Source organism: Mustela erminea, chromosome 2 (assembly GCF_009829155.1).
Source record: "Mustela erminea isolate mMusErm1 chromosome 2, mMusErm1.Pri, whole genome shotgun sequence".
NCBI classification, from domain to species: domain Eukaryota; kingdom Metazoa; phylum Chordata; class Mammalia; order Carnivora; family Mustelidae; genus Mustela; species Mustela erminea.
The window spans coordinates 73,033,808-73,177,986 of NC_045615.1; the positions used below are offsets into that span (position 1 = coordinate 73,033,808).

Sequence of the window (144,179 nt, forward strand, 5' to 3'; positions counted from 1 at the left end):
TGTATTTGTAATGGGGTTGCATATTAGGATTTTGAAAAAAATACTTCTTTTTGTAATATTAAATGCAAATGTTAAAAGTATGTGTTTATTTTTTCTTTAGGAATATAATTTAAGACATTTTCAAAGTGGCTATTTTATATTAGAATAGTTAGAAAATAATTTAGTATTTGATTCTTCTTCCTTACTTTCACTGATTTAAATAAGAAATATCTACCTCAAGTGTAAGATCATATCATATCTGAAATCTAACTATCTTTCCAAAAAACAAAGTACAAGACTTCCTGGGAGCTATTAAACACTACTCTGAGCACAGGATGAGGTGGAGTTGAGAAAAAGTTTCACTGACTTAGGAGTTTCATTTTTGCTGGAGTCTGTCCATATTTCCGTTCAGACAGAAGAAAATGATACCCTACTCAGTCCCAAAATGAAAAAAAAAAAAAAAAATTGTGTTTGCTGTGAAAAAGTAACAGCAAAATCTTATTTTAATTTTCCCTAAATTTATAATTACTTCCAGTTCCAACAAAACAAAATTTTGGATACCAAGGAAACTGAACCAAGTGGAACAGAGTATATGTGTAAGAACATCGATTGAGTCCCAGATGACTTATTTGCATATCAGATTGTGACATATCTCACACTTAGACCCACCTTTCTTCCTTTTTTTCTTCCTTTCTTCCTTCCTTCCTTTTATTTATTTATTTATTTATTTATTTATTTATTTATTTATTTTTAAGAAAAGGAGAGAACACGAGGAGAGGCAGAGGGATAGGGAGAGAGAGAAAATCTCATTCAGGATCCATTCCCAGTGCTGAGCCCAGACCAGGGCTCCATCATGTGGGTCTTGATCTCACGATGCTGAGGATCATCACCTGAGCCAAAATCAAGAGTCTAATGCTTAACCAACTGAACCACCCATACACCCAGAGCTCACTTCTGATAAAGCAAACTAAATTGTGAAAGTTGGAAATTGCCAAGGTTAGCTGGCGACATTGCTCAAAATAAGAGGAAGCAATCTTGGTACACTTCAGATGAGATATTAGAAAACAAAACCTACTCTCGTTGCTTGTCATTTACCTCAGGAGATTGAAATAATTGGCGTGGTTGAAGTCATAGTTACTATTGGAAGTATAAACACTCTCATAAAACTAAAGTAATTTCATTGCATTAGAAAGGTATTAGACAAAATATTTTCTAAAATATATATGTATTTTAAATGTCAGAGAAGAAATGGGGAAAAGTAGGAACCACTGGACAAAAGTTATACAGGGATAAATTAAATCAATATTAATTGTGTGTTTTCTGGGGGGTCCCTTGGTTGAGCTTCTGACTCTTAATTGCAACTTAGGTCATTACTTTGGGATCCTGGGATCAAGTCACTCATTGGACTTGGTGCTCAGCATGGAGTCTACTTGAGATTCTCTCTTTCCTTGTCCTCTGCCCCTCCTGCACCAAGGTAAATAAATAAAATCTTTTAAAAGTATATTAATTATGTGTTTTCTAGATGTAAGACATGATATGAATATTGGAAGCAGCTAAGAGATATAAAATATACTCCCTGCTTTAAAAGCAGCTTATATTTTAATCAAGGCTAAACAAGGTAAAAATTGCAAATAATTTGTGTAAAAAAGGAGGTAAGATGGGAAGTTCATGATAAATTATAAATGAAAAAGACAATCAGTACAGAAGAAAATGAAAGATTCAAAATGGGGATTTCAGAAAAACAATTTTACAACAATGTGGAATTTAAAGTCTTAGAAGATGGGTGATTTAGGGATATACCTTAGTTTATACCAAGATATGAAAAAAATGTATAATAGTTTATAAAAGTCAAACATGATCTTGACTAAAGGTGACTACTTCTTCTATGTCAAATTTGCATACAAGAATCTTTGCTCTTTGGAGGAACCCTGTACCTCAGGTTTCTCTACTTTGAGGATACCAGAAATTAAGTCAGTCAGTACCCACTGTTGCATGGCCTCCTGTTCTGGGTGGTCCTAGGGAGTAAGAAGTATTTTCTTACATTCTTGTTACCTGCTAATAGACTTCCCATCTCATTTACGGGTTTCCTTTATGTACTCTTTTCTCTCCCTATAAACGGTGTCCTCTCTTCACTCTCCTTAAAGATTCCTCAAGATGTTTGGCCTTCTGGGAAAAACAAAACAAAATCCCCACAAAGCTAGGGAAACATGTTCTTTGACAAGTTTATTCTTTCCCTCTGGAAAAGTAAATTTGCTTTTACTCAAGAATCTGTATGCTGGGAAACCAATTTGGAATAGTGAGGCAAAAGTAAACACATAGCAAAATATAAGTTAATGTCCTAACAAATTATCCTGCCATATGTGAAAAAGGGTATGTTGGGAAGTCCAGGTTGGAGAACAAATAGCCAAAGGAGTAGGTTAGGCATGTGGTTGAAGAGATAATGAATAAACTAGTATAATATCTGGAGATAATTCTAATTCTTTAAAAGGGAATCCAAATAGGAAAATAGTACTCTAGCTATTCTAAATTAACTTTAAAGTTGCACTTGGGCAATATTTAAGGAACTCTGAATATAACTTACAGATTCACTCTAATGAGGATTATTGACATATTTTTTGGCAGAATAATGACTTAATCAAACAATGACTTAAAAATTCCTGGAAGATTAAAAAATTAATAAACAAAAACCCAACAAAAAGAGACTGAGAAGGAAAAGTCTAAAAGCAGGAAGAGTGAGTAGATAATCCAGCTGAGGCAAATTAAGGATTTACCTTGTTAGCATACTTTGTTTGTGGTAGTTGTGTCATTAATGGAATTTTGACAAATTAAAGTACCATTGAGTTGACTGGGAAAATTAAGGGCAGTAAGTTAATAAGAAAAGGGAGTAAGATTGCATGGAGCACGGGGTGTGGTGCAAAAATAATGAATACTGTTATGCTGGAAATAAAAAAAAAATAAATAAATTTTAAAAAAAAATCTTTAAAAAAAATAAATAAATAAATAATAAATTAAAAAAAAAAAAGAAAAGGGAGTAAGTAATTTTAAAAAAGGCTGACATTGAAAAGGGATTTAGAATGTTAGTGGAGTTTTAGGGTTGGTATAGAGAATGTAACCAATTCTCCATAAGAAAATTTTCACTATAAATGATATTGCAAATCATTTTTTATTCTGGGAATGGCAAGAGACACAGAGGTCAGCATTTTGAAATCCCACTGCTTGGAGGAGACATTTGAAAAATGAGCAAAGTAGAATAAAGAGCTTTACTTAAATCAGTGTTTCAAATGCCAATGCCATTGGGGTGTTGAATGATGGCAAAGTTTCTACATTTGCATGCAAAATGCAAATCAAGGGGGCAAAATTAATTTCCATTTTAATTAATTTTAATTTAAAAAAAACAGTCACTGCTTTAATGTTGGCAGAATGCCTCACACTTTTTTTGTCATTGTTGAATTTTTAAAGGGAACTGGGGTTTAGGAGGTTGCATTAAAAGTTTTAGAAGCCTAGTAGTAGAATTTACAGTTACTCAGAGCCATCTCTATATTTTATATGTCTAAATGCTAATCCATCTTAAAAGATTTTCTTTAATTCTAATATAAATATAGAAATTAAAACTTCATTTGCTTTTTAAACTTGGCATGATAAAGAATTTTTAATTAGACAAATATATTGTGTGGAAATGACAATCCTGGATCCTTGGGTACCAAAGCTGCTCTGTGACCAATTAATTAACTCTGTGATCTCAGCTCTTGGGTCTTAGCTTCTTAGATCTTAGCCTCACTTCATAAGTTTTATACATTAATTTCCAAAATAAAAGACGTTGAGCTAGAACCAGAGCTCACAAACTACATAGGATGAAGTCTTAATCCACTCAGGCTTCTGTAATGAAATAACAGACTAGGTACCTTATAAACAACAGATATCTATTTCTTATAGTTCTGAAAGCTGAAGATCCTAAGGCAGGATGACAGCATGGTCAGGTGACTAACCTCTCCTGGACTGCAGACATCTTTTATTCACATGTGGTGGGAGGGATGAGAGATCTTTTTGGGGTCTTTTTTATAAGAACATTAATCCTATTCATGAGGGTTTCATCCTCATGACCTAATCACCTTCCAAATCCTACACTTCCTTATGCCATTCCCTTTGGAGGGTTAAGTTTCAACATATGAATTGCAGTGGGGGGGCATTTTTATCACACGAGATAGCAAAAGCTATTTGTTTGACCCATGGCATTAATTTTTTTAAACATTCCAATGTCAAACAAAGAAAATTTTATATCAAATTCTACATGTAGTTATCTGAAAGCACATGTGCACCTGAATGTTTATAGCAGCAATGTCCACAATAGCCAAACTATGGAAAGAACCTAGATGTTCAACAGGTAAATGGATAAAGAAGATGTGGTACACACACACACACACACACACACACACACACACACAGGAATACTATGCAGCCATCAAAAAACCCCCAAAATCTTGCCATTTGCAATGACATGGTTGCAACTACATAGAGGGTATAATGCTAAGCGAAATAAGTCAATCAGAGAATAACAATCATTATATGATCTCTCTGATATAAAGAATTCGAGAGGCAGGGCGGGAGTCATGGGGGGAAGAAAGGGAAAAATGAAACAAGATGGTACTGGGGAGGGAAACAAAACATAGGAGACTCTTATTCTCAGGAAACAACCTGAGGGTTACTGGAGGGGATGAAGGTGGGAGGAGGAGGGTGGCTGGGTGACGGACATTGGGGAGGATATATGCTATGGTGAGTGCTGTGAGTTGTATAAGTCTGATGATTCACAGACCTGCACCCCTGGGACGAATACCACATTATATGTTAATAAAAAATTTTAAAAAGTCTACATGTATAACTCCTTTTGTGTGCTGGGTCTATTTTCTCACTCAGTTGCTGTTGTCCTAATTGGACTCGTCACAATTATCATCAGCTTCCTCTATGTTATTGGCCTTGTCCTTGTATATACTGAAGTTAAAAAAAATCCCTTATCTAGATGATGATTAAGTTACCCTAAATATCTAAGGCTGTTGGGCTGTGTCAAAGAATAGAATATATAGAGAGATATACATCTAGGTGTCTGTCTTTAACCTAGTTTTATAAACAATTTATTTTATTATTTCCATTGTCTGCATTCTCCTTCCTCAAACAATATACTGTTACTCTATGAAGTAATTTTTTAAGATTTTAAGTAACTTTATTATTGTGTATATTATTCCTTGGTAGGAGCCACAGATATTTTTGGAAATATGAATGAATTTTATCTCTATCACTACCAAAGACATACCTACATAAATACACCCGAAACGCATGTAATATCAATATTCATATACATTAAATACATATATGTGGAGGATATATAGAGAGAGATAGAAAGAGTATATATGTATATGCGCGCGCGTGTGTCTGTGTGCGTGAGTGTGCGCGCACGCGCACGCGTATGGATAGCCAGAAAAAGAAAGAGAAAACCAGAATGTATTTGATCATCTAACTTTGTGATATGACAGATTATACATATCTATAGTGTAGATTCACAAAAACTATCCATCTTACAAATGTTATATACATCATTGAATGGTGCTATAGCATTATAACAGCAAATATGAAGTTAGCAAGACATAAAACTATGAGCAGGGGTACCTGGGTGGCTCAGTGGTTAAAGCCTCTGCCTTCGGCTCAGGTCATGATCTCAGGGTCCTGGAATCAAGCCCGGAATCAGGCTCTCTACTCTGCAGGGACTCTGCTTCCTCCCTCTCTCTGTACCTGCCTCCCTGCATACTTGTGACCTCAGTCTGTCAAATAAATAAATAAAATCTTAAAACAAACAAACTGTGAGCAACCTAAAAGAATTATTTTTTCTAATATATTTTAATAATCTGGGACGCCTGGGTGGCTCAGTGGGTTAAAGCCTCTGCCTTCAGGTCAGGTCATTATCCCAGGGTCCTGGGATCGAGCCCCACATCAGGCTCTCTGCTCAGCCGGGAGCCTGCTTCCTCCTCTCTCTCTCTCTCTCTCTCTCTCTCTGCCTGCCTCTCTGCCTACTTGTGATCTCTGTCTGTCAAATAAATAAATAAATAATCTTTAAAAAAAAATAAAAAAAAATATTTTAATAATCAGTAAACAACTAACCATTTAATCACTAAATTGTAATATAAGCATTAAGACACTAACATATTTTTTAAAAGAAAATTTTATTTCATTTTTTCATCTAGGATATATTCATATTGCACTTGGTCTTATAAATACTTGAGAACATAGTCTAAATCAAGCTTCACTTTCCATATTTTTACTATCTAACATTACAGGGTACAGTTTTCAATATTGAAATCATATTTATAATTATTTTAATGGCAGTATAAGATGACTTCAAATAGAAGTATTTTAGTTTAACTGTTTCAGTATATTTATACAATTATATGTATAATTGTTCTTTGTTATACTCATTGCTGCCATATGCCTCTCTGCACTTAGCTTTTTTCTTCTTTTTGTCTTTCTCCTCTTCTTCCTCTTTCCCTTACTTCTTCATCTAATCTTTTTCTTTTTTTTTTTGAAGTGTTTCCATGAACTAGTTTCTCAAGAGTGAAATTATTGTATCAAAGGCCAAAGATATATTTTATAGTCTATAATATGCATTGTCACATTATTTTCTAAACGGAACTATGAATTTGTACTACCACAACAAATGAACCAGTTTTGTTCAAAACTTTTTAACACTTGCTATTATTATTTTAATGTCATGCTAATTAAAATACCTCATACTTATTTAAAATTTTTCATGTTAATAATGAATATTTTAATATGAAACTTGTGATTATACAAAAAAATAGAATATCTAGGGTGCTAAACATTCAAGACATCACCTTGATTAGGCATTTATTTTTTAAGAGATTTTTCTTTCCACTTTTATTCTACTTTTCTTTCCTTTTTTTTTTTTTTTTTAAGATTTATTCATTCATTTAAGAGGGGAGGGGTAGAGAGAGAGGAGGAGAGACAATCCCAAGAAGACTCTCTGCTGAGTGTGGAAGCCCAAGTGAGGCTTGATCTCAGGACCCTGAGATCATGACCTAAGTCAAAATCAAGAGTTGGACACTTAACTAACCAAGCCACCCAGGAGACCCTCTATTTTTTTCATTTTCAACAAGATTGAGACAGCATATATCAGGAACTTAAGTTTCTATTTGAAGTATATGTTGTTAAGAAATGAGACTGCAGATGCTATGGGGTACCTGGGTAACTCAGACCCACTCTTGGTTTGGGCTCAGGTCATGATCTCGGGGCTCATAGGTTCCTGTTGGTGTAGGGCTTTGTGCTCAGTGGGGAGTTTGCTGAAGATTTTCTCTCCCTCCCCGCTCTGTTTCCTCACACCCTCTCTCTCAAATAAATAAATCTTAAAAAAAGAAAAAAAGAAAGAAAGAAAGAAAGAAAGAAAGAAAGAAAGAAAGAAAGAAAGAAAGAAAAGACTACAGATGCTAAATGACATGAATTGGTTAATTTTTTTCCAAGAAAATTTGTGTGTTCTCTCAGAAGTTAAATCTCAAAACCAAAATTCATTTTTATAATTTTTGCAAAATTAGGAATTCTTCCTACTTTTGAAATTGTGACAGTCATGGATGATTTTCAAGTGACGTCAATCTTATAAATATATTTTTATCTAGTAGTTTCATTCAACCAGAGCCCAAGTGTTTGTAATGTAAGAAGTCCAGCTGAGTGATGATAATAATCTTTTTATTCATGAGCCAATTATACAAATGAGACAAACTATAGGGTTAATGGTACTTTTTTGTATCTAACTGAGTCAGAGGCCATGGTTTAGAAGAATGCTATGTTCCTTCAAACCCCTGATATGTCCCATCTTTTCAATTTTATGCCCTCAAGTCTGTGGGGAAGTCAAGTACCTGGATCTGAATGCCAGAAGAGAACTGTAACAGCATTTCTGAGTTTTTGGCTTACTAGGAAATGAATTGCTTGGATCATGCCTTTTTATTTTGGTTACTTCGTTCAGTCTCCTGCTTTTCCAGTATTGCCTTCTTCTGGTTGTGGTTGTTACCTAACACCCATGATGACTGTTGGTCTTTTCTCTTCTTAACACAATGGTCTATTCACAATCTCAACTCCCTGTGTGTCAATCCTTCTTGACTGCCCTCTCACCTTGTGGGTCTTTATGATTGTTATGCCCGAGTTTTCAGGTCTGAGACCACCAAGGAGCCAACAACAATGTAATCACGCGAGAGTTTATTTGACAAGCTTAAGCTTGGGCCCAAGTATACCTGACACAGTGGAGTAGGGACTTGAACCCTGAACCAGATTACAGTCAGAGTTTTTAAAGGCAGAGTAGGGGTGGACTCGGTGGTGGGTGAGGACAAAGGGGATATTCAGAAGAGCTATCAGGGTAAAGAAGACTGTCAGCATACTGGAGGCCTAGTTATTATCAAGCCAAGGCTGTTTTTCCCTCTAATGAGGCACTAACATGAAGACAGTTGGGAGTTTCCTGGTGGAATGTCACATTCCTCCTATCAAGCATCCTTGTTAGTGAGATTTAGTACTGGGACATTTGTAAACCAAGGGAGACTCCTGTCTTGCAGGATTGTGATTTCTACAAGGTAACTATTTGTTCACATATACTACCGAGGGGGAGGGGAGCGGGTGGAGAGGGGGTGCATGGTGCCAGCTTTTACTTTGTCAAGGTGGCTGTACTTATGTCAGGGCTAGACTCGAGGTGGGTACAGCCTTGTTTTTCTTGGCCTCCACAATGATGATGGAAGCTTTCTGTCTTCTGGTGATTGTTACCTTCTGGCTTTATGACCAAGTCATTATCTTCATGAATGTCAATGAATCCAGCTGTATGAACATCTCTCCTGCTATTAACATATGTCCACAGAGGAGAATCTCCACTAAACATCTTAGCAATGCCGGTTCCCCCTCACCAGTACATTCCTGATGACCTTCTTTGAGCAGTGTTTCCTCTGGCCCTCCAGTGAAATACAATCCACTAGTGGGTATTTTGGCCTCAAATAATATATTCTTTCTTCCTTCAGTCTTTAGTCCCTTCCCTGCTGTCTGCCATAGCAACTAACACTTATCTGACATAGGCTTAGCCATCACTTTTTCACAGCCACACTAGAAGTGAGTTCACCTATTCCCTTCGGCTCCTCTCTAGGGTAGTCGATCTCATATCCCATGAAATTAGCCCCAAGTAAATGAGTTCTTGCTTATTCAGTGTTAAAGGTTTTGGTCACCTTGATTAAGCACCTGCAAAACGTCATCCCAAGAGTACTCACCTGACTCCTGACTATAGATCCCAATTCTTCCAACTCCTCTTTTGGAGGACATGACTCCTTCTCATGTCAACCTCGGCATATCCCCGGTCAGGTCATGTAGGGATTTATCCCTAGAAAGAGACAACCAAAACAGTAGGTGGGTGAAACTTTCGAAGGGGTACATGTCCACTTGTGGAGGAGAAATCTCTGTAACAGCACAGGAAAAGCACTATCTCTTATTTTGGATGTTGGGTGGGGTGTAGGAGGCACATACGCCCTGCAAGGGGTGAGGATCCAGGTGCTTTACAAAGCCAATATCCTCAGAAGCATCCATCTACATATCAGCATTTTGGCATCTCATTTTTCTTTCCTTACAGGAGGGTCTAACGTTAACATAACAGACCCGCAGTGGTTGAGCATTTAAAAATCTCTAAAGCTAGGTGAGACTAATTTGCAAGGTCACAGAGTTCCAGAACTATGCCTTTTTGTCTCTCATTGTCCTGCTTTGGAGCACAGTACATATTTCTGAAGTAATCCCTGTTACCAGGGGAATAAGTAACTTAAACTAAGCAGGTTAGGGTTATGTGCCCTGAATCAGGGCAGCAGTTAGCATCACTGGAAGTGAATGGACTGAAAATAAGGAATGAGTCAATATTTATAAGCAAAATTCAGGTACTGATTCCGCAAAAGGGAGGGAATGTCAGGCAACAAATCTGCATATCTGTTTAATCTTTTAAAATATTTTATTTATTTATTTATTTATTTATCAGAGAGAGAGAGAGAACACAAGTAGGGGGAGTAGCAGGCAGAGGGAGAAGCAGGCTCCCTGTCCAAAAAGGAGCCTAATGTGGGACTCAATCCCAGGATCCTGAGATTATTACCTGAGCCAAAATCAGAAGCTTAACAGATTGAGCCACCTAGGCAACCCTACAAATATCTGGGATCTTTTTGTTGGTTTGTTTGTTTGTTCTGTTTTGTTTTTTAAAAGTACTCTGGAGACCCTGGGTGGTTTAAATAGTTAAGCTTCTGCCTGCCTTAGGCTCTGGTCATGATGTCCAAGTTCTGGAATAGAGTCCAGCCTAGGGCTCCTGGATCAACAGAGAGTCTGCTTCTCCCTCTCCCTTTGCCTTTTCCCCCTACTTGTGTTCTCTCTGTCTCTCTCCCTCTCTCAAAAGAATGAATAAAATCTTTTTTTTTTCTTTAATTCCAAAGATTACCCAAAAGACTCCACTCCAAAACTGCTAGAATGTACAGGAATTCAGTAAAGTGTCAGATATAAAATCAATGCACAGAAATCACATGTATTTCTCTACACCAATAAGACAGAAGAAAGAGAAATTAAGGATTCAATCCCATTTACAAATGCACCCAAAACTATAAGATACCTAGGAATAAACCTAACCAAAGAGGCTAAGAATCTATACTCAGAAAACTATAAAGTACTCATGAAAGAAATTGAGGAAGACACAAAGAAATGGAAAAATGTTCCATGCTCACAGATTGGAAGAACAAATATTGTGAAAATGTCTATGCTACCTAAAGCAATCTAAACATTTAATGCAATTCCTATCAAAATACCATCCATTTTTTTCAAAGAAACGGAACAAATATTCCTAAAATTTATATGGAACCAGAAAAGACCTCAAATAGCCAAAGGAATATTGAATAAGAAAGCCAAAGTTGGTGGCATCACAATTCTGGACTTCAAGCTCTATTACAAAGCTGTCATCATCAAGACACCATGGTACTGGCACAAAAACAGACACATAGATCAATGCAACAGAATACAGAGCCCAGAAATACACCCTCAACTCGATGGTCAACCAATCTTCAACAAAGCAGGAAAGAATGTCCAATGGAAAAAAGACAGCCTCTTCAATAAATGGTGTTAGAAAAATTGGACAGCCACATGCAGAAAAATGAAATTGGACCATTTCCTTACACCACACATGAAAATAGCCTCAAAATGGATGAAGGACCTCAATGTGCGAAAGGAATCCATCAAAATCCTTGAGGAAAACACAGGCAGCAACCTCTTCGACCTCAGCCTCAGCAACATCTTCCTAGGAACATCGCCAAAGGCAAGGGATGCAAGGGCAAAAATGAACTATTGGGATTTTATCAGGATCAAAAGCTTTTGCACAGCAAAGGAAACAGTTAACAAAACCAAAAGACAACTGACAGAATGGGAGAAGATATTTGCAAACGACATATCAGATAAAGGGCTAGTGTCCAAAATCTATAAATAACTTAGCAAACTCAACACCCAAAGAACAAATAATCCAATCAAGAAATGGGCAGAAGACATGAACAGACATTTCTGCAAAGAAGATATCAGGATGGCCAACAGACACATGAAAAAAGTGCTCCACATTACTCGGCATCAGGGAAATACAAATCAAAACCACAATGAGATATCACCTCACACCAGTCAGAATGGCTAAAATTAACAAGTCAGGAAATGACAGATGCCGGGGAGGGTGTGGAGAAAGGGGAACCCTCCTACACTGTTGGTGGGAATGCAAGCTGGTGCAACCACTCTGGAAAACAGCATGGAGGTTCCTCAAAATGTTGAAAATAGAACTACCTTATGACCCAGCAATTGCACTACTGGGTATTTACCCTAAAGATACAAACATAGTGATCTGAAGGGGCACGTGCACCCAAATGTTTATAGCAGCAATGTCTACAATAGCCAAACTATGGAAAGAACCTAGATGTCCATCCACAGATGGATGGATCAAGAAGATGTGGTATATATACACAATGGAATACTAGGCAGCCATCAAAAGAAATGAACTCTTGCCATTTGCGACTACTTGGATGGAACTAGAGGGTATCATGCTTAGCGAAACAAGTCAATCGGAAAAGACAACTATCATATGATCTCCCTGATATGAGGAAGTGGAGATGCACCATGGGGGATTAAGGGGGTAGGAGAAGAATCAATGAAACAAGATGGAATTGGGAGGGAGACAAACCATAAGTGACTCTTAATCTCACAAAACAAACTGAGGGTTGCTGGGGGGAGGGGTTTGAGAGAAGGGGGGTGGGGTTATGGACATTGGGGAGAGTATGTGCTATGGTGAATGCTGTGAAGTGTGTAAACATGACGATTCACAGACCTGTACCCCTGGGGATAAAAATATATTATATGTTTATTTAAAAAAAGATTGATTCCTATTTAATATATACATTATATAAATTATTTATATGTTCTGAGTTACTGTGAACCAAAATGGGAATTCATAATAAATAAATAAATAAATAAAGCCTCTAATAAAAGACAAATTTTAGACTGTAAAACCTCACATCTCAGCTCCAAAACCATTCACCACACATCTGTTCATTTATTTATTCTTTCAAGGAAACCATCGGTTTTAAGCCTACTATGTGATAGAGACGTGGAGCTGAATCTGTAGATCAAGATTCAAAATCTCAATCCTAGTCTTAGCAGATTTCTAGATCTGTCCAGTGGGTGTGGATCAGAAAAATAAAAGAAACTCTGGAAGGATAGTGAAAGTGGGTGGGAAGCAGCAATTATGAATAACTCAAGCTGAGGCCAAAAGGCAGAGTAGCTATGCTCTGCTAATAATTATTACATTATATGAAGTGTAGTAACAACTGCCTCTTCCCATACACTGTCCTAGGAGTGGAAAGTGAATGTCCTTGGGTAGGGCTTAGACTTTGCGGTGCTCCTGACACCCATCTCGCGCCAAGTCAGAGACACACACTCTCCTAGGAAGCGCAACCAGTGTCATCCTTGGCGGCCCCCACCCTCTGCCAGCAGAGGCCATGGGATCGCGCCGGCCAAGGCGAGACACCCGGGGTCACCACGTCAAGGCTCGGGCTGGCGGATCCTCAGGGCAGACCCCGGCGCGAGGCCCTCCAATCACCTGCTTCCCTCCCCGTCCCCACTGCTGCCCCGCAAGGGCCGGCGCCCCGGCCGCGAGATAGGAGGCGGACGGGCGGGTCCCGGGGACGCGGAGCGCGTCGGAGTGAGCGCACCAGTGTCCCGCGCGCCCGCCGCGCTCGCCCCGCAGCGGCTTCCAGCCCCGCGCCAGCCGCGCTGCGACTCAACCCAAGCCGCTCACCCGCTGCGTCTTGGAGGCCTCCCGGGCGGGCGAGGGAAGAGCCGTCCACCGCCTCCCATCCAGGCTCCCAGCACGGAGTCCCCTCCATACGCCATCCGGACCGCGGGGCTGCCCCCGGGAGTCGCTGAGGCCGAGCACCCCGGGAAGGAGGATCCCACGGACGCCTGCAGCCCGAGGTAATAGCCATGGAAGAGGGACGGGGCCGGTCCTCGCCCAGGAACCCGACCCGTGGGACTCCAGAGGTGACTCTCCTGATCAGGACAAGTTTCTTAAGGCTTTGAAATGATGTGGTTGAAACTGACACTCATTTTAATAGCCAGCTTTTCTCTCCTGTTTTAAATAACTTTATTTAGTTAGGAGGTGATACTTCCCCGGAGTATTTTGGGTTGAAAACATTATTCTAAAAGTTTTTGTATGTGGTTATTTGCATATCTATATTTGTTAACTTTTAGAAACTCTAAAATTAAAATATTCTTTAAGCCACATTACAGGATTGCTGTGGCTCTTAAGCATCATCTTTTATCAATTTAGAATCAGCATCTGTCTTCTAGGAATGGTACCATAGCCAGTCCTGTGGTGATGGGTTTTGCTTCTTACACGCTGTGGCACTCTGAGTCTTACCAGATTCATAGACATCGTATGGCTAATTTTAGTTACGTATTACATAGCACAAAGTTTTGGGGCCACTACCAATTCGGCTGTTTCTTGTGAAGTCTCTTTCCAAAGAGCCTAAACAGATGGGAGGGAATATTGAAGTTTTCTGCTTTTTCATGCCTGTCTTAAAATTTTCTCAAGTGTTGACTTTAGCACAAATTTAACTTTAGGTAAGTGTGTACCATTATTTGGCCTATCCAATAATAATAACCCACTTGTAAATATATTAACTTTTAAAGAAATTAAGCAGCTTTCTGTTAAATTTAATTACTGAGATAATTTCAGACTTAACCAAGAGATTTAATTTTGATCTCTTGAAATCATTTCAATTAAATTACATCGAGAAAAACAGAACTTATACAAAAAGAAATACTTTCTAAGTTATTTGTAATTTTATCTTTTGAAACTTTCCAACATTGAAAAGAGTCACTACCCTCCCCCTTGCTAATTGTTTAAGATCTCTGTAAAAAATTTGTGATTGTCTGTTTGATGAGTGTGTTAAACAAACTAGGGCCCTCTGTTGCTCGAGACTGGAATTGTGTAACAGATATTAGGGATTCTTACTTGACACAATGCGTGCTATTTTCTTCAATTAGTTGCTCTGAGAATCATTTGAAATTTCCAATTTAGGACTGAAGTTTTACGTCTCTTTTTATGAACAATTATAATATAGCAACAATGTAAACAATGTAAGGAGAAAGGATTGTGAGAACAAAACTTTAAAACAGCAGAAATGCTTTAATTAAATTCTAGTACTTAAGTATTGAGACACAAATAAAACCAATCTCAATTAGGCATTCACATTTTGTCCTTAAAAAGACATAGACCTGAGGGTTGCTGGGGGGAGGGGGGTGGGAGAGAGAGGGTGTGTGAGTGATGGACTTTGGGGAGGGTATGTGCTATGGTGAGTGTTGCGAATTGTTTAAGACTGATGATTCACAGATCTGTACCCCTGAAAAAATTATACATTATATGTTAATTAAAAAAACTGTAAAAAGTTTTTTTAAAAAAAGGACATAGACCAAAATGTTGTTTAAGAAAATTTTTCAAAAGTTTACATAGAACGCACAATTTTTTTTCTTTCCTGGATTTCACTAATAAAACAGACACTAATAAAAACAGGACAATAAATATCATTAGGCTTCCTCTAATAGAGCTTTTCTCTTTTTTTCTCCCTTCTTCCCAGTACCTTACCTATGATATGCTAATTGTTTTTATTTAAATTCATTTAATGGGAAAAATAGAAGATTATCTTCTCAAGTATGTAAAATATTTATTCCAAATGGTTCTCACCATTAAAATTTTTCTTTAACATCTTTAAAATAAAGGGATTTTAAAATATCAAAATATCTCAGAAGAACACTTGCATTTTTGTGATATTGGTTACTAATTTGTTGATTTATAATATGGTCAATTTTGGGGGGAGTCTATTTCTGAAAATTATAGCCAAATATTTGAGTAATTTTGGTAAGATTCAAAATTAGTTTTAATGATAGTAGGGATACTATTTTAATTTTTTCCCTACACCATATGTCATACAGATAAAGTACATTATGAGCAAAAATTGACAAATGCAATTGTTGATGTCAGATTGGAGAAATTATTACTATACTATATATATATATATATATATATATATATATATATATATATATAAAATACACACACACACACACACACACACACACACACACAACAAAGGGAATGTTTGGCTATGTAGCTTTCTTGTAGTCCAGCTGTGCTTAAGCTGCTGCTGCTCTTTAGTGCTCAAGGCCAACTCATAATAACTCACAGCTACAACTCTTCTGACACCCACTCCATGAGTAAACTTCAGGTCTTTATCAAGGTAAAGTGCCATATTTACCGTAATATTCATGTATTTTTCAATTATTTAACATGTGTAGGACTGTGTTGACACATTAATTAGGTTCCTAGTTTTATTTTTTTATGTGTAACTAACAAAGTTTCTGAGTTTTATACACCTTACACTGTTTTGCATAGGCTTGTGGTTTATATAGCAAGATTTTACATAATTTGGTGTTTTTTCTAGTACTGCTTATGTGAGATTATAGCAAAACTAACTATATATGTATGTATATTTAGGTACTTTATTCTGTATAAATATATTATATTTAATTTAAGGGGCATGAGTATGGTTCAGTCAGTTAAGTGCCTGCCTTTGGTTCAGGTCATGATCCTGGGATCCTAGGATCAAACTCTACATCGGGCTCCTTGCTCAACAGGGAGACTGTTTCCTCCCTCTCCCTCTGTCTGCCACTCTTCCTGCTTGTGCTCTCTCCCTCACTCTCTGCATCAAATAAGTAAATAAAATCTTTTAAAAAAAATAAATTAAATCAAAAGCTTAAAAGCTATTAGCTTTTGATATCTCTCATTGTTCTGTGGCTTGATTGAATGAGCTCAGTTGGTCAGTTCTGATCTCATTAGGGTTCTTACAGCGTTATAATCAGAAGGCAGTGGGGCAGGAAACATCTGAGGTTAACTGGCAGGTTATGATGGCCCTGCTTCCCTCTCTCTCTTAGTAACTCAAAGCCTCTTTTCTCTACTTGGTGTCTTTATGTGCCATTCTTTTTTTTTTTTTTTTTAATAATTTTAATTAACATATAATGTGTTATTTGGCCCAGGAGTACTTTTTAATTTTCAGTCTGTGAATAGTCAGGCTTACACACTTCACGGCACTCACCATAGCACATACCCTCCCCAATGTCAGTAACCCAGCCACCCTCTCCCTACCCCCCACCTCCCAGCAACCCTCAGTTTATGTGCCATTCTTAACAAGGTAGCCATATTTCATACATGGAAACTTAGAGTAAACACAAGCACAAAAGTAGAAACTGCCAGGAGATTTTAATACAGACTGGAACTGGCACAGGTTCCCTTTCCCCAACTCCAATAGGCTAAGCAGTTACAAGGCCAACCCTGACTCAAGGAGAGGGAAAATCAACACTACATCTTGATGGGGGAAGTAAAGTAGTAAAGAATCTGTGGCTGTCTTTAATCCACTGCAGTATTCTTCACTAATAATGTTGTAGATGACAAACACAAGATTTTGGACCTAGAATGTTCTTAGAAATCATTTAATTTAAGATCATTAGTTTACTTGAAAAGAATACTGGAACATAGTATCACATTAATGGGAAGACCTGGAGCTATGACTCCCTCCCCCTTTTTTAAATTTCTCATAACACATGAAAAAATGCCTGGGATATGGTAGACAGTTAATGTGTACTATTGACATGGGACTTTATTAATAAGTAAAACCCAAGATTCTAATAGTCCATTCTAAGAAGCACCCACATTTCTAACTTGTTAGAAATAAGTCTGAATTTTTCAGAGGACCTGAAGATTTAAAAGAGATTTTAAGTGATAGCAGAACAAGATATTTCAAAAACTTTTAACTATTTTCACATAATTATTATTCTTCCCTTAAACACACATAAACACAGGGAAATGAAATGTTATGAGACAGTGACGTTAAGATAAATCATAAGGCATATATGACATCATCATGGTCTACTACCAAATTTATTGTGCTTTAAGAAATGTTTGACTCCTCACATTTGTCATAAGAGAAATCTGTATAAGTATGCGTTTCTCAAATAATAAATCAAGATGGGGAACTTTATTTTTATTACTAAAAGTTTACCTCCTAATAAAAAACAATAAAAACGATTTTGATTTGAGCCTAAACTTAAAAGTACACACACCTACAAAATTCATTGTATATAGAACATAATGGTGAAATAAGTTTGTTCTTTCTTTTTTGACTTATAATTGACATTCAGTATCGTATTAGTTTCAAGTATATATCATAGTGATTTGATATTTTTATAAGTTATGAAATGACCCCCGTGCTAAGTCTAGGTACCATCTATCACCATACAAAGTTATTCAAATGTTATTGACTCTATTTCTTGTGCTGTACATTATATTCCCATGATTCATTTTTTAAAAAATACTTGATTTACTTATTTATTTGAGAGAGAGAGAGAGAGCACAAGAGGTGAGAGGGTCAGAGGGAGAAGCAGACTCAGCAGGGAGCCCAGTGCAGGACGCGATCCTGGGACGCTGGGATCATGACCTGAGCCTAAGGCAGTTGCTCAACCAACTCAACCAACTGAGCCACCCATGTATCCATGATTTGTCTTATTATGGGAAGTTTGTACCTTTTAATGCCTCTCACCTAATTCACCTACCCCTCAACCTCCTCCCTCTTCTGGTAACCCACAATTTATTTCCTGTATCTATGAGGCTGTCTCTATTTTCCTTTATTTTTTTTTAAATTCTACATATTAATAAAATAATATAGTATTTGTCTTTTTGACTTATTTCACTTAGCATAATATGTTCTAGGTCTATCCATGTTGTCAAAATTATTAGATTTTGTTCGTTTTATAACTAAGCAATATTCTATTGTGTATATAAGTGTGGGTGTGTGTATTATATTATATATCATTCTTTATCCACTCATCTGTTGATGGGCACTTACGTTGCTTCCATATCTTGCTATTGTAAATAATGTTGTGATGACATAATGGTGCATATATGTTTTTGAATTAATGCTTTTGTTTTCTTTGCATCAATCAGTAATCAGAAATGGAATCACTGGATCATAGGAAAGTTTTTAATTTTTAATTTAATTTTTAATTTTTTGAGGAACTTCCATCCCATTTTCCATAGGGGCAGCCCCAATTTATTTCCCCACCAACAATGTATGAGAATTCCTTTCTCTCTACATTCTCTCCAACACTTCTTATTTTTTGTCTTTTGATAATATCTAATTTGGCCAGTACAAGGCAGTATTTAATTAGGTTTTGGTTTGCATTTTGTTAATTTCTGAAGATGAGCATCTTCCATGGGTCTGTTGGCCATCTGTTATTTTAGGAAATAAATACATCCAAATCTTATGCCCTGTTTTTAATTATTCGGTTATTTGGTGTTTCGGTTATTCGGTTTTTTGGTGTTGACTTTTACGAGTTCAGTACGTAGTTTGGCTATTAACCCCTTATTGGATATATCATTTGCAAGTATCATCTCTCATTCTGTAGGTTGCTTTTTCATTTTGTTTATGGTTTCTTTTGCTGTGCAAAAGCTTTTTTCTTTCATGTAATCCCATTTATTTTAACTTTTGTTGCTCTTACCTAAGGAGAATGGTTCAAAGGTTCAGAAAAAAATATTGCTAAGACCAGTGTCAGAGAACATACGGCCTATGTTTGTTTCTAGGAATTGTGTGATTTTAGGTATTACATTCATTTATTTAAATCATTTTGAATTTATTTTGTTAATGTTATAAGATAGGGGTCCAGTTCATTCTTTTGCATGTAGCTATCCAGATTCCCCAATACCATTTATTTAAGAAGCTTTTTTACCCCTCATTGTATATTCTTGCCTCCTTTGTAATAGTTTAATTGACCACGTATGCTTTGGTTTAATTCCAGAGTCTCTATTTTGTTTCATTGATCTATGTGTCTGCTTTTGTGCCACTTCCATACTCTTTTGATTACCGTAGCTTTGTAGTATAGTTTAAAATCAGGACGTGTGATACATCCAGGTTTGTTCTTCTTTCTCAAGATTTCTTTGACTATTTGGGGTTTTATATGGTTCCATATAAATTTTAGAATTCTTTAGAATTCTGGTTCTGTGGAAAACGCCATTGGTATCTTGATAAGGATTACTTTGAATCAATAGATTGCTTTAGGAAGTATGGACATTTTAACTATATTAATCTATACAATTCATGAGCATGATATATCTTTCCACTTATTTGTGTCATTTTCAGTTGCTTCCATCAGTGTCTTATCATATTCAGAATACAGGTCTTTCATCTTCTTGGTTAAATTTGTTCTTAGGTAGTTTAGTCTTTTTGATGAAAATGTAAATGTGATTATTGTCTTAATTTCTCTTCCTGATAGTTTGTTATTACTGTACAGAAACACAACTGATTTCTTTATGTTAATTTTGTATCCTGTGACTTTACTATCTCCATTTACTAGTTCTAATAGCTCTTTGGTGGCATCCTTAGGGTTTTTCATATATAATATCCTGTCACCAGCAATTAATGACAATTTTACTTCTTCCTTTTTAATTCAGATGATTTTTATTTAAATTTCTTGTCTGATTGTTGTAAGATTTCCTATACTATTTTAAATAAAAGTAGCAACAGTGGACTTCTTTGTCTTGTTCTTGATATTTAGAGGAGACACTTTCAGATTTTCACCATTGAGTATGATGTTTGCTCTTGGTTTGTTGTATATGACCTTTATTATGCTGAGCTTTGTTTTATTAATGTGGCCTGCCCTGTCCATTGATTTGCAGATGTTGCACCATGCTTCCATCCGTGGAATAGCTCCCCCTTGATCACAGTATGATATTTTTAAGGTATTGTTGAATTTGACTTGCTGTTTTGTTGAGGATGTTTGTATCTATGCTCATTAGGGATAATGACCTGTTTTTGTTTTTTTTCTGGTGTCTTTGTCTGGTTTTTGTATGAAGATAATGCCAGCCTTCTAAAATAAGTTTCAAAACATTCCTTCCTCTTCAATTTTTTGAAATAATTTGAGAAGAATGGATACCAACTCTTTAAATATTCAGTAGAATTTACCAGTGAAGCTGTCAGGTCCTGTATTTTGGTATATTGGGAATTTTTAAATTACTGATTCTTTTTTTTTTTTTTTAACTTGTAATTTGTCTATTACATTTTCTCTTCTTCATGATTCAATCCTGGATAGTGTGTGTTTCTAAGAATTTATCTATTTCTTCTTGTTTTTTACAATTTGTTGGTGTATTATTATTTGTAGTAATCTCTTATGATCCTTTGTATTTCTGTGATGTCAGTTGCAACTTCTTTGTCATTGCTGATTTTATTCATTTGGGCCCTCATTTTTTTTTTTTTTTTTTTAATGAGACTGGCCACAGGTTTTTATGAAGCAACTCTTAGTGCCTTTGATCTTTTCTTTTCTTTCTTTTTATTTTTTTGTTTCAATTTTATTTATTTCTACTCTGATATTATTTTCTTTCTTCTACTAACTTTGTGCTTTGTTTGCTCTTCTTTTATGGGGTTGGGGGTCTTTCAGGTGAAAAGTTAGACTGTTTACTTGAGATTTTTCTTGTTTCTTGAGGTAGGCTATATTGATATGAACTCCCCTCTTAGAACTGGTTTTACTGTGTCCCACTGATTTTGGAAATTTTTGTTTTTATTTTCCTGTCTCTCAAGGTATTTAGGAATTTTTAAAATTTCCTCCCATTGATGTTGTCCTACCCATTGATGGATAACAACATTATCCATGTTGTTTAATCCCCACATATTTGTGTTTTTCTCATTTTTCTTCTTATAATTAATTTCTATTCAAAACAACATTGAGATACTACCTTACACCAGTTAGAATGGCAAAATTTGACAAAGCAAGAAACAACAAATGTTGGAAGGGCTGTGAAGAAAAGGGAACTCTCTTACACTGTTGGGGGAATACAGGTTTGTACAGCTACTTTGGAAAACAGTGTGGATGTTCCTCAAAAAATTAAAAATGGAGCTCCCTTATGACCCAGCAATTACACTACTGAGTATTTACCCCAAAGATACTGATGTAGTGAAAAGGAGGGCCATATGCATACCAAAGTTCATAGCAGCAATATCAACAAGAGCCAAACTGTGGGAAGAGCCAAGAAGCACTTCAACAGACGAATGGATAGAAAAAGATGTGGTCCATATATATGATGGAATATTACTTAGCCATCAGAAAGGATGAATAGCCAGCTTTTGCATCAACATGGATGGGACTAGAGATTATGCTAAATGGAATAAGTCAAGCAGAGAAAGTCAATTATTATATGGTTTCACTTATTTGTGAATCATAAGGAATAGCATTGAAGATATTAGGAGAAGGAAGGGAAAAATGAAGGGGGGAAATCAGAGGTGGAGATGAACCCTGAGAAACTATGGACTCCAGAAACCAACTGACGGGATGGGTGAGCCTGGTGATAGGTATTAAGGAGGGCATGTATTCCATGGATCTCTGGGTGGTATACATAATGAATCATGGGCCACTACATCAAAAACTAATGATGTACTGTATGGTGACTAACATAATAAAAAAAAAAAAAAAACAGTTTGCGGAGTGAGAAAGCAGTAAGTGTTCATTCTTCACAGTGATTGGTTATATATTAGAATTTCTTAAATGATAGGGTTGGTCAATGATTATGTCATATCAACCTTAGGAAATGATTCAAGTCTTGCCTGTGATTTGCAGAGGCATAAACAAGAAATGACCCAGGTTAAATCTAGACTTGCCAAATATGGTAAATAAGTTTTCTTCAGAGAATTTTTAAGATTATTCCCTGTTTCTTTTTGATTTTAGCACTTTCACATGTTTCTGACTTTTTAAGATGTCTGTCCATTTCAGTTTAGCTCTCTCTTGTCCTATCATTTAAATTTTTTTTTCTTTTTAGTGGGTGTTTTCATCTTGTAATCTCTACTATCAGTTATCCCAATTTGAAAACACCTGTGAAATTCTACTCCTCATTACAATCTTCTTTCACTCCTAAGTGTTTTAATTCTAACAGTTGTTCTTTCCTCTCTACTTAAGCTGATCTTCCTTATTTATAAATCTGTTTGTGTCCCATTTCTATCTGAACTTAACTTTATATTGTCTTATTTTAGTTTTAGAATTGCTAATTTCTATTTTTCTGTTGGACTTTTTCTTATTTACTTAATAACATTGCTTCACAAAGAAAAAAGTACATATAAATTGGGAACAATAGTGTTTGCTAGTTTTTCCTAGAATTTTTTTTTCATTCTTATAACTAAAGGAAGGAATTAATTTTCTTATAAATTCATGTCTCTGTTGCCAGTATTTCTTTTATTTGTATACCATAAATAGAATGGTATGTTTCCTAGTTAGTAAATGAAGTTCTAATATCTATGCTTCCAGAGAAATATATAAAACTTCTTACACATTAAATTTAAGAAAATCTCACTCACACCATATAGAAAGGCTTACATAAGCTCTTTAAGAAATAGCTAGCCTCAGCATTTCATGTTTCTCCTCTGTTTTTCTTCCTGTACTGCAGGAGTCCTGTTGATAGTTGATAGCAGGTTAGCCTTCAGGTAACTTTTCCTCTTCAAGTTACCATCCTAGACCTAAACCTCTGTAAAAATGGGAATGAAAATAGTTATGTCTCTTATTTCAAATGACTGTTAATATAATGTAATAAACACATGGACATGAATACCCTTTACACATTATAATTTTTTTTTATCTGTTGGAAGATAGAAGATTTAAAAATTAAATTTAGTCATTTCTGAAATCTCTACTTGTTCTAACTATGTGAGATTCTCTAAAATTTCAAATCTAGCACCTGATTTGAACATAGTAATTATGTGGCAAGATTGAGTAAGCAAAATGCCCTTTTTTGAGAGTTAAACTCCCTGTCATATAAGCTTCGTCCAGCAGCTCTGCCAAAGGGCTTGCATGTGAAGGTGTGGTTGGCCTCCCTGACTTAGTCTCTTCAGGTAAGGGATATAATTTTAAGATATCCTCATTTCCATAAATAATTTATTATCCATCTATAATATAACTTATTTAAAATATTTGGAGATATTTATATAATTATGCTCTACCATCTGTTACTCTGAGATTTCTAAGAGCTTACTTTTTTATGAAATTAATTTACCAGCTCCTCACTTTTTTTTTTAAAGATTATTTATTTATTTATCCATTTGACAGAGAGAGAGAAATCACAAGTGGGCAGAAGTAGGCAGAGAGGCAGGCAGAGAGAGAGGGAAAAGCAGGCTCTCTGCCGAGAAGAGAGCCTGATGTAGGGCTTGATCCCAGGACCCTGAGATCATGACCTGAGCTGAAGGCAGAGGCTTAACCCACTGAGCCACCCAGGCACCCCCCAGCTCCTCACTTTAACCAAATAATTCATTATTCTGCTCCTACAATTATAGAACTGAACCATTTCCCTCTTGTTTATTTACATTTGTATTTTAGATTTTTTAAACTTATCATTTTTTTAACTTTAATTTATTTTTTTAAACTTATCATTTATTTACCCTTATTAGATACTTAACTGGATACATTTGAAAGAGCTTGACATTTAGAATGCAATAAACCTTTATTTAAATCCCAGCCTTGTCAATTTATATCTGTGGTTCTGGGCAATTTCTTTAACTCTTTTTGTTAACCTCAGTTTCCCTTCTGTGAAATGAAAACATGGACCTCATAGGTGATATGCATTATCCATGAGAATTAAAAGGCATATAAATTGTTTAGCACAGTATATCCTTAATAAGTGTATACTATTTATTGTAATAATTAGACAATGAGTAAGGATAGTATAATTGAAAAACATATAGGTGAAACTTTATTTTATTTTATTTTATTTATTTTAAGCTGAGCAATGTCCCTGACAGACACACACATCTTTTTTTTTTTAAGATTTTATTTATTTATTTGACAGACAGAGATTACAAGTACGCAGAGAGGCAGGCAGAGAGAGAGAGAGAGAGAGGAGGAAGCAGGCTTCCCGCTGAGCAGAGAGCCCAATGTGGGGCTCGATCCCAGGACTCTGGGATCATGACCTGACAAAGGCAGAGGCTTTAACTCACTGAGCCACCCAGGCACCCCGTGTAGGTGAAATTTTAAAATAAGTAAAATGGTTTCCTTAAAAATAGTAGAGGTATAAACTCAGAGAATAGAATCATTTTTGACATTCATTTATTCAAAAAGTATCTGAATGCTTACTGTGTGCCAAGCACACTTCCAGGCGTTGATTGTAAAATGATGGACAAAGCAGGCAAGTCCGGCCCTCAAGTAGCCATCCTTCTAGTTAGGAAAGACTGAAAATTAATTCACAAATAAATGTCTGTGGTGATTTCAAGTGTGATAGGAACTATGCAAAAACAAAACAGGTTAGGAGATAAAGCATGCCAAGTGTGCCCAAGAGTGAGTTGGTGATGGTGACCAAGGCAAGACCTTGCTGTAACAGGAGCTAGGACCTGTAAGACTGACAGAGCCTACAATCTAGATATCCAGGCTAAGAGGCGCTCAAATGAAATGAGCCTTGTGTCATCCGGGGAGAGAAGGATAATCAGTGTGACTAGAGCATAGTAGATGCAAGGGAGCCTGGAGTGAGATTCTGTGGGAGATGGTTGGCCCTGGAGAGGAGTTTGAATTTTATTCGATTCCAGGAGCTCTGTAGTGACATGGCCTTATTTGGTTTTAAAATGACCACACTGGCTGATATAAAGAGGGTGGACTTTAGGAAATATGGAATGTGCTATTGATGTACTTCAGGAACTTGAAAATGCTGGAATGTAGGAGGATAATCACAGTGAAGATGGACAGAAATAATCAGGTGTGAGGTATAGAGTGAAGGTAGTGCTGAAAGCATGTGCTTAATAATTGCATGTTGGGAATAATTGAAGTAATAAAAGGGTAGAAGTCAGGATAAGGCCTAGGAATTTGGCCTGCCTGTCACATGGTTAGAAGTGCATTCCTGTAGCAGGGCAGACTAGGAGAAGGGGAAGTGTGTAGTGCAGTGATTGTAAAAATGTGGATACTGTAGATAAATGCTTCCATCTTTGTCACTTATCAGCCATTGGCAAGTTTTAAAAATTCTCTGTGCCTTATTTTGCCCATTTACAAAGTCAAAATTTTAATACCTGTCTCATTACTTGCTCTAGAAGGAAATTTGAAGAAGATCATGCATTAAAATTATTTATAACTGTTTGACGTATGGCAAGTTTTAACACTGAAAGAAGATCAAGAGAGAAAATTAGTATGTAAAGTTTGAATATCTTTTGGACATCTGAGTTAGCAGTACCCAGCATTGGGTAATAGCTTGAAGATGCAGAAAAAATGATTCTTTTTTTTTTAATATTTTATTTCTTGATTTGACAGAGAGAGACACACCCTGAGAGGGAACATAAGCAGAGGGAGTGGGAGAGGGAGAAGTAGGCTTCCTGCCGAGCAGGGAGCCCAGTGCAGGGCTTGATCCCAGGATCCTAGGATCATGACCTGAGTTGAAGGCAACTGGTCAATTACTGAGCCACCCGGGTGCCCCAAAAGTGATCTAGTTTGAGATTCTTGCTAAGGTAGATCTGAAGGATTTGGTGATAGTCTCATGGTTGATTGGACGGACTCTGGAACAAGTTGAGTTTGCAAGCCATCTTCACCACTTTCTAGTTATGGGTGTTTTATAGCCTGAGTGCCTCAGCTTCCTCAGCTTGAAATGAGAAGCCTAATAGAAACTATCTCATAGTTTTTTTGAAGGATTAATCATCTAATTTATGGTATGTGCCAGTTAGTAAGGGAGGATAATCACAAGTCATATTTGGACAAGGTAAAATCTCATGGGTTTACCTAAGGATTAAAAAGCTAATACAGAGGTGCCTGGGTGGCTCAGTGGGTTAAGCCACTGCCTTCGGCTCAGGTCATGATCTCAGGGTCCTGGGATCGAGTCCCGCATCGGGCTCTCTGCTCAGCAGGGAGCCTGCTTCCTTCTCTCTCTCTCTGCCTGCCTCTCAGTGTACTTGTAATTTCTCTCTGTCAAATAAATAAATAAAATCTTTAAAAAAAAAAAAAAAAAGCTAATACATATATTTTCCTGTTTTGTCAAAGATTATTTGACCATAAAGTTGAGGGTCCATATCTGGGCTCTCAACTCTGTTCCACTGGTCTATGTGTCTGTTTTTATGCCAGTACCATGCTGTCTTGGTGATCACAGCTTTGTAGTAAAGCTTGAAATCAGGTAACGTGATGCCGCCAGTTTTATTTTTGTTTTTCAACATTTCCTTAGCAATTCAGGGTCTGTTCTGATTCCATACAAATTTTAGGATTATTTGCTCCAGCTCTTTGAAAAATACTGGTGGAATTTTGATCAGAATGACATTAAAAATAAAGAATGCTCTAGGCAGTAAAAAGACAGTCTCTTTAATAAATGGTGCTGGGAAAACTAAATAGCTATATGTAGAAGAATGGAACTCGACCATTCTCTTATACCATATACAAGGATAAACTCAGAATGGATAAAAGACCTCAACGTGAGACAGGAATCCTAGAGGAGAACATAGGCAGTAATCTCTTCGATATCAGCCACAGCAACTTCTTTCAAGATATGTCTCCAAAGGCAAAGAAAAAAAAAGCTAAAATGAACTTTTGGGACTTCATCAAGATCGAAAGCTTCTGAAAAGCAAAGGAAACAGTCAATAAAACAAAGAGGCAACCCACGGAATGGGAGAAGATATTTGCAAATGACAGTACAGACAAAAGGTTGATATCCAAGATCTATAAAGAACTCCTCAAACTCAACACACACAAAACAGATAATCATATCAAAAGATGGGCAGAAAATATAAATAGACAATTCTCCATTGAAGACATTCAAATGGCTATCAGACACATGAAAAAATGTTCATCATCACTAGCCATCAGGGAGATTCAAATTAAAACCACATCGAGATACCACCTTACACCAGTTAGAATGGCCAAAATTAGCAAGACAGGAAGCAATATGTGTTGGAGAGAATGTGGAGAAAGGGGAACCCTCTCACACTATTGGTGGGAATGCAAGTTAGCGCAGCCTCTTTGGAGAACAGTGCAGAGATTCCTCAAGAAATTAAAAATAGAGCTTCCCTATGACCCTGCAATTGCACTACTGGGTATTTACCCCAAAGATACAGATGTAGTGAAAAGAAGGGCCATCTGTACCCCGATTAAACAATTAGCAGCAATGGCCACGGTCTTGGAAAGACCAAGATGCCCTTCAATGGATGAATGGATGAGGAAGATGTGGTCCATATATACTATGGAGTATTATGCCTCCTTCAGAAAGGATGATTACCCAAGTTTTGTATCAACATGGACGGGACTGGAAGAGATTATGCTGAGTGAAATAAGTCAAGCAGAGAGAGTCAATTATCATATGGTTTCACTTATTTGTGGAGCATAACAAATAGCATGGAGGACATGGGGAGATAGAGAGGGGAAGAGAGTTGGGGGAAATTGGAAGGGGAGGTGAACCATGAGAGACTATGGACTCTGAAAAACAATCTGAGGGTTTTGAAGGGGCATGGGATGGGAGGTCGGGGTACCAGGTGGTGGGTATTATAGAGGGCACGGATTGCATGGAGCACTGGGTGTGGTGAAAAAACAATGAATACTCTTACGCTGAAAAGAAATTAAAAAAAAAAAAAAAGCTAATACATGTTACCTCCTAGATATTGTTGGGGGGAAATGAACAAATGAAATAGAAAGGAAGACAAGGTGGGGGCACCTGGGTGGCTCAGTGGGTTAAGCCTCTGCCTTCAGCTCAGTTCATGGTCTCAGGGTCCTAGGATTGAGCCCCCACGCATCAGGATCTCTTCTCAGCAGGGAGCCTGCTTCCCGCTCTCCCTCTGCTTGCCTCTCTGCTTACTTGTGATGTCTGTCTCCGTCAAATAAATAAATAAAATATTAAAAAAAAAAAGAAAGAAAGAGAAGAGGACAATGTTGCGAGTATTTCACAATTAAAATCATAGCTCAGGTATTCTCAGGACAGAAGTAGCAGGGAGTCAGAAATAATCCAATGCCTCACTAACTTTTAGGGAAAGTCTTATTCCTAAATTAACTCATGAAATAGTCTCATTTGAAGTTCTAGATCACAAACTCTCCTCCATTTAACATTTCACTTAATGCCTTCAAATTAGAATGTAGGCTTCTGGCGGATCACATAATGTGGTGTATTTCTTTTAGTTTGTTCCTGCCACCATAATGCAAATAGTGCTCATTTTAAATCATTTAGTGTGGTGACTGATTTTTTTTTTTTCCTTAGAACCACATGGTATACTAGCTGCAGGGGCCCTGAATCATTTTATTCTAAGGAAGAAGTTTAAGTGAGTAGTTCATTTTATTGCTACACCCACCTCTCGACCCCCAATGACTTATATTGGAAAACTAAATGAAACTAATGGTTACAACTCAAAACACATCTTAATTTATACAAGTTGAATCCAGGAATTGTCTTTCTCCTACTATAAAAGGCTATATGGAAAGCAAAAAGTTAATGTGTTTTGGACCTGAGCAAGACAATGTAGAAATTTCAGGTACGTATTAGGGCAAGACCTTGCCAATTTATTAGTCTTCTGAACCATAGTTATCTCATATATAAAATGGAAATAATACCTGTCTAATAATGTTTGAAGTGACTGAACAAGGGTGTATCCTCAAATAATTTTCTATCTATACTACAAAGCATGCATAATCTCAGGAAATGTTTTGAGTGCTCAGAAAGTACCATTTTACTGTACACACCAACTACAAATACACTGTCAATTCATTGTATGCTTAAAAAATTCAACCTATTTTGGAAAGGTTGTATATAGCCTAAGTAGTATTTGTGTATATAAATTTGTGGTTTTAAAATTACAGAGTTGTAGAGATTTAATAGGAGAGCTTTCTTACAGTTGTAGTAGTTTTGTTTATTTTTGTTTGCTTGGTTTTAAACAGATTTAGCAGCCTTCACAGTCAAGGACTGTCATGGTCTCATTATTTCCTGGCCCCTAGAGGAGAGCTGTGCTAATTAAGTCCAGTTAGTGAGGAAAATTAATGCTTCTTTGCCTGTATTCTCCTTTAGCAACTATTTCTTACTTACTTGTGCTTGTTACAATTTACTAACCATGAAGTATACATCCAAGTAAATGAAGCCTGCCTTCTTCTCTTCTCCCTGCCTCCCCATACTGAATTTACCAGGTCGAAAATTTGCATAAAGTTACAAACCAGTCAGCTTCTTGAGAAAAGTTGTTACTGAACAATTTCTTGTAGTGTTAAACCTGAGAAAAATTCAACAGCTTTTGTAGCTCCACTGATGATTTTCATTTTCAAGCCAGGAGCTAAATATATAAATCATGTTTAACACAGTGTACCTGTCTTTAGAAAGCTGTTTATAGTCATGTTTTATATATTTAGTTTTCTCAGTTGAGAGCTGCATGTTTTCTTTGCTATCCTGTTCTTTTTCTCAAGTGAACACCACACACACACACACATAAACACACACACACACACACACACACACACACACACACACACACTTCCCTATTACAAGTATGGTACTTTTATGACATTTTATTGCAAGATTCGTTTCTCTACCTGCATCTTCATACCACTGTATCATTGGTACTTTAAATAAACTGGACTGTTTGTCATTCGTGGCTCCTTTATAAGTTTTCATTTTGTCACTAAAGTTTTTTTTCTTTTAATATATTGTGTAACAAATTAATACTGTTATCAATACATGCATTTTGAAATCTGCTTTGATTTATTCTATGTATATAGAATTTTTATATCACATACCACTTAATTCCTTGGGTTTTTTGGTTTGTTTGTTTTTTTTGGTGAGTTAGTTTCTTAAGGCTTGCCCAATCTACTTAACCTCTGTGTACCTTGAATTTCTCATCAATTAAATGCATTGTATGCATGAATTGAAGGAGATAATCTGTGTGTAGTACTTGGTCCAGGACTTCTTTACCACTTATAACTTGTTGTGCCAGTTATCTCTGTGTCAGTTAAGATGAGATTGTTGTCCTGTCTCCTTCAATCTTGAGGGGCTTTGAAATCGCTTTTGCTAATGGAAATGATTCTGTAGCATTTTCCCAGCCCAGGCAATTTTCACCTGTTATCTCTTGACGCATTACATTTGGGAGTTCTGAGTTGTCATGCAGATTTTCTGATTGCTCTTGAGATTGCCATGTTGGAGAAGCTATATGTAGGATATCTAGTCCATAGTTTTAGCCGAGCCTAAGATTATAGCCATTTCCATCAAGACTTCAGACGTGTGAATAAATTGGTCTTGAATGTTCCAGATTAGCCCATTTACTAACAGAACACCACAGAGACCTTTGTTGATGCTCCATACAATAGGATAATTTTCCATCCAACCTGAATAACTGACCCACAGACTCTTGAGATTGAAGAAAAGAGTTAATTGCCATATAAGCCAGTAAATTTTGGGTGGCAATAAACAACTGGAACACTGATATATGGACATAAAATGTCTTTTGTATCCTATGATATTAGTAATAGCACTTATTAGTTTCTAACATTTATCTGTATATATTTCTTATATATATCCCATATCTATATCTGTACATTCATAATGAACATATTTTTAAAATATATAATCATTTGGTTGAGAATCATTACTTTCATTCCTAAATTCCAGTGTTAATTCATACATTGTTTTAACTTCTTCCAGTGACTAGGGTCTTTGGTCCATTGTGGAATAAAAGTGATGAGAGTGCAGGAGCAGTGCTCTGCTTTTCTTCAGGGGTAAATCGATTAAAGATACTTCATTCAGTATGATGTTTGCTTTAGATTTTCTATAGATCCTTCTACCAGATTTAGAAAGCTCCTGGTCATTTCTCTTTTCTTGAGAGTTGTTATTTTATTAAGCAAGAAATGTTCTTGAAACTGTTTTCTTAAAGTATTTGTCCTTTTTTTCCTCCTCTCTTTAATATGAAAGCTCCAAGAGGTTATTTATGTTATGTATATTTCTTACTTCAACTTCAGCAACTAGAATAGTCACCATTGAATAAATCTTACTGAGTACACAAATAAATAACAGAATAGATATTTGATCATGTGAAAGTTGAACCTACAGAAAAACTACTCAATTAAATTTGAAGATGTGAAAAACTATAGAGGGAAAGCTATTGTAAAATCTCTTTTATTTTAAAGAGTTAATATTATCAAACATTAGAAGTCTGAGGATGACACAATTTTATAATTGAGTTGATTAACATATATTATTTCCCTCCCAGTTTTGTTGAGATATAATTGACATGCAATACTGTATAAACTTAAGGTGTAGAGCCTAATGACTTGACATATGTATTGCATATATATTCATATATATGTGTATATGATAACTTATCATGCAAGCATACAATGGGCTAATGGATAATTGTCAAAAATACAGAGACACTAATACATAGTTGATAAGAAATAAGCTCTAACAGCTTGAAAAAGAAAAATAAAACAAGGTACAGCACATAGAACTAGAACATAATGTAATTTATATAGAAAAAGAATGTTTACCTAATTCAAGATCCTTCCACCTATTTTGTAGCTTAGGAAACTGAATTAGGGGCTGATTATATAACTTGTCCATGGTCACATAGCTAGGTAAGTCTGTTTATTTGAAAATATTCATAATAAATTAGTGAGACTAAACACCTCTGGAGAAGGAGTTTGGAAAGTGGAAGGTGAAGGACAGTAATGAAAGAGACTTCTTATTCGATTGTTTCTGCTACTTTCCAATTTATATTGTATACATGTATTATCGATATATGTATGTTACATTATCTTTTCTATTAAATAAACATAAAAGCAATTTTTAAAACTGCTGCAATATCTACATAGGTTATTGTGATAATTTTCTACAATTGTACATACTTTAAAAATTTTTTTCATTTCTAATATTATCAAGTTATTCTGCTTATATTTTTGAGACTCCTCAAGGGTTTAATAAGCAGAAAGATTAATTAAGTGCTGTTTATATACTAATAAGTTGTTAAAACTTCCGTGTGCTTATGAAAAATGCAAATAGGTTTTTAGAAAAAGTGAGGTCACATTTATTTTCACAAAATTCAGTGAAACATAGGCCTTGATTCTAAAACAGATGACATTATATTTTAATGAGTTTTGTGTTCTCAATTTGAGATTTTTGAAGGTTGTAATTGTAATTTTAAGAGGTCCTAAAGCTCAGGGTGCCTGGATGGCTCAGTCATCAACCATCTGTCTTCAGCTTAAGTCATGATCCCAGGGTCCTGGGATAGAGCCCCTGCATTAGACTCCCTGCTCAGGGAAGCCTGCTTCTCCTTCTCCCACTCGTCCTCCTTGTGTTCCTGCTCTTGCTGTCTCTCTCTCTCTGTTAAATAAATAAATAAAATCTTTAAAACAAAAGAGATCCTAAAGGCCTTATTCATGTAAGTAGCTTAAAGTGAATAAAATAATATCCAGAAGCATCACACAAAATTATGTCATGATTCAGTGTGTCCTTTACCTCCTAATAATGAAAATAACAATGAATATACAATCCCCAGAATGATGAGTGATTTTTTTTTTAAAGAATACCTCATGCGACATTTTGATAGGAGTGAGTAAAAATTTGATTGCTATACTTGAATATGCTTTCCCAACAAAAATGTTCCTTTGCTTATAAAAATATTTTCCTCAAAAGTAGTTAAATTTGGAAACATATTTACCCCCTCCTGCCTACACATATGGTTACCTGCTCAGAAGAGATAAATACCTGCTGTACTCCAAAATTACAAACATATTTTGAAAAGTACTGAAAAGTTCTTGCATGCATTAATAAGGAGAGGAATTACTTGTAGGTAAAATATAATCAACTATGTAAGGTTTTATATTACTTTGGATATAATTAGTATTCAAGAAAAATATTGTTCTGACACTAGTTAAAATGATAAGACTTTATCCAGGACTATTATAATAGGTGTCAAGACTATCATAACAGAGGAGAGAGAGATCAGGCTCAACTCTGAATATAGTAAACACAGTTGGGGATTTATAGCCTAAGAGTAGAGTGGGTAGCAGTTGGAAGTTGGTGGATGGAAATATCAAGGTTGGTGGAGAAGATTTCAAGGGTGGGGGCATTCTTGCTAATCCAACACAACAGGATTCATGCTGAAGGAGATCTGGGTGATCAGATATTGAAAGAGAGGAATAAGGAATTTGATCGGATATTAAGGGTGGTGAGATATCAAGGGTGAGGGGACTCTCATTTAACTGACTTAGTAGGATTCTTGCCACAACTAACTGAGGCCAAAGGATGAGGCCTAGACAGAAAAAGCTTCAGAAGAACCTTTTTGGAGTTTGGCCATTGAAAGAGTATTTGTCACCAGTCAGAATATGGCAGATGCAGCTGTAAGTCAGGGTGTGGTGCAAAAATAATGAATACTGTTATGCTGGAAATTAAAAAAAAAAAAAATCACAAAAAAAAAAAGAGAGTCTAAGGCAATGCACAGCACCATTACTACAGAGGACCATCTGGCTTGCCAGACACGAGGAGCATTAACATTGACTTCCTGCATTTTTCTTGAGCATGTTGAGCTGCTTTAGGTATGCCACATGCAGACCATGAAGGGACAACTGACCTTCCAGAAAATAGAAGAGAGATCTGTCAGAAGAGATCACCAGGCATGCCAGCCAAGCGTAAGCAGTGTCCAGGGCAATGAGAGAGACTGGTCATTTCCTATACGGGTAGCACACATCATCTACTCCATCACTTCCTCCTTGCTCACAGTTGCTATTTAGATCATTGAAGCAAATAAATAAGTGGAAGATCTTTAAGTCAAATCATGTTGGTGTGCAGTTCTCTTGATATTATCTGCGCATCTTCTCCACCTTGGTCCTTGTTTTGACTTTGAAGCATAGTTATTCAGAATAAAAGAAACATGATCCCTTAATTGTCTTTTTTAAAATTCCTTGGTTTAGGATTGTTTTGCCATCTTTGCAGATATTCATGGGGTAAGAGCTTTCCATTTGTACATAATAGTTTTTTAATGGCCCTAAAATAATTATAAACATTGAACTACTGAAGTCATAGTATAAGGTACACCATGCCATTAAAGGCTAGAGGATGGTCCTCAACATTTTAGCCTTGACCTAATTATAGGATATTTCTATTGGATGCCTTGGCATTCTTTGTATGTGTGGAGTGGGGAAGAGGAGATGGATGGTTTACTAAACATGCAAGGGTCCTGGAGTGCTTGAGGAATGACCCAAACATGTGTTCTGGACCCTTGGATCTTGATGGATCTGTGTGGCAGTGACAAAGAAGGAAAATTATAAGAAGAACCATATAAACAAACCCTTGACTATCTAAGTGCATTTAGGAAACATTATATAGTAACTGAAGTTCTCTGTTCAATTCTAAGTCTTAAAAGATAAAACCCTCTTCATTTCTTGTTTTCTCATCACAAACTTTAGTCTCTCTTTTTTCTTCTTGTCTTGCAAGATATCCTTTTCTGTCTTTCCCTGGGAGACTCCCAGAGCTCACATGATAATATTCTTGAACTGCACAGGGGAACAAGGAGCACTGGGGCATGCTGCAACCAAGGCTAGGAGTGTCTTGCCTTAACAGTTATCTATATATGTGGCTGCCTCAGTACCACAGCCAGCATAGTTTAGGAAGAGAAAAAGAATAGTGCTGTGAGAATTGTTAATAAATTGTAATAGTGACTCTGAAATCTTTAAAACTGGGAAATTGCCAACTTTGAAAGTAAAAGAAAGGCTTTCCTTTTCCTTTTGAAAATGTCATCCATTTAGCCAGCTTAGAGTGGAAGGAGAAAGATAGCTTTGTCAAGCAGTGCATTTGACTTTATTTTTTTGAGTTTGGAGTGTGCTACTTTTTTATTTTTTTTCTACTGAGTTATGAAAGGTTTATGTATTTTGTGAGAAAAATAAAGATGAAATGATGAAAAATAATGCTTGCCCTTTGTTAGGTACTCACCATGTTCCAGGCATGGTCCTAAGTGATTTCCTTGCAGTGTTTCATTGAATTCTAGGAGGCAGAGGCAATGTCTGGAGATCCTGTGTTTAGATAACTAGCTTAAAGATGCTCAAGGTTATACTGTTGAAGAACAGTTTTTGCTCCTATTTCAGCCTGACTGGTGAGTTAGGAAATTGATTTTTTTTTTTAATTTTTGTTACTGTTTAGAAGGCAGTCTATGGCTAAAGAAGCTGAAATACAAGAGGTTGATATCCCCTTTGTTTATGTGTTTGTCTGTCTAAGGGTGGCATTGGCCAGGGCATTCACTTGGGTCCCTCTAACTTGAGGTGAGATCCCCTGGGTATTTCCCCCTTTTAGAGCCATTATTTTGATCAGACTGGCCCTTGTAGTTCTTCTGATTGCAAGAAGCACCTCAGCAACAACTAGCAAGGCACATTGAGAAAGCAAGGTTTGTTACTCATAAGTCCTAGAGGGTGTACCTGACACATCAGGGGCCCCATAGAGAGGTTGCTTGTAGAGAAAGAGGGAAGAGAGAGATGGAAGGAGGGAACCTGGAATTCTGTCTTTATTGGGGCTAAGAAGGGGCTACCTAAAGTGTCATGAGTTTACTCTTTACTGGGGAAAACATAACAGCAAGAATTAGGGTCCAGGAAGGGAATAGGTCACCCAGGGCTTCCTACAAGTGTAAGTGGAATAGATGGAATGACCTGGTTTCTTACCTAGTTTAGTTGTTTTACTACTTAGCTCTGTCATGTAGTTGGCAATGTTTACTCCAGATGGATGTCTTTGAAGTGGATGTGTGGCACCCTTACCTATCATTTCTTTTAGTTGTATGAGCTCCTGAGTCACTAAGTTCAACAACATTTGCAAATTCCAAATTGAATCAGGGAATTAATTGCAAATTTTAGCAAAATTACAATTAATTATAAAAAGCAAACATATTTCCAAACTGTATGTCATATAAAGCACACAAGTTTAGAGTTGTTCAAATTAGATTTGAATTCAGATACTTCCCCATAAACTCTGTTGACCTGCAGCAAATTACCTCTGCTTTCTGAGTTTCATTAGTCTCATTTGTAAAAAGGGCTAAAAGTGATTTCTACCTGGGGTTATTTATGAGAATCGAATGAGATAATCTTATAAAGCCTTTAGCAAGATATTTGGCATTGGTAAATTCACAATCAGAGGTATTTTTATATATGTATAGGAAATTCTGTGGGGTGAATACTAAAGAGTTCTAAATCATAAAAATAGTTATATACAATTAATAAGTGATAATTTACAATAACACAAAGAACATAAGAATATAATCTTGTAGTAACTCTAGGTGAGAGCACTTAAATTGAGGAATTTAAGTTCTAGCCCTTCTTTCTGTACTTCTGACAAACATGGGAAATTGGGAAATTGAAGGGACCAGAAAAGACCAAGGTATTTCATTCATGAACAACTAAATTCCATCTTCTTTTTTTTCTTTATTTATGGGTGAAGTAATAAGCAACAAACACTTATAGATAATAGAATCAATTTTAATGTAAACAAAAATTCTAATGTAAAAAAATTCTAACATTAAAAAAAAATTCCTAACTTGAGATTTAAGGAAATCAAATAAGGCAGATCCACGGAGAATAAAGGAGGGCAGAAATCATTTGTTTAACTCCTACATGATTCAAATAAATGGATATTTTACCTCAGATTTAACTGTGATATTTAGGACTGGGCAACAGGTGCTTGGGTCATTTTTTTTTTTTTTTTCTAAAAACAAACACACACAATCTGTTTCTCTGCCTTAAATAAATGAAGTTTAGGCTGAAGACAACTAGAAAAATAAGTGAAGGAGAGATGGAGGAAAGATGTAGGAAAAGATGGGAGTTGTGTTGACAGAACCTAGAACATTAGGGTGGGTGACTGTTCACCAATCTCAGCCCTCATTAATCACACTCATATTGGAAGGAGGGGCAGAATCACAAAGAAGTGATTAACTGTCTGGTTACTGCTTGAACTCCAGCCCAAGACTTCTGCCAGTTCTTAGTTTGGGAAGGAAAAAGAGCAGGAAGTAACTCAAGTAGATACTCAATTATGAGAAGAATAAACACCACCCTCATGTGGCCTGTCTCTAAACCACTAACCACACCTACAAAACACATATTTACCAGGCCCTCTTCCTTTTACCCTGCAAAGGTTGCAAAGTCCAAAGCATGCCTAGATTGAGTTTTCTAAAGATATTGCAAACCTACTTTTGCATCTTCCTTTTCCTAGGCATTCCTCAATGTGTGGTTTTCCTGAGCTGTAAAATAAACACTCCAAATTCCCAGGAATGTGAGAATGGGTTACTCATTCATCAAGGCATTGGAGTCACAATGATGGTTTGGTCAGTCAGTGACCCCATTGTCTCCTCTGCCACACAACACTCAGATGATAGATAGCCTCTCACCACAGTGGTGTAGGGTGTAGTGACAAAAACCTAAGGAGGAGCCACTGGGTGGCTGAGTCTGATAAGCTTGGGTCATGATCTCAGGGGTGTGAGATTGAGCCCACATCCTGCTTAGAGTTCTGCATTGAATGTGGAGTCTGCTTAAGATTCTCTCTCCCTCTCCCTCTTCACTACTGTCCCCATCTCCCCACAACTCATATATGTGCTTTCTCTCTCTTTAAGGAAAAAGCAAACCTAAACAGGGAGATTTGGAACATGAGGAAAACAAAGAGTGGTGGAACCCACATGGCATTAGGAACACTTTAGTTCCTTTTTGAATGAGTTTAAGTTCTAAAAAAACAAGTGATGGGGTATGTGATCAAAGGAGTGAGACTGATACAAAGTGAAGGTCAAGGAAAGCTTTATTTCATTCCAGCAGCGAGAATCAAACCAACCGACTGGGGCCGTCTCTTATGGAGAGAGAGACCCCTCCCCCAGCCTCACAGACTAGCTATTTATAGATCAAAGACCATGTGGTTGAGCCTGGCCAATGAAATTGTAACACACAGAGAAAGTTGCATAGTCATGCTAGGTCACACACAGGTGGCCAGTTGAATTACAATTTACCCTATAGTAGCTGTTTGAACTAGCCTATCACTTTGGTCAGAATTGGCACCCATGTTTGGTGCCCAAAAGGTGGGGTTTACATTCTTTGGTGGTTAGGGAGATAGTGTGGGTGCTTTACTGATTGGATGGCTCCACCTGACCTGACCCATCCTTGTATTTGGGCTCTGTTATCAGGAACTGGTCGGCCATATTTTACTGGTTTCCCAGATTTGCTTTTAAGTAAGTTCCTCTGGGGGGGCAAGGTCAATTTGAATTTACTGCACAAACAACAGAGATGGAGTCGCTCTGGCTAAGTAGGCCCTTGCAATAAGTATTATTTTTTGTTAAAGAAAAAGTGGCAGAACTACATTTGAGCTACAATTTTCCAATTCCAATAGCTGTACATTTCCACTTCATTGTACTTTATGGTATATCATATGGTAGATGATGAAGTGGAAAAACATCAGATTTGAAGATGCCCCTTATAATGTTTCTTATTTTTTTTAAGTCTTTTTTTTTTAAGATTTTATTATTTATTTGACAGAGAGAGATCGCAAGTAGGCAGAGAGGCAGGCAGGGAGAGAGGAGGAAGCAGGCTCCCTGCCTAGCAGAAAGCCTGATGTGAGACCTGATCCAGGACCCTCATATCATGACCTGAGCCGAAGGCAGAGGCTTAACCCACTGAGCCACCCAGGTGAACAATGTTTCTTACTTTGTAGTTTTTTCATTTATTGCGACATAAGTGACATATTCATGAAATTAATTTCAGGTGTACCTCATTTATCCCATGGCTGCCTGACTGCCTCACCAATATTTTGGGTTTTGTTTGTTGTTTTTGGCTAATCGGAGTTTTAAAGGGTAGTGATGCTCACTTAAGTGTAATCGCATTCTGCCTGAAACTGCCAGATCTGGCCTGTTTGGGCAGCTGACCCACATGGTCCCTTACTCAAAATTATAATAAACAAAGTTTGAATTTATTAAGCCTATTTTTTCTTGTAGAAACAGAAAACTGTTACTTTATGGGTAGCATCATGAGACCCAGCTTCACTTTATCTTCGAGTATAAAGTTTCAGGTGCACCTTTGCCAAACATTGGCAAATCCTCTGAGAACAAGGACAACTTTTTTTTTTTAAATAATAAGTTTAATCCATAAATATCAGTTCTCTAGATTGTAAATTTGGGCAGCCTTGACAGAGATTGCAATATGGAGCATTAAAAGTCCTCCCTACATCCAGAAAGTTTTCATACTCCTCCTTTTGAAGTTTCAGATTGGTGCTGTGGGCTCTGGCAACAATCTAGGGTACAGAGAAAATGATTTTGTGTTTTATTCTCAAATCTGTGAAAGAAAGAAAGAATTTCTGAGAGAGGAAACTATGTAAATAAATATAGTAAAAGTCAAAATGAAAAGTAAGGGAGGAATTAATGCTACTAATTTGGGTTTTTTAGCCACTAACAGTATATTGTATAAAGGCTGATAGGATGAAATAAATGATTTTTATTGCTCTGCTCCCACAGAGTAGAAGGGGGTTTGCAAAAGAGTAGGATTTCTGTGTGCTACTTACTTGTCAAATAAATTAATAACGAGTGAGAAAAAAAGGATAAAGAACCCTTTTTATATTTAGAAAAATGATTATTTCAAAACACATACTGAAAAGAACTTAATATTCAGCTATAACAATTTGGAAAAAAATATAACCTGTTTTATGACTTTAAATGAGGGAGAATATCACTAAGAAAACAAAACAAACCATTAGAGTTAAACATCAATCAGTATCATCTGTAAGATACTCAATTAAAAAATGTGATTACATTTTGGCAAAAGAAATTTGAGTTTTTTAAAATTATGGAATAATTTTGCAAATATCAACTGATAAACTTTAGCAACAACACTATTACATTATTAGTAGAAATAAAACAATGTTTCTCAAAATATTAAATCTTACTAAAGGCCACTTTCTTTGCTTTGTCATCATTCTTTTAAATACTGTAATGTCCTTTTTTGTTCTTTTCCATGTTTGGCAGAACATGATAATATGCATTAGGTGGAATGTCCATTCTTAGTTTCTAGTTTTTTAGATACTGAACATAGTTAATTTTTAATATTAAAAAAAGATTTTAGAGGCTCTTGGGTGGCTCACTGGGTTAAAGCCTCTGCCTTCAGCTCAGGTCATGATCTCAGGGTCCTGGGATCGAGCCCTGCATCTGGCTCTCCACTCAGCAGGGAGCCTGCTTCCCCCTCTCTCTCTGCCTGCCTCTCTGCCTACTTGTGATCTCTCTCTGTCAAATAAATAAATAAAATCTTTAAAAACAAAACAAAGCAAAACAAAATTTTAGTATCGAAATGTGATTTGAATACATTGTGGACATAAGGAATGTCTGATAATGTTTTAATTAGTTTAGTTGCCTGCTATATTTTTAGCTAAATGAATCCTATCATTCTCAATTAAGTAAAGCTCTTTTCATAAAAGCATGCTAGATTTACTTGCAATTAATAACCAAGCTATTCAGGATACAACAAAATTGGGCATGCTCTTCCCTAAACAAAGTTTTCTTGGAGGTTATAAGTTAAAATAACAGCTAAAATATAGTATCTGAGAGTCTTTAATAGTTTGTAGATGTTCGGTAATATTTCCAAATAAGAATTAAAGGAGTGTCCCATGAAATATATTACTGTGTATATATTATTATAGTTAAATACATAGCCAAATAAATACATAAATATATAAAAATATAATTAAACTAATGACTTTAAAATTTTACGACTGTGTACCAATTTAAAAAGATAGTATTACATGCATTAGATTCAACCATTAAGCAAAGAGAAGAACATATTTTTCAATTTGTGACCATAACCAAGACCTCAGTCACTCAGTTCTTTCTACCTCACATGTCTTCTGGTTGTATTTCATGACCCGGTCTAAACTTCACATTCGACTACTCAGTGTTTTTTTTTTTTTTTTTTCTTTTTGTTGTTGTTGTTTGTTTTTTGTTTTTTGTTTTTTTCATCAGCCTAGATTTCCAAGCCCTTTTCCACCCCCATGTGTCCCTACGGCTCTTCATCTCTACACTAGTCCCAAGAGGAAGGCATGCAGTAATAACTGGAGAAGCAAACAGAGGTCTCATCTCTTTTTAAGCACTTTGTCCAGACAACTGAGGCCACTTGGCTGCATATTAAGTCTCTGCCATCTCAGGCTTTTGGGGCAGGCTGTGCGAAAGGAACCTTAATTCCCTATGCATAAAGCCCAGAATCAGGTCAGTCTTGCTTTGTGACCCATTGGACTTTATACTCTACATCTAGTATTCAAGTTCCAATATGGTTCCCTTTTGCCTAAACTGTCTAGGCACCCATTAGAGGTTCAGTCCCCAAGTTTCAGTGTTCCTTATGTCTTCCCTGGCTTTGTCCTATGCCATACTGCAGTTCCGCCTGGTGTCCTGCTACATGATGAAACAATTATATACTATTTCCTCTCTCAATCTTTGAGTACTGCCATATTTCTTAGTACCACCCATACAAAAAAGTCACAGAGAGAAATTCAGTTTAAGATCAATCCATATATGATTTATATTTGAACATATTAAATGAGACAAATTTTATCCATTTTATATGCAGATAAAATCTATTTCACTTAAAATCTTTCAGAGACTTTTAAAAATTTAATACATAATTTAATTTGGTTTTTGATATATATAATGCCTTCCTCTTATATGTAAATTATTTAAATGTCATACCATATTAAAATAATTTTTAAATAAAATTTTAATCTGCCACCATTTATACATCCCCTAACATCTATTTCAGTACCAGTGGCATTTTTTAAACTAATCTTACAGTTACTGGATTCCTAAAGAATTTGTACTATAGGATTTTTTACATTTTATTTAAATAATTCAGTTAATATATCTTGCCTTCTGAAGTAACAGTTTTATTGCATTTATGTAATAAAAAAGAACAATTTTGTTAATCAAATTTCTGTTACCTTTATAATTTATAAACTCATTTTTCTGTTTTGTTCTAGATAAAGATCAGTTTCTTTTATATAATGACGTATATCTGGCCACCTTGCTGGGTGTTGCCACCATTTCTTGCATCCTCCCAGTAACAGCAGCTGTTCTAGGACTTTTCAGTTCCCATACTCTCCTACAAAATGAAATATGTGTGTAATCAACCCGAATTTCACCTTAGGAAACACCCTTAGGAAACATATTGCCCTAAAATAAATATGCTTTCATGAATTGATTTTTCTCCTGTATACAGTTTGCATTTACACACACACACATACACACACAGACACACACACAAACACAGAGTCATCCTCTGGAGAGAGGTATTTTCTTACATATGTGGTTGTTAAATATGAAATAATGATTCAAATGTCATTGCTTTTGGAGAAATCCAGTTGAAAATCAAAGGAAAACTACTTTTATCTAGGTATAACTCCAAAATGTATCATAATATGCAAACATTTAGAAAATTTGTCTTACATTCATGTAATTTTAAAGGTAAATTCTCTATATTGTAAGATTGTTAACAAGGTGTGGACTTCAGTTTCTCCTATTTTTAGAAACCGGGGCATTCTAGCAAAAGTGATTTGTTTCCCTTTTGTAGTTCAGTGAATCTGTTTAACTTCTTATCATTACTGTGATTTTTAAATTACATTTGTTTGCAGAATTTCTTGTATACAAAATATTGAAATATTTAATAGGGTATTTTCATCAGTAGAAATTTAAGAGGTTTTTTTCTTTCTCAAAATATGAAATGAAAAAAATGTGTTAAAGTAAAATAGTGTTTTTAATTACTAGGGTAAATTTAAATCAAACCTCCCCCTCCGAATTAATAGAGATAGTGACAAAATGATTTACTTAGTAATGGTATTTAACATGTCACTCTAAACAGATGAACATTATTTTTTTTCTTTCATAGAAGATTAATAATAAAATATTTTTTAAGGAAAAAAGCACCATTTTTTGAGATTGTATTGGTCATATAGTCTCTCTTTAGAAAATATTTGATGTATAGATAGAAAAACAATGCAGGGTTTAATTTTGTAATGTAACTTAAATATATAATTGCCTAAAATTAATTATCATTTTATGTGGTAAAATGAAATGAAAAATAGTGTCAAAGGCATTGTCTACATATCCATTATACAAGTATTAAAGTTTCTCTAAGTTATCCAGTATCTATTCTGCATATAAATTGGCTGGTTAATTTTACCAACCTAATTGAATAAATGAAGAACAGAACAGAAGACAGAGGCTATGAAATCAGTTTTTGTTTAGACATATTTAATGGTTGCAACTGACCAAGAACTGAGGTTATAACAACAAACAAAGCAAATGCACTGTAAACTTTCATGTATCCTACTATTTAAGGAGAAAATCAAATAATTATGCAAAGAAATCCAGTTATAGACTATCCATTTATAAACTATAATGTATACTTGAAAGACAGGAATGACATGAGAAGTTGAATGACAGCAGAGAGCCAATTTAGAATGGAGTTGGATTTTATGTAGAGATGCAGTAAGATTAGGAACTCTACCAGCACTACTACTTTCATGAAAGTCTTTTAGGATTATCTCTTTAATAATGCATACTTTCTATTTTGTATTTCTCCTATTACAAAATAAGCATTTATTGTCAAATTCAAAAACTCAGAAATAAACTAAGAATATACGAATACACACACACACACACACACACACAACACACACACACACACCGCTTATAAAACATTGTAATCAGTCTTATAGAATAGTCAACCTTCAGTTTAGTTTAACTTTTTCTAATTAGATGATATTTCTGGTAATTCTCTTTGTTACTGGATGCAAATCTTGAACTAATATCTGCAGTCATTAACCAAAACTCATGTTGAGTGTGGCTTCCTATTAACATTCTATTTTGATAGCCTGAGCCCTGATGTTATCAGTGGAGGGGATTGGGGCCAGAGGGAGGTGTAGCAAACCAAGGAAATGGCTCGGGAAACAGGGAAAGACATATCGTGTCAAGAGTGAACCAGTAATAATGTTAAATCTTCCTCATAGTGGAGAGCTAACACGTTTGTAAGATATTAGTGAAAAAATCAACGGAACAAACAATAATGATGATAATGGGCAGTATTTCTTGATATTTATCATGTGTCATGAATTATTCTTATTGCTTTATATTCTTTATTTTATTAGTCATCACTATAAGGTAAATACTGTTGAGAAAGACACTAAGATTTAGAGTTCGAGTAACTTCTCAAAGGTGGCAGGTTGTTAGTGGATGTAGTAGGCCAAAAAATGCTCCCCACCCCAAAGATCTCTACCTCCCAATCCCTGGACTCTGTGAATGCTACTTTGAATCACAAAAAGAAAGATCTCTGGTGATGTAGTAAAGAGTGTTGGCATGGAGATTATCCTTGATTATTCAGGTGCAATCACATATATCCTTATATGAGGAAGGCAGAGGTATGGTTTACACCCCAACACAAAGAAGCAGAGATTGGAGCAATGTGGCTACAGGTCAAGGAATGCTAGCAGCCCCTGGCAGCTGGAAATGCAAGGAACAAATTCTCCCCAGGGAGCACAGCCCATTGACACACTGATTTCAGTCCAGTGATACCAATATTGGACTTCTGGTCTTTAGAACTGTGAAAGAAAAAAACAAAAGCAAACAAACAAAAAATCCAAAAAACTGCTGTTTACCAAATGTTGTGGTAATTTGTTATAGTTGTAAGAACCTGGTAAGATATAGTTGTGAAATAAACCAGATAATGCCTCCAGAAATACAGCTTTCAGCTATTTGCCAGATCATTCATACATGTCGCATATAAGCATAGACATGATCACTTTTTCTTTAGTGCTGAAAGCCATAATAAAGTAAAAGAGGTGTGTGTGTATATGTGTGCCCCATATATGTGTGCATATGTGTTTATAATATGATGATATTATATTATATACATGATGATTTATGAAGTTTCAGGGTCTTAAAAGTAACATTTTAATTTTAAAATTTATATATATATACATCTGTTCACAGATATAATTTGAATAAATTTGAAGTAATGGAAATTTGTATACAATGCTGTACCATACATTTATTATACTATATTCCTGAATATACAGTTAACTTTTATAGATAATTAAAACTAGTTTGAATGTTAATCATTCCCTGAAGAGAAATACTTTCCTCCAAATTCGGATTGGTACTTTCAAGAATTTTAAAATTTATCTCTACTTAGTCTTATCACTTAAAATCTTTCATAGACCTTTAAAAGATTAGTTAATCTGATAACTTGATTTTTTCATTCATTTTTCCATGGCTTAAGTCTCTTCCTTTCATCTACTTCATTATCATTGCACCCCATACTGTACGCTTTGTAGACAAATCCTGCACCAACCTTCCCCTGAAAGTCATTTTGTGTTTGTGTAATTCTAAGTTTGTTTCTTGGATAATACAGTTGACCTTACACTTTCTTTTCTCACCCATCAGAAAACTTGGGGGGATTCCCCTCCCTTCTAAAACTACCCCACCCCCTTTTTCTAGCAGCACCATTGTGATTGGTTTTTCCAGGATTATCAGCTATGACTGACTAAATGAATAGAGTTAAATAAATAAGAGGGAAAGAACATTTCAAATAAAAGGAATAATAGATGCAGAGACAGCAAGACAGTAGTTAGAAGCTGAGGGTGTGGTGTGTGTTGATGAGACATAGCATGTAGGTAAATTGAGATCATATTTTTATGTGAAAATGTCTGGATTGTAAGGATTACCCACTTTTCCTGTATGTCTGAGTTCTTCATACACTATCCCCCCTTTCTGATATCAGTTAGTTTCTAAAATAAACTCAGCCATATTTTTCCAATATTCTACATCAGTTTGTGCAGTTTCTATGATTCAGTGATTTCAACAACAAGACACCTCAGTGGTCTGTATATGAGATTGCTCTCTCAATGCAAAAAAAAAAAAACAATATGAGTTGAACTTTGATGACAATAAAACAGTATAAAAGTAAAGGCTGAAAAATAAAAGTGATCATTCTGAGGAAAAAAAAAGTATTCATACAACACTGATAACCATGGGAGTTCTTCTTATGGAAAACAGTGTTCTTCTCTTTTGCCTGTGTATTTTTTTGTTGCACCAAAGAGGATATATGATGGGATATATTTTTAGGGAAGAAAATCAATCCAAAAATTATATGAAACTTACTCACCACCATTATCACACAACAACAATAATAGGAACAACAAATCATTTTTAATACTTTTATATATCATCCAAATTTGTTATTTGGAATGACAGGACCTGATGAGAGTCACATGAATAGACACGTCATGATATCTGATAATTAATGAGCTTAGTGTGTATGTTGTTTTGAATTCTTATAATCTGTAATAATTTTATGCTCATTTTTTTTCAAATTAACCAAATTCACAGATTATTTGGCACTTTCAGAGACTCCTGCTTTCATTAAGAGAAGTGCTTTTCATTTAAAGAAAATTATTCTATGGAATCTGACCACACTATCCAATTTAGAATTTGTGCTTCTCCTGAGTGAGGCAACATTGTTTATTAATGATCCATATGCTTTGTGATTAACAGAAATGTGACAACCTTGATGGCACATGGGAGATGGGCAAAATAAAATCCCATCAAAAACATAGCAAAAACAAAAAACATAGCATAGCAAACAACTCGGAGTGTGTTCTGCTTCTCTGGTAGATACTTGTTTAATTTTGTGAGGAATCCATAGGTTGCTTGAAGCAGGTGTTTGTGATTTATTCCACTGAAATTATGAGCAGTGGAATGAATGTGGGTGTTAAAACTTGGATGTGTTGAATGGGAGATATATCATTCTCTGAAATTACTGGTCTTGTCTCCAAATCTCAAACACAAAGTTTCCAACATCAACTGTGTTGGAATATCTGATAATTCACGAGGTCTATAGTCTTAAAGGTAACACCTTAAATGTACCATGTAACTAAGTAAGAATGAATTTCATCAGTTGTATTTACAGTGCATTTGAAAATCCTGCGGTAAAAATAAAATTACGCTTTGGCTAATACTCCTGGATGTTCTGGGAGCCTCCCTTGCCTGTGACAAAAGAGGGGAGGGGATTTTGCTAGTGTCATAAAGTGGGGAAGATGTGTCTGATGGGAAAGTGACCAGATTCCTGGTGCAACCTGTTGCAAACATTTGCAATGTTTAAAAAATACGCTGAGGCACATAAAAAATTTTGATTGTATATTTGAACATACATCAGTGGGAATGGAGTAGCGGTTAGGAGTGTCGTGTGGACAGGAATTAGACTGAGGGTTTTATAAAGAAGCAGCAGAAGCAAAGCAAGGACATTATTTCTTTGCCTTATTCTGGAAAGCCTAGTTGGCTATTGGTTGGGGGTTGTTCCCAAGTTTCACTTTCTTAAATTCAAGTGCCTTGACTCTGAATTAGGTTTTGGTTTGCTTGCACATGATACCAAGGCGTTACACCTACCTAGTCTAATGGGCTCCCTGTTTAATTACTTCAGCAGTAATTTCCTATCTTAGATGGAAGCCCACATGGTAATCATATTTGCATTTGAGTACATTTGCTGCAGAGGGTTCAGTCTTAGGTCTCAGCAGAATTACAATCCTTCCTGATCACATGATCATTGTCTTTGGGGGTGGTAAAGAGACAGATGAATGGATAATTTGGGTTTCCAGTTTCCAGAGTTGGCCACATCTTTCCTTTCAAACCAGTGAACTCTGTTTTAGGGAGAGATTACTGGTAATTTTCAGTTTGTTAGGAGCTCACAGCCAGATATGGGACCAGTGAGCCATGTATATACATTCTCAGAGGGCAGAGGAAAGACATGCTCACTCTTCTTTCTGTCGTATGCTTCTCCTCCTGGACGTTGTCTATAAAATATCGAGGATAATGATAATGCAGGACACTCTTATTAGGAATTAGATAGTTAACAGAATTCAAGCTTTCACAAAGTATTATCAGTATGATATTGTATTATCAGTATGATATTGTAGCAAAATTTTGCAAGATGTTACCCCTTGAGAATATTAGTTTGAGTGTAGGAAATCTTTGTTCTATTTTCTTTCAACTGCATGTCAATTGACAATAATCTCAGTAATATTGTCAGTTAAAAAAGTATTCTCAGACCATCTGAATGCTCCTTACAAGTTGGTATCAGTAAAGTGAGCAGACTCCAGCTGAAATTACTCTATCTTTGGTGAATCTGAAGAGCAGTCAGCTCAATCATGGTTCTGAGCTTGTGTCTTTCCAACTTGGTGGAGCCTAAACAAGGCTTATATCCTATAATGTCATGATTCAGTTAAAGAATTTACCCTAAGGAGAAAATAGACAGAATATAGGGCACAGGGAACCTGTATAACATAAATACTAAATGTTAATTATAACAGTACATTATAATTAAAATTAAGAAAGAAAATGGAACATCCCCCTGTAGATAACTGTTTGACTATGTTGTGTTTGTGAAAGGTGGACTAAAATGGACCTGGGAGGCCATTAAGGATATGGGAATAATGCACATTTTCAGCAGATGGAACCATGAACTTCTAAACTAGGCCAAATCACAAAAATTCCAAGGATTCTGCAAGAAAACCTGCCACTTGCTATAGTAAGAGTCTTTTGCTTAATGTGAGCTTTAACAATCAATTATGTTCAGTTATATTTGGCTTTGAGACACCATCACCAATCAAATTTCTTTATAAACAATGGATACAAATGTTCACTTTTTGCTTGAAAAACCCCTGTCTGACTATTGCTTCCTAGTGGCACATTGTTTGCATTGTTGCCCAATTCTTTCCGAAATTGCAATTCTTTGAGCTCAACCACTTTTGCTTAATTATTGCCCCTTCACAATTTTGGGTTGACATCTAGAGATGAGAAATGGAAATTCTTCAGATTTTTTTTTATGTCAATAACATACATCTACTTAGAAAAACTTGCACTGCAATTTGCAAATCCTTTCTACTATATTTACAAGGATAATTTGCCTTGATTCGTTATATATCATAATACAGTATTTTTGTTAATTCTGACTTAATGAGGTTTATGTTCCTGATTCTATATCTTCCTGGTTTCTGGTCTTTCTTTGTAAAGTAATCTCAAAAGCCTGAATTTTTATAGAATAATGTTTTCAAGATCAAGATGTGTTTTATTGTCTGATAAGTTGGGTCTTTTTAAAGTAAATCTTGATAAACCTTTTACAAATTTTCTCATATAAAATATTGCACTACCTTTGCTAAATTTATTCATATTACCTTACATTTTTATATTAATGTATATGGTAGCTTAAGTTGTTTCATTTTTAAAATTGTATGTTCCTGGTAAAAATAATAGTTATTTGATACATATCAATTTGTATCCAGCTACCTTGCTAAACTATTATTAAATGTAATGATTTCTTTACAAATTCCTTTGATCCCAGATGATTTTACTGTTATGTTTTTGTACAGGTTATATAACTTATATTTATTCAACAATTCCTTGGTTGGCTTTAAAGTGTTTATATCAACATTTCTGAATAAAAAATCATTTTCCTTCTATAAAGGAATGCTCTTTTTCTATAAGATGAATCTGATGGTGACAAATTCTGTTAAGTCTATATATTTGTGGGAATGCCTTTATTTCTTCTTCATTTTAGGAACTTTCTTTCTGTGTAAAGAATTCTAGGTTGGTTTATATTTTCTTCAGTATTCTTTATGTATAATTCCATTTTCTTTTGAATTTCCTTATTTAGATTCATTATAATTCATAATAATTTTTAAAGCTTTTATTTAAATTCCAGTTAGTTAACATATAGTGTAATATTAGTTTCAGGTGTATAATATAGTGATTCAACACTTCCATACAACACCCAATGCTCAGATAAGGCAGTGTGTGTGTGTATGTGTGTGTGTGTGTGTGTGAGAGAGAGAGAGAGAGAGAGAGAGAGAAGGAGATTGATTCTGTGCTCAAGATCATGGCTCTTCTTGTTAACTGTGATTTTCATCAGATTTTGAAATTTCTCATCTATTTTCTTTCCAAATTTACACTTTAAAGTACTCTTTTTTGAGAGTCAATGAGAAGTCAGTAATTATAGTAAAATCCAAGCCAAAATATATAAACACATATTTTCTCAGTAAGAAATGCTGAGGTGCATTTCAACATATACAAAAAATATTCAGGTTAGTGGAATGCTATCAAAATCATCTGTCTCTTTTAATTGAATATATAAATGCTTTATGAACAGGCTGACAGCACTTTTAAGATTACAAAGTAAAGCAAAATTGGGGGTGCCTGGGTGGCTCAATGGGTTAAAACCTCTGCCTTCGGCTCAGGTCATGATCCAAGGGTTCTGGGATCGAGCCTAGCATCGGGCTCTCTGCTCAGCAGGGAGCCTGCTTCGCTTCCTCTCTCTCTGTGATCTCTGTCTGTCAAATGAATAAATAAAATCTTTAAAATCTTTAAAATAGTAAACCAAAATAGTACCAAAATAGTACTTTACTAAATATTTACAAAATAGTATTTTAATACCAAAATAGTAAAATTAAAAAATTTATCATTGTTAAGAGTTGTTGAGGAATATAATGTTTTTAAAAATCTCCTTCCAACCCAAAATACCTCTTCACAAATGTAAACGAGAAAGAACATAATTTTAGAATTGCATAAGCAGTGGCCAGAATGTCAGGCACATCACTGGTAATCTCCAAAGTATTGCAAAGACAGAGAAATCTCACTCTTGAATATAACCAAGCAGATTCAACCATCACATATATATTCTCAAGATAAACAGTAATGAGTTATCAACTGAGAGGATTTGACAGCACCATTTGTCACACATAGTTCATCCTAAATTAACTTGGTAATTGGGGTGAACATCTATTAACTGACTGGCTTTATCTAAAAGAACAATAAACTTCTTGTTTTTGTATGACAGGAGGTAATTTTACAGTTTAGAGTGAGGTGCTCACTGCCGTTAGGTCCCCACCTTCCCACAAAAGCTGGGAGAGAGGGACACTATTTTCTTTGATGTTTGCACTACGAAGAAATGATTCCCAGTCCTAGAGAAAGTTATTCTGGGGTCTGAAAGCTGGTAACAGGCTTATTTAACTTTTAAAAACACATAAGTATCTGAAAATTTTCAATTACAAGTCTTCTAAAGTAAATAAGAAAAAGGAGGAAAGGAAAGTCTCTTATTTTCAACAGAGATAATTAAGATTTTCAATTCATATTTGCTGTTACAGAGACTACATTGAATAGACAGAAAATTTAGTTTTTTTGAAAATTATATTATACATTTAAACTTCATATAGATGAAATCGCACTATGACTTTCTATATATATAAATATTTTCTGATGAAAACGTGGTATAATCAAGTGATATTATAGAAAACCATGAAGAATAAATTATTTAAAAATTTAGTCAAATTCAGTTATAGCATCCTTGTATTTATATAAGGTTACATAAATTTATTATGCACATTACTTGTAAGTATGTACAAATATATATTTATGATAAAATACTAAAGGTCATATTCTCTTTTTCAGAAAGAATATCATCATATTTCAAATTGTTTGGAAATCCATATGCTTCAGGAAATCATTGTGCTTCAAAAATCAAAACTAGTGTTTCTAATTCAGAAAATTTAATTAAGACTAACATGAACTTATTATAATAGAATTAGCACTAAAATACACTTATAATCTTCTTTTTTTTCTGCTCAGAGAAAAATTTCAAGTTAAAATTGTACACTCACTAGGTATTTACTACTGGTTGCTTAAAATTTTCAACTCATTTTTCACTCTAGCACTGTGCCAGTGTTAGCTCCATTAAAAAATAATATTGGATTTTGATGTCTATAGAATGAGTACCAGAGCACAGACTATGAAACTTCTCTTATTGCTGATTTTGTTAATAGAAAGGGACAGTTATTGTTCATCAAGTCTGAAGATTTAAGTTGCACAATTGAAAATACTCTGACTTTTCACTAAGACAGTTTTGTAAATGACCTTTTTTAATGGGATCATGAATAATGATACCCAAATTGGGACATAGACTTATGAATATGTTTTTCTTTTTGTTTTCTCAATAATGAAACAAACTTTCATTTATTTATTTATGTACAATAAGATTGACCCATTGTAGGTCCACAGTTCGATGGATTTGGGAAACTGTCTAGAAACATGTACCCAGCAACATCATAATTAAGATGTAGACAGATTCCATTTCCCCACAAAACTTTTTCCTTCTTTGTAGTGGATACTTCCTTGTACCCTTAGTGCCAGGGAAGATGGCTCTGCTCTCTATCACTACAGTTTCCCTTTTATAGAATTTTGTATAAATCGACTTAAATTGTCTTTTATAGTTTACTACTTTTAGTTAGGGTAACGTCTAAGATTTATCCAGGCTGTTGTGTGTATTATTTTTTTCTTTTCTTTTCATCACCATGTAATAACCTACAGCATGTTCAGCCACAGTTTGTTTTTCCATTCACTGGTAGATGGACATATAGGTTGCTTGCAGCTTTGAGTTATTCTGAATAAAGCAGCTGTAAATATTCATGTATATATCTGCGTAAACATATATTTTCATCTCAATTTGGTAAGTACCAAAGTGTAGAATTCCTGGTTTTCCCAGTATGTGTTTGTTTTACTCTATATGATATAGCAATAGTGTTTTCAAAAGTGGTTAACAGTCTGGACACCCATCAGCTTTGTGTGAAAGTTTCCCTTACTCCTGTCCTCACCATACCTGAGGATTTTAACTATAGCCATTTTAGTTGATGCATGTTTAGTTGTGGTATCCTAATTTCTGCTTTTTTTCTGATGGCTAGTAATGTTTAGCATCTTTTCACATAAAAAATTGCCATTGCTTATCTTCCCTTGTGAAGTGTGTATATGTATCTTATTGATTTTTTAATTGGACCATACATTATTTGTTAGTTGTAAGAGTTCTTTATTTATCTTGTATAGGAACCCATTGTGAGATCTGCAAAAAATTTCCCTAAGTCTATACTTTGCTTTCTCTTTCCTTAGCTATGCCTTTCAAAAAGAAAACATTTTTAATGTTGATGAAATTTATTTTATCACTTTTTGTGCATTTTATTTCTTCTGTTGTTTAAAAAAATATTAACCTAATCTAATTCTCAAGAATTTTTTCTGATTTTTTTCTTACCTTCCACATTGATGTCTGTATATGATAATAAAGATACACATTCCTTTTTATGTTTTTTAAAAGACTTTATTTATTTATTTGAGAGAGAATGAGTGAGGAAGAGAGACAGCATGTGCACAAGCAAGCACGAGTAGGGGGAGGGGCAAAGGGAGAAGGAAAAGTAGACTCCCCACTTAGCAGGGAGCCTGATGCAGAGCTTGAGCTCAGGACCCTGAGGTCATGACGTGAGCCAAAGGCAGAAGCTTAACCAACTGAGCCACCCAGGCACCCTAAGATATGTTTTATTTTAGAAATTTTTAGGTGAAATGAAAGGAATTTAAGCAGTATTATTTTAGGAAAAAGCAGTGTATTGAATTAAATATATTGCCAATAAGTCTAATCAAGAGTATTGTTTTGCCTGTTATTTTTCTTAAAGTAAGTTTTGACTATTTATGTTCTCATAATTGTAAAAAATATGTATATTCCACTATAATTCCCTTTGGGGACTGTGCTAACTAAAGTAAGCTGATGAGAACCATAATAAGGTAGAGAGATTGATAATAACATAAAATCACTTAGAATTAATTTACTTAGAAAAATGGCCTTAATAAAACTGTAGGAATTGATAAGTACTACCTATAGATTACCTCTTCCAAATTCTTTTTCCAAAATTTTCTATAGAGTTATCATATTTTAAATAAACTCTAATTTAAAGAAATGTCCATGATACTGTGCCTCAACTATGATATTATGTAAGGTTGTTACTACTGAGAATTTATTTGGCAGTTTCTTTTTTTCTACATTAATTGGAATTTAGATCTTTCAAGAAATGGTGCCTTCATTTTCTTCCAAATGCATTTATGATCCCTAAATAGGTGTAACAATACATCTCACAACAAGGTAAGTTACAGAAATGTTAAATAGTCTGATTTGCACATCAAAACAAATTGAATTTTTTTGAAATTAAGTATTTATTCATAAAATATGGAGATTTTCTTATTATTGAATTTTATAATATCTACATATTTCTTGTAGTTAAGGAAGTGATTTAGTATATAGGGATTTTATTAATTAATTGTGAATATCTAATAATAAATATTTAATATTTAATAATATTTAATAATAAAAGATGAAGAAAAGAGAAGTCCTCCTTTTCTCAGGTGAATGGTAAATTCATAACTGTATTTGTAGTGTATTGTATTTTCCAGAGATGGCTACATATCCCTTCTCACTTGCTGTTTTTACAATATGACTTGTACTCTTGAACCTAAGAGGTGGGATCTATGTTCCCTCCTTTTGAATCTGGTTTAGAATAGTAATGTTTGTCTCCATAGAAAATGGTAGAAGCAAATTCTATGTAATTTCAGTGCTAGATCTTAAAAATGTTATCGGTTTCTATCTGGCTTTTTCTCTGTCAGGACACATGGAGATGGAGCCCAGTCACTTTGCTTCAGGAAGCCTGAGGCAGTCTATCAGGAGAGACCACATAGATAGGAAGTGAAGTTCTTAGGTGACTGCCACTATCAACCATTAGATTTGTGAGTAAATTATCCTTCAAAAGATTTTAGGTCTCAGTATTTGGGTTTCACGCATGAAGCTACAGACATTCTAGAACAAAGACAAATTATCTCTGCTATGCGTGAAGTTCTGACCACAGAATCAGAGATTGCTTTATGTAATTAGGTTTTATAAGTTATAAAAGTTATAAAGTTAATTTCTGTCTATGCATTAGTATGTTTCACCTCACTAATAATCCATTTAGGTCAATTTTATTAGGTTTAAATTTTTTTGAAGATGGTCTTAGTAATGGAGTTAACAATATGAAATAAGCTCCTATACCTTATAGAAGAGAATTGGGCATTAGAAACACCGAGAGTTTACCCATCTCTGACTTCATGATTTGACAGATGGGACCACAGTTAAAGATCCTAGCCCCTGCCATAGATTATAGTTGTTCTGGTTGGCCCATGTTTTCTATTTCTGTGTTTTGCTACTATCACCAACCTCTTTGGATTCTGATTAGTAGGAATGAAATGGCAAGTTTATAACTGCATCTCAGAATTACCAGACAAAAATAAGAGTGTGTTGGAAACAAAGATGATTTATCCTTGCTAAGTAGGTGAAAAAGTGAAGAGAAAGAGAAACCTGTACAATAAATATGAGAGAAGAATTCATTGTCCTTTCCTAAATAAATCAGGCCTAGGAAAGACAAAATACTGGACAAGAAAGAGTATTTTAAGTTATGGAACAGGAATTTCAAAAGGCATGCTCAGTGGGGTTTGTTGAAAAAGAGAAGCGTGTTATTAGGGAGAAAGAGAAACCAAAGCCCTGCGAATATGAGAATCCAAGAGGGAAAATTCTTGGCAAAGGAAAATGATGCTGAAGTAAAATAGGGCCATGGAGCTTGGTGAATTTTGTACTGTTCATCACCTGGAGACTGATGAGTATTGCTGGTTCACAGTGCTCAGCTAAGGCCAGTGGGCATTGGATGATTCTCTAGTCTGACCTTGGTGTTACTTTCCACTTTGCTTACAGTGATGGGTACTCACAGTGGCAGGCAGAAGCCAGAGAGTATGGCCATAAGAATTTTGTGACTTGGAGCAGAGTTTAGGTGCCAGCATGAAGAAGCTGGGTTGTGTGTCACATGCCTACAAGTGGCAGAGCAGAGTGGTCTGACTTGACGAGAATACATAAGTTACAACAATTCAGTACAGTATTTATCTTGAATATATAGTTGGTTTTGCAGAAAGAATAAACACAGTTGTTCTCTATGGCTTGATTTCTGGGTAAAACAGGTGTGATTGCTGGCAACAGTGGAAGATGGCAGAAGTTGACAGCACAGTCATTAACATAAGTGAGCTCAGCATCCTATTCTAGAGGGTTAATGGAGAAGAGGGATCAAATGACAGCTGTGGTTTGAAAACTGAGTAGATTATAGAGTTGGTCATACCTAATAACAGGTGGTGATGAAGGAAGGAAAAGAGGTATACAGGAGACACTGAAGTTGAGTTTTAGATCTTTCATGAGAGAAAGAAGCAAGACCTTTAAAAATTACCATCATTCTTTTTTTTTTTTTCTTTTAATCTTGGGCTTATGTGGAGTCAGAAATATGGGTAATATCAATGACTACTTGAGTATCCAGTTTATTCTTAACAATACTTACAACCCATTGTATAGTTTCTGTATTTTTTTTTGAAACTGTTCTTTTCCTAATAATCTTTGTCTATAATAGAAGTTAAAACATTTTCCTTTTGCAGTGAATGTTAGTTTTCTTTTTATTCAAAGCTTTCTTGAAATTCTCCCATTTTAACATGTACCCAATTTGTATTTTAATTTACTTCCGTTTATTTTTTCACAGCTAATATTTTGGATTGTTTTAAACTATTTTCAAAATAATTCCTACACTGGATTTTGTTTGTTTGTTTTGTAGAGCATTAATTTTTCAACTCTGAATGTATGTTGCAATTCCTGGGAGAGAATATCTATGAGTGACTCACAACTAAGTGGTTTTAATGTACAGATAAGGATGAGAATCATTGCTTTTCATATTTTCATATCTCAGAGTGTTTCATAGGCCTTCTGAGTGATTTTAATATGGCTTTAATAAATAGATAAGAATAAGATCTTAGAATATTTTTTTTAAAGATTTTATTTATTTATTTGACAGAGATCACAGGTAGACAAAGAGGGACAGGCAGAGAGAGAGGGGGAAGCAGGCTCCCTGCTGAGCAGAGAGCCCGATGCGGGGCTCAATCCCAGGACCCTGAGATCATGACCTGAGCCGAAGGCAGAGGCTTTAACCCACTGAGCCACCCAGGCGCCCCAGATCTTAGAATATTTTAATGGGAATACTCAATTAGGTATTAATTAGGAATCAATTAGAAATTAAAAATTACCATTATTTATTATTTACTTTTACTATGCTTTTTATATAGATGAAAAATCCTACAGTAGAATTTGGTCAGCACTATCTCAGCTTTCACTGAAGGAGGAATCATGAAGAGTCCATCATAAATAGTAATACTTGTCTGTAATACAGAATTTCATACCTGAAACCAAGAGTCCATTGATTAACTGAGAGAGCCACATAGGTATCCTATGCTCTCTAATATCTTGAAATTATTTTCTACATTAGTCAATTCATAGGAGTATTTTTAGTGATGAGTCACCGGCAGCTTCTTCATGATCTTTTCATCACCAAATGCAGGTTCTTTTCTTAATAAAAAGTAAAATGAATCTCGTAGACTCAGCCACCAGTAAACCTGATGAAAATATTTGTTATTTTTGTTTATTTAGTTATTGAAATAGTCTGTATATAAATAGTTATAGTGGCCACATTTATTCTGTTTTTAAACACTTGGAAAGGTTGCTAGGAAAATTTCATGCATAACTTGATTTTTTTCTGGATTTCTTTTATATGCCATCTGTTAATTGATAACATTAATAGTTTTCCTTATAATGTTTTGTCTCAGGCTAATCTGTTTACTATTCTCAGCGAAAGCAATCCTTAAAAAAATCTGAATTTTGTTCCTTTGGATTGCTTGCTGAAAAATGTTAGAAACCTGCTCATTCATTCAAGATTGTAATTCCTGTTTGTTTAGTTGTTGCTTCATTTCTCCTTGTAATGATTCCTTGCTTAAATCACTTATTTATTTTATAATTCAACTGTATAGACAGAGCCATACAAGATACTCTGAATAATTTCTTTGATAGTTCAAAAACATGAGATCTATTCTGCCAGTACAGTGTTTCAGATTTTACTTCTATTCTTCTAGACTGGCAAACAGCTGGGTGAAGGAAGTTACTATAGAAAGATACCAGTTGTCTTCATGACAGCCTGCTATGATTTGAGTTGATGTCTAGATACTAAATTAGTGGCTAGTTATTGAGATATCATGCATACCCAAGGAAAGTCGTATGAAGGAAAGTGTATAAATTTTGTAGTCAGATAAATCTGAAGCCAGAATCTGTTGCTAATTTTAATACACTAAATGGCAGTGGATGTGGAATTAATTATTCCTCAACCTAAGTGGTAGAGTTGCTTTTAGAATTAGGTCTGAAAAATTATTGAAATTTTTCAATAGTGTTTAAAACATCAAATGGCATTATTATTAACTACTAGTGTTATTATTTGTATTAAATATCTAAGGATAGTCTAGATATCTTATTTTTTTTTTTCCTTTGAATGTTTCTCCTTTTAGTAAATATCCTATCCTCTATTTTGGTCAACTAAAATGGATGTCTGTCTTGTTTTCTTTCTCAACCTAGTCTGCACTCCAGTCTCAATCATCTTTTTTTCTGAGTTCAGCATTATATCTGCTTGATTTTCAGACTTTGACTTGAGATTTGGGTAAAAGAAGGAAAGGAGAACTTCGTTTCTACTCCTATTGAACTGTTTGCATTTCAACTGTATTTAGGCCTTACATACAAATCATATTTTCTGTGGTTCCAAAATTCATCCTTCAATTTGTTTGTAGCTCACAAACAAAATATGAAAATGACTTATGTCCCACTTCCCCCATATGACTAAACAGAGGCCAGGGACTTCTTTATTTTCATAGCTGCTAGTACTTCTGCAAACCATAAAAACTGAAAAAGGCATAGGAACCACAAAGGAAATTGGACTTGAAAGGCATATATAAGAAGGAAAATTAAATAAAAGGAAGTCTAGGAGCTACCCTATGACCCAGCAAATTGCACTACTGGGTATTTACCTTAAAGATACAAACATAGTGATCTGAAAGGGCACAGGCATCCAAATGTTTATAGCAGCAATGTCCACAATAGCCAAATTATGGAAAGAACCTAGATGTCTTTCAACAGATGAATGGATAAAGAAAATGTGGTACACACACACACACACACACACACACACACACACACACACAATGGAATACTATGCAGCCATCAAAAGAAATGAAATCTTGCCATTTGTGACGACATAGATGAAACCAGAGGGTATTATGCTTAGTGAAATAAATGAATAGGAGAAAGACAACTATCGTATAATCTCCCTGATATGAGGAAGTGGAGATGCAACAAACCATAAGAGACTCTTAATCTCACTGAACAAACTGAGGGTTGCCGGGGGGGATGGGGGTCTGGAGAGGGTGGTGGGGTTATGGACATTGGGGGGGGGTGTGTGCTGTGGTGAGTGCTGTGAAGTGTGTAAATCTGGTGATTCACAGATCTGTACCTCTGGGGCTAATAATACATTATATGTTTATTAAAAAAAAAAAAGGAAGTCTAGGGATACATGTCAAAATGAGAACTGTTTCACTGCACATGCATCTTCTATGGGGTTGGCTTATCGTCTATTCAATACTGACCTTTTTACAGGTTTCCTTTGTGACTCTATAGTCAAGATTTGGAAGCTGTAGGATCCTTACTAATATCTTATGTCATATTACTCTACCTTTAGAGTAGTAGTCTTGAAATAAATTCCCTAGTATATGGTTGAACTTTTAACCAAAAAACCTCCACAATAAATGGAAACTATAAGGAAAGAGAAGCTGAGAGGTCTCCTTGCTTTAGGTTTGAGTTTTGACTATTGCTAGAATAACCAAGATTCTAGGAATGATGTTAGATATCTAAAAATAAAATTAAAATTTTGTGAGTCTTGTTCTCATGAACTTTGTAAGCTAACAGGAATAGTTGAACATTAAATATAAATATACAATGTAAATGTAAATTTTTAAAAGTCATATTAAACTGGTATTTTAAAAAGCAAGATGTCAAATAATTGCAAAGCCTATCCAAGTTAAGCTAGGAAGCTCTTTATGCTTTTCATTGGAAATTTCATTTTTGGCAATTTCTGAAAGATCTTTAAGTTTAGTAGCTGTGAGAGTCTGAAGCCCATTTAAACAAATCTTGATAATCTTTGGGATTAAATTTTTTTTTTTTTTTACTATGAAAAATCATGTTGTAAAATAATGCTTAGTACTTTTTTCAGCCTTGTTGATACATAGTTTAAATTACAAAATAGATCTATTTAAAGGGTAAATCTTGATACTTTGTAATTGTATAGTCATGTAAAGGTTTTGAAATTCATAGGTTTTGAAATTCTTATATGTTACGTTTGTTATTGTATTTATTTTATTGTTGATTAGCATTTCATAGTTGGATAAAGTCAGATCCATTTACAACATCTGCTGATACCTGTGAGATATTGTTTTATCCATTCACAACACTTGTTAATATCACATCAAATTTCTTCTAAAAAACTTTTCAGTTTCGGGAAGCAATCAAGCTCATACTTACTATGCTACTCAGAAAAAAGTTGTAAAAAACTGTATAAGGCCTAGATTTTATCTTTTCTACAAACTTAAATACTAGGCTGCTGTAGTTCAGGAATGATAGAAGACACAAGACTCATGGGTCAGAGACAGGGATATAGCATTTTGTTGATAACGGTAAGAGTAGCGAGAATTTAAGCATATGTGCACTCTCCCCAGACTCCAATTCCCACAAAGCAAAGTGAAGAGGTACAGGTGATAACAGTGCATGCAGTGGGGTGTGTTACAGGAAAAAAATACCAAATATAGGGAAACTGAATCTTATAAGATTACTAAATCTCACTGACCTTGCTTCAGTAAGAGACATTATTTTTAGATAGTTCAGTGAGAAAACTTTCCCACTGATTCAGAGAGAAAAATTTCCCACTGATTCAGAGAATGATACAGTCTTTACCTGATACAGTCTTTACCTTCTAAGGCTATTTGTTCTTGTTTCCTTTTTAAAAAATCTTATTTATTTATTTATTTAAGAGAGACAGTGCAAGTGAGGGGAGGGGCAGGGGATGAAGGTAAAGAATCTCCAGCAGACTCTGTACTGGGCATGGAGCCTGATTCAAGGCTTGATCTCATAACCCTGAGATCATGACCTGAGCCAAAACCAAGAATGGGATGCTCATCCAATGATCCATCCGATGTCCCTCTTCTAAAGGTATTTGTAAGAAAAGGACAATTAATATATCTTATGGCAAGATATCCAGAAATATGAGATACCTTGGAGAATTGTCTCTCAACAGTGTTCACCACTAGTTTCTACATCTTTTTTGGCTTCTAGTGAATGTTTCCATCAGTACACAACTTGGTTAACCTCTTTGGTAAATCTGATCAACCAAGGATGGACAAAATTTGTTGATTTTGTGTCACACAATATTTAATTAATATAAATATCATTAAGACTCCAAGAAACATAAGACCATTTGTATAATTAAACCCAGCAATAACACCAAGATCCCAGACCCAACCAGCTTAATAAATCTCATAAACTATTGGTGTGTACCTTAGAAATCCAAGCATCTTTCTCTATAATTTCAGTTAGCTTTTTCACTTGGACTAAGGCATTAATTAACACATGGGGAAGCAAAATATATTAGACATTATACAGACTTTATCTTGGCTTTTAAGGAGGACATTTAGGACAATTCCATCATTAATAACAACCATGGCCATTGAATTAAGGCTCACATGAATGACTTACAGGCTGAAGTGGTATCATTGATCATCTAAAATCAGAAGAAATTTTACACCAGTTCTTTTAAGTGTATGGTTCTCAACTTAGGAATTACTATCCATATAATGTTATTCCTCTGGAAAACTCCTCAGTTAACTAAGAGTAGCCTGAGTTTGGAGACATTTCTATAATCATGAAGGTACTACACATACCATCTTATTCATCTACTGGTGATATCTCATTAAACTCTATGGTATTTTGTAACAGCTCTTAAAATGTAAGTCATGATTTTTCTACAAGATAAGTCCATTAAAGCTTTGTTTTCATATAAAATATATGATACCTTCAGGGTTATTAATGATCCTGGAAATAAAATGTTGCCTGCAATTGGTGGGGACCCCAATAAGATCTATATCAACTGAGGGCATAGATTGACAGCACTTCCTTCTTGCCTCATGACTAGTTAGTAGATCTTAAGGTCACCAAATAGTTAAAATAATTGAGCAGTTTTACTTTTATAAGGAGTCATTTGGAGGATAATGGCAAACTTTGAGAGTCAGTTAAATTTGAGGTATTTTCAATACTTTTGGAGAGCTCACCAGGAATTTTCTTCTTGAACATGGCTCCAGGTATAGAAGTGGAAGAGATCATTAATGTTCATTTCCCCCTTCTATCTTCTCAAGCCTTAAGTTTGTTCCCCCACCTACTACTTGGGTTATTTCCATCCACTGCCATAAATCCCAGAGTGTCCCATTTCAATAACTATAATTCTTCCATTTTTTCACTTTTCTCTACTTACACCAAGACTGGTAGAAAAAAGAGTCAGGTGTAAGAGGAACAAAAATATTATCATAAAATTATGGAGAACTATATATCCCCTACTTTAGCTCACCTGAACAAGCGTAGGTGTAATATTCAGGGTGTACTCAACCAAGTGGTCATTTTCTTCTTTTTTTTTTTTTTTCCAGAGACACGACAACCCCAAAAAATAATCCAAGCAGCTGAGTGAGATTGTTTGAATCCCCTACACCTCTGTTAAGGAAGATAGCTATTTAGAAGGAGAAAGGGGAAAAAAAAATACCAAGGAGTATCCAGGGAAGAATCTAGAATTCTATAAAAAGGTTTGTATAACTCTTTACTACTTTAATCCTGATCATTCCTTAAGAAGTGGCAAAGACAAGAAAATTCTTTTGGGGGGACATTTATACCCAGTGACTAACTAAATTCCCTTGCTGAGGAGTATAGATCAAGAGGAGGTATGTCACTAATGTTTTGAGTTAATTTTTGAGTTGTTCCAATGGTCAAAAATATTAGATGACTGGGTGGTAGATAGCATGAAAAATATATTGAACACACTGATTATGAGTTCATTTTTGAGTGATTTTTACAATTAACATTATACCATTGTCAGACTATGAATGCTCTGGAAAGCCAAACATATAACACCCATTAGCAGTCAGTTGTTTGTGATAGAACAGCAACAGCATAATTAGAACTGTGTTGACAACAGTGAGGAAACACCAAATACCTGATAGTCAAACTGCTGGGAGCCAGAGGACAAGAGGATATGGTCTGCTTCACCTAGACAAATGAGTCAGATTTTTGACACCTAATATGGTCTCCTTCACCTAGACAAATGAGTCAGATTTTGACAGAAATAACAAATCTGGCATGCAGTGCCTAGCCTCTGCATCATTCTGCAATACATTGTGCCTTGTATTTTTATTGGTGGATGTGTTGTTTTATCTGGTATGATAATGAATCTAAGCAGCAATAGTGGCGATCTAGTTCTCTCATCAGAGAATTGCCCTTATTCTGGGCATTTATATTCATGACCCAAACAGTTCAGTCAACAACCATAATTTGTTTCCACAATCCACAGTCCAGATAGATTTATCTTTAATCTGCCAGTCTATAGATTTCCAAATAGCAGTCCAAACAGCTAGATCATTGAAAACCATCCAAGAGTCAATAAAAATGTAACAGTTTATCAAGGGGAATATTGGTCAGAGTCATGAGAACAGCCTTTATCTCTGCTTATATACTTTAACAACTGTGTGTACTTTCATTTCTGGATTACTTCTTCTTAAGCTGATCAGCCACAGTGGCCCAATAGACACCATTAGTTTCCAGATTAGCTGGATCATCAGTAAACCAACAAGGCCCAGCTATTTGGGAAACCTCTGTAAATCAAAGGTTTCAATGAATAATTACTGTTGCTTCAAGCAGCAGGGTGGGAATAAATTTATTTCAGAAATATCGATTCAGGTGGCTCAGTGGGTTAATCCTCTGCCTTCAGCTCAGGTCATGATCTCGGGATCCTGGGATCGAGTCCTACATTGGGCTCTCTGCTTGGCAGGGAGCTTGTTTCCTCCTCTCTCTCTCTCTCTCTCTCTCTGCCTGCTTCTCTGCCTACTTGAGATCTCTCTCTGTCAAACAAACAAATAAAATCTTAAAAAAAAAAAAGAAATATTCATTCAGTGTTTTCATCTAAACCTAGATGCTATAGGGTACATGTCAACTCTTAAACATACTATCTTCATTTGATAAGAGAGGGGAGTGGAAGACTTCCAATTTATTGTAGTCACCAAATCTGAGTTGACTCACCCAAAATGGGAACATCGGATATGTAAATTGCATGGTTTCTATGAATGAGACATTAAAATTTCAGTAAAAGTCCAGTAGTAATCTGCTCTTCAAAATGTTTTTCCTGGGGCGCCTGGGTGGCTCAGTGGGTTAAAGCCTCTGCCTTCGGCTCAGGTCATGATCCCAGCGTCCTGGGATCGAGCCCCACATCGGGCTCTCTGCTCAGCAGGGAGCCTGCTTCCTCCTCTCTCTCTGCCTGCCTCTCTGCTTACTTGTAATCTCTGTCTGTCAAATAAATAAATAAAATCTTAAAAAAAAAAAAAGTGTTTTTCCTGATAGCTATGTCAGAGAGGTGATGAGTACAACATCCCAAGGGACACCTTTTTCCAGAGTCTCCAAATCTCAAAGTCAACACCAGAGACATTTAACTCAAAGGAATCTTAAAGTTGTGTGTACCCAAAAGTACTTGTACTTTTCTACATGTGCCTCTTTCCAATCCAACTCCCCCCGCCCAGTACTTCATAGGACAAAGATATATAACAAGTATATTTCAACTACACATTCAGATGTAGAAACAACAGCAAATCAATTTGTCCAAAAGGAGTTATCCACTAGGTCATATTAATGTCCCTTTCCCAAAGTAAGATTTGTCCAAACTTACTCAATTTATAGTCATTAGAAAAGAAAAAGAAAAAGACCCTCAGTATGTTACTAACAGATTTGTTTTGTTTTATTCCAGAATCCAGGTGGGAGCTAAAATATAAATTTCAAATAATTAGACTTCATTTAGCTGAGAATAAAAGATAATAATTAGAGCTTCCCAGGCTGTCTCAGGGATTGTTTTTTATTAATACTTACAAGTATTGAAATAAATTTTGAGTTACCATCTGTTAATGAGATAATAGAAATACAGATTAGATGACTTTACAAACTTATTTTAGTCATACTACTGCAATAAGATGATAAACTGAAGAAATATATAGGCCACTCTATTTTCACTTAAGCCAATCTTATATAAAATTAAACATTTAAAAAATTAAAAATATTCCTCCAAGTTTCTTAGATACATTTTGGGACAAGAAATTATAAAATTCTGTCTGGGTAATTTGATATTTTATTTAGTGAACAGAAGATAATCTACTTTGAAATTGATATAAAAAATGGGTGTGTAATAGAGGAATACTAATGTTTGTAATTAGAGCAATTCTTTTTTTTTTTGTTTTGTTTTGTTTTTTGTTTTTTTTTGCATCTTATAAATCATTATTTTATTGATAAGTCTAGCAAATTTTTTTTTTAATTTCCAGCATAACAGTATTCATTATTTTTGCACCACACCCCGTGCTCCATGCAATCCGTGCCCTCTATAATACCCACCACCTGGTACCCCAACCTCCCACACCCATCCCTTCAAAACCCTCAGATTGTTTTTCAGAGTCCATAGTCTCTCATGGTTCACCTCCCCTTCCAATTTCCCCCAACTCCCTTCTCCACTCTAAGTCCCCATGTCCTCCATGCTATTTGTTATGCTCCACAAATAAGTGAAACCATATGATAATTGACTCTCAATTAGAGCAATTCTTAAAGCCAGATTATTTTGATTTGGGACTTTTATAAACCTATTTTATTATTAAGAATATTTTAAAATATGAATTTGATAGCTAATGTGACAGAAACTTTGCCCTTAAAAATTATAATAGTTAATTAATCACTTGTGTGGATTCACTTTTATGCTTTTTTAAATTAATATTCATTAAGATAGTTCTAATATGTCAGTTAAAAAGGGTCCATAGAGATGACATCAGAAAAAATAACAAACCTTCCAAATATTCTAACTTCCATAAAAGGAATGAGAAAACTGGGCAACAAAAAAAAAAATTAAAGATTTTATTTATTTATTTGACAGACAGAGATCACAAGGAGGCAAAGAGGCAGGCAGAGAGAAAGAAAGAGAGAAGCAGGCCTCCTGCCGAGCAGAGAAAGGCAAAAATTTTTAAAAAGTCTAATATCAGGGTTTTTTTTAAAACTCTGTAAATTAACTGAAGGCATGCAACAATCTAGTACATATTTATTTATTTATTTATATTTTTAAAAAAAATTTTAAAGACTTTATTTATTTATTTGACAGAGACAGATCACAAGTAGGCAGAAAGGCAGGCAGGAAGAGAGAGGGAAGCAGGCTCCCTCCTGAGCAGAGAGCTGGATGCAGATGTGGGGCAGGGTCCTGGACCCTCGATCATGACCTGAGCCAAAGGCAGAGGCTTTAACTCACTGAGCCACCGAGGCACCCAAATCTGGTACATATTTATTCAATAACAACAACAACAAAAAGGTACACTAAAAATATCTATTTAACACAAAAGAAAGCAGTAGTGTAAAAAGAAGATCCAAGAAAGTAAGACAAATAGAAAACAAATTGCAAAATAAGAGACATAACATCTACTATATCAATAATTATACTCAATTAAAATGGATTAGAAATTCCATTCAAAAAGGAGAGAATGATATATATTTATAAAACATTGTGATTCGTTGTGTGCTGAGAGACACACTTTCGATTCAAAAGCACAAATTGGTTGAAGTAAACATAAAACAAATAGAAAGAAAATAGATTGATTCTATTAGAATGGAACAGAAAGATATACATGTAAACAGTAATCAATTTTTCTGCATGTGGCTGTCCAATTTTCCCAACACCATTTATTGAAGAGGATGTCTTTTTTCCACTGGATATTCTTTCCTGCTTTGTCGAAGATTAGTTGACCATAGAATTGAGGGTCTATTTCTGGGCTCTCTATTCTGTTCCATTGATCTATGTGTCTGTTTTTGTGCCAGTACCATGTTGTCTTGTTGATGACAGCTTTGTAATAGAGCTTGAAGTCCAGAATTGTGATGCCACCAACGTTGGCTTTCTTTTTCAATATTCCTTTGGCTATTCGAGGTCTTTTCTGGTTCCCTATAAATTTTAAAATTATTTGTTCCATTTCTTTGAAAAAAATGGATGGTATTTTGATAGGAATTGCATTAAATGTGTATATTACTTCAGGTAGCATAGACACATGCAGAAAAATGAAATTGAACCATTTCATTACACCACACATGAAAATAGACTCAAAATGGATGAAGGACCTCAATGTGAGAAAGGAATCCATCAAAATCCTTGAGGAGAACACAGGCAACAACCTCTTTGACCTCAGCCACAGCAACATCTTCCTAGGAACATCGCCAAAGGCAAGGGAAGTAAGGCAAAAATGAACTATTGGGATTTCATCAAGATCAAAAGCTTTTGCACAGCAAAGGAAACAGTTAACAAAACCAAAAGACAACTGACAGAATTGGAGAAGATATTTGCAAATGACATATCAGATAAAGGGCTAGTGTCCAAAATCTATAAAGAACTTAGCAAACTCAACACCCAAAGAACAAATAACCCAATCAAGAAATGGGCAGAAGACATGAATAGACATTTCTGCAAAGAAGACATCTAGATGGCCAACAGACACATGAAAAAGTGCTCCACATCACTCGGCATCAGGGAAATACAAATCAAAACCATAATGAGATATCACCTCACACCAGTCAGAATGACTAAAATTAACAAGTCAGGAAATGAGAGATGCTGGCGAGGATGTGGAGAAAGGGGAACCCTCCTACACAGTTGGTGGGAATGAAAGCTGGTGCAACCACTCTGGAAAACAGCATGGAGGTTCCTCAAAATGTTGAAAATAGAACTACCCTATGACCCAGCAATTGCACTACTGGGTATTTACCCTAAAGATACAAACGTAGTGATCTGAAGGGGCATGTGCATCTGAATGTTCATAGCAGCAATGTCTACAATAGCCAAACTATGGAAAGAACCTAGATGTCCATCCACAGATGAATGGATAAAGAAGATGTGGTATATATATACACAATGGAATACTATGCAGCCATCAAAAGAAATGAAATCTTGCTATTTGCAACTATGTGGATGGAACTAGAAGGTGTCATGCTTAGCGAAATAAGTCAATCAGAGAAAGACAACTATCATATGATCTCCCTGATATGAGAAAGTGGAGATGCAGCATGGGGGGGTTAAGGGGGTAGGAGAAGAATAAATAAAACAAGATGGGATTGGGAGGGAGACAAACCATAAGTGACTCTTAATGTCACACAACACACTGAGGGTTGCTCTGGGGAGGGGGGGTTGGGAGAGGAGGGTGGGATTATGGACATTGGGGAGGGTATGTGCTATGGTGAGTGCTGTGAAGTGTGTAAACTTTCACAGACCTGTACCCCTAGGGATAAAAATATATGTTTATAAAAAATAAAAAATAAATAGTAATCAAAAGAGAGCTGGATTGGATATACTAATATCAGACAAACCAAACTTTAGTACAAAAAATTATAAATGGAAACAAAGAGGACATTTTATAAAATTATGAAATGTTAACATATCAGGAAGATATAAAATTATAAACATATACGCAGCTAACAACAAATGTATGAAGCAAGAATTAATAGAGTGGAAAAATAGACAATATAATAATAAGAATTGAAGAATTCAGTGCCTCATTTTCCATGACTGGAGCAACTACCAAAATTTGAATGATACTATGAACCAATTGGACAGACAAGTATAGAAGACTCCACCCATGATAACAAAATGCACATTCTTCTCAAGTGCACATGTTATTTACATGCTAGACTATAAAACAAATGTAATTATTTTAAAAGTGCTTAAATCAATGTATGTTCTTCAACATAATACAATGAAATCAGTAAATAATAACAGAAATTTGGGAAATTAAAAATAAAGAGAAATTTAAAAATAGGGAGATATAAAATCTCCTAATAACCAATGAATCAAAGAAGAATTCACAAGAGAATTTCAATAACAGAAGTAAATGAAAATAAAGACAACATACCACAATTTATGGAGCACAACTTTAAACACTTACTTTTAAAAGTCTATATTTTAAAAGGGAAAATATCAAATAAGAAAGTAAGAAAACAAAAACAAACTAAAATCAAAGCAAGCAGAGGAAAGGAAATAATAAAGATCAGAACAGAAATAAATGAAGTAAAGGGTAGAAAAATAAGAGAGAAAAATCAATGAAACCAAAACTCATTCCCTGAAAAGATCATCACAGTAGCAAACCTTTTGCTGAACATACAGGTGAAAATTAGGAAAGAATCAGATTACTAAAATCAAAATTGAGAGAACATCATTACAGATCTTACAGAAATATAGAGATGATTACAAGGGAAGACCATGAATAATACGAAATTACAGAACTTTAGTGAAATGAACAAATGCCTACTAAGTCTACGAAAACTTACTCAAGAAGAAACTGAAAATATGAATAGACTTAAAACAACAAAAGAGATCGAATTAGTAATAAAAAAGGAAATCTCCAAAAGCAGAATAGCCTAGAACCAGAGACCTTCACTTTGAATTTTATAAATGTTTAATGAAGAATTAACACTCACTTTTCACAACCCTTCCAAAAAGTAAGAGGAAACACTTAAACTAAGTCTACGAGACCAATATTATGCCAATGACAAAACCAGACAAAGATATCCCAAGGGGGAAAAAAATTGTGGAAAGTACAACCTTCGATAATGTAAAGAGTATTTCATAAATATTCTATTCATATAAGGATCTTAACCTACTTCAGTCTATCAGCACTTATTTACTTATTCCACCCACCTTCTAGCTTTCTAATTTTATACACACACACACACAAGTATATATACTTATATATAAGTATGTATATATACGTACATGTGTATATATATATAATACACACTATATATATACACATATATACAATTGCACGTGTGTATATATATGTATTCATGTGTGTGTATGTATATGTGTGTGTGTATAAATATAGTGTGTGTGTTTATATATGGTATTTTATGCATGGTTTTCTTTAACTTTGGAATATGGAAAAAGGATAATAATTTCAAAATGACTTTAAAGAAATGCACCTGTTTAGATTCAGATATCACTAATGTATCACTAAGTTTCTTCTAGTGATTCCTTCTGTCTTGAATGTCTGTTCATCATGCAGCCTATTTCTAAATATTTACACAAAACAGCAACATTTATGTGGCCTTAATTTACTAAGTTTGATTATGTTAGCCCTCTTAAGACTTGAAGAATCAAAGTAAAATATTAGGGCATTTAGATAAATCATTATCATTAACATTGAAGTCAGACATACCAGGGTTACTTCCCAGCTTTATTCCTTGATATCTGTATGATTTGGGTTAATTTAGTTTTTTTACAGCAGTTTCTACACCTGTAACATAGGTATAAGTATATCTACTTCATATGATTGTTTTGAGTAGTAAAATGAATAAGATTAAGAGGTACTTGCATGCCTGTTAAAGGAGGAGATTTAATAAGCAACAGCATATCAACACAAAAATATTTTGTTAGTAAATGCTTTATTTTACAGAACCACTTTGAGAACCACTTATTCAGCCAGTTTCTAGACTTGCTAAAAATCCATTTTCTTATCCTTAGTTCATGAAATTCTGATTCATAGAGAAAAGGAGAAGTAGAATAGAAACTTACATTTTGAACAAGTATTTCTGAGACTATTTTTATGTTTATGGTAACACAATTCTTACTGCTTTGAGGACTAAAAATTACCTTTCTAGAGAGCGATAGAGAAAATGTTTCAAAATGCTTCATTCAGCTCTATTATATTGAAAAGAACCAATATTTCTTTTATAGTATCTAATATACTCATTTACATGATATCATCATCAAGGAATTCCTTTAGAATGATGGTTCAGAAATCCTGGAGCACCTAGCGTTTACTTAACACATGTTTACTTAACATGTACAGTGTCACCAACATGATTCTTCAGACATCTGAATTTTTTTTTTAAAGATTTTATTTATTTATTTGACAGACAGAGATCACAAGTAGACAGAGAGAGAGGAAGGGAAGCAGGCTCCCCACTGAGCAGAGAGCCCGATGTGGGGCTTGATCCCAGGACCCTGGGATCATGACCCGAGCCGAAGGCAGAGGCATTAACCCACTGAGCCACCCAGGCGCCCCGACATCTGAAATTTTTTAACCCACCAATATTTATAAACCACATATTTAGTTAGGTATGACACCATCTCAGCAATATTTATAAAATAAGGTCACATTTACCTCCTATAATTGTAGGTTATCTATGAAACATTCTACTAAAATTTACCTTTCACAAATGAAACAAGAGAATTAACGAATCTTCCAATCAAGAGTAATCAGATTAAAACTTATTTTGTTGCCAAGAAATTGACACAGAACCTTGCATTGATATTTTAAGGTCACAAGACAAGTATCATCTGTTTAAAATTAGCATAAGAAACTCAGCAATATACCATAGTTCTTTATAAGCAATTTCAAGGGGATTACTATCAAAATTCAATTTTAAAATGATTCTGTTAACATATTAATGAAAAGGATTTCAATTTATTCCACCTAACTAGGTCAGAAACACTAGTAGGATATTAAATTCAAGATTCATAATAATATTTATAATGCTTTTACTTTTCAAAGCACTGTGTGCCAAATTAAACCTTAGAAGAAAGTTGATGAACCATTTGATTCTATAATTATTGACTTGGCTGTGGGCAAGCTGCTCACTGTAGATAGTTATGATGGAAACTTGATTGCCCAGCTGTTGTTGGCACGTTAAAAGATTATATAACTGAGCAATAGTTTAAACCCTCGCCCCAAGTTCTTTATTTTCAACAGATAGGATGGCTTGGTGATTTTTTTCCCTAAAGAATGAAGAAATTCTTAAATATTGAATACAGTACTTCAAAATGAGAAATACAGGTTATGTAAAACTTGTTTTAGTAATTTATATTTTTAAAGTATCAAATTATCAAAAACAGTTGACCCATATGTCCAAGAGCTGATAAGCAATTGTGATATAATTAATTGAAATAAATAAAAGTTACTTGAATTTTGTTTATTTTCATGAATTAAGCTATCAATGTGTTATAATATTTCTCATAATAATATGCCTTGTATTCTCAGGTAAAATTAAACTTTGATGAAATTGAAGGAATTAAATCTAAAATATTATATTAATGCACACAACAGCTTGACAATTGTGTAGCATTTTGAATTTAAAAGTTCACTTTGTGTTATATTATGGCTTAATGCTCTTGAAATTATTAATTTAGAGTACACTTTATATTTGATTTAGTTAACTTTCTGTGTACCAGCCAACTGAGGAAGAAGACACCTGTTGTTCTAGGGAGGCCTCAGCTGTTTAGACTCATATTTGTTCCATAATGTCCCTCATTGACCAGCCAGCAGGTTACATTGTTCATATGGTGCTGTATTTCCCTGGATCAACTAGTGAACCTGCCCTAAAACACAATCATTTTTAAGCCTATGCTTCTGTTACATTTGCTTATTATCCTTTTGGTAAGTCCAGAAACGTGGCCAATCTTAAAGTCATTATGGGAACTTATTACTGGAGGGCACGGAACAAGGGAGAGGAAACTTTTGTAGCCATTTTTACAAACTACTAAACAGTTTCACCTCTGGCCATAACTACTCATAATCTTTCCCCCCAAAAAATCCTATCATATGATCTCCCTGATAGGAGGTAGTGGAGAAGCAATGTGGGGGGTTTGGGGGGTAGGAAAAGAATAAATTAAATAAGATGGGATCAGGAGGGAAACAAACCATCAGAGACTCCTAATGTCACAAAACAAACTGAGAGTTGCTGTGGGGAGGGGAGTAGGGAGAGGGTGGTGGGGTTATGGACATTGGGGAAGGTATGTACTATGGTGAGTGCTGTGAAGTGTATAAACCTGATGATTCACAGGCCTGTACCCCTGGGGCTAAAAATACATTATATGTTTTTTAAAAAATAAAAAAATAAAATAAAACGGTTGTTGGAAACATTAAAAAAAAAAAATCCTTAATGCTACTCTAGACACTCCACAAATTGAATAAAACCATTGTATCAGCCTCAAAGCCCAGGATTTCATGATCTATGTATTAAGGAAATTTTTGAATACAGGGACTGAACTTAAAAGATGTTTTCTGCATCTGACTCACCCAACATCCAATGCTGAGACAAGGGATTACCTGCTATAGACATTTATATTTCCATAAGAGTTCCTTCTTCTTAGCATTCTGAAATGCAGCTTGGCACATTTTGCAAAGGCTACCTTTTCTTGTAACAAATGATGTATCTTCCTTAAGCCTACCTTGTGTTCCCTGGAAGTGAGTCCTCTGTCATTTTTTGCCCTCAATTTTCTATAGGAATCCTCCCCCATTCAACATTCTTTGAGTCTCTTGGCTCTGCTCTCAGGTTTATTAACTCTTTTCTCCTTTATATTCTTCCTTTATATTCCCTAACAAATGGTCCATATTTGCTACTAAATAGCTCTGCCAATGTGTTTTCTGCTTGGAGACAGTTGAGGCCCCAGTGTCCTCTTCAAAGTTCAACTCATACCCTTTTTTAGTTCAAGCCCTTGGTCCTTTTGCTAGTTCAATTTATACTTAAATCGACACATCAGTGATGTATGGTGTAAGATTTTGTCAGCAGCCCTTTAGTTATGTATCTTTTTGTTGTTGTTGTTGTTAACTCTACAATAAACTTAGCACAAAACAAAGTGGAGTTTTTTGTTTGTTTGTTTGTTTTGTTTTTAAATAAATATTAATCTTATCACAAACCACAGGTTAACAGTTTGGGTTGGGCTCAGCTGGGTGACTCTTCTCTTCTTCTTACCTGGGCTCATTCATATGTCTTTAATTGGTTAACCAGTTGGCTCAGGCTGGTTGATTCAGTGAGGCCTCCGTTGATATAACTCATATATTCTCCATATACTATCTTCTCTTCCAGCAGACTAATCCAAGTTTTTTCATATGGTAATAGAGTTCTCTCTCTCAGACTGAGTTTTCTGAAATTAGGCCAGGAGATGAACTGTGAGGTGCAAGTTATTTGTTTGTGATCAACACCTATAAAAAGAAACCAGAAGAATCAGAGTTGGAAAGAGAGAAGTCAAACTGTGAAACTGCTCCAGTGAATCCTTATTCCATTCCAGTCCCTCGTGGAGTTCTAGAATGAGTAGTGAATACCAGAAAGGCTTCACCTCCAGCACCATAAATCACTGAGACAGACTCTGAAGGAGCTAGGAGATGTGTCTTGAACTCTACTACATTTCCTAAAATAACCATAAAACAAGCCTCAGCATCTCATATTTGCTAATGTCTCATTGGTCAAAGGAAATAATATAACCAAGTGATGCACTAACAAAGGAAATGGCCACAATGAAAGGATAGATTCAGACAATTTTTGCATTCTATATTATGATTTTAGCATAGTGATGATCTTGTAATAGCAGCATAAATTAAAAATAACAAACATATATTTCTGTCTCTTCATGTTGAAAATTAACTTATTCTCCCCCTAAATATCAAATTAAAAGAAGTCTAGAAGAAAGAAATCCAGCTGAAAAAAGTGGAAGAGAAAGCCATACAGAACAACAAAAATACCCAGTCAGGTTACGTATAACACTATTTTAGTGAAGCAGGAGAATAATATGATACTTTCTCACAGAATTTAGATAGCTCAGAAGACTATGCCTCACTAACATATGTTTTAGATGTTCAAATATTTTGGATTAGAAATTACAATGTTGCTTTTTTTTTTTTTTGCAATGTTAAGATCATTTAGAGTCGAATATGACCTAAATGTATTTTCCTGCTAAGGACTGACATTTTCAATTTGGCTTCCATTTATTTTTTTCTTTCCAAGTAAGAGAGCTTCTAATTCTTGACAGAAGGCTCTGAAGACAGAAGCAGCTTATCTTCCTTCTGTTTATGAAACTTTTTGAGAAATATATTCATGAGTTGGCAGAGACAGAGCCCACACAGCCTGGCATAGCTGATTATCATGTCTTAGGAAATGAAGAGAGTCCTAAGGCATTAAGGACTCTCAACCATTAATAGTGGCTTTCCCACAAGGTAGTTACATAAAATGACAGCTTGGCAAAGGTAGCACATCTTGCTTATCCCTTCATTGATTGACTCTGAAATTTCATTAAAAGTACAAAGAATTCTCATTTACTCACTGATACATTTTAAGTCCTGGGCTTTCATTTTATGTATAAAAATTGTAATTTAGGCTGATGATAACATGTTTTTCATTGCATTGCAAATCATAAAATTGTATACTTTGGTTTCTAGCTGTGAAAATATTGTGAAATGGGTGGTTTTGTTCAGCCATTCAGATTATTATAATCCTTCTTGTCCTAGAACTATTATAAAGTAAAATTTAACATTCACCAATATTACAGGGCAGTTGTTCCAAATTGTTTACGGCCTCATTGTGTAGAGACTGCAAATATTTCTCAGTGATTGTGTGTATGATTCTCACAGAAAATGAAACTATTGCATGAGATGCACTATAATGACTCTGATGTAGAAGCTGAGATTTGAGTGTTAGTCAATATAGGAAAACTGTCACAGGCTTTGGACATATTCCTTTTAAATTATTTGACTCAGAAACAGTTTTGAACAGATCTAATATTCTTTTTTATTTTTATTTTTTATTTTTTTAATTAGACAGAGGGAGAGAAAGAAAGCTAGTGGAGAAGAGGAGGGGCAAAAGAGGAGGGAGAAAGAGAATCTTAAGCAGACTCCATGCCCAGCATGAAGACCAGTGTGGCGCTTGATCTTATGAGCTAAAATCAGGAGTAGGACACTTAACAAATTGAGATACCCAGGCACCTCTTGGACAGACCTAATATTCTTATGAATTGCCTCAGACATATGCACATATCCCAATGTATTTATCCATCATATCTTCATAAGCTCAAACTTTTTAGGGATGTCTTTGGATGTAGAAACCAAAGACAACTGATGAAATTATTCCCAAATTTGGTTGGAAAGGTTGGATGATGGAATTGAGTTCCAAATTAATGTATGTTGCTTAGGATAAATTAAAGGCTGGCCCCAAAAATAAAATATTTATGTACAAGATGGGAGAAGTACAGCATATCACAGCAGATACAACATAGGTATATTTGGTATATTGAAATACTCTATATGTATTAACTGACATGTAGAATACAACTGTAATGTGGGAATAAGACAATTTTTTTTTGGGTGCCTGGGTGGCTCAATGGGTTAAGCCTCTGCTTTCAGCTCAGGTCATGATCTCAGGGTCCTGGGATCGAGCTCTGCATCAGACTTTCTGCTCAGTGGGGAGCCTGCTTCCCCCCCTCTCTCTGCCTGCCTCTCTGCCTACGTGTGATCTCTCTCTCTCTCTGTCAAATAAATAAATTTTTAAAAAAAGAAATTTTTTTTTCTTTGTTTCCACTTTTTATTTAAATTATTTCTGTAGGTCCTTAATCCTCATTTCTTTTTTCCTAGATGAATGTATAAGTAATTTCTGTAGGATTCTGTGCAGGCGATATAGTGTCCATATATGCTGCCCTGCCTGACTCTTGCATGGAATGCAGGAATAAAATCTGGACATGATGACAGGGGTGCCTTTGTGACTCAGTGGATTAAAATCTAGACATGAGGCATAGGGAAAGTATCTAGGGAATAGTAAAAAAGTAAAAAAGTAAATAAGAACTGCTGGACCAGAGAAGAACACCAAAATTCCAAGCCCCACTAAAACTTCATGAGCTTATTTTTAATTTTCCTTACTAATTCCCTAATCTCCCACATTGATTTAGCTAAACTGGGAATCTGGATTGAGTATCATGGTACAGATATCTGCAAGTGAAGCTTCTTACTTCTGGCTTAAGGAACAGGAAATGAAACATATAATGTTCAGAGTGAGGGTAGAAAATCCCCTGTAATTTTTTTTCTTTTACTTTTTTCTTTTTCCTCATACCCCAGATAATAGACAATTCCATGGCATTGACAGCTTCATTGGTGGTAAAGAGAGAAGTATTAGGAGGATAAGAATTCAAATAATTTTTTCATTGGAAACCATGAAGTTCAAGAAGGAACTGTGGCATGCATATTTAAAGTATTAGAAAGAAAGAAAAAAAAAAGAATTGTCAGTGTTAAATTCTATACCTACCGAAAATATGCTTCAGAAATGAAGGTGAAATAAAAACCTTCTCAGATGAGGAAAACCTAAGACAATTCATAGCCAACAAAGAAGCTCTAAAATTGTTGGTAAAGAAAGTCTTTAAACCAAAGGGGAATTATATCAGCAGGGAACTTAAAACACTAGAACATCCAGAAGGAAGAATTGGTAACAGAAATCACATATTCGAGTAAATATAATAACTATTCTCTAGAATTTTTTTTAAACACATTTTTCTAAAATTTGATGTGCAATTGATGTATAATATTAATTCCAGGTTTAAAATACAGCAATTGAAAGTTGACATGCATGGTAAAATTATTATTGGTTCATGTTCAGCCATCATCTGTCACCACACAAAGTTACATATTTTTTTCTTCTGATGAAAACTCTCAAGACCCATTGTCTTACCAACTTTACAGTGTGCCATTTTACTGCCAAATTACTGACTGTACTCTGTGTTGTGTATTATACCCCATACCTTATTTATTTTATAAATTAAAGTATAACTCCTTCACACATTTCATCCACCCCACAACCCCCATCTATTTTGGCAAACACTAATTTGTTCTCTGTATCTATGAGTGTTGTTGTGTTTGTTTATTTTTTATATTACACATATTTTTAGATTACAGAAATCATACAGGATTTTTCTGTCTCCGTCTGACTTATTTCACCTAGCATAATGCTGTCATGATCCATCCTTGCCAATGGCAAGTTTCCATTCTTTACTTGGCTGAGTAACATTTCATTGTGTGTGTGTGTGTGTGTGTGTGTGTGTGTATGTATATATATATATACATATGGATATGGTGAATAAAGATTTAGGGGGTGGGTGTTATATATATATATTTTCATTCATCCACTTGTGGAAATTCAGGTTGTTACCATATCTTGGCTATTGTAAATAATTGTGCAATGAATATGGGGGTGCATATAACTTTTCAGTTAGAATTTGGATGTTCTTCAAATAAATACCTAGAAGGGTAATTGCTGAATCATTTAGAAGTTCCACTTCTTAATTTTTTGAGAATCCTACATGCTGTTTTGTACAGTGGCTACACCAATGTACATTCCCAACAACAGGCCCCTTTTTCCATATTTTCACCAACACTTGTTATTTCTTATATATTTGATAATTTCCATTTTTTTTTAAGATTTTATTTATCAGAGAGAGAGAAGGGGAGAGAGCGAGCACAGGCAGACAGAGTGGCAGGCAGAGGCAGAGGGAGAAGCAGGCTCCCTGCTGAGCAAGGAGCCCGATGTGGGACTCGATCCCAGGACGTTGGGATCATGACCTGAGCCGAAGGCAGCTGCTTAACCAACTGAGCCACCCAGGCGTCCCTATAATTTCCATTTTAAAAAGTGTGAAAAAGATCTCATTGTGGTTTTGATTTGCTTTACCCTGATGTTTAGTGATATTGAGCATCTTTTCATGTGTCTGTTGGGAACCACCTCTATGTCTTTTTTTTAATATTCTCTATTTAGGTCCTCTACCTGTTTTTGTTTTTTGTTTTTGTTTTTTTAATTGAATTGGTTTTTTTGTTGTTATTGAGTTGTATGAGCTCTTTACACACTTTGGATATTAACCCCTTACCAGACACATGAATTGCAATTTTTTCTTTTTTCTTGTGCTGTGCAGAAACTTTAGTATCATGTAGTCCCACTTTTTTGTATTTGCTTTTGTTTCCTTTGCTTTTGGAATCAGATCCAAAAAATCTGCCAAGACTGATATCAAGGAGCTTACTGTCTATTTTATTCTAGGAGTTTTATGACTTAAGGTCTTACATTCAAATCTTTACTCCATTTCTGAGTTAATTTTTGTGTCTAGTGTAAGACAGTGTTTAAGCTACATTCTTTTGCATGTGACTGTCCAGTTCTCCCAGCACCACTTATTAAAAGACCATCATTTCTCCCATTGGCTATATATTTGGCTCCTTTGCATATATTAATTGACCATTTACACATGGCTTTATTTTTGGCTTTCTATACTGTTCCTTTGTTCTATGTCTCTGTTTTTATGCCAATATCATACTTTTTTGATTGCTTTGCTTTTGTATTATAGCTTAAGTCAGGGAGAGTCATTCTTTCAGATTTTTGTTTTATTCTCTCAAGACTGCTTTGTAAGAGAAAAAAAAAAAGAGGCTTTGGGTATTCGGGGTCATTTGTGGTTCCATATAAATGTTAGGGCTCTGTATTCTATTTCTGTGAAAAATGCCATTGATATTTTGATAGAGATTCTATCAAATCTTTAGATTTCTCTGAGTGGTATGAGAAATTTAATAAAAATTCTTCCAATCTATGAGCATGGAATTTTTTTCTTTTCTTTTCTTGTCATCTTCAAATTCTTTCACTAATGTGTTACAGTTTTCAGAGCACAGGTGTTTCACCTCTTTGGTTAATTTTTTTCCAGGTATTTTATTCTTCTTAATGAAATTATAAATGAGATTATTTACTTAATTTCTCTTTCTCATAGTTCATTATTAGTGTGTAAAATGCAACCAATTTTTGTATATTGATTTTGAACCCTGAAAATTTCATTTATCAGTTCCAATAACTTTTTGGTGGAATTTTTAGGGTTTTCTAATATAGAATAATGTAGTCAGAAAATAGTGAGAATTTTTACCTCTTCTTTTACCTACTTGGATATGTTACTTTTTTTTTTCCCCCCTTAGTTGCTTTGACTAGGACTTCAGATACCATGTTGAATATAAGTGGCACTAGTGGCCAATCTTGTCTTATTTCTAATCTTAGAGGAAAACTATTCAGCATTTTTCACAATCAAGTATGATGTTAGGTGTTGGCTTGTCATATATAGTCTTTATTATGTTGAGATATGTTCCCTCTAAACCAAATTTGTTGACAGTTTTTATCATGAATGAATATTATTTTCTTTCAAATGCATTCTCAGTGTCCTTTGAGATGGGATTTATTTATTCCTCTTTTTCTGTTTCCTTTAAGTGTAAGGTCAAATTGTTTATTTAAGATGTTTCTTGTATTCTGAGGTAGGCCTGTATTGCTGTATGCTTCCCTACCAAAACTGCTTTTGCTTGGTCCCAAAGATGTTGGACCTTTATGTTTTCATTTTCATTTATCTCTGTGTACCTTTTTTAATTTATTTTTTATTTCTCTTTGACCCATTGTTTAGTAGCATGTTGTTTAGCCTCAAAATATTTGTACTTTTCCCAATTTTTTTTCTATTAATCTATTTCTAGTTTTGTACTGTGGTCAGAAATAACATTGCTTCAACATGATCTCTGTCTTCTTAAGTTTACTGAGAATTGTTTTTTGACCTAACATGTGATCTGTCCTGGAGAATGTTTCATATGCTCTTTAAAAGACTGTGCATTCTGTTTTGTTTTGTATGGAATGTTCTATATATATCTGTTAAGCTTAATATATTAATATGTTAAGCTTAATATGTTGATCAAAGCCCTTTTCCTTATTTATTTTCTGCCTGGGTGATCTGCCCATTGATGTAAGTGGGTGTTAAAAGTCCCCACTATTATTTTATTAATGTCAGTTTCTCTGTTTGTGTCTGTTAAAATTTGCTTTATGTATTTAGATGCTCTAATGTTGGGTACATAGATATTTACAATTGTTATATCCTCTTGTTCAATTGATCCTCTTATCATTATGTAATGCCCTTCTTTGTCTCTTGCTATGGTCTTTGTTTTAAAGATTTCTGTAGTATTGCTGTCCTTATTTTTTTTTTTCACTTCTTTTGCATGTAGTATCTTTCCCCATCCTTTCACTTTTAATCTGTGTGATCTTTAAGTCTGCAGTGAGTCTCTTGTAGGCAGCATGTAGGTTTTTTTTTTTTTTAATCCATTCAGTCATCATATGTTTTTTTATTATAGCATTGGGAATGTTTACAGTTAAAGTAATTACTGATATGTATATTTTTATGGACATTTTGTTAATTGTTTTCTGTTTCGCATATCTTCTCTATTCCATTCTTCTTCTCTTGCTCTTTTCTCTTATAGCTTGATTACTTTCTTTAGTATTATGCTTGGATTCTTTTATCTTTATTTTTCATATATCTATTGTAGGTTTTTAATTTGTGGTTTACAGTGGGATTCATAAATAATACCTATTCGTATAGCAGTTCCTATTGTGTTGATGGTTCCTTAAGTTCAAACACATTCTAAAAGTGCTAAAATTTTACTCCTCTCCTCCATGTTGTATGTACATAATATAATGTTTTACATCTTTTTATTTTGTGTATGCTTTGACTATTTTTTAATGGACATAGTTGATTTTACTATTTTTGTACTATAATCCTTATACTAGCTTTATAAGTGTTTAAATTACTACCTTTAGGGGCACCTGGGTGGCTCAGTGGGTTAAAGCCTCTGCCTTCAGCTCAGGTCATGATCCCAGGGTCCTGGGATCAAGCCCCGCATCGGGTTCTCTGCTCAGCGGGGAGCCTGCTTGCTCCTCTCTCTCTCTCTCTGCCTACTTGTGATCTGTCAAATAAATAAAATCTTAAAAAAAATAAAATAAAATAAAATAAATTACTACCTTTACTCTATGTTTGCTTTTACCACTGAAATATTCTCCTTTCATTGTTTTCTTTCTTAAGTTATGGTCACTTTTTGCCACTTAAAGAATTCTCTTCAATGTTTCTTATGAGGCTGGTTTAATGATAATGAACTCTTAAATTTTGTTTGTGTGGGGATCTTTTTATCTCTCCTATTCTAAATAACCTTACTGAATGGAGAATTCTTGTTTGTAGTTTTTTGTTTTGTTTTGTTTACTTATTTATTTTGTTTATCTTTCTATTCTTTAAATATATACCCTGCCATTCTCTTCTGGCTTGCAAAGTTTTTGATGAATAATCAACTATAACCTCATGGGATTTCCTTTGTATATAACTGTCTTTTGCTGCTGCTTTTAAAATTTTCTTTTTATTAATTCATTTTGTTCTTTTAGTTATTATGTGTCTTAGCATGGGCCTCCTCAAGTTCACTTTCTTGGGACTTTTTTTGATTTCAGGAACTGGATGTCTTGTTTCTTTTCTCAGGTTAGGGAAGTTTCCAGTTATTATTTCTTCCACACTCCAATTTTTCCCAACTTGTTTGTCTTTATTGAATTATAACTGACATATAGTGCTAGATTATTTTCAGTTGCATAATTTTGTGATTTAACAATTTCATACATTTCTCAGTGCTCATCCAGATAAATGTACTTTTAATCCCCTTTACTTTATATCAGCCGTCCTCCTACCCACCTCCCCTCTAGCAACCATCAGTGTGTTCTTTGTACTTACGAGTTTGTTTTTTCTCTCTTTATAGGTTTTACTTCTTAAATTCAACATATACATGAAACCATATGATATTTGTCTTCCTGTGACTTATTTCATTTAGTATTATACCCTCTAGGTCCATCCATGTTGTTGTAAATGGCAAGATTTCATTTTTATCATATGGCTACGTAATATTCCATTATTTATATGTATGTGCGCATGTATGTATGTGTATGTGTCCATGCACACATACCAAATCTTTATCCATTTATATTTCTGCCCCCTTATCTCTCTCATTTTTTGGGGGGGTTCTTTATAATGCAGACTTATCAATGCTGTCATAGAGCTCTCTTAACCTATTCTCATTTATTATTATTCTTTTTTCTTGTTTGCTATTTAGTTTGGTTTCTTTCTATTATCCTGTCTTCCAGATTGCTGATCTGTTCTTCAGCATCCTTTAATCTGCTATTGATTTTTTCTATCATATTTTCATTGTTGTTGCTATAATCTTCAGCTTTGACTGGTTATTTTATTTTATTTATTTATCTTTTTTTCTATTTCTTTGTCAGAGTTCTCACTGAGTTTATCCACTCTTTTATCAAGTCTGGTGAGTGTCTTTATGACTTTGAATTCTTTATCAAGCATGTTGTTTATCCCTTTTTCATTTGCTTTTCCTGTGATTTCAATTTTTTTTCTGTGATTTTTTTTTTCTTTTGTGTAGGGTATATTCCTCTATCTCCTCATTTTGTCAAATTCTCTGTTTCCATGTAATAGATGAGTCAGCTATGATGCCTGGTCTTTAAAGTGGTGGCCTTATGTAGAAGAAGTCCTGCAGTGCTCTGAAGATAATCCCCCCTGGACACCAGAACCAGGCAATTCAAGGTTGTCTCCTGAGTAGGCTGCATGAGCCTTCCTGTTGTGTTTAAGTCACAATTTCTGTTAGAAGACTGAGGGTGGGGCTGGCCTTCAGCCCACCTGGAATAATGGCCCACTTTGCCTGCTGTGGGTACACTGAGCAGGTTTTCTACCACACTGTTGAGAGGCCCAGTTGTGGTTGTTATGGGCTCACTTGCTGGTTTGATGGGCCAGCAGTCAGCACAGCTTTCTTGATTTAGCCACCGTGACAGCTGTGGGCACAGCAAAGGACAGGTTTTTACTTTGGATGGGTGTCTCCCAAAGTGGGAAGTTTTGGGAGGGTAGGTCTTCAGGAGAAGACTGGGAAATAACATGTGGTGCTAAAAAGGAAGATAGAAAGTGTTAGAATGGCTTCTGTAAGCATTTAGCTCTCTAGGCTTCAAGCATCCAGCTCTAGAGGAGAGCAAGATAAATTGCACCCATGAACACTTTTGTTCTCAGAGAAATCTCCTGCAGATCCCTACCTCTCTGGCATAGGTCCTAAAATTAGTCAATAAACTCCATTTACATATAACTTAAGCACTTTTCAAACTGCTGATTCTGTTTTGTGTCTTGGGCCATGTTACTTAGTGTGGGGCTCTTTATAGGTGTAGTCTCTGTTCCCTGTAGTTCTGACTCTTCTGGAGTTAAACCCAGGTGAATTTTAAAGCTCCCAGACTTAAGCCACATTGATTTTCAAAGCCAGACATTATAGGGCTCATCTTCCTAATTTGGGGCTAGGTGGTGCCTGATGCTTGATCCCTTTACTCATTCACGCTTTTTTTTTTTTTTTTTTAAGATTTATTTATTTATTTATTTTAAATTTGTCAGAGAGAGAGAGAGAGAGAGAGAGAGAGAGAGAGAACAAGCAGGCAGAGTGACAGGCAGAGGGGCAGAGGGAGAAACAGACTTGCTGAGCAAGGAGCCCAACTCAGGACTGATCCCAGGAGCCTGGGATCATGGACCTGAGCTGAAGGCAGCGGCTTAACCAACTGAACCACCCAGGCGTTCCTCATTCATGCTTTTTATGCCCCTACCTTTTATTGTTAGTCACACCAGTGGTTTGATTCTCAATTGTGTCCCTACCTTTACTACCTCTTATGATGGAGCATTCTCCCAATGTTAGCTGTGGAAGATCTGTTACTCCAGAGTTGACTGCCATACATATATGGAAAAAACATAAATAATATGGATTATTCCATATCCAGTGTAATATTGGTTTGATGTATAATTCTATTTATTAGGTGAAACAGCTACCTCTCCCAGTCTTGGAGAAGTGGTCTTATATCAGAGGTGAACCTCATTGTTCAACCTTGCCATAATTCCTAATTGTCTCTCAAACCTTTGTGATTGTGTAAATAGCTTTATTTACTCTAGATACATCCCAGTTGCTGAGGGTATGCCAAGATCTGTCAGCATCTAGCATCTAGCTTGAGGATGACGGGAAGCCAGATCCACAGACAGCAATTTTTAACTGTGTAAATGTATGCAGTCTGAGACCATATCAGAAACTGCTGGCCTCCAGACCAGGTGATCTGGAAATGTACCCTGGTGAGAGTTGCAGAAATCAGGACTCCAGACATGTGCATAGGCTTCTTTTGATGAGGTACCAGTGAACTGCCACAAGGCCAAGACAGGTGGCAAAGATGACTTTCCTGATTATTGTTCCCTAAAAGCACCTCTGAAACCTCTAAATATGTGGCAAACATGAGGTCTAACCCTCAGGCCAAAAGTTTAAGGACAAATAAATAATCCTTTTCACAGAAATATTAGGAGTGTGTTTTAGGCTGCTTACTGTAGAATGTTTTGGGACCTGTAGCCCGCCAAGAAATGTCTTTTCAATTTAATAGGCACATGATGTCAGATATGCAAGCCCCTGCCTGTCAGTACCCTGTAATCAAAGAGCATCTTTGTGTGGACTGCATGTACCCCTAGCTTTAGCAAGGCAACTGGAGAATGTAGAGCAAAGGCATGCCTGCTGGCCTTAACATTTCAACAGGAGAGCGCAAGGCTAATTCATACCTGCCAGCTTTCTTGAGACAACAAGAGAGTATTGTGACTGTGCCTCCCCACTGGTGATAGCAAGGTATAAGAAGAGTTCGAAAATGATGCCTACCAGTGCCTCCATCCCTGGAGTGAGTTCTAACAGAAATATTCCCCTCTGGCAGAAACTTTAAGATTAGAAAATGAAAATTCTTCATGTACAGTCAAGTTCTTTCCAAATCGCTGCTCTTGTACCAGGTGAGTCCCAGGTTGATTGAGTCTGCTTGCAAGCCCCTTCAGAGAAGTATCTCAGTTTCCTACATTCCCTTGGGTCTCCTAGATGTAGTCCCCATTGATTTGAAAAGGAAAACATTTGGGGGTTCATCTCTCTGGTACTGGTCCTAAGGGTTGGGTTGGTGGGTCTTGTGTGGGGCACAAACTCCTTGCTCCTAACGGAGAAGCTCCATATTTGTGAATTTCCTCTTTATTAGTGATTGCCACACCAGGGGTAATGTTTTTGACAGGATTGTATCTCTGCCTCTCCTAACCATCTTCATGTGGTCATTTTGTCCATCATTTTAGAGGGGCCTATGCAGCTAATTTTAGGTATTTTTCAGAAAGGATTATTCCATATGTGTGTCCATGGAAAGCAGTAATTTCAGTGTCTTCCTATGCTGCCATCTTGAACCCCAGTCTGTTTTCTAGAGTTTTTAAAATGTGTTTGGTAATTGCATTGTGTGTTTGTGTGTTTGTGTTTGTGTGTGTGTATTTATACAATTGCAAACATGTTTTGAGAACTCTGGAAGAGGAGGGTTTATATGTGCATACACAAATATAGTAAATATATATACACAGACATATATACAGCATTGAGAATGTTTTCAGTATATGTATATGTAATATATAATTTAAATACAGCTACTTAAAGTGGAAAGGGTGAAGATAACTGTAAAGTTTATAAACTTTCACCTGAAGTAGAAAATATTGATTTTAAATGGTTTATGAAAAATAAGTATAAATTTTAAATCCTGAGGTAACAACTAAAACATTATTCAAGATAGTGCCAAAATTACAACAGATAAATTAAGCCAGAGCAGAAAAACATTCAAATAACCCAAAATAAAATAATAAAAGGGAAACAAATGAACTAATAAGAGGGAAGAAAGAGAAAACATAACAAAAAATAGTACTTCATAACATCAATAATTACATTAGTATAAATGATCTAAAAACACCAGTTAAAAGACATAGGTTGTCAAAACATGTTCAGAAATATGACTAAACTATGTACTATCTATAACAAACTCTCTTTCAAATTAATGATATAGGTAGGCTCAGTTAAGATGGGAAAACTTTTGTCATACAAAAGTTACTCTTAGCTTGAGTGGCTATATTAATATGCAAAATATTTCTCCAAACAAAGAAAATTGCCAATGGTGAAAAAGGAGTTTTGCATATTGAAAAAAGGATTAGTTTACCAAATAGAAATAACAGTATTAAATATTACACCTAAAAATAGAACTTCAAACTATGCAAAACAAAAACTGAAAGAATTTAAAGAAAAAAATATGTGAATCCACAATTATAATTGAAGTCTAACACTTCCTGTCACTAAGAGAACTAGTAAATCAAAAATCAAAAAGGATATAGGGGATTGGGAAACAAACAAACAAACAAAAATCTTCAAGCAACTGGATCTAGTTGACATTTATAAAACACTCCACCTAATAATAACAAAACATGTATTCTGTTCTTCTCAAGTGCACATGGAACACTTACTTTGGTCTGTGAAATTAAATTTAGATACATTTAAAAGATTTGGAATAATATAAACTACATTATTTTACCATAATGAAAGTAACTAGGAATCAATAATAAAATATAACAGGAAGCTAGGGGCTCCTGGGTGGCTCAGTGGGTTAAAAACACTGCCTTTGCCTCAGGTCATGGTCTCTGGGTCCTGGGATGGAGCCCCACATCAGGCTCTCTGCTCAGGGGAGAGCCTGCTTCCCCCTCTCTCTCTGCTTGCCTCTCTGCCTACTTGTGATCTCTCTCTCTCTGTCAAACAAACAAATGAATGAATGAATGAATAAATAAATAAATAAATCTTTAAAAAATATAACAGGAAACTCAATGAATACTTCAAAATATGCATAGCAAAACTGAAAGAACTGAAAGGAGAAATGTATGATTCCACAATTATAGCTGGGTCTTCTACAGTTCTCTATAAATAAAAAGATGTATGCTATAGTACTATATTATCAACTACAATCATGATGCTGTGCATTATATTTCTGTGGCTTCTTTATTTTATGAATGGAAGTTTATACTTTTGACTATCTATCTTTTTTGTTGTTGTTATCTGTAGTACCCCATTATTGAAAATAAAGACTGGCATGTAATAGATATTTGACAAATGAATAAGAAAATATCAAAGTAACCGTTGTTTCTGAAACTTAGAGAATGAAGATCAAAAGGAATAGTGGTTGACATATGGAAGAAGAACAAAGGCAATGAAAAGCCACTCCCTGACTTGAGGAAGACATGACATGAACTGAGTTAGACTGGTAAGGGATCACTTTGTGTACAGCGGAAAGAATGAGTTTTAGGAAAAACAGATTAGAAAAAAGTGAAGAGATGAGTGAATGGTTTAATTAAAAGAGAATTTTGGCCTAGATGTGCACAGTAGTTGATTCCAGCATTGACAACAGAGGGTGTGGTGGTGCAATTCACCAAAAACAGAGATGTCCTCAGGCTTCCAAGAAGGCAACTTAATAGGGTCATCTAAAGAAGAGTGCTGGGATGTCTAGGTGGGAAGCTACAGTATGGTGTCTGAAAACAAAAGATCAGATGAAATTATTTAGATGAATATAGAGAGCAGTACAACATATAAGCTTAGGTATTTGAATAGGGCCCAGTAAACAACAGTAACAGCAATAAAAGGAGTAGCCAAAAGTATAAAAATATTAGCCATAATATACTATCATAGTATTAGCAAAGAAGTCAATAGAAACCAACAGAAGTATAGTGTTTCAAGATGGAGAAAAGCAGTTCCAGAAAGAAAGTATGTTGGTTAAGAATATAGAGGTAGCTATTAATTTCATAAAGTTTGCATTGACATGGTACAAAAGAGTATATTACACTTCGGACTGCACTAAATTTTATGAAAGAAGATAAAGTTACCAAGCTGATATACTCTAGTGGACAACACAGACATTAAGTAATTGATTGCAAATAAATCATTTTATAATTTATACTTTTCAAAGATGCCATTATACAATCATTTGACCAGGCAGTCTTCATTCAAGGGATTGATTCTACAGATATATTTGTACATACAAAATATATACAGGGTTAGTTATTGTGCCATCATTGATTACATCATTATGTCTGATAACAAAATAATGTTGAAACAGGATGCTTGTCCACAGGAGACTGATAAATAAGTTAGATTATGTCAGTAAATCTTCTGTGTAGCTGAAATATGAATGAGTAATGTGTTTATGCCCTAATATTAATTGATCATGATGATACACAGACATAAAATCTGTATAGATATAAAAGAGCTGAGTACTGAATATTATTAATAATATTACACCATTGGATCTCCCACATACAGCTGTGGGGACCTGAGAAATTTCTAGAAATTTCATGATTTACTTGACAAATGCATATTCATATATATATTGTTTTTATTTCTTTAATTCTGAGCTCCTTTAAAAATTAGTAATAGTAATAATATGGCACCATTAGTATAAAAAGCATAAAAAAGAGTATATATTTTGACTTGAATATATATAACATACTTTTAGAATTTTCTTCAATACACTGGGATATATATATTTTTTTAATTTGCATCTAGATACTGGACTTACCTGAGGGCACAAGGATGGGGACTAGATGTCTACAATGTATTGTTTTATAAATTTTACATTTGATAACATAAAATATATCACAATAGACATACAAAATAAACATTTTAAAATGATAATTTTAAGAAGGGGGTACAGAATTCTTTGTGTTCATTTCTCTTTCCTGTTTTTATTTTTTTAAACAGTAGTCTAAAACATCGGAGACAATATAAGGCAATATATACCCTTGCAGGAGGTAGGAAGAGAACCACCAGTCATGACTACTTGTAATTATATCCTCTTCCCCTACCTCATCATTACAAATTATTTATAATGAGTCTCTGGTCACTGATACTGATATATCAGTACTGATACTGATACATCATATCCTTAGGTCAAAAAAATTAACAATAAATAGGCTCAGAAATATCTTTAGAATAAAACATAAATCACTTCTTAAATTGAAGTCAATAGTAGTAACAGTTAAATATATATTCTGAAGATCATTGCTTTGTATTACAAAGATCATTGCTTTGTATTACAATTACTGCTTTGTATTACATTGCTTAGCCAATGTAAGTCTTAGAATTTGTTTCATCTGTAAATAATTTAATACCTAATATCACTCAGTTTGTTTTTACTAAATATGTAGATAAGTAAATTCAATAGTATTAAGTGTAATATAAACTTAATAGCTCTACACATTTAGCAAATTTTGAATGTTGTCTGCAGGATTCAGAAAACTGTATCTTACATTTAAAATATGTATTTTCTGAATGAGCATGGATTTTCAACTTGACATATGAACTCTGAATAGTTCAACAGCTCTCTTCACAGAGTGGTTGGAAGAAATGTAAGATTAAGTTTTGAGCTTCTGTTATAGAAGTGGTCACTTTAGTATAAGGACTTCCAACTGAAAGTAACAATCAAATCTTCATCCATTTACTACAACAGTGTAAGCAAGAGGCTACGAAGAGAAGTAGGAATGTTTCATTTTCCCCCTTGGACCTGTATTGGTACAGTGTCAGTCAAATAACATGTAGTATAAATGGGGGTAAACCTCTCACTGTTGAAGAACCTTGAATAAAAAGTTTCTGCCATTTCATGGACCTGGGGGGTGCTGAGGGAGGGAGAAATAAAACAGCTGGGAGGGGGAAAGTACTGAGTCAGAGTGGAGAAATACCTTAGTCAAGACCTTACCCCAAAACATCTAAGCAAGGCTAGCAACAAAGACATGTGTATGAACATGGCAGGCCATGGAAGGAGGGACTTGGAGGAGGAGTTTAGGGCTGGGTCCTGGTCTGTACCTCTCTCTAAAAAAACTGTAATGCCCTGGGTGGGCACTAAGTCTAATGTGGGGAAGGCTGCTTTCCCCTTTAAGACTTGCCAGCCAAAACCTTGTGATAGCCTGTGGTTGGCCTTGAAAGATTCTACATACAATTTGGCCTGGAACTGAACTGTTTAATAATTAATATATAACCATATTTCTGAAATGGTAAAACATTTTTTATTTCAGTCACACATATTAGTAATGCAATTAAAAGCATATATGTCCAGGGCGCCTGGGTGGCTCAGTGGGTTAAGCCTCTGCCTTCAGCTCAGGTCATGATCTCAGGGTCCTGGGATTGAGTCCCGTATCGGGCTCTCTGCTCGGCTGGAAGCCTGCTTCCCTCTCTCTCTCGCTCTGCTTGCCTGTCTGCCTACTTGTGATTTCGCTCTGTCAAATAAATAAATAAAATTTAAAAAAAAAAAGCATAAATGTCCAACCAGTATTTTCTTATACAGAGAAAATAATCCATAAAATATTTAAACCCAAGAAAAATGTTATTTTGCCCTTGCTTTAACCTCTTATAGGTGAATCCTAGAAAGATTTTAATATTAACTAGAAAATAAATTGTTAATATAGTAACAATGTGAAATAGTTAGAAATGCTAATTATACTTATTAAAATGCAGAGGAAACTTTCTTTTTTGGGAACAATGAGTATTGGTAGATGAAAATATGATTCGACATCCAAATTTCCAGGGAAATTTGAAGTGACTCTATGAGTGGGTTGTACATGATGATATTTAAGCTTTTAAATATTTCTAATATAATTTGGTTTTGATTTATTTAATCTTCACGGTATTATGGATGTCTGAGTCTACTTGGAAATAGTCTTTGGCTTCCTCAAACAGTAGCAGATGGACTATTTGCATAAGTAGGATGCTTTGTGTAGGCCTGTATTTTTTTGATGCCTCTAGATTTATGATACCAAGTAATGTTGTATGCAGATGGAAGAAAATCTAATGATGTAATGGATGTCAGTTAAAAAAATAAAAGAATTACGTTTCCTTTAAAAATAGTAAATATTTTTACAGTTACTTTGGCATATATTTGGATATGTGAATTGATTGTTTCATTCGTGTGCATATAAATCTGAAGTAGAAAGTTTTTTAAGTAAATAAATGTCTTTAATGTCTAGAAAAAATTTGTTTCAGTATTCCTGATTTTATTCAACTTTAGTAATATGTTTGAACTCTTTAGTAACTATGTATTAGTTTTCACTATAAGGTTATGGATATAATCTGCCAATCCTATAATTATATATCAATATAAATAATTTGAAGTAAATATAATGACATATGTAATTTTTAGAATGTATAATAATTATATATCTTTTGGTATGAAAATGCTTTCAGAGTAAAGACAGTTGGGAAATGAGTTCCCATTTAAAATATGATACTCATTTATTTTATGAATGTTCAACACATTTAATTCTAGTATTTCAATTAGAGACATGAAGCATAGTGAAATGAGCATTAGCTTTGACTCAGGTATTCTTGGGTTCAAATCTGTATCCTATATTTACATTGCTAAACAGAGACAAATTAATTAGTTCAGTTTCCTCAGTAGAATTTAAATGAGTAATAAAACCACCAAACAATTACATTGGAATATTTTAATTATATATTTATTTATATATGTGTATGCATGTATATGCAGTTATATAGACATATACACCTATTATATATTCATATATATGATGTGTGTTTGTATGTGTGTATGTATGCATCTCTGGTACTGAATATACAAATAAAACTAACAACCCTTCTTCAGAAGGTGGTAGAGAAAGAAATAAGGTAGGCAGACATGTAGGATATTATGGAGAACAGATAAGAAGCAATCTAAACTGAGTGAAGCATTTTGGGGAAAACATGAGCATTGGATATGGCCAAAATCCAGTAAAATTTATAGAAATTTCTATAAGTAGCATATCTCAAAATAGGCACAAGAATAAAATGAAAAATAAAGACTGTGTCTTAGGGGAATATGATTCAATCATGCAGGAAACATAAAGATACAGAAGAATGAAACAAAATTATGTAAATGGTAAAAGAAGTCTTTCTTATTGTTGATGATTAAGCAAGCAAGAAAGAGAAAAGATGAGGGTGTAGAGGAGTAGCAGATTTTGTGTCATGGAAGGATCTTTGAACTTTGGTGGGACAATGACTATATTAATCAACTTTTTTTTTAGAAAATTACTTCTAGAAGGTAAGTGGATAATGGATTTAATGGGTTAATATTGGAAGCAGGAAAATGAATCAGTTGATTATTATCAATTTTAGCAGACAGGTAATGGAATTCTAAACAAAATATAATGTAGATAGAATATAGATAGAAAAAAATAGGAAAACATAAAAATATAAAGTATTACCATGTATCCCTTAGTAAAAGTTTAAAATCTCACATTCTTTATATTTTTGATACTCTAAACAGCAAGTGCAGTGATGTATTACGTTTCTACACTGAATAATTGAGTAAGACTTAAAATATACTTTTAGATATACTTGTCTTTTAGAATCTGGACAAATATGTCAGATTTTAGACAAACTCACTATATATCCCCACCCATCTATTTCTGTGTTTGTATTTCTTATCATTTCTCCCTCTATGGAAAATATAAATTCAAATCTTAATAACTTTTCTGCAAGGCATTTTTAAACAATGTCTATTCAAGGCCCTCTGCCCTTTTTTTAAGTTGTTTTTGTTGTTTTTTTATTTTTTGGTGTTGAGTACTATTAGTTCTTTTTAATTTGGATATTAACCACCTATGAGATACATCACTTGCAAATATCCTCTCCCATTCAGTAGGTTGTCTTTTTGTTTTGATTTTTTGTTGTTTGTTTGTTTTTTTTAAGATTTTATTTATTTATTTGACAGAGAGAGCAATCACAAGTCTGCAGAGAGGCAGGCAGAAGGACGGGGAAGCAGGTTTCCTGCTGAGCTGAGAGCAGTGATGTGGGCCAATCCCAGGACCCTGAGATCATGACCTGAGCCAAAGCAGAAGTTTAACCCACTGAGCCACCCAGGTGCCCCTGTGTTTTTGTTTTCTTGATGGCCCTCTTTGCTATGTAAAGTGCTTTTATTTTGGTGTAGTTCTACTAGTTTATTTTTACTTTTATTTCCCTTGCCTGAGGAGACACACCTAAATATGTTGCTAAAGTCGATGTCCAAGAGATTACTGTCTATGTTCTCTCTTAGAAGTTTTATGATTTCAGGTCTCAAATTTAGGTTTTTAATGCATATTCAGTGTTTTGTTTGTTTTGTTTTGTTTTTTGTTTTTTTTTGGGGGGGATATGGTGTAAGAAAATGATCGTTTCATACTTTTGTGTGTAACTGCCCATCTTTCCTAACATTATTTATTGAAGAGACTGTATTTTTCCTATGGCGTATTCTCAACTCCTTGTCATAGATTAATTGACCGTATTAAGTGTAGATTTATTTCTGGGCATTCCATCCTATTCCATTGGTCTGTGTATGTGTGTGTGTGTGTTTTTTTTGTTTTTTTTTTTTTTTTTGTGCCAGCATCCTACTGCTTTGATTACTATATCTTTGTAGTATATCTTAGAAATATGAAACTGTGGGGGCACCTGGGTGGCTGAGTGGGTTAAGCCTCTGCCCTCAGCTTGGGTCATGGTCTCAGAGTCCTGGGATCGAGCCCCACATTGGGCTCTCTGCTTGGCGGGGAGCCTGCTTCCTCTTTGCCTGCCTCTCTGCCTGCCTGTGACCTTTGTTCTGTCAAATAAATAAGTAAAATCTTTAAAAAAAAAAAAAAGAAATATGAAACTGATACCTCCAATTTTGTTCTTCCTTCTTAAGATTTTTGAGGGTAATTGGAATCTCTTGTGATTCCACATAAATTTTAGGACTATTTATTCTAATTTTGTGAAAAATGGTTTTGGTAGCAATAGCATTAACTCTGTAGTTTACTTTGTGTAGTATGGACATTTTGACCATATTAATTTTTTAATCCATGAGCATGAAATATTTTTCCATTTGCCTATGTCATCTTCAGTTTCTTTGAGCAATGTTTTATGGTTTTCAGAGTATATATCTTTTTTTAACTTCCTTGGTTACATTTATTTCTAGGCACTTTTCCTTTTGGTGAAAATGTAAATTGAATTTTTTTCTTGACATTTCTTTCTGCTACTTCATTATTAAGGTATAGGAATGCAACAGACTTGGGACGCCTGGGTGGCTCAGTTGGTTAAGGAATGCAACAGACTTCTCTATGTTGATTTTGTATCCTGTAACTACTAAATTAATTTATCAGTTCTAATAGCTATTTTGTGGAGTCTTAAGGGCTCTCTATATATAATATCATGCAAATAATGACACTTTCACTTCTTCCTTACCATTTTAGATGATTTTATTTCTTTTTCTTGTCTGATTGTTGCAGCTAGGACTTCTAGTACTATGCTGAATAAAAGTAGTAAGAGTGGATAACCTTGTTTGCCCCTGATCTTAGAAGAAAAGCTCTCTTTTTTTAACCATTGGGTATGATCTTAGCTGTGAGATTTTTATATATGGCTTTTATTATGTTGAGGTATATTCTGTCTAAAGTTACTTTTTTGAGAGTTTTTATCATTAATGGACATTGAATTTTGTCATCTCTTCTTGGATTAGTTGAGATGACCATATAATTCTTATCTTTATTAATACAATGTATCATGTTGATTGATTTGTGAATATTGAACATAAAGGAGACTTTAATAGTAATAATTCCACTTGATTGTGTCAATGTACCTTTTAATATATTGTTGAATTCAGTTTGCTAATATTTTGTTAAGGATTTATGCATCTATGTTCATTAGGGATATTGGTCTGTAGTTTCCTTTCTCTGCAGCATCTCTGTCTAGTTTTAGTATTGAGGTAATTCTGGCCTTGTAAAGTAAATTTGGAAATTTTCCTTCCTCTTCTGTTTTTGGAAAATTTTGAGAATAAGTGTCAGCTCTTCTTTAAATGTTTCGTAGAATTCATCCATAAAAATTTTTGGAATTGTGTTTGTTGGTAGTGTTTTGTTTACTGATTCAATTTTGTCACTAGTAATCTTTTCAATTTTTTTTCCTTTCTGATTCAATTTTGGAAGATTATTTGTATCTAGAAATTATCCATTTCTTCTAGGTTGTCCGATTTGTTGGCATATGATTTTTCATAGTAGTCTCTCAATTATTTGGTATTTCCATGTTGTAAGTTGTTGCTTCTCTTTCATTTATGATTTATTTAGGCCTTTTTGTCTTGATAATCATGGCTAATGGTTTATCAATTTTTTTTATCTTTTAAAAATTAGCTCTTGGGGCCCCTGGGTGGCTCAGTGGGTTAAAGCCTCTGCTTTCTGCTCAGGTTATGATCCCAGGGACCTGGGATCAAGCCCACATCGGGCTCTCTGCTCGGCAGGGAGCCTGCTTCCTCCTCTCTCTCTGCCTGCCTCTCTGCCTACTTGTGATCTCTGTCTGTCAAATAAATAAATAAAATCTTTTAAAAAAATTAGCTCTTGTTTTCATTGATCTTTTCTATTTTTTTAATTCTCAATTTATTTTTTTCTCTGATCTTTATTATTTCCTTCCTTCTACTGAGAGGTGTGTTTTTTTGTTTTGTTTTGTTTTGTTTCGTTTTTTACTTTGGGCTGTTCCTTTTTGTTGTTTGTTTCTTTAGGTATAAATTAAGATTCTTTGTTTGAGCTTTTTCTTGTCTCTTGAGGTAGAGCTGTTATGTTATAAATCTCCCTCTTAGAAACTGCTTTCACTGCATCCCAAATATTTTGGACTATTGTGTTTTCATTTTCATTAGTTCCCATGTATTTTTTTTTATTATTATTATCTCTTCAATTTCTTTATTGACCCATAGTTTATTTAGTGGACTATTTTTTAGCTTTTAAATGTTTGTGTTTTCTCCTTTATTTTATTTTATTTTTTCCTCATAGTTGATTTCTAGTTGTGGTCAGCAAAGATGCTTGATCTCATTTCAGTCTTCTGAAATTTATTGAAAACTGATTTTCAGCCCAATATGTGATCACCCTAGTGAATGTTTCATGTGCACTTTGAAAGAATGTGCATTCAGATGTTTTTGAATGGAAGTTTCTGGATATACCTGTTAAGTCCATCCAGTCTAATGTGTTGTTTAAAACCACTGTTTCCTTGTTGGTTTTCTGTCTGGATGATCTATACTTTCATGTAACTGGGGTCTTAAAAGTCTGCTGTTATTGTTGTATTACTATCAAGTTCCCCCTTCATGTTTGTTAATGTTTGCTTTATGTATTTTGGTCCTCCTATATTGGATATGTAGATACTTAAAATTGTTATACCCTCCTGTTGGATTGATCCCTTTATCATTATGCAAATGTCCTTTGTCTCTTGCTACACTCTTTGTTTTAAAGTATATTTTGTCTGGGGCGCCTGGGTGGCTCAGTGGGTTAAAGTATATTTTGTCTAATATAAGTATTCTTACTCCAGGTTCTTCCATTTTATTTATTTATTTTTATTTATTTTTTTGCTTCCGTTTGCATGGAATATCTTTATCCATGTCTTCACTTTTAGTTTATATCATCTTTATGTCCAAGTGATTCTTGTAGGCAACACATAGATGGTCTTGTTTTTTGTTTTGTTCGGTTTGTTTTTGTTTTTGTTTATATCCATTCCATCACCCTATGTCCTTTAATTAGAGCATTAAGTCCATTTACATTTATTGATAGATATATACTTACTGCCATTTTGTTACTAACTTTCTGGTTGTTTTGTAGTACTCAGTTCCTTTCTTCATCTTTTGCTCTTTCCTCGTGACTGATGACTTTAATGTTATGCTTGGGTTTCTTTCTTTTTTTCTGTATTTATCACGTTTTTGGCTTGGGGGCTCATCTGTAATATCATATGTGTATGGAAGTTTATATTAAGTTGTTAGTCATTTTAGTTTGAGCACATTTCCGTAGAACTTTTTTACTTCTACCCTCCATGTTTTGTGTGTAGATTTTCATATGTTATGCCTTTATTTTGTAAAGGCCTTTAATTAATTTTTAGATATAATTGATTTTACTACATACTAGCTTTATAAGTGTTTGATCTACTCCCTTAACTGTATCTTTGCTTTTACTTGTGAATTTTTTTCTTTCACAATTTTCTTCTTATTATGTCTTTCCTTTTCCACTAAAGAAGTACCTGTAACATTTCTTGGTTTAGTGGTGATGAATTTCTCTAATTTTTGTTTTCCTGGGAAACTTTTTATCTCTCTTTCAATTCTGAGTAATTGCTGGGTAGAGTATTCTTGGTTAAAGTTGTTGTTGTTGTTTTTTTAATTTAGCATTTTAAATATATCATTCCATTCTCTTCTGGCTGTTAAGTTGCTGCTGAAAAATCAGTTGATAGCCTTCAGGGGTTTCCTTTGTATGGAGTCATTTCTCTCTCTTTGTTTTAAAAATTCTCTCTTTATTTTTAACTATCATGTTTTGTTTTGTTTTGTTTTTTAAGACTTTATTTATTTATTTGACAGATAGAGATCACAAGTAGGCAGAGAAACAGACAGAGAGAGAGGGAGGAAGCAGACTCCCTGCTGAGCAGAGAGCCCGATTCAGGGCTGGATCCCAGGACCCTGAGATCATAACCTGAGCCAAAGGCAGAGTTTTAACCCACTGAGCTACCCAGGCACCCCTAACTATTGTCCTTTTAATTGTTATGTGTCTTGGTGTGGACTTCCTTGGGTTCATCTTGTTTGAGGCTCTCTGTGATTCCTGGACCTGAATGTTTATTTTCTTTCTCTGGTTAGGGAATTTTCAACTATTATTTTCGCAGATAAGTTTTTCTTCCCCTTTCTCTCTGTCTTCTTTTTGTGCAACATATATAATGTGAATGTTAGTTTACCTGATGTTTTCCAAGAGATCTCTTTACCTATCTTTTACCTAAAAAAATTCATTTTTATTTATTTATTTTTTCTTTTTGCTGTTCAGCTTGGATGTTTTCTATTACACTGTCTTCAGACGCTGATTTGTTCTTTTTCATCCCATAATCTCCTGTTGCTTCCTCTAGGGTATTTTTCATTTCAGTTTTTTTATTCCTATTATTATTATTTTTTTAATTTCTTTGTTGAAATTCTCATTGAGTTTACCTACTCTTTTGTCCAGTCTGGTGATCATCTTTATGACCATTACTTTGAACTCAATATCAGATAGATTTTTTTTCTCTGTTTAATTTTTTATTTCTGAGGGTTTTGTCTTATTTTTCCACTTGGAACATACTCCACTATCTCCTGATTTTACTTGACTTTCTATGCTTGTTTCTATAAATTAAACAGAATAGCTGCTTCTAAACTTGAAGGAATGGACTTGTATAGGAAGTCTCCTTTGTAGACTGTGTTTGCCTGGAAGCTTTAATTGGCTGGCTGGAACCGTGGTGAGCATAACCTGCAAGTCCCTCAGTACTTCAAACTGAGGACACCTTGGTGTAAGAGCTGAAACTAAAGTGGGCACAAGTGGGGCAGGAGTCCTAGGGCTGAACACAAAGAAGGAACCCTGGCAGAGTAGTTAAAGCTTGAAGTGGTTGCAAGTTGCCAGTTTCTGGTTGTTTCTCCAAAGGGACATCTGTAGCAGTGTTTGGAGCCAAAGGAGGCATAAGCCAGGGGTTCCTTGGGTGCTCCACACCAAAAGTGTTTGATGCAATGCCTGGAGCTGAATTGGGTACAGGTTGGGGAGTCCTGGGGTTCTCTGTGCTGGGACCCTGGCAGCACATGTATCACTGAAGCAGGTACAGGTAGGAAGTCCTGAGGCATTTCATGGAGGAAGCACTCTAGCAAGTCACCTGCCGCTGAAGTGAGTGTTGGCTTGGGGTATCCCAGGGTGTTTTGTGCCTGTGAAACCAGGTGAGATGACTGAAACTATAGTGGGCACTGTCCAGGGTGTCCCAGTATGATCTGTACTGGGGCTGTCTTATGGGGATAGATGGGACTAGTATGGACTAGGGGCTCAGGATTGACTGAGGCAGCACGCCAACTATGGCATCCAGACCCTGCTACTGTTAGTGCTATCAAGGTTAAGGGAAATGAAAACCACAGCACTCTGGATTGAGTTCCCCTGCAGTTTGGCAGAGGGCAAGTTTCTTTATATTTCTTTATATTCTAGTTGTCCTTTTAAACATGACTTTTTTTTTTAAATTTCTGTGCCTCAAGGCAGATAAATCTGCTCCCAACCCCCCAGTGCTCAGTGCTCAGTGTTGCAGGTGAGGATTCTCTTCATAACAGTGTCTCTGTCTCTCCTGCTTTGTGCGATTCTCTATCCTTTCTTGTGCAGAAGCTTTTCATTCAGCACTTAGTTATTCTTCATGATGAATTGCTATGTAGAGACGTGTAGAGTCAGTGTGTTTGTGGAGGAGGTGAGTTCAAGCACACATCTGTATCTTTAACAGCCTTGCCAGACAATTTTGATGCACAAATTGAGAAATACCACTCAAAGCAACTCATCTGATCTTACTGTGCCTCTCTGTGTTCCTTGTCATCATTATAAACATTCCTAATAATTATTGAACAATTTCTGTTGATTTTTTAAAGATTTTTGAGATGTAATTGGCAAATAATATTGTGTAAGTTTAGGGTGTATGTAAAATGTGTTGATTCAATACATTTATATATTGCAAAATGATTGTCATCATAGCATTAGCTAATACCTCTATCATGTCACATATTTATTTATTTTTTTGGCGAGAACATTTAAGATTTAGTCTCTTAGCAATCAGTGCTACAAGATTTTTTACTATAATCACAATGCTGTACATTAAATCTCCAGAATCTATTCATCATCTAACTCAAGTTTGTATCCTTCAGCCAACATCTTCACAGTTCCTCCACCCCTTAACCTCTGGTAACAATCATTCTATTCTGTTTCATTTGACTTTTTCAGATTTTGCATATAAGTGATACCAGCCAGGATATGTGTTTCTTGAACTTATCTAAGTTAGCATAATTCTTCCAAATTTCATCCATATATTCACAAATGTCAAGATTTATTTCTTTCTCATTTTCTGTATAACTTCTTGGGGATATAAGTTTTGGAAGTTTTTTTTTTTTGTTTATTTGTTTGTTTCATTTTGTTTTGTTTTGTTTTAGAGAGGGAGTCAGGGGAGGGGCATCGAGAGGGGAGAAGAGAGAATCAAGCGAGCTCCATGCCCGGTGCAGCAGCCTGTGTGGGGCTGATCTCACAACCCTGAGTTCCTGGCCTGAGCCAAAATCAAGAGTTGGATGCTTAACCAACTAAGCCACCCAGGTGCCCCATAGGCTTGGATATATTATGATAGACCTTTGCAAATGATTTAAAAAATTACAGAATTAAAGATTATTTTTTATAATTTTAATTGTTATGACACAAAATTTATTTTCAAAATTAGATTTCAGGAAAATCAACTATTAGTTCTGGTAGACTCTTCTTTGTTACTCAGAATGATTGTGAAGACTCTCTGTGTTCTGAGAAGCAGAAGACATTTAGAAATGTTCTTTCTAATATTCAATCTTTTCTTACCACGTTAAGTGATAAAGTGGGAAATTGTACAGCAGAATATGGATATGGGCAGATAAATGTTTTTCTTTTTCTTTTTAATATAGTTAATATACAATATTACATTAATTTCAAGGCAGGTAGATTTTCATTACATGCAGTAATAAACCACATATCTATATAACTAGTGATGAATTCAGTCCCTTCAGAAATTGGCAAAGTGAACCAGTTCTATGTAAGGGAATCATTTTTCACCAGTGTCTAAATAAGGATTAATAGTAACTTTCTAATAATTAAGAACATTTAATATGAGATTAATAATAGAAAAAAAAAACATTACATAGAGCCAAAGTAATTTGGCTGTATATGAGCACTTATTTTCCATATTTAGTATTTGTTTTTAAAATTCATGATTTTTATAGTCAAATTAATTAAAATTACTTAAAGCAAACCATGTAATATCCATGATATAAAATATTATATCATGAATATTATTAAGATTCTATGTATATCTTATACTTCATATTTGAAAAGGATTTTAACAATTTAAAATCAAATTATAAAATTTAAAGGATAGTTACCATTTTGCATTTGAAAGTATTTGGCCTTACATCTGGCCTACAATTCTTTTTTCTACAAATAAAAGTTATATTAATATTGCATGTCTCATTTTTAGAGATTCAAGTATATGTATTTATTTTTATATTTTACACAGTTATTCTGGAGCATTTTTTTCCCAACCTCAAACATTTTCTCCTAATGGATAAAAAGTGGGTAAATTTATAACGGACATATTTTTGCATTTTGTCATGTACACACACACATTTATACACAAACACACAAATGTTCCCCAAAACAATCTCACCATTGACACATGGCAGTAATTCAGAAGTGAAGCGATTTTTGTTGCTGTGTTTTATCAGACATGTAAACAGCCTTCATTTAGCTCTATCAGAGCTGCTTCTATTGCAGTTGATGTGTAGTTGGCATGAATAATTTTCCTTTTTAAAACCCTATTTATAACACACAACTTCTAATAAGCATATGAAATGCAAAATATTCTGGGCCAATGAACACAATATTTTTGTGAAGTCCAACTAGTTCCAAGCAGTTATCAAAAGGTAAATCTTATGCCGAGGGGTATACACATAGTAGCTTGCTTAAAATATATTTAGTCTTTAAACCATTTCAAAGAATATCACTTTTTTGACTTATAAATTTTATCTTTAAATTAATATTTTGTATTATAATTAAATTTTAGGGTTAAACAAAAAACAATATGGTAGACTTAGGTTAGTTTGTTTATTTTTTCTAAGTGCCTCTAGGAGGAATGTATGATAGATCATTATCAGGCAAACACAATTATTTGCAACTGATTATTTTCACTCCTCTTATTTGTTCTTACATCCATACATGGTTGCTTATCACATTGACCCATTCACCATTGCTGAATGTTCAAAAATATTCTTCAAGGATCTGCAGTAACTCCAGAATTCATGAGAGCATCAATCAATAAATCAAGCAAAATTCTGGCTCATTTTTTTTACCTTTTAGATAAACATTAGAATTTCAATCTCAACATGTTCATGTTGAATATTAAGAAATAACAAACAGATTACATTGTCACTATTGCATAGTTTAATTCTATATTCAAACATACCATAAAAAAGCAAACCTAAGACAATTATCATTAAAAAAAATACCATTTTTACACAATGCACTCTTACCATACATAAAGAACTTTAATTCTGCTAAAATTTTCTAGGTTCTGAAAAATGAATTTTTTGTATCAGTTTGATATAGTTTTATCATAGAAAGGCAATTTTAATTTCAAGGCAGAATAATGAGGCTGGTAAAGACTACGTTTCTGTTGTGTTAAATAATTAATTTGTGTCTAATTATACATGATATGCTAATGAAATATGAATTCTGAAAGCACCAAAAAGAAGATGCAGAGTATTAACCCTCATTTAATTATAGGGTACCTTTAAACAGCACTGCATAGTAATTTTACTTCAGTATATGCAATGCCAATCACAATATCAAAATTAACCCCAATAATAAGCTTGAATGAGATTTTCTGTAAAGATTTCCACATTCCATGGCACATGGGTGGCTCAGTGTGTTAGGCCTCTGCCTTCCTCTCACAGGGTGGTCTCAGGGTCCTAGGATGGAGCCCCACATCAAGCTCTGTGCTCAGCAGGGAGCCTGCTTTCCCCTCTCTCTCTGCCTGCTATTCTGCCTACTTGTGATCTCTCTGTCAAATAAACAAATAAAATCTTAAAAAAAAAAATCCCACATTCCTTTGGTGGTGAGTCAGATCTGTTAAAATTATTTTAAATTCAGTTTTCACCATAATATTTATCACTTAAATACTTACATATTATAAATCAAACATAATATTTAATTCCATAAAAAAGCTTGAGAATTTACTGAAATACACACACAGAAAAGACTGATGATTTGAGAAAATAATTAAAACATTCTAACCAAATGACATTTAATCCCAAAGCATGGATATTTCAAGTCTTGATAGCATACTTAATTTGGTTACTTGACCTTTATATTCATGAATAATTATATATAATCAATGGAAAATTTTAAAAAATGATAAATTTATATGATCTTACTTTGAGAAAATATTTTTTTCTCTCTCCCTCCCTAAATCATAAGGCACTTGGATTGAAATTGTAAAGAACTTTTGAGTCTCCACACTCTATCTTTTTCATTAAGCCCTTCTTAGCTAGTATTAGTCTTTTTTTCACTAGTGATTCAAAGTCAGAAATTAATTGTACACATTTCAGATCACTTAATGGAAAGAACAAAATAATGAGCCACTCACATAACCTGATTAATGCTACAAAATTATCTAATATTGCTGTAGAATTAGCTGAAGAAATTGACAAAATTCACCTATTAAAAGTTGGAATGTGGTTTTATGATTAAAGAAATAAACCTTTCAAAGGAACAGAATTAAATTCACCTGTTATGTCCCTTTAGTGCAATATATCCTGTGATATTGATGTATTTTTTAAAACTCCACTGGCATGACTGTGAGACCAATGCCAGTGAAAAATCTGATTGCAGTGTAACCTCCATTTCTCCTACAGTTTTGGAGTTTTAATACCTACCATATTAATTCTACCTCTAACCATCTACTGGCAAATTAAATAACACATGAAAAAAAGATGATGTTATCAAATACTCTTAGCAGGGAGATGTTTGTTTTCCTAAAGTATTATTTTCTCATTCAAACAAAATGTTAAGTTCTATAATTGTTTTTGCTAGATTAAAATTGGAAATGATAAATATCAAGGAATGCTATTACTACACTCTTAAATGCAGCTAAGAACAAAAATTTCTTCCAAACACAGGATAAAAGTGGTAATTTTTTAGAATAGAACATTTATTCTGTATGCAGTTATTAAACTACACTCCTGAAAAGTGTATTCTAAATATTACCATACTCACACATAGTACCAATTAGATTAAGAAGCCCTGGTTTCTGTTTAACCTGCGATATGTCTTAAGAAAAAGTTCAAGTCTCACTCCTCTAAAGACTCACATTTAATGCTGAATGTGGAATGGGGTTGTATCCTCTGTATCCTTTTTTTTCAGTTTCTGTCATCACTGCCATTATCATATATATGATCTTTATCTTCAGAAAAGCCAAGTGAATAAGTTTTATGATTTATATTATATATATGAGGAATCTCATAGAAATTTTGCTTTTATATATCTTTCAGATGGAACTTATTCCCACAACACATGATCTGCAAAATAAGGTTTGGCCAACTAAGACTTCTTTGCAGTTGCTGAAAGAAGAGCAAAGGACATACTTCTTTATGGCCATACTTGTTTAAGAAAAAGAGAAAATAAAATAAGCTAAATACAGGTTAAGGATCTGCCTTTGGCTCAGGTCTTGATCTCAGGGTCCTGGGATTGGGTTGCACATTGGACTCTCTGCTCAGCAGAGAGTCTGCTTCTGTCTCTCCCTGATTTGCACTCTCTCAATCCTCTCTTTCCCTCTCAAATAAATAAATCATCTTAAAAAAAAAAAAAGAAGAAGGAAGGAAGAAAGAAAGGAAGAAAAGAGAGAAAGAAAGAAAGAAAGAAAGAAAGAAAGAAAGAAAGAAAGAAAGAAAGAAAGAAAGAAAGAAAAAGAAAATAAGCCAAATAGCTTCAGGTAATGATGAAAGGCCTGGATATTGAGCTAGCATTAATGGGTCCATGTGAGTGGATTTGTGGAAGGAAGAGAATATTCTTCAAGGGTTATCCTTGACTACAGAGGTGAGACAAATGCATACCAACCAGCTCTTCAGAAATGCTAGGGCTATATGGAAGTCCATCAGCTGTTGAGAATGTTTAAGAAACATGAATAAAATTCAGTGAAAGATTATATTCCTTCAGAACAAAAGAGACCACTCAGTATAAACAAGTATTATTAGAAATTACACCCACATTTATCTCTACCTGCACTTCTCAGGGTGTATGATGTCTCAGGCTCTTTTGGAAAGGTTGCATGAACTTTAGTAGGAATAGTAAAAAACTAAATATTGTTGCTAGGTTACAAATAATACAACTAGGTCTGAATGAAATACACATAGAAGCTGAATCTTTATAATAAAGGAAACTCACTAAAAAACTGTAACCCAAAATTAAGGTATTAAGCTGTATCCAAATATCATCTAGGTCAATTTGAGTCTATAACAGTAACCCATACGTGAGCCTATGGTGTGACCAACATTACCATGGTCCTTATTAGTTTGGAGGAATAAGTTCATAGCCTTCATTTGGTAGCCATTTTTGGAAGCAATGTGATTTTTGGTTGGAAAAAAGTATATTTAATGATATCACCTCCTTTTCAGGGAAGAGCTAGTACTATCTTTGGGTAAATATTGTAAATATTGATGATCTTTTAAGGAAGGAGAAAGCAGTGATGATCACCAATGGTATTAGTGGTATCTATTACATCAAACTTTCAAATTTTATTTCTCTTGCTCAGATCAAACAACTATATAATATATTTCAAATTGAACTATTATAAGTGAAGGTAGTATCAAAGCATGTAGCTTGTCATGATCTTTGAACTATTCTTTATATGAATCCACAGTTACCAAGTGGATACCATTTTTTAAAAATATCTCTGAAGAAATTATTTACCATTAAGGCATATTATTAGTTTAATTGACTTAAATATAAAATTAAGATGAATCGATAATTAGTTTGTATGAATTAAAATTGATATATATGGCAAATTCAGAAAGTTTTTGGAAAGCCAATTATGTTATTTATCTTCTGCAATATTATTTTCAACTCAGAAAATTAAGTTAAGTGGAGAGAAAGATACACTCAAACCACATTTGTACACATATAAACACAAAAATTTAAATTGACTTTCCAAATTTATGAAAAACATATGGGTACACCTATGAAGACCTTTGTGCTATGTTTAAATTACATTACAAATTGGGTAAAACTGCTGCAGATAAATAAGAAAAATCAATTATTTGAAGATGCTTAATATTTTGAATGTCTTGTGTTACATAACAACTTGTGGTCTATTAATAAAATATAAATGAGAGTGAACTACAATTATTAAAATTTTCAACCAAACCACTGGATGATCTTACCTGTTTTATATTATATATGGATCACTCACAAATGAAACATTTGTGACATTTGATTCTTAATCTTTGTTCTGTACAACAGTGTCAATTTTGAATAATATCTAGGATCAAATCAGAGTAAACTTGTATCTTATTAAAGATGCATTTTTCCCCTCTAGGTATTAAATATTTCTCAACTATTAGCTATGTTAATAACCATTGTTAAATAAGCTAAGAATATATTAAATGTTATCAGCTAAGTATGGGAAGACAAAACAAACAAGCAACACTTCATGTACTCTGGCAACATTTAATCTCTCTCTTTTAACATAATACAAAAATAATAATAAAGATATATTTACGTTTTCAGCTAGTTAATTTTGAAATCCAGTGTTGCTTATGAGCTGAATTAATGGTCCAAATGTATTGTCTGCTTGGGAAAAATAGGATATACATAAATTTGTCTATGTTTCCATTTGAAATACATTGAAAACCTTTAAAATATCTACTCAAATGTTAATATGCTGCTGTTTTAGAATATGGTAGTCTGGCCATTAATGAATTTCTGTGCAGACACAATTTTATTCAAAGTAGGTAGTGCCTTTCTGTTGTTCTTCTGGTGAATCCATTGCCTAAGAGTATACAATGGAAGAAGCCTACAAACACATTTGGGAGGCATTGAACAAATGTAAAATACTTTACAACTGCTCATCATTAGGGAGAAATGTGTTTGTAAAAGATATATTTTGAATTCTTTGAGATTGGTTCTAATTCTTAATTATAATTAACTAATTTGAATTATTTGATCGAATTCTAAGTTACACATTGGATTGCATCTCAGAAAACTAAAGCCAAAGCAGGGAGACTAATCCTGGTTGGGATCTCCATGGCTGTGAGCCCTAAATGCTCAAATTTTCAGCAACTGTTATTGCCATTCATTGTGCCAGCCACAGGTAATTTACATAATACAATCATAGTAGGTATGGCTTCCATTTAAAATGGTTATTGAGGAAGATAAATTAATGGATATATAAAAGCATAGATCAATAGATAGGTTGCATATGTAATAGTAAAGATGTCCTTCAGTTTTATTTAAGCACAAAAGGTTTTTGGAGGAGGTATTGCTGTGGGGAACAGTGTAGTTCTTGCTGTGTTCTAGAACCTATATGTGTGAAAGACAGAACATGAATGCATAACTACAGTAATAAGATGGGTCAGAAATCTATCATAGAGATTCAGATGATAACTTCTTAAAAGGGGTTCAAAAGTGGAGAGGGAAGAAAATTTTGGGTGGTAAACTGTAAGAAAATGTTAGTGATTTTATTTGTAATAACAGTTAAATTCTATTTTGATGATTGACTCTAAACAGCTTTTAGACCTCACGTTTGCCTCTTCTTGTGCCCCACACCTGGGCAAAGAGATAAGGGACCCCAAGTGTTTCCCTTCAGCACTTGCAGGAGATTCAAGCCACCCAATTTCCTGCCTTTCTATGGGAGTCCTCACCCAGGCCCACCCCTGACCACAACAAAAGCCCCAGCCCAGGATGCTTTCCTTGCTTTCTCAAGTTGTTGTGGAACTTTTTGAGACTGCTCTGCTCATCTCTGAGACCTCAAATAAGTAAGTATAGTAATCTTTTTCACACAACACCTTTGTTGGTGTGTGTGGCATCGTGTGTCTCTGTATTCAAACCAAAACTGGGTGCAGGTTCCTCATCTATTAAGAAGAAGTCAGGTCACAACAGTGTTGAAGAGAGTTTATTGGTCATGATTTCCAGATTTTTGCTCTCAGTTACAAGGTGTTGGTAGAAAGAGCTGGATCATAATGAAATTCATTGGAGGTTATGATGACTTTTGAGTTTTATACCTGCTGAATTTATGGTTCCTGTCTGGATATTTAGTCCATTTTTGGTTTATGAAATCAAAAAAGGGAACATAGGATTCAGAGCCATTTTAATAAAAAGAATAGTTGAAAGCATGTGCAAACTAAGAGAAAGTGTCCATCCAGGAAAAGTGTTCTTGGAGTAAATGAATAGAAACTATCCAAGGTGCCTGGATGGCTCAGTCAGCTAGGCATCCAACTCTTTGTCTTGGTTCAGGTCATGATGTCAAGGTTGGGAGATCAGGCTCAGTGTTCAGTGGCGAGTCTATTGATTCTTTCCTTCTGCTCCTCTCCACCACTTGTAACTGTATTTTCTCTCTCTAGTAAATAATGAAAAATCTTTAAAAAAAGAGATTATCCATAACTCATTACTTAATTTTTATATGAAATTCACTTAATAAAAATAGCAGTGAAAGCCAGTTGTCCACTTTTACATATTAAGTTCGAATGACAGTGCCATCCAGTGTTAGAGTAAAAGAAATAAGAAGTCCTAACAACAAATTCTTTCTCTTTATATATATATGTGTGTATACATATATATATGTGTGTGTGTATATATATATATATTTAGTCTGTATTAAAATATACATATTTTAAAATATATACATATATGTTTAAAATATATGAATATATGTGTAGGTATGTATATAACTATTATTGATATTTAATAAGAAATTTTTAAGGATTGTCCTCTGATTCATATGGTATTGAGCCTTCATTTTACCAACCATATGATAAGGTGGAAAACTTATAATAAAAGTTAAGGTAAAACTTTCTTTCCTGTTATTGCACTGCTGTATAAGATGGACTACATCTGGAATAGAGAGCATCTCTCTATGTTGAATGAACCTCTGCTCAGCTAATCTGATTCTCCTTTATTTTGGTCATTTGTAAGTATTTGGTTTCAGTTACCATTTTATTATTTCTATATCTTAGCATATCATTTTTAGACATTACTCTGCATATTTCCAAAATTCTATACTCTGGTTAACTTATTCAGATGGATAGGTAATTAAATTGGGGGGGGGGAACTAAGGTCATTTTAGTGAACCAGGGAAGCACAAAAAAACAATCTAAATGAGTATCCTTTGAATTTTGTTACTTAAAAAAAATATTTCTAAAAATCCATAAATACAAAACTGGCTTACTCTGGGAGGGGAACAAACTTTAAACATAGTTTTATTATATTTAGATATTTAATAAAATTATTGTCCTTATAATGGACAAAGAACAATTTTCCTTTATTTAAAAGTTTAGAAGTCCTATTTCTCTACTTATTTATATGTAATTGTCTTGAAGATCAGAGACTGGACTTAAGAATTCTTGACTTTTCCTTAGACTCACGTTTTAATTTTTATAAACTCATTGCCTCTGTTTAAATCTGAACCATTTGAAATGATCACAAATAAAATTATATATAGCAATTAAACTACTAGATTGGAATATTGAACAGTTCTTTTGTATTTTCACCTGGAGTTGCTTAATCTCTGTAATAGTAAAACATTCCATATATAAGCCCTTACATTAGTATGAGATAAAGGTACTTGAGTTTAATTATTAAAACAATGCACCATTACTAATCAATGAACATGATTAATGTACCAATTGATATGAGAAGCTGGTACATGAATCCTGTATGAATTGAAATTAAAGTATCTTGAAAAAATAGCTTTAGGAACTATTAGATGATATTTTAAATATAATCATCTGGTAATAGTCAGGAAAAACAGTATAATGAAAATGTCATACAGATATAGTAGTTTTATTCTGGTTAGTTTCTTTTGAGGGCTCGCCTGGTTAAGAAAGGTGCTCCTGGTGTATTTCATAATGGTTCCTTTTCCCCTTTGCCTGCTGGATGCACAGGATTTTACTCCAAGAACCTAGTAGAGATCCTGGAGATGAAATTCACAAACTTGTGGAGACTCCCCTGTGACTGAGTACCCTTTGCCTTTTTGATGGGGTTGTCCATACTTAGTCATAGCAATTTGTCAATTATAGTTCATGTTTTCTTATCCTGGCACTGATTGCCTCTAGGCTCCCCATTAAATTCTTAGTAAATATCAGACAAATCCCTTTGTGCTTCCAGCAGACGGAGGGAAAAGAAACCATTCTGTGATACCTCAGAGCACTCTGCTCTTCTTATCAATCAAAGAACGTTGATTGCAAACTCTAGGTTAACCATTTTTTATAACTTATATGCTAAGAAAGGAAATTATATAATCTTCAATAAAAATCAGAAAACACAGTGGAAGATAAAATGAACAAAGAACACGGGCAACAAATAGAAAACCATGATAGTTCTATGATAATCCAATTGTACCAATAATGACAGAACATCAATAGTCTAAAAGCCCCAGTTAAAAGACAAATTGTCTTTATATATAAAGATGAATATTGTAAGTAGATGGGTGATGAAAATATATCATGCTAAGAGAAATCATAAAGAGCAAGAGTAGCTATATTAATTGCACACAGAGCTAACTTAAAAGCGAGTAAAGTTGTCAGTGATGAAGAAGGGCATTACATAATGATAAACTGCTCTGTTGTCCATGAAGCCCTATCAATCCTTAAAATCTATGTGTCTAACAAAGTTTCCAGACTGTAGTGTTGGAAAAACTGATAGGACTGTAGGAAAAATAGATAAATCCATTATTATAGTCGGTGGCTTTGACACAACTTTTATCCAAATGGACTGACCTGGCAGGCAGAAAGTCAGTGAGACTATTATTAAAATATCCAAACAACTCTTTAGACTCAACTTTATAGTGGATTCTTGGTGGCTCAGTTTGTTAAGCAACTGTCTTTGTCTCAGGTCACGATCCTGGAGTCCCGGGATCAAGTCCCACATCAGACTCCCTGCTCAGGGAGAGTGTGCTTCTGTTCTGCCTCTGACCTCTCCCCTTTCATACTCTCTCTCTCTTTCTCTCAAGTAAATAAATAAAATCTGAAAAAAAAAAAGACTCAACAATATAAAATCACTCTAACTGAGAAACAAGTCAAAGACTTTAGCAGATACCTCAGAAAAGAAATACACAATGTGCCACTGTTGTGGGGGACGTTGATCATGGAGGAGGCATTGCATGCATGAAACTAGGGGTTATATGGGAAATTTCTATACTTTCCTCTCATTTTTGCTGTAAATGTAAAGTTAGTCAAAAAAGTCTTAATAATAGAGACTTTTTTTTGAAAATGCTTACTAATAGTATTTCAAACCAACTTAAATTTTCATTAAATCAAAGTAGGCCTACCAAAATGTGCTATTCCTCTCAAGAAATAGCTGATCAAATTCTCCCTTAGACAAAAACTGCCATTGTCTATAAGAAGTTGATTTTCAATCTGATGTTACTTGATGATACTTGAAAATCTGAGACTGAATGTTTCTATTTTGGAGAAAGGCATTATGAGAATGTGTCCCTTTGTATGCATGATAAGTCTGATAACTTTGTTAATCAGACTATCAAGAACTAAATTGTACACTGGGACTATGAAAAAAAGTCATGAGAGGCCAAAAACCCTCTTCCCAGACAATGTCACAATGAAGGAACTGCTTTGTTGCTGACTGAGACTTTGTCCTTCCCTGTTTTAAAAAGTTTACTTAGGATGTTAAAGTTCAGTTTTAGTGTTGCTTTAATAACACCAAGATTCAGAGAGAGAGGGCAGTGGAAACATTTCATATGAAGCCAATACTGGATGAGGGTCAGAAGTAAACTCTGATCTCACCAGATACTTGCTCCAGTTAAGTATGTGGCTAATGGACAGCCTTGAGAAGGAATTCTACAAACCAAGTGAATTGAAAATTTCTAATCAAATTCATAGTAAACTAAAATATTTTGGGACCAGGAATTGTATTAGGAGACAACTTAGACTTCGAGTGTAGCAGAGAGCTACTTTTCCCCTCTCCTGGAGTTTTCATGTGTGGGAGCAAGAGGAAGGCCAGCCCTGATGTGAAGCAAAATGCATAATATGATTAGAATATTAGGAATTTATTGCATTAGTATATGGATTTGTAGGATTGTTTTTGTTCTATTACATTTACCTAGGCTTGAACGATCTCTAATCTTATTTACCACACATATAATTTTAAAGAAACTCCTATATACTTATGATTAACCTTCTGACATAAAAAATCTATTGCATAAATAGGTCACCTTCTAATTGTTGGTTTTGTTTCATGGAAAAGATAATATATTTGAACTTTCATGCTGATGTTTCATTAACATTCACAGTTGAGCATATATTTTGCATAAATATATCTAACAGACATATAATAAAACTAAGCTGGATTTTTAAATAACACATCAAATACAAAGGAAATTTAGGAAATAAAGAATTAACAGCTTATCTCTTTTTTTGGTAGCAATTATATGGAGTCAACACATTAAGTTGTATAATTCAAGAAATTAAACTTAGCTTTAAACATATTTTTTTAATTACATGATTTTGTGGATATTCAGGCCCTGAAAGAGCGAGCTTTGAAGTGATGGGTGAGATAGGACTACAGACATTATCACCCATGGCAGGAGAGGCTTATAATCCTAATAGTTCCTCAAATAAAATTAGAAATGAGGTGAAAGAATAGAAGTCAAAAATAGTAAAAGTAAAAAGGGATAAGGTCCTTGTTTTCCAGTAAAACTTTAACAAATAGAGCAGAAACAATAAAAGAGAAAACACTACAGCTTAGAAGCTAATTTGCCATTGTGTCCCTTCATTTCTAGTTGATAATGGATTTTTGTCATTTCCTTCATAGTAGGTTTGTGATACATCCAATTTAGAGCAAAGTTGACCAAAGAGTCTTAAAAACACGTTATTTTTCATATGATCTTTTGAGATACATATATCTGACACAAACTATATAAATCCTAATTCAATATTGAAAAAAAAATGTGAGCAAGAATTTTTTTTTAGTTTATTTACGTAATCTCTATACCACTGTGGGGCTCGAACTTATGAACCCACAGTCAAAAGCCACAGGATCTGTGACTGAGCTAGCTAGGCATTCCTGTGAGCAAGAATTTTCTTAATTCCCTGTTGAGGAAAAATTACCAATACCTAGTTTATTTGCCAACATTTTAAGAAAATGCTATTTTCTATGTCTATCACTGATATGTCCAAGGCAGAGAGATAGCAACTTTCAAACAGCTCACCACCAAGCAAGCCTTCTCTCATGTCCATTCCATGACATGCATGCCTGTAAAGATGCAAAACAATCCACCTGTCAATAGACCAACCAGTCCAGCAAATCCAAACTATGTAAACAGCTCGTAAAATGTGCTTAGCAACATTTTTCTTTTAGCCAAGAAAAAGATGAATTTAATAACACATATGTGATCTCACTAAATTGGAGGGCTTTAGTTTAGCTAACAATGGCTCACATAGACCTAATGAATATATGTGACTAGGAAGTACAAAGCTAGTCTGCCTCTTGGTCTTGTTCATCTAGATTAAAAAGTCTAGCTTTTTTAATTGTGTGTATCAAAACTTTGGTTTCCTTTCCATCCAATTAACTCTACATTTTTAGAGGATATAGACCCTGTTTCTAATCCATACAATTTCTTGTACATATAAACTAAGCACAAAGTGGCACTGAAAAAATAGTCATAAGATGAATAAATGTATGAAAGTGTAAAATAAACACACTAAAGACTAGCATTTTGAATGAAAAAATGAACAAATTAAGACAACATATTCCTAAGTGAAATAAGTCAAACAAAGTCGATTATCATACGACTTCACTTATTTGTGGAACATAAGGAATAGCATGGAGAACATTAGGAGAAAGAAGGGGAAAATGAAGGGGGTGAAACTGGAGTGGGAGACAAGGGAGACAGAGGGACTCCAGGAAAGAGAGACTAGGGACTCTGGGAAACAAACTGAGGGTTTTAGAAGGGAGGGTGTTAGAGAATGGGTGAGCCCAGTGATGGGTATTAAGGAAGGCACAGATTGCATGGAGCACTAGGTATTATGCGCAAACAATGAATCATGGAACACTACATCAAAAGCTAATGGTGTACTGTATGATGATTGACATAACACAATTAAAAAAAAAAAGGACTACATATTCCATTTAGAATACACACACTTCTGAGCTTTGGCTGGAACAGATAATAAAAAGTGATTAATTACAAGAAAGTAAAAATAACCATTTGTCCCCCCCACTCTCACACACATGTTGTCTTTTTCTCTCTTTTTTGAACACTTAGATTTTTCTTAAAACTTAATATGTTTTTATTTGAATATCCAATGGAAAAGGTCAACTTATTTATTGCCTTTTAATTTTGCTTTTTTTTTTTTCAAATTGCTTTGTATTAGAAATGTGTTTTCCCTACTTCTAATGTTCTTGTGGACAGGTTTTCCTGGACAATGTTCTTAGACTCTCTTCTCCTTCACCTACTTCATCTTGTCTTTCCTAATAATCTGAGGAGAGCATTAGGACATGACTGGCTCACACCCTTTCTCTAGTGCCATGCTGCTTCACAGAGCAGTCTCCTTCACCACTTCAGGTATTTATTTGTGCAGGAGCTCTACCCTGTTGTGGCAGGCCTTACAGGTTAATCATGATCCATACCCTCACAAATAAGTTCAGTAAGAAGCTGAGGTGACAAGTAGGAAGGCTCAATCTCCGATCTGGCTTCCATCAGGAATAAAGTTGAAATTTGGGACCATCTGCTACTGTTGGGATTCATCTCAACTTATTCAAAATCCAACAGGAATGAAATGCGCATTTTAATTAAGTTGTGTATTTCCTTCTATAGCCAGATACTTACCTAAATCTTTTTCTCTTCCTTTAATTGATTAAGCTTCATAAAATGCCAAGACTTTTGTTTTTTCTTATCTGAATTTTAACATAATTATCAACTTTGAGTTTCAATATAGTATTTATGATTTTCTTAAAACCCTGCTCTAACTTATATTTTCTTCCTAGTTGAGCATGTGAAAACAGTTTTTAAAATTACATATTTCAATCTTCTACCCTTTCAAATAGGAGTCCCCATAAGTACTAAACAATAAATACCCATCAAAGGTACAACTCGCTAAGCCAGTGTTGATTGTCATTGACAGCCTGGTTTGCACCAATCCATCTGGGCACTGGTTTTTTTTTGTTGTTGTTTGTTTGTTTGTTTATTTGTTTGTTTGTATGTTTTTATTTATTTGACAGAGAGAGCTCACAAGTAGACAGAGAGGGAGGCAGAGAGCAAGGGGGAAAAGCCGGCTCCCCACTGAGCAGAGAGGCCGATGTGGGGCTTGATCCCAGGACCCTGGGATCATGACCTGAGCCGAAGGCAGAGGCTGAATCCACTGAGCGACCGAGGTGCCCCCATCTGGGTACAGTTTTAACTAAAACTTGAGGAAATGCTTTGGCCATTTAAAACTGTTGAATTTTATATCTTATTACCGGTGATCCCAAGATAATACTCTCTGGTTGTGTTTTGTCTCCCACACTATCATCTTATCTAAGCCTGTAGTTACTTGGCTTTACCCAAAACCCTCTCTTCCATTCCCAAATCATTTCACTGCATCTTCTGGAAACTTTTTGTTTTGGTGTACATGTGTTGAGAAAACAAATTTTCATCCTAACTTGTCTCTTCCCATTCCCTTAGTCACATTGTACTGAAACTGGAAAATTCTTCTGTTATACTCTCAGTTGAATACTTTATTCTCTATTACCCACGGCCCTAAAAACAATGTAGGAGCCCAGACCTGTGTAATATTGTTTACTGCTGCATGTAAATGCCCCCCAACTCCTGCCATAAGTAAAATAGTTCTCTTCCACTGAGGTTAAAAACTGTAAACTATAGCACTTTTGAGCTCTTCTTGATTATAAGTAAACTTAAATTTAGTGTTGGTTTTTGAATGTAGAACACAACCTTAGATTTTTGCTGACTTCTGGTTTTGTTTCTAATATCCAAGATCATCTAGTATTTTGTTGTATGAACCCTCCTATTCATTGGACATCCTTGCATGACTATTTCAAGGCTATATTCTGTTCTTTTTTAAAAATAATATTGACTTACTACATCTTTGAAATCTCAAATTCAAATTTCGTATTTTAGGTCATTTTTTCTCATTCAATCATTCCCACTATATTCTTTTAAATAAACCCTAATCTTGTATCCTTAAGTGTTAGAAACCCCAACTATTCTTTCCCTATGTGAAATTTGAAGTGGCTGGATACTGTGTAAAATCATAAAAACTCAGTGTTTCTGCTCCTAATTTATAATGTTCAATTCAATTGTGCCTTTATTGTTGCAGGACAATCTTTCATTTTTCTCCTAACTTTCACATCAGCTACTTCTACAGTTTTCCATTCTCCTTAAATATTTGGCCATCTAACTCCCAGCATAACATTTCCCAATTTCTTCAGAGAAAAGGAAATCAATATCTTGCTTTACATTAATACTTTGAATAGGGTATGATATTGTGATGGTTATCAATAGAGTTAGAGAAAGCTGGATCATTTCAAATCTGTTAAGATCATTTTTGACCTAGCAACATATAAAATAAAAAAAAAAATACATCACTTAAGGAAGATTTTTGATAGGTAAAGTTCTCAGGTATCTATCAAAGTTTAATTTTTATTCCACTGTTCAATTTTAAGGAAATTACAAGCAAAATTATCAAATAATTATTTCCTAATCATTATTAATACAAGATTTACTCTGAACATGGAATTATGCTAATTCCATGAATATATTTAAGAACTCCCAATCAGTGTGAACTAATACGTGGAGAGAAGTACTAAATTATAGCTTTAATAACTGTCTCTGACTTTATTTCTTCCTAAGGGGTAGTAGTGTTTCTCGTTCATTTTTTGTCTCTAGAATGAATAAGAAGAAAGTACTGCCTATTTAGTTCCATTAGAATATAAAATTGCTTCAATGAACTTGTTGATAGATTGAGTGTCTAAATAACGAATTATGGGAAAATACCACTTTATTTAAACATCTAGCTTCACTATTTATAAATGCTTTTAATTTAAGTTCATGACTCGAACTTGAAATGACTTCAAAACCTGACTAAACTTGAAAATAATGTAATAAAACCACCTATGAATCCATTTCAGAAGTACTTCGGTATGTATGATATCCAAGGGATTTTTTTTTAAACTTAAAATGTTTTTGCACTACACCACAAATGGTGATAAAATGCTTGATTAAAGTTTTTAGTCAATTAAAAAAACTCAATCATTTCCAGTTTGGTTAAGTTAGTATTTAATTTGCAAATACAGTTATTATTGTTTGTGCTGTAAACTTATTTATTGATACCAAGCCTAGAAATGTGTCATAAAAGTATAACTCATTTTAGCATTTCATATGTTTTTACCTCCAGAATTGTAATTAAAGTTAATCAAATATAGACACTTGGTGTCCCATTATTAGGTTGTTTAAATATTTTTCTCCAGATTTTGTCATTGGACCAATGATGTCAAAATCATGGACTTGCCTATTCTTATTCTATTTTTCTATCATTCTTTGGTCCTGAGATGAGAAGTGTTGACCCTAAATACACTAGTCTTCGAGACAACCCCAGGAAACTCTTCATTACGCTCTTGGGTAATGAACGAGGACTTTACCATGAAGCTGCTTATTGTGATAGCACTGGGTGTTGTAAGTAAGTGATACATCACTAATTCTGCTCCTGAAACTAATATTACACTATATGTTAACTAACTGTAATTTAAATTAAAACTTGAAATGAAAAATAAACTCTGTTCTACATTGCCTGATCTCTACTTCATTTCACTTTTTTAACACAAAGGAGAGCATAATTCTTAGATCTGGGAGGGACCATCTTTGTGAAGGGAGGTGGGATTTATCAAAATACCTGGGCATTTCTGAAAGAGAGCGTCTTACTGAGAAAATTTTGTTGGATTTTAGTTGGCAAAAGGCTAATGTTGGCTTCCATAAAATATTGGTTTGGCTAAGTAGACTTATTTATTTGACAGATAGTGTGTGAGAGACAGAATGTGCATAAGCAGGGAGAGTGGCAGGCAGAGGGAGAGGAAGAAGTAGGCTCCCTGCTCTTTGCAGAGTCCTGGGAACATCACTTGAGCCAAAGACAGATGCTTTATGCTTAATCAACTGAATCACCCAGGCACCCCTGGTTTGGATTTTAGATGTAATTTTTCTATAGAATAAAATATCAAAAAGCATTGATAACTTTAAAACTTGAGATTTGCTAAGATAAATGTGTGAACTACTTTAGCATAATTGCAATTTTTTTTCCTCTTACAGTTTTTTTTTAAATGTCTGCCACCAATGGTATTTTTTTTCTTTTAAAAACTAATCTCAGTCATATATTGCTTACTAAGAATCTGTATTATAAAATAAGTGCCTTGTTTCTTTAATCTTTTTAGCTTAGAGGTTTCTGAGCAAATCATTGCTGATTATACTTTCAGGTATCCATTAACTTTAATAAGCTTCTGTCATTCAGAACTTTAATTTTGCCTCCTCCTGGACTTCAGCTATTAAATATTTTTATCACTAGCTATATACTGTAGTAACAGAAATTAAAATTTGTAAATATCCACAGGGAAAAGCAGAAGGTAATGATTTTCAAGGACCTCACTTTCCTTCATTTTTCTGTTTTGTTTTATTTTAATTAAGTGAAATCTTTTACTGAAGTTTTCTAGAGCATTTAAACTGTAGTTCCATAAGGACACATGCCATTCAGGAGTTTGAGGAATGATTCAGAGCCCACTTGCTAAGAATAAGGTATGATGGTTAAAACATTTAAGTTGAAATTGTTAAGAACTTTTTAATATTTAGTACCAATAGAATAATTACTTACTAAACACGTAATGTATATAAGTTTGTTGTTCTTGCATGCAAGAAATTGAACACTTGTTATGGCTGATGACCTCACATCTCAGTCTCTGCATAGGGGTGTGTGTGTGTGTGTGTGTGTGTGTGTGTGTGTGTGTATTTGAGAGATAGAGAGAGAGACCAAGTATTTGTATTTGTATTTGTACTGTACTGTGCAATCTTATATACATATATCATCCCATGTGTACACAACAAAATGATTATCACTATTATAATTGCATTGTTGTGAAGAAAAATAAAAACTGTGTTTTACATTTTGGACAGGTGGAAGAAATAAGGTTAAATTTTGTTATCATTTTTAAGGAATTCTGGTTTGGTCCTTTGTTTTCCATAGACAGCATTTTTCCATTTCTTGGGAACATAATGGGGATGATTTCCCTAAATACCTTCAGCTACACTTCAACTCTAGTGTCATTAATTGATACAGAAAAATAATCTTCCTTAAAACTTATACAATCTTGCTGTGGTTGTTGACCTGTTCCTCTTAAGGAAGTAACACTCTTAGAAATGTCTACAGGCAGTGAATGAGTAATGAGAAGGAGAAAATCAATTGTGAAACATACTACAAAAATACCCCCCCCAAAATAAGTATTTTTGAAACTAAAGTTATTTCTGAAGACAAGTGTTCTTAATCTCTTCTTAATCTCTTAGGTATCAATTTTCAGTTATCAATATACATTTTTTTCCTCAGCATGAGGAAACAGACAGGACTATTTATATCACCAGTCTGTCCTGAACAGACGCTTATATATTCAGAAAACTTTTTAACTTCTCAACAGGGATTCAGAAAGACAAATGAGACTAGGAAAAAACAATGCATAAAAATACTGGAGATGAGCAAGGGATGTTACCTAAACTCAATGTTTATGAATGTTTCATTCATATCATGAAGCTCTCCATTTACACATGTATTTTTAAAGGATAGTGGATAAGCATTCTTTTGAATTATTTTCATGCTGCAGTTTTTGTTTTGGGATGATAAAATTTTGAAAAACCCTTAAATATATCAAAATACCACATAAGCTAAATGGGAAAATCAACCAAAACACATTTTTTGGCACCAATCAGCTTATTTTTGTGGCTAAATTTTACATATCTCAATTGATACTTTGAGAATTGAGTGCAGTAATCCCTTTGCTTCATTTATCCACCTGTTAAAATGTCTTTCTTCTGCAGAAGTTAAATGAGGGACTTTTTTTCTCCTAAGTTAACATAAGATTTGGCAACAGGTTAACGAGGACAGTGAGAGCCAGGCATCATTATGAATGAAGTGATAAATGGTACATAAAATCTTAAGGTGTAAAAATATTGAATTTGAAAGTCCATTTTCCTCCCAAATGATTACTCTCAAAATTATATTTTACTAAAGTTAATTCTAGTATATTTAAATTTCTTGTCTCTTTTTGAATTTCAGTTTATTCTGTTTCTTTTTCTGTGATAAATGTCAATTTTATCTTAAATTTTGATTCCTACAAGAATGTCCTCCTCTACCAAGTTTATTTACTTTTTTTATTTTTTTGTCTTTTTTTTTTAAAGGTCTTTATTTATTTACTTGACAGAGAGAGAGGCAACAAGAGAGGAAATATAAGCAGGGAAAGTAGGAGAAGGAGTAACAGTTTCCTTGCTGGGCAGGGATCCCCAAGCGGGACTCGATTCCAGGATCTGGGATCATGACCTGAGCCGAAGGCAGCTGCCCGACCATCTAAGCCATTCAGAAGACCTTATTGACCTTTCTTAAGAATTTTGTTTGTTTGGGGATAATACATTTCTAGAATCACATCATATATGACTTGTTTTGCTTTATTGTTTCTTCTAGACTGTTCTTTGTGAGTAGAAAATGAATCAGCACCTGTAACAGAACTTGGGCGACTTAATGCCCTGGGAAATGTAGCTGAATAAATGACCGTGAGGTATGGAATCTTATTAGTTGCTGACTTGATATGAAGCAGCATTTGCTAACCTTCTTGTCCCAATTTTTGCCAAGCAAGACCTTGAAAGTCTTATAATAGTAGCCAGAAATTTCCTTTTGTCCTTTTCCACTGAAATACTGAATAATAGACAAATATTTATAGGATTGAAAGTTTATTTTTATTTTTTTGGCTGAAAAAATTTCATTTACACACTTCAAACACTTTATAAAACTCTTTATAAAATTACTTTCTTCAGCATGGGTGAGATTATTTTATTATAAAGATGTAAATTTCTTAATTTTTAGATTGAAAAAGTTTATACTTTACATTACTGTGTAGTAGGTACATATTTTTAAGTCAAGCAATGACTTAGACAATTTTGAAATACTATATTAAAGTTGTATGTATTTTTCAAATCATTATATTTATCAAATGCAGGCTAGATTTAAGAATATATATACAGGAAAGCCAGGACTGCCCATAATGAACTGTGTATGTTAATGACTCAGTGATTTATCCTTTGAAATTTATAATGAAGTATTTTCTACAAAACTGTTATGATAAAATCTATATCTCAAATATGTAAATAGCAGGTGCAATGACAGGCTGTAACTTCTCTCCCCTCCTCTAAAAGATGCTCAAATTTGATATGTTCAAGTAAGGATAAAGAAGTATTTTTGTTTTAATACCTTTGAATTATGTTCTCAGTTTTAATGTATAAAGCATTAACAATATGGAAATTAAACATGTTGTACCTTAAGTTTTCTCAATATGGAGGATTCACATAATCTTTAGCACTTACAGTAACAAATGGTGAATTGTCTACATGATCCGTTTGTAACTTCAAGTGTGGATGGTGATTATTTTCTGCTTTGCAAGTCAGAAAAGCAACCATCTATTTTCAAATGTCTAAATGCCAACGTAGAATTTCTTTACCAAAAGTTTAGAGATACAAAGAATACAAAAAATAATACATATTTTTCTTTTTTTGTTTTCATTTAAATTTCAGTTAGCATATAGTTTAATATTCATTTCAGGTGTAGAATTTAGTAATTCATCACTTACATACATCACTCAGTGCTCGTCACGAGTGACCTCCCCATCACCCATTTAAACCCTCCCCCCTGCTGCCTCTCCTCCAGTAACCTTCTGTGTATTCTCTATAGCTAAGTCTGTTTCCTTATTTGACTTTTTTTTTTTTTTTGACTCCCTCTTATGTTCATCTGTTTCTTAAATTCCAAATACAAGTGAAATCAAATGGTATTTGTCTTTCTCTACGTGACTTATTTTGCCTGGCATAAGTCACTCTAGCTCCATCCTCATCATTGTAAATGGCAAGATTTCATTCTTTTTGATGGCTGAGTAATATTCCATTGTGTATTGATACCTCCTCTTTTTTATCCATTTGTCAGTAGGTGGACGTTTAGTTTTTTCCATAATTTGGCTACTGTTGATAATGCTATAATCATTGGAGTATATGTGTCCCTTTGAATCAGTATTTTGTGTCTTTTTTAGTAGTGCAATTGCTAGATCATAAGATAACTCTATTTTTAACTTTTTGAGGAACCTCCATACTGTTTTCCAGAGTGGTTGCAGCTGTTTGAATTCCCAACAGTGTAGGAGCCTGACCCTTTCTCTACATACTCAGTAGCTCTTGTGCCCTGTGTTGTTGATTTTAGCTATTCTGACTGGTGTGAGTTGATATCTCATTGTAGTTTTAATTTGCATTTCCCTGATGATCAGTCATGTTGAACATCTTTTCATGTGTCGGTTGGCCATCTGGGTGTTGTCTTTGGAAAAATGGCTATTCATGTCTTCTGCTTTTTTTTTTTTTTTTAAAAGATTATTTATTTATTTATTTGACAGAGAGAGATCACAAGCAGGTAGAGAGGCAGGCAGAGAGAGAGGAGGAAGCAGGCTCCCTGCTGAGCAGAGAGCCCGATGCGGGGCTCGATCCCAGGACCCTGAGATCATGACCCGAGCCGAAGGCAGCGGCTTAACCACTGAGCCACCCAGGCGCCCCTCTTCTGCTTTTTTTAATTGGGTTTTTTGGGGGTGTTGAATATATAAGTTCTTTATATGTTTTAGATACTAACACTTTATCAGATAATTTGCAAATATCTTCTTCCATTGTGAAGGTTGCCTTTTAGTTTTGTGGATTGTTACCTTCACTGCACAGAAGCTTTTTATCTTGATGAAATCCCAATAGTTTATTTTTGCTTTTTTTCCCTTTTCTCAGTAGGCCTAGCCTAGAGAGAAGTTGCTACAGACAATGTCAAAGAGGTTACCACCCATATTCTCTTCTAGGATTTTTATGGTTTTAAGTCTCACATTTAGGTCTTTAATCCATTTTGAATTTAGATTTGTCTATGGTATAAGAAAGTGGTTCAATTTCTTTTCCATGTTGCTTTCCAGTATTCTCAACACCATATATTGAAGAGACCATCTTTTTTCCCAATGAGTATTAAAAAAAAAAAGGCTATTAATCACAAGGAAAATTCTTTTTTTAAAGGTATCAATGTGGGGCGCTTGGGTGGCTCAGTGGGTTAAAGCCTCTGCCTTCAGCTCAGGTCATGATCCCAGGGTCCTGGGATTGAGCCCCACATCAGGCTCTCTGCTCAGCATGGAGCCTGCTTCCTCCTCTCTCTGCCTGCCTCTCTGCCTACTTGTCATCTCTGTCTGTCAGATAAATAAATAAAATCTTTAAAAAAAAAAAAAAAGGTATCAATGTTAATGTAATATATACCATATACACACATAAAGATAATTGAGAGGAAAAAAATATTTCCAACATGTACCCAAGATATTATCTAAATTTTAATTTAGATTATAATCAAAATATTAAAAACACACAAAAATCCAAATATTAAAAACAAACATGTAATGAGCCAAGGTTTTGTACACAGAACAGAATTGGGTTATTTTTTATAAACATGTTTGGAGTTTTGTTTACCTAAAAGTTCATTCTTCAGAGATGGCATGCGCTGTTTCACTGTGAAAGTGAGTTTTGATTTAAACTGTACTGATGAAATAATAAGAAGAGAAAATATTGTGAATTAAAATTTTTTTTTTCAAAAGGGCAGGCTTCTCCATGCTGTCAAATGAGAGCTGAAAGAAAAGGAGATCAGATAACTAAACTATATCACTAGAGACTTTTGAACCACATGTGCCCTGTGGTACCTTTGAGTTTCAGCATGAATAATAAGTAAACCTCAAGTACAGCTAGCAGAAGAAAGCATTTTCATGAAACATAAAATCCCAGAATGGTGTTCATCTTAATTTGGATGCTACCTTAAAGATAAATGCAGTTGATTTTCCGGAAATTGAAAGTATATCAGCATACATATAGTTAAATGACACATATTTAGCAAGAAACATTTGTGGTCCTGATGTAGCAATCAACATGATTAAATTGCATCATCTAAAATAATTTGACGTAGGGTTTACTTCAAATATTTAATATGTTCAGGTGTTTTCTAACCTGTTTCTCTCTCAAGGGTCACTGTTCTTTTTTTATACTAATGTATATACATATTCCAAGAATATTTTGATCTAAGTTCCAGACCAGGAAATTTGCTCATAGGAATAATTTCTTTTTTGATAAACTAGATAGGATTGTGTCTAGGAGGCGATTGAGGAGCAATTTAATAAAAAAGGAAAAGCAAATAATGCAGAAAGAAGTTCTTCCCTTGTGGTGGATCAGGGAGCAGAGTTCATAACAAAATAGATAAATGTACTGAAAAACTTAAGATTTCGTTTTGTGTATGATATAACGTAAGGACCCATTTATCTTCTAGTTATGTTTTAGTGCCAATGCCTTCTTTCAAATAATTTATTGATGGTCTCTGTGTTAAACAACATTTTTATAATAGTTGAATTCTCTTACATCTGCTTGATTTCTCACATATATCTTGTGATCTATTTTTTGTCATCCTTAGGGCATATTGATCACACAGATTTTATCATGTATTCTGCTATCTGGTAAGGCAAGATCCCTAACCTAATCTTAGTTTCAGTTCACTTTATAATCAGATTTTTTAAAAAGTTTTCATTTAAATTACAATTAGTTAACATACAGTGTAATATTAGTTTCAGGTATACAGTTTAGTGATTCAGTACTTCTACCTAACACCCAGTCGTCATCACAAAGGTATTCCAGATTTTAAGATTTTTTTCCCTAATACTGAAAAACAAAATTCTAATTAAAATCAATTAAATTTATTTCACTTGAAAGAAATGCACAGAGAATACATAAACATAGTATATCTTGTTACTTGTTCAGACTTATTTTACATTTTAGTATTATTTCATATTCTTCATATATGTTCTGATATAGTCTACCTACATTTCTAAGTAGTTAGATTGATTCTCGTTTTCATTTCTAGGCAGTATTTGTTCAAATAGACAAACCTATTTTTTGTAGCATGTTTCTGTATCTAACCACCTTATCATATTTTAAAAAATACTCAATTTGTGAAATTCTTTGGATTGGTCAGGTAAAAAACAGATCAGTAAAAATTATTTCTTCTACTGGTTAGTTTGTGTGTGTTTGCATAAATTTGCCAGAAAATTAGATAATGTTAAATGATAGCAATACATAGTATTTATCCCAAGTGAAAGGTATGATTTTCTGTCAGATTTTAGTAAACTTTCAAATATCCTGTTATACAAAGGATTCTACTTAATCTTTATAGAATATAATTTATATTTTTAAATGCTGATAGATATAGATAACTTTTAATACATACAGATGTCATTAAAAGTCCCATCAGTTTGTAATGATGTACTGTCTTCAATAGTGCTTTTATTTCATTTATTTCACTGTTGTACGTGCTTATATTATATTGTGTTAGTATTATTCCTATGAGATTCCCCTGTATTCAGAACAAAATTTTATGCCCTAAAGTACAATAGACTTTGTTTTACCATCCTGGATGATCCCATAGTCTGCAAGGTCCAGGTACCTAAGCAGCCAAGGAGGAGTTCCAGTCTTTCTATCTCCTGCCGTCTTCATCCAGTCCATACAATGGCATAAATCTTGAATTTTTGGTCAGCTTTTCATTTCCTACATGAAAATTAGGCTCAGTCCTTGAATCTCAATCTGCTTTTCTGGAATCTTAATGCATTGGAATTTCACTTCCCACCCCTTCTCTGTTAGTAGGCTGTGATTTAAGTCCTGAGTCCATAAATCATCATTTTATTTTATTGTTTTAAAGATTTTATTTATTTATTTGAGATGGGGAGAATTAGAGAGAGAGCACAAGAGGTGGAAAGTCAGAGGGAGAAACAGACTCCCTGTCAAGAAGGGAGCCCAATTTGGGACTAGATCTCACGGCTCCAGGATCATGACTTGGGTCAAAGGCAGTTGCTTATCTAACTAAGCCACCCAGGTGCCCTAACACTTTATTTTATATTGAATCTACCATGAGATCTGAAGTCTTCAGTAAGCTTCCATATATTTTACCTCAACCTTATGACAAGAGCATTATCTGTTCTCAGTCTTCATCGAGACTTACAGATCATAAACATTTACCTTTCATGTGAACAGACAGTTACCATTTGGAGGTTCTACCTACTTGACCCAATTCATCTGGTCTTCCTTGATATTTTCAATAAAAGTATTTTTGAAGTTTACAAAGGTTATATGTTGATAAAGAGATTCTACAAAAAGAAAGAAATTCTTCAGATTAAAAAAATGCATAGACTTATTTTATCTAAAGGAAATATTAACTCTGTCCCAAAAAAATAGCCTGTAACTCATGATTTGCACATATTTTTTTTATTAAGCACCCACTATGTGTCTTACGCCATTATGTCCTAAAGCTGATGTTACAGCAGTGAATATCTGCTCTTATAATACTTAAATTGGGAGAGGAGGGCATGCTAGCATGTAAATAGATAAATCGATATTTCAGATAGTGATAAATACTATGAGAAAATAAAAATATGGGAAAATGATAGATTGATGATGGAAATTTTTAATTGGTCAACTCAAGGTTGGTCTCGACAAAGAAGTGACATTAGGATGGGTACTAAGAAGAAGTCAAACACATGTAGATATGAGAACAGAATTCTAGGACAATGGATATCCAGGATTAGGAGAAATCTAATAAATATATTGCAGATGAAAACAAAATGGCCCTTGGCTAGAACATAGCAAAGGGGGGAACAGGTCCACCCCTGTCAGGACACATAAGTCATAACAGGGAGTTTCAATATTTTTGTAAATCTAATAGGTATTCCCTTAGCTAAAAAATTCTTTTATACCTTAGTATTAACTTTATTTGGAAAAATACGATATAAGGGAAAATCACATGAGCTGTTTCTGTATTATGTTAAAGGTGCAATTTTTTTTAACCTCACACTTGGATTTTTTAAATAAACAATTACATATTCTCCATTAGTTACTGTATACATCTATTTTTCACCATATTTAACCTACTTAATTTATACAGACCTTGTATATCCTGACAAAAAAATGTTCTCAATGGGACTCATCTTTTCAGTTGTACATATCTTTGGCATACACAACAGAAGGTTTGGACATTGAGTCTCTATAGGAAGCTCGTAGGTTAATTTTTGCTATTGGGCTTCCCCAGGACAGAATAATGTAGTACAGAACTTCTATTAACCCTCTCTGTCCTATATTCTATTGACATCATTGAGATCAGGTGACCAATGGTGATACCATCATAACTTGTCATTAGAGAACAGTCTCTACAGAACATTCCAGCAGTGCTAATATTTTGGTAACCCATGAACCGTGCAATACCTTGTAATAATCTAGCTCTTATGGATGATGTTGAAGTAAGTTACACAGAATACAGACACTTTAGTGTCCCTATCTTTGTAGAACTTTGCATTTCTTTGTATATACTATACAAATTAAGAACTTGTATCGTAAATTAATATACACCGAATAGTTTTCAGTCAACCAAGCAAGGTATTAGTCACTTACATGTGACTATTGTGACTATATGAGTAATATGACTATTAATGACTATTACTCACACTTTTAAAAAAATATTTTATTTATTAGAGAGAGAGCAAGCAGGGGCAAGCGAGTGGGGGAAGAGGAAGGAGAGGGACAAAGAGACTTTTCTGGGTGCAGAGCCCCACGTGGGCTCACAACCCTGAGATCGTGACTGAAGGGGAAATCAAGAGTCAAATGCTCAACTGAGTGAGCCACCAGGCATCCCAGTCACTTTACTCTTTCAGTATCATACATTGAATTCAGAAATTCTATTTTATACACTCCTAAAAAATTAGATATACTCTACCAATATTTTCTTATTTTTTATTTATCATTATCAATTTCCTCACAAATTTCTAAGGTAGCCAGAAGTATAAATAGATTAATTTTACAATTATTTACTCAGTATGAGAACCTTCAGCCTGAAAGGATAGTCCATATAGCTCTTGGGTCTGAAAGGGAGGAAGTGACAGTCTGGAAGCAATGAAATTTGGTCATAGTGGGTCCCCATAGGAATTGGCATCTCACAGAAGTGAATAATCAGATGAGATATTTGATTTTTAAAGTGTAATTATAATGTTATATTTCAGATGTATAGCATAGCAGTTAAAATTATGTTATTCAATGCTTGCTGTGTTACAAAAAACACTATTACAATATTTTTAGTATATTCTCTGTGTTATATATATTTCCATGACTTATTTTATAATTAGAAAATTGTACCTCTTAATCTTCTTTACCATTTTCCCATCTTTCACCCACCTCCCTTCTGACAACAATAATTTCTCTGTATTCAAGAGTCTGTTTTGATTTTTTGTTTGTTTGCTTATTTCTTTCTCAGGTGTAACATATAAATCATGTGGTAATTGTCTTTGATTGTATTTTACTTAGCATAATACTCTAAAGGTCCATTCAATTTGTAGCAAATGTCAAGATCTCATTTTTTATACCTGAGTAATATTCCATTGGATATATGTGTATATATTCACAGACATACAGCACTTTAAAAAAATCAATCAATTAATTAATTAATTAGCCACAGAGAGTATACAAGTAGGGGGAGGGGCAGACTACGCATGGAGAAGGAAGCCCAACAAAGGGCTCGATCCCAGGATCCTGAGATCATGACCTGAGCCAAGGCAGATGCCTAACTGACTGGGCCACCCAGGTGCCCCTACAGCATTTCTTTATTCATCTGTCAATGGACACTTGAGTTGTTCCAACCTTTGGCTATTGTAAATAGTGCTACAATGAATAAAAGAGTGTATAAATTTTCAAATTCATGTTTTTATTTTCCTTGGGTAAGTAAGTGGTGAAATTACTGGATCATATAATTTTTTTTTAAATATTTTATTTATTTACTTGAGAGAGGAGAGAGATCACAAGTAGGCAGAGAGAAAGGGGAAGCAGGCTCCCCACTGAGCAGAGAGCCCAATGTGGGCCTCAATCCCAGGACCATGAGACCATGACCTGTGGTGAAGACAGAGGCTTAACCTACTGAGCCACCCAAGCACCCCTGGATCATATAATACTTTTATTAACTTTTTGGCAAAATTTCATACTGTTTCCACAGTGATTGCACCAATTTACATTCCCACCAATAGTGTACAGTGTTCCCTTTTCCCTACCTTCTCGACAACATTTGTTATTTGTTGTCTTTTGGTACTAGTAATTTTGATTGAGGTGAAATGACCTCACTCATTGTGGTTTTTATTAGTATTTCCCTGATGCCTGTGTTGTTGAGTATCTGTCATGTGTCTGTGGACCATCTGTATGTTTTCTTTGGAAAAGTGTCCATTCAGGTTCTCTGCACATTTTTGATCAGACTGATTTTTTTTTCAGTGTGATTTAAGATGTGTAAGTTATTTCTATATATTGGATATTAATATTTTATCAGATATATTATTTGCAAGCATCTTCTTCCATTTAGTAGCTTTCATGTGTGTGTGTGTGTGTGGTTGCCTTTGGTGTAGCCCCAGTAATTTATTTTTGCTTTTTGTTTCCCTGTTTTCCCCATTGAATATTCTTGCTTTCTTTGTCATATATTAATTGGCCAAATGGATAGATTTCATATTGGACTTTCTATCAGTTTCCATCGATCTGTTTGGGTCTTTTTGTTGTTGTTGTTATTGTTTTGTTTTTCTTTTTCTTTCTTCCTCCACATCCTCACCCTGCCCCCCGACCGTGGTCAGTACCATATTGTTTTTGATTACCACAGCTTTGGAGACATCATGAAATCTGAGATTGTGATACCTCTAGGTTTCTTCTTCCTTCTCAAATTTACTTTGGCTCTTCTGGGTCTTCTATAGTTACTTATAAATTTTAGAATCATTTTAGTTCTGTGAAAAAAATCTGTTGGTATTTTGATAGAGAGTACATTGAAATGGTAGATTGCTCTGGGTAGTATGGGTATTTTAACGTTCTTCCAATCCATGAGTATTATATATCCTATTTGTTTATGTCCTCGTTAAGTTCTTTCAGCAATATCTTATAGTTTTCAGTACATAGTTCTTCCATCTACTTGATTCAGTTTATTCTTAAGCATTCCATTCTTTTTGGTGCAATTGCAAATGAGATTGCTTTCTTGATTTTCCACTTGATTATTAGTATATAGAAATGTAACCAGGGGTGCCTGGGTAGCTCAGTGAGTTAAAGCTTCTGACGTCGGCTCAGGTCATGATCCCATGTCCTGGGATTGAGCCCTGCATCAGGTTCTCTGCTCAGGAGGGGCCTGCTTCCTCCTCTCTCTCTCTCCGCCTGCCTCTCTGCCTACTTGTGATCTTTGTCAAATAAATAAATAAAATCTTAAAAAAAAAATAAATGCAACCAATTTCTGCATATTAATTTTTATCCTGCAAGTTTACTAAATTATGTAGTAATTCTAATGAATTTTAATGAAGTCTTTATTGCCATATTTATTTATTTGTTTGTTTGTTTGCTTGTTTTCATTTTATTTTATTTCTTACCAGTGTTCCAGCATTCATTGTTTATGCATCACACCCAGTGGTCCATGCAATATGTTCCCTCCTTATACCCACCACCAGGATCACTCATCTCCCCACCCTTCTCCCCTCCAAAACCCTCAGTTTGTTTCTCAGAGTCCACAGTCTCTCATGGTTCATCTCCCATCCAGTTTCCCCCAACTCTCTTCTCCCCTCCATCTTCCAATGTCCTCCATGTTATTCCTTATGCTCCACAAGTAAGTGAAACCATATAATAATTTACTTTCTCTGCTTGACTTATTTCACTCAGCATAATCTCTTCCAGTCCCGTACATGTTGATACAAAAGTTGGGTATCCATCTTTTCTGATGGAGGCATAATAATCCATTGTATATATGAACCATATCTTCTTTACCCATTCATCTGTTGAAGGGCATCTTGGTTCTTTTCACAGTTTGGCGACTGTGGCCATTGCTGCTATGAACATTGGAGTACAGATGTCCATTCTTTTCACTATATTAATATCTTTGGGGTAAATACCCAGTAGTGCAATTGCAGGGTCATAGGGTAGCTCTATTTTTAATTTCTTAAGGAACCTCTATGCTGTTTTCCAAAGTGGCTGCACCAACTTGCATTCCCACCAACAAGGTAAGAGGGTTCTCCTTTCTCCACATCCCCTCCAACACCTGTTGTTTACTGTCTTGTTAATTTGGGTTATTCTAACTGGTGTAAGGCGGTATCTCAATGGGGTTTTGATTTGAATCTCCCTGATGGCTAATGATAATGAACATTTTTTTCATATGTCTGTTAGCCATTTGTATATCTTCTTTGGAGAAGCGTCTGTTCATATCTTCTGTCCATTTTTTGACATGATTATCTGTTTTGTGTGTGTTGAGTTTCAGGAGTTCTTTATAGATCTTGGATATCAGTCCTTTGTCTGTGGTGTCATTTGTGAATAACTTCCCCATTCCATGGGTTGCCTCTTTGTTTTCTTGACTGTTCCCTTTGCTGTGCAGAAGCTTTTGATTTTGATGAAGTCCCCAAAGTTCATTTTCACTTTTGTTTCTTTTGCCTTTGGAGACATATCTTGAAAGAAGTTGCTGTGGCCGATGTTGAAGAGTTTACCGTCTATGTTCTCCTCTAGGATTCTGATGATTCCTGACTCACACTGAGGTATTTTATCCATAATCAAGTTTATCTTTGTGTATGGTACAAGAGAATGGTCAAGTTTCATTCTTCTACACATAGCTGTCCAGTTTTCCCAGCACCATTTATTAAAGAGACTGTCTTTTTTCCACTGTATATTTTTTTCTTGTGTGATGAAGGAAGCAATCAACAAAACTACAGGGCAACTTCTGAAATGGGACAAGATGACATATGAGGTAAAGTGTTAGTATCCTAAATCTATGAAGAACTTCAAAAACTCAACACCCAAAAAGCAAACAATCCAATTAAATATGGGTAGAAGTCATGAACAGACATTTCTCTAAAGAAGACATCTTAGGACACGTGGGTGGCTCATTTGGTTAAGAATCTACCTTCAGCTCATGTCAGGATCCCAGGGTCATGGAATTGAGTCCCACAGTGGGTTTCTTGTTCAGCGAGGAGCCTGCTTCTCTCTTTACCTTCCACGTCCCCTGCTTGTGTGTTCTCTCTCTCCCTGACAAATAATAAAATCTTTTTTTTTTTAAAGATTTTCTTTATTTATTTGACAGAGACCCCAAGTAGGCAGAGAGACAGGCAGAGAGAGGAAGGGGGGCAGGCTCCCTGCCAAGCAGAGAGTCTGATGTGGGGCTCGATCCCAGAACCCTGGGATCATGACCCGAGCTGAAGGCAGAGGCTTTAACCCACTGAGCCACCCAGGTGCCCCCAAATAATAAAATCTTACAAAAAAGACATCCAGCTGTCAACAGATACATGTAAAGATGCTCAACATCATTCATCAAGGAAATGCAAATAAAAACTACAATGAGATATCACCTCACACCTCCCAGAATAGCTAAGATCTAAAACACAAGAAACAAAAAAATGTTGGTGAACACTTGGATAAAAAGGAATCCTTTTGGACTGTTGATGGCAAAGAAAAGTGGTGCAGCCATTCTGGAAAATAGCATGGGTTTCTTTAAAAAGTTAAAAATCAAACTACCCTATACTCCAGTAATCACACTACAGTGTATTTACCTCCAAAATACAAAATACTAATTCAAAGGGATACATGCACCCCTATGTTTACAGTAGCATTATTTATAACAACAAACTATGGAAAAAGCCTAAGTATCCATCAACTGATAACTAGATAGAGAAGATGTGGTAGGTGTATACACACACACACACACACACACACACACACACACAGAGGATTATTATTCAGCTTTGAAGATACAAGTGATGTGATCCAAAGGGGCATGTGCACCCTAAAGTTTATACCAGCAATGTTCACAATAGCCAAACTATGGAAAGAGCCTAGATGTCCACCAACAGATGAATGGATAAAGAAGATGTGATATATATCACATACATATATGCATACATATACACATGCGTGCACGCATGCACACATACACTGAAATACTATGCAGCCATCAAAAAACCCTGAAATCTTGCCATTTGCAATGATGTGGATGGAACTAGAGGTATCGCGCTAAATGAAACAAGTCAATCAGAAAAAGGCAATTATCATATTATTTCACTAATATGAAGAATTTGAGAAACAAGACAGAGGATCATAGGGGAAGAGAGGGAAAAAATGAAACAAGATGAAACCAGAGCAGGAGACAAACCATAAGAGACTCTCAATCTAAGGAAACAAATTGATGGTTGCTGGAGGGGTATTGGGTGGGAGGATGAGGAGGGATGGGGTGACTGGGTAATAGACATTGGGGAGGGTATCTTCTATGGTGAATGCTGTGATTTGTGTAAGACTGATGAATTACAGACCTGTACCCCTGAAATAAATAATTAAAAAAATATGAATTGGGCAATTAAAAAAGTTTTTTTGAAAAAAAACATGAGATATTGTCATTTTCAGGGAAATAGATGGATCTAGAGGGTAAAATGGTAAGTTACATAAGTCAGAAAGACATAGACTAATACCACATTAAAGAATCCTAATTAAATGGTGGGACATTAAAGATAACCTAAATAAGTTAATGAAGCATATATCTTAAAATGTATTTAGCAAAATTAATTTTAAAATTCTAAAATATGAAGTTATTATAATTAGTAAAATTGTGGTCCATATTTCTAAAGATTTGTAAAATAAACTCAGTGTATAAACTCCCCAACAAATGGGAAAGGAAGAATAACACTTTTCCTTTTTTTGGACCCTGAAAAAATTTTTTTTTTAATATTTTACCCAATGTCCTCAATATTTTGCTGTTCTTTAATTGAGTATTAGTTACAAGAGAAAGATGGAACACCTGGAAGAAAGATGAAAAATTAAATAATCTGGAAACATATACATATCATATGTAGACTAACAGTATTTGATGTATTAGAGAATAGGGGCTTTGATTATTTGCCACCTGTGCTATATTGTAATTATGTAAATCTATACACAGGTATATTATGAACAAAGGCCTGTTTCCAGACTGAATTTGGCTTACGTGTGTTGCAATACTTCAACAGATTTGAACTCTGGCAGCGATCTGAGTTCAAACCTTATGTCTACCTCCAAATAGGTGATAATTGGCAGTTTATCCCCTATGTCTCACTTTCTTCATCTGTAAATTGTTTCCTTTGCCTTTGGAGATGTGTCTTGAAAGAAGTTTCTTTGGCTCATGTCAAAGAGATTACTGATGATGTTCTCTAGGATTTTGAAATATTCTTGCCTCACATTGAGGTCTTTTATCCATTTTGAGTTTATCTTTGTGTGTGGTGTAAGGGAAAGTTTTTACATATGGTATTATGTCATCTGCATCTGTCATCTGCATAGAGTGATATTTACTTCCTGCTTACCAATTTGTTATTTTTTTTTTCTTGCCTGATTTCCAGAGCTAGGATTTCCAGTACTATGTTGAATCAAAGGGGCAAGAATGGACATCTTTGTCTTGTTCTTGATCTTAGAGGAAGCTTTCAGTTTTTCACTGTTAAGTATGATGTTATCTATAAGTGTTTCATTTATGATATTTATTATGTTGTGTGTTCCTTCTCTATCCATTGAAAGTTTTTATCATGAACGGATGTTATACTTGATCAAATGATTTCCAGTATGTATTGAAATGATCATAAGGCTTTTATCCTTGCTCTGTTAATGTGATTTATCACATTGATTTGCCAATATTGAACCACTATTGCATCCCCATTGCATTGTATTGTTGAATTTAATTTAATTTGTTAATATTTTGTTGAGGATTTTTGTATTTATGTTCATCAGTGATATTGGCATATAGTTTTCTTTTGATGTTGTCTTTGGTTTTGGCATAGGGTAACTGCAGGCTTTATAGAATGAACTTGGAAATTTTCATTCTTCTATTTTTTGTATATAGTTTGAGAATAACAGATAATATGATTTCTTTCAGTGTTTGGTAGAATTGACCTGTGAAACCATTTGATTCTGGCATTTTATTTGTGGTTTCTTGATAACTGATTCAATTTTATTACAAGTAACCAGTCTGTTCAAATTTTCTACTGGTTCCTATATCAACTTTGGAAGATTGTTTCTAGGAACTTATCCATTTCTTCTAGGTTGTACAGTTTGGTGTATAATTGTTAATTGTATTCCCTTACAGTATTATAGACTTCTAGTTCTGTGTATTTCTGGGGTGTTGTTTATTATTTCCCTCTGTTTCTGATTTTGAGTTCTTTCTTTCTATTTTTCTTAGATGACTCTGTATAAAGGCTAATTAAATTTCTTCATTTTTTCAAACAATCAGCTTTATTTCATTGATATCTTTTCTACTTTTTTTTATTATTTTTTTTTATTTCCAGCATACTTTTAATCTCACAAAACAAACTGAGGGTTGCTGGGGGGAGGGAGTTTGGGAGAAGGGGGTGGGATTATGGACATTGGGGAGGGTATGTGCTTTGATATCTTTTCTACTTTTAAAAAATTTCTATGACACTTATATTTGCTCTAACCTTTATCTTGCTAGTTTTAGGATCTGCTTATTCTTTTTGTTCTAGTTCTTTTAGATGTAAGGTTAGATTTTTCATTTCAAATTTTTCTTGTTTCTTGAGGTATACCTTATTACTATAAACTTTCTTATTAAACCACTTTTGCTGCATCTCAAAGATTTTGAAATGTGTCTTCATATTTATCCCCATGTATTTTTTTATTTCCTGTTTGATTTCTCTATTGATTTATTGATTTGTCTACTAGCCTCCATGTGTTTGTGTTTTTTCTTATAATTGATTTTTAATTTTATATCACTATGGTTGGGGAAAAACAAAAAAACAAAAAAAAACCTTGATATGATTTTAGTCTTCTTAAATTCACTGAGACTTGTTTTGTGGCCTAATGTCATCTATCCTGGAGAATGTCCCTTGCACACTTGGAAAAAAAATGTATATCTTGCTATTTTTGAATGGAATGTTTTTATATATCTGTTAGGTCCGTCTACTCTAATGTGTCATTCAAAGCCATTGTTTTGTTGTTGATTTTCTGTCTGAATGATCTATCAATTCATGTAATTAGGGTGTTAAATTTCCCTCCTACTATCATATTACTGTCAATTTCTTCCTTTGTCTTTTAATATTTGCTTTATGTGTTTTGGTGTTCCTATGCTGACTGTGTAGATATTTATAATTGTTATATTTTCTTGATGGATTGATCTGTTTATCATTATATAATTCATTTCTGTGTCTCTTGCAATAGTCTGTTTTATGCTCTATTTGTCTGATATAATTATTGCTACACTGGCTTATTATTTTTTTTTGTCACTTCCTCTTGCATGGAATATTTTCCTATCCTTTCATTTTGAGTATTTATGTGTCTTTTGATCTGAAGTCTCTTATAGTCAACATGTAGATGGGTCTTGCTTTTCTATCCATTCTATCACCCTATGTCGTTTCATTGGAACGTTTAATAAATTTTCATTTAAAGTAATTTTTGATACATATGTACTTACTGTCACTTTGTTGATTGCTACTAGTTGTTTTCTGTAGTGCTTTTCTGTTCCTTTTTTTTCCCCTTGCTCTCTTTGTTGTTTGATGACGTTAGTGTTATGCTCAAAATCCTTTCTCTTTTTTTGTTGTATTTATTATAAATTTTTGATTTTTGGTAACATTTGGTTTTGTATATAATATCCTATTTTAAATAAGTTTATATTGATATTTGCTTAAGTTCATACCTATTTTAAAAACACGTTCTTTTTACTCTCCCATCCATTATTTTATGTATATCATGTATTTTTTTTTAAGTTATATATCACTTGAGTAATGTTTGTAGATGTAACTAATTTCACTGCCCTTGTGTTTTAACCCCATACTGGCTCTATAAGTAGTTAATCTATTACCTTTACTCTATGCATTTGGCTGTGAATTTTTTCCTTCTATAATTTTCTTCTAGTTATGGAGTTTTCATTCTACTTTAAAATTTCCTTAACATTTCTTATAAGGCTGATTTGGTGATAATGAACTCCTTTAACTTGTATTTGTCTAGGAAACTCTTTTTCTCTACATTTCGGAATGATAACATTGCCATGTAGTGTATTCTTTGTTGGAGTCCCCCTGCCCCCATCAACCCATGACTTTGAATATCTCTTGCCACTTTAAAGTTTTTGCTGAAAAATCAGCGGATGACCTCATGGGGTTTCCTCTGTACTTAAAACGGTGTTTCTCTCTTACTGCTCTAAGACTCTCTTTATCTTTAATCTTTGGCATTTTAATATGTTATTATGTATCTTGGTATGGGCCTAATCAGGTTTGTTATGTTTGTGGTCCTCTCTGCTTCTTGGACTTGGATATCTGTTTTCTTCCCCAGGTTAGAAAGTTTTCAGCTATTATTTCTTCAAGTACATTTTCTGCCTCCTTCTCTATCTCTTCTTCTGGGACCTTTACAGTGTGAATGTTAATTTGCTTGATGTTATTCCAGAGATCCTTTAATGTAGTCTCACTTTTTAAAATTTCCTTTTTCTTTTACCTGTTTACCTTGAGTACTTTACATTGCTGTGCCTTCCAGATTGCTGATATATTCTTCTGCATTCTCTAATCTGCTTGAGTTCCATCTAATGGATTTTTCATTTCATTTATTGTATTTTCAACTTTACCTGGTTCTTCTTTTTTAATAATCTATATATCCCTTCATTAAAGTTTTCCTTGAGTTTATCCACTTATCTCAAGTTTTCTGAGTGTCTTTATGACCATTACTTTGAATTCTTTATCAGGCATCTTGCCTATCTCTATTTCATTTAGCTCTTTTTTTTCCATTGTTTTGTCTTGTTCTTACATTTGGGACATATTCCTCAATCTCATGATTTTGTTGAACTTTGTGTTTCTTTCTATATGTTAGGTTAGGCCAGCTATGTCGCCTGGTCTTGAAAGTCCTGGCCTTATATAGAAGAGGTCCTGAAGTGCCCTATAACACAATCCCTACTGTCACTAGAACCAAGCACTCCTGGGATGTCCCCACTCCATGTGCCCTCCTGCTATGATGAGCCACAATTGCTTTCAGTTCAATCTGCAATGACCTGTTTTGCCTGTTGTGGGTGCACTGGCCAGGGTTTTCTCCCTGTCCTCTTAAGAGACCTGACTATATTGGCCACAGCCCTCTTGGTAGATAGGGTTGGCACTCAACCAATCTGTCTACAGTTTGTTTTGACACAGTTGGAAGCATACAGGAGGATAGGGCTTACGCCTCTGTGCAGTCAGCTAAGAAAACCAGCTGCAGGACTTCCAAGTGTGCTGGTGTGTGGAGATCTCCACATACCCCACTTCACCCCCTACTACTTACCCAGGGCAGGAGTCTCTTTGTAATGGTGCAACTTCTGACTGAGGCTGCTTACTGGGTAGGAGTTGGTTGGAGGAATGCCTGCCTAGGTGGGCAGGTTGAGTAGGGTAGGTCTGCAGGGGAATGCCAGGTGGGACACACATTGATGACAAAGTATTTTGAGATTTTTAGAACTGGCTTCTGTAAGTCCAGCTACTTAGTTTGAGTGATGGTGAGAAAATGACACCACTCCACTTTTGTTCCTAGATAGATCCCCTGCAAATCCCTGCCACCTCAAGCACAGGTTCTAAGATTAATCTATAAATCTACTTCATGTATAACCCTGGCACTTTTCAAACTGCTCTTTCTGTATTGTTTTGGTTTCAGTTTGCTGGCTTTCTAAGGGAAAGTACTCAGTTTTGTATTGCTTTGGATCTTTTGGAGTTAAGTCCCATTGATTTTCAAAACTAGATATTATAGGGACTTGTGTTACCAGTGGCAGTTCCCACAGTCAGGTCCTTGGTGTGGAGCATGGTCCCCTTATTTCTCTGTTCTTGGGCTCTCTCTCCTGTTTGTGGTTAGTCATGTGAAAAGCATGGATTCTGACCACTTCTCTGCCTCTCCTATCCTTTTCAGAGTGGCCCTTTCTCTATGACTAGACATGGAAAATCTGTTCTGCCATTCTTTAGATCATTTTCAGAGTTGGTTACATAGGTGTAGTTGTGGGACCAAGGAGCTCAGGATTCTTATATTACACTAGCATCTCTAGCTGTTTCTTAAAGGTTGGCATTTTTGATCTAAAACACTTACTGTAAATATCAATTCTGTACTGAAAGTAAAATATAATCCTGGGGGAGAACACTCTTCTATAGCATTATCAAATCAAAATAATGAGTCCTGTTGTAACCAACAGGTTGTTGTAAAAATTTAGAAGGGAATTTGGTATTAATGATTTATATAACATGTTTTAAAAGTTGAAACTTGTCAAAAAAACATTCATATAGTATAATATAAATCTACGAGTAGGCTGTAAAGTTAGTCATAATGAACTCACTCTATGGAAATTTATTCCTTCTTTACTATGCCAACTGGAAAAATCGTACAATCCTGGTTTAGATCAAGTTTTCTGTCAGAAATAATTTCCTGTTACCTGTGAATAAAAATGAGTCTCCTGGATAATTTAAAGAAAGTATATGTTTCCTAATATTAAATTCTAGCTAGAAATACTAAATATATTAAGTTTTCTTGTATATCAATTTACATGTTTAATATTTCTGTATAGCTTTAGAAGGAACCTATTGTATATAATTCAATGTACCAGATCACTGAAACAAGTAGATAGATTTGGGGGGGATATATATACTGACCTATAATTTTCAAGTACTAAAGTATGTCTAACAATCTTTAGGGTTAGTTCATAATTTAATACCAGGGCCTATGATCAGAATTCATCCAGAAATGTGTTCCTTGCACAAATGCATAACCTAAAAGTCATTTGTAGCCTACTCTGTGGTTGAAACATTGCTTGCATTAATAAATGGAATATGGATAGGGCACCTGGCTGGCTCAGTCAGTAGAGCATATGATTCTTGATCTCATGGTCATGAGTTCAAGCCCCATATTGGATGTAGAACTTATTTTAAAAAGAAACAAACATGGAAACAGGTATATGTTTTGATTATACTATAATAATATTAGAATTAAGTAGCATATATCAATTAGCTGAAATAATTAAATTATTTTAGTCTAGTTTTAAATTAGATAAAGAATTATTGTGAACTTTTAAATAAATAAGCTTATAATATCAAAATAATTCATATTTTTAAAGTTTTCAAAATGGAAAAAAATATAAAAATAGAACAAGAACTGAAAAGGTTTTTGTCATGTGAAAAAAGACTATCTACTGTTTCATTGTATAAATAATGAACTTTTACCACTTTACTTTTTCAGGTCTGCAGCCTAAATAAAATAAGTAGAAGGGTATTTGGGTGTATATATCCAGCTACCCACCTATCTGTACATGGACATAGAGTAATGAACATACCTAAATATATGTGTGTATATATGTGTCTAGTATAAATTCCCAAACCTGAACACCAAATCTGTAAGCTTTACCCACCCACCACTTCTCCTCATATCACAAAGTAAAGAACACAGTTAAGGGAAAGAATGAAGGAAATATATATATATATATTTTTGTATGTGAACTTAACCATAATCTACAAACTCTGGGAAGATAATGGATACTAAAATTAGAAACTGGGCTTCTGTTTTCAATAGCAAGAGAAAAAAAAAGTCTTAAAGATTAAGCCTGTAGTATAAAGCTGGACCACCCTTCTTCTGTTATAAAACAATTCATTCAAATTAATGTTTTTGACATGGCATTCAAACAAGAAAAAGGCTTTGCTCTCAAGAAACTATCCCTTAACAGTTTTAAAAACACTGCAGTAGGGGTGCCTGGGTCACTGGCTCAGTGGGTTAAAGCCTCTCCCTTCGGCTCAGGTCATGATTCCAGGGTGCTGGGATGGAGACCAGCATTGGGCTCTCTGCTTGGCAAGGAGACTGCTTCCCCCGCCCGCCACTGCCCCTGCCTACTTGTGATGTCTGTCAAATAAATAAATGCAATCTTAAGGAAAAAAACAAAACCAAACAAACAAACAAAAAAAGCACCACAGTATCTTGGAATAATAATGTACCTTTCTACTTTACTTCCAGAAAATAAACTCTTGAAGTGTACTGTTCTACTATTCTTCCAGAAAATGAACTCTTAAATTTTCCATGGGAAACCACTACTCACTCTTACATAATTTCATTTGAGTGGAATTACCACTTCCTTCCACGTATATCTCATCTTTTCTTAATAAACGTTACATGCACTGAACCTTGGGTGATTTAAAGATACACATGTGTGAAATAAGTTGATCTTATTTGAGTGAAGCTAAAGATTTTTCATTATAAAATAAGGTAAAGTTCTATCTTCTCTGGTCTGGTTGGCATAAGGCTGTGACTTTTAAGTTGTCATGGCTAGAGAAAGAGGACTTATACCTTATGACATGTAGGAAGGGAGCCAGCTTTAAGGATAAAGAGCTGATAATGGGGGGAGGAGTCAAGATGGCAGAGAAGTAGCAGGCTGAGACTACTTCAGCTAGCCGGAGATCAGCTAGATAGCTTATCTAAAGATTGCAAACACCTGAAAATCCATCGGCAGATCAAAGAGAAGAACAGCAATTCTGGAAACAGAAAAACAACCACTTTCTGAAAGGTAGGACCGGCGGAGAAGTGAATCGGAAAAGTGAATCCAAAGCAACGGGATATAGACCCCGGGGGGAGGGGCCGGCTCCCAGCAAGCGGCGGAGCAACGGCGCACAAAATCAGGACTTTTGAAAGTCTGTTCAGCTGAGGGATATCGCTCCAGAGGCTAAACCGGGGCGAAGCCCACGCGGGGTCAACGTGGCCTCAGGTTCCGCAGGGTCACAGAAGGATCAGGGGTGTCTGAGTGTCGCAGAGCTTGCGGGTATTGGAACGGGAAAGCCGGCTACAGAGACAGAGCCGACAGTAAGCTCACAGCTCGGTGTTACCTTGAACCGGTCGCAGGCTCGGTGAGCTCGGAGCGCGGCCAGAGGTCAGGCAGACGGGAGTAACTGGGCGCTGTTCTCTGAGGGCGCACTGAGGAGTGGGGCCCTGGGCTCTCGGCTCCTCCGGGCCGGAGACCAGGAGGCCGCCATTTGTATTCCCATCCTCTGGAACTCTACGGAAAGCGCTCAGGGAACAAAAGCTCCTGAAAGCAAACCCGAGCTGATTACTCACCCCGGCCCCTGATAAGGGCGGTGCAATTCCGCCTGGGGCAAAGACACTTGAGAATCACTACAACAGGCCCCTCCCCCAGAAGATCAACAAGAAATCCAGCCGAGACCAAGTTCACACCAAGGAGTGCGGTTTCAATACCAAGGAAAGCAGCAGAATTCCAGAGGAGGAGAAAGCAAAGCATGGAACTCAAGGCTTTTTCCCTGTGATTTTTTTTAGTCTTGCAGTTAATTTAATTTTTTTCTTTTTCATTTTTTGTTTTTTTTCTCGCCTACTGGTAAAAATTTTTTTTTAACTTTTACCTTTTTTTTAACGTTTTTTAACTACTTTATCTAATATATATATTTTTTTCTTTTTTATATTTTTCTTATTTGTTTTCTTTTTTTAAATTCTTTTCTTTTCTATTTTTTTTTCTTTTTCTTTTTTTTTCTTTCTTCCTTTTTGAAAATCTTTTTATCCCCTTTCTCCCCCCTCACGATTTGGGATCTCTTCTAATTTGGTTAAAGCATATTTTCCTGGGGTTGTTGCCACCCTTTTAGTATTTTCCTTGCTCCTTCATATACTCTTATCTGGACAAAATGACAAGAAGGAAAAATTCAACAGAAAAAAAAAGAACAAGAGGCAGTACCGAAGGCTAGGGACCTAATCAATACAGACATTGGTAATATGTCAGATCTAGAGTTCAGAATGACAATTCTCAAGGTTCTAGGCGGGCTCGAAAAAGGCATGGAAGATATTAGAGAAACCCTCTTGAGAGATATAAAAGCCCTTTCTGGAGAAATAAAAGAAATAAAATCTAACCAAGTT

General features: G+C 34.7%; 1 protein-coding gene across 1 annotated transcript; it reads left to right on the forward strand.

The window, feature by feature from the left end:
- The first annotated feature begins 9,836 nt into the window (after window positions 1-9,836).
- Window positions 9,837-105,456, forward strand: LOC116582237 (extensin-like). The gene is made up of 4 exons (XM_032329691.1): window positions 9,837-9,926; window positions 12,932-13,524; window positions 63,111-63,140; window positions 105,310-105,456. Exons 1-4 carry the CDS (start codon window positions 9,837-9,839, stop codon window positions 105,383-105,385), a joined length of 789 nt encoding a protein of 262 aa, XP_032185582.1. The 3' UTR covers window positions 105,386-105,456.
- Window positions 105,457-144,179: the final 38,723 nt, after the last annotated feature.

What these genes read in the sequence shown, in the direction of transcription:
- LOC116582237 (XM_032329691.1), top strand. Translation starts at nt 9,837, where the DNA reads ATGTGCCCTGAATCAGGGCAGCAGTTAGCATCACTGGAAGTGAATGGA. An exon ending in TATTTATAAGCAAAATTCAG is followed by an intron (nt 9,927 to 12,931) that starts GTACTGATTCCG and finishes GTCCTTGGGTAG; the next exon opens with GGCTTAGACTTTGCGGTGCT. An exon ending in ACCCCAAAAAATAATCCAAG is followed by an intron (nt 63,141 to 105,309) that starts CAGCTGAGTGAG and finishes TTATATATCTTT; the next exon opens with CAGATGGAACTTATTCCCAC.